This window comes from Lepidochelys kempii, chromosome 4 (assembly GCF_965140265.1).
Source record: "Lepidochelys kempii isolate rLepKem1 chromosome 4, rLepKem1.hap2, whole genome shotgun sequence".
Lineage (NCBI taxonomy): Eukaryota > Metazoa > Chordata > Testudines > Cheloniidae > Lepidochelys > Lepidochelys kempii.
This window is the reverse complement of record NC_133259.1, coordinates 111,041,652-111,172,080: the sequence shown is the minus strand read 5'-3', so window position 1 is coordinate 111,172,080 and position 130,429 is coordinate 111,041,652. Positions and strand designations below refer to the sequence as shown.

At 40.8% G+C, this 130,429-nt stretch overlaps 3 protein-coding genes across 8 annotated transcripts; all 3 read right to left on the bottom strand.

Moving 5' to 3' along the window:
• Nucleotides 1–30,851: 30,851 nt before the first annotated feature.
• FGFBP2 (fibroblast growth factor binding protein 2) lies at nucleotides 30,852–31,581 on the bottom strand. Its single transcript, XM_073342466.1, has one exon. It carries the CDS (start codon nucleotides 31,515–31,517, stop codon nucleotides 30,852–30,854), a length of 666 nt encoding a protein of 221 aa, XP_073198567.1. The 5' UTR covers nucleotides 31,518–31,581.
• Nucleotides 31,582–32,598: 1,017 nt separating this feature from the next.
• On the bottom strand, nucleotides 32,599–125,757 carry PROM1 (prominin 1). Of its 6 annotated transcripts, XM_073342457.1 has the most exons (28): nucleotides 125,668–125,757; nucleotides 115,825–116,249; nucleotides 90,987–91,045; nucleotides 83,902–84,107; nucleotides 78,288–78,408; nucleotides 75,550–75,613; nucleotides 70,085–70,174; nucleotides 68,172–68,389; nucleotides 67,694–67,768; nucleotides 66,222–66,285; nucleotides 62,025–62,184; nucleotides 56,702–56,854; nucleotides 55,259–55,382; nucleotides 54,685–54,788; nucleotides 54,141–54,225; nucleotides 52,038–52,184; nucleotides 51,661–51,732; nucleotides 44,692–44,784; nucleotides 43,658–43,675; nucleotides 43,190–43,243; nucleotides 40,471–40,551; nucleotides 40,302–40,370; nucleotides 39,667–39,759; nucleotides 37,983–38,098; nucleotides 37,247–37,270; nucleotides 36,808–36,876; nucleotides 34,253–34,292; nucleotides 32,599–34,007 (listed from the first exon to the last, which is right to left on the bottom strand). In XM_073342457.1, the coding sequence occupies exons 2-27, from the start codon at nucleotides 116,039–116,041 to the stop codon at nucleotides 34,274–34,276; spliced, it is 2,595 nt and encodes an 864-aa protein (XP_073198558.1). In that variant the 5' UTR covers nucleotides 116,042–116,249; nucleotides 125,668–125,757; the 3' UTR covers nucleotides 32,599–34,007; nucleotides 34,253–34,273. The 6 variants fall into 6 exon arrangements, with proteins under 6 accessions (XP_073198558.1, XP_073198559.1, XP_073198561.1 ...); XM_073342458.1 differs by lacking the exon at nucleotides 43,658–43,675; XM_073342460.1 differs by lacking the exons at nucleotides 36,808–36,876; nucleotides 37,247–37,270.
• On the bottom strand, nucleotides 56,916–61,440 carry LOC140910729 (uncharacterized). The gene is made up of 2 exons (XM_073342463.1): nucleotides 60,926–61,440; nucleotides 56,916–60,006 (listed from the first exon to the last, which is right to left on the bottom strand). The coding sequence occupies exons 1-2, from the start codon at nucleotides 61,413–61,415 to the stop codon at nucleotides 59,744–59,746; spliced, it is 753 nt and encodes a 250-aa protein (XP_073198564.1). The 5' UTR covers nucleotides 61,416–61,440; the 3' UTR covers nucleotides 56,916–59,743.
• Nucleotides 125,758–130,429: the final 4,672 nt, after the last annotated feature.

Sequence of the window (130,429 nt, the reverse complement as noted above, 5' to 3'; positions counted from 1 at the left end):
AGACATAGGATTTCAATTTGCTTAATTTTTTGCAGCACATCAAAAAGAAACTGCGGGAGGGGACATGTTACAGCATCCCAGCTGTTAGCCCGCAACTGCCTGCCAATACACCCACTGATGTTCAGTTACCTTTGGTAATCCTTCTGGCTCCATTCAGCCTTCAGAGCTGCAAAGTGCACCTCTGAGTTTGATGAAGCAATTGGGAAGCTAACCACACCACTTAACTGAAAATGAAGTAATCAGAAAGGTTTGTGGTTAATGCTGAATTCCCACCAAGAGCAGATGAAATGAGGTGAAGTTAGGCAGTGCAGTGACCACAGAACCAGTTGAGATTGTGAAAGTGACACAGGCTAGGAATCAGAAAAACATAGGAAATGACAGATTAGAAGCAAGGAAAAGGCTTGATTTAGGAATCTCACTTGACCTAGTTCTTACTAAAATAAGTTATATACTGGAACTAAATAAAAACATGGCAGACCTAGCACCTGTAAAATCAGTCATTCTCCATAGTCCTTACACAAAGTCCATTGCTAGAGTTGACCTTTGGGGCCTGTAACCCCCATGGCCACTTCCACACCTACCCTTAATTCAATGATATACACATATCATCATGGTCTAGTCTACTGGACTAAGCACAGGACTAAGAACAAGGCTATTCTGCATTCTAATTCTGGCTCTGACACTAATTTCCTCGGTGGCCTTCATCAAGTAACTTAACCCCTCTGCCATACTTCCTTCATCCATAAAATGAAGATAACACCACTTACCTCACAGAGGTGCTGTGATGATTAGTTAGTGGCTGTTTGTAAAGAGAGATTTAAATGCTAAAATTCAACACTTTGTACACAAAGCCCCCAAACCGTTTGCTGATTTTGACAATTTTCCCTTGCAAAATCATTGGCCACTGTGCATGAACCAGAGCACAAGTAGCTGGTCTGCAGCAGGAAAGTCATTAAAGTTAGGAGCTTCTTGGAGCAGGGATTGTACCATCTTCTTATGTGTGGACACAGAGCCGACCACAACAGCTACCTGATCCTGAGTGAGGCCCCTGGACACAACTGTAATATAAGTAACAATAATAACTATCGTTTAAGTGAACCCTAAAGAATCATCTCACGAACCCTCTTTGAGATCCTCAATCTGCACTGGTATATAGAGGGGTGTCATAAAAATAAAGGGAAGGGTAAACCCCTTTGAAATCCCTCCTGGCCAGGGGAAAGCTCCTCTCACCTGTAAAGGGTTAAGAAGCTAAAGGTAACCTCGCTGGCACCTGACCAAAAGGACCAATGAGGAGACAAGATACTTTCAAAAGCTGGGAGGAGGGAGAGAAACAAAGGGTCTGTGTGTCTGTCTATAGTCTGTCTTTGTCGGGGATAGACCAGGAATGGAGTCTTAGAACTTTTAGTAAGTAATCTAGCTAGGTACGTGTTAGATTATGATTTCTTTAAATGGCTGAGAAAAGAACTGTGCTGAACAGAATAACTATTTCTGTCTGTGTATCTTTTTTGTAACTTAAGGTTTTGCCTAGAGGGGTTCTCTATGTTTTTGAATCTAATTACCCTGTAAGGTATCTACCATCCTGATTTTACAGGGGGGATTTCTTTATTTCTATTTACTTCTATTTTTATTAAAAGTCTTCTTGTAAGAAAACTGAATGCTTTTTCATTGTTCTCAGATCCAGGGGTTTGGGTCTGTGGTCACCTATGCAAATCGGTGAGGCTTTTTATCCAACATTTCCCAGGAAAGGGGGGGTGCAAGTGTTGGGAGGATTGTTCATTGTTCTTAAGATCCAAGGGTCTGGGTCTGTAGTCACCTAGGCAAATTGGTGAGGCTTTTTACCAAACCTTGTCCAGGAAGTGGGGTGCAAGGTTTTGGGAAGTATTTTGGGGGGAAAGACGCGTCCAAACAGCTCTTCCCCAGTAACCAGTATTAGTTTGGTGATGGTAGCGGCCAATCCAAGGACAAAGGGTGGAATATTTTGTACCTTGGGGAAGTTTTGACCTAAGCTGGTAAAGATAAGCTTAGGAGGTTTTTCATGCAGGTCCCCACATCTGTACCCTAGAGTTTAGAGTTGGGGAGGAACCTTGACAAGGGGTGTGGTCACAGTGGGCAGGAGTCCATTTATTCAAAATGGTCTCAGAGGTTTCCTCAGAAATGCTCAGGCAAGCCCTGTTCCTGCTACACACTGTGCCATTTGTGGGTTCTCTCACTTGTTTCTAATTCTTGACTCTACCTGGTGACTACTAAGCTGGTGCTTCTACTCCAGGTAAATTACTGCTTCCTGGAACCCAAAAGAGGAGAGGCAAGAAGCACAGGATCTAGTCCAAAAGGTGAATATACCAAAAGGTAAAAGTAGCCATGACATAATTAAATTTAACATTGCTGTGCATGGGGGAGGGGGAACACCAAAGGAGCCCACTACAGTAGCATTTAACTTCAGAAGCGGAACTACACAACAATGAGGAAGTTAGTTAAACAGAAATTAAAAGGTACAGCCACAAAAGTGAAATGTCTGCTAGCTGCATGGAAACTTTTTAAAAACACCACAATACAGGCTCAAATTAAATGTATATCCCAATTTAAAAAAACATAGTAAGAGGACCAAAAATGTGCCACGACAGCTAAACAACAAAGTAAAAGAAGTGGTTAGAGGCAAAAGGCATCCTTTAAAAAGTGAAAGTTAAACCCTACTGAGGAAAATAGAAAGGAGCATAAACTCTGGCAAGTCAAGTGTAAAGTGTAATTAGGTCAAAAAAGAATTTGAAGAGCAACTAGCCAAAGACTCAGAAACTAACAGCAATTTTTTTTAAGTAGATCAGAAGCAGGAAGCCTGCCAATGCACCAGTGGCACCACTGGATGACCAAGGTGCTAAGGGAGCACTCAAGGAAGATAAGGCCATTGAGGAGAAGATAAATGAATTCTTGGCATCAGTCTTCACTACAGAGGATGTGAGGGAGAGTCTGACAGCAAAACCATTCTTTTTAGGTGACAAATCTGAGGAAAAGTTCCAGACTGAGGTGTCAGTAGAAGTGGTCTTGAAACAAATTGAGAAATTAAACATCAGTTAGTCCCCAGGCACAGTTCTGAAGGAACTCACATACATAATTGCAGAACTACTCATTGTAACCTATCACTTCCATACCAGATGACTGGAGGATAGCTAATATGACACCAATTTTTTTTAAAAAGGCTCCAGAGGCGATCCTAGCAATTACAGGCCAGTAAGCCTAACTTCAATACCAGGCCAATTGGTTAAAACTATAGTAAAGAACAGAATTATCAGATACATGGTTTGTTGGGGAAGAGTCATCATGGCTTTTGTAAAGAGACAGCGTGCCCCACCAATCTATTAACATTTTTTGAGCGGGTCAACAAGCATCTGTACAAGGGGGATCCAGTGGATACAGGGTACTTAGATTTTCAGAAAGCCTTTGACAAGGACCCTCACCAAAAGCTTTTAAGCAAATTAAGCTGTCGCTTCATGGGATAAGAGGGAAGGTCCTGTCATGGATCAGTTAATGGTTAAAAGATAGAAAACTAAGTCTAGGAATAAATGGTCAGTTTTCAGCATGGAGAGAGGTAAATAGTGGTGTCCCCCAGGGGTCTGTACTGGGACCAGTACTGTTGAACATATTCATAAAGGATCTGAAAAAAGAGGTAAACAGTGAGGTGGCAAAATTTGCAGATTATACTAAATTACTCAAGATAGTTAAGTCCAAAGCAGACTGCGAAGAGCTACAAAAGGATCTCTCAAAACTGGGAGACTGGGAACAAAATGGCAGATGAAATTCAATACTGATAAATGCAAAGCAATGCACATTGGAAAACACACAATCCCAGCTATACATACAAAATGACGGGATATAAAGTGAATGTTACCATTCAAGAAAGAGATATTGGCGTCATTGTGGATAGTTCTCTGAGAACATCTGCTCAATGTGCAGCAGAAGTCAAAAAAGCCAACAGAACGTTAACTATCAGGAAAGGGATATATAATAAGGCAGAAAATATCATAATGCCACTATATAAATACATGGTACGCCCACACCATGAATGCTGTGCATACTTCTGGTTGCCCCATCTCAAAAAAGATATATTGGAATTGGAAAAGGTACAGATAAGGTCAACAAAAATGATTAGGGGTACGGAACAGCTTCCATATGAGGAGAGATTAAAAGGATTGGTACTTGTCATCCTGGAAAAGAGACGACTAAGGGGCAATATGATAGAGATCTATAAAATCATGAATGGTGTGGAGAAAGTGAATAAGGAAGTGTTATTTTTTCTTCACATAACGAGTACCAGGTGTCACCCAATGAAATTAATAGGTAGCAGGTTTAAAACAAACAAAAGGAAGTACTTCCTCACATAACACACAGTCAACCTGTGTAACTTGTTGCCAGGGGGTGTTGTGAAAGCCAAAACTATAGCAGGGTTCAAAAAAGAATTAGATAAGTTCATGGACAATTGGTCCACCAGTGGCTATTAATAATCTGTCATGGAGGTCACGGATTCCGTGACTTTCCAGGACCTCCATGACTTCTTCCACAGGGTTGGAGCAGCTGTCAGGCACAGTGCTACCAGAGCAGTGGCGAGTGGGTCGGCACCGGAGCAAGGTTGACCACCCATTCCTTATTTAAAATGTACTGAAACATACCACTGTAAACACTAAATTGAAGCTGATGATAATTGCATTGTATACGTGAGGGCTGCAGAAATGTACACTTGAGAGAAAAATGCATGATATGCTAAGGGAAATGGTGTTTCCCTGAAATGTCCCATAAAATAAAGCATTGTCCCTTATTTTTCATGTGATTTTCCATTATTTCCATCCAACAAAAGTTATTACCCTAGTGGCTCCTCCCTTTACCCTTGTTCACCTGTTGTGGCCATGGCAGGGTGCAACCATGTAAGGACTACTTCAGTCATTAGGCTGAAGATGCAGAGCACTCTGCACTTCACCACTTGTCTACACACAAAAGTTGTACTGCTTTAACTATACTGGTAAAGTTATACCTGCACCACCTCATTAGTGGGCACAGGATAAAGGTGCTTAGACTAGTATAGCTTATTCCCCTTTCAGTATTTCCACACCCTACCCAAAATAGTTATACCGTACAAAATCTGGGGTAGACCAGGCTTTACGAGATGAAGGGATTCATTGCCCCAGCATCACCACCTGGAGATAGTCAAGGCACAGCCAATTACCCTAGTTAGTTACTCAGGGCTAGATTTTCAAAGGTATAGATACAGATAGGTGCCAAGTGGGATCTACTTGAAGTCAGTGGGACTTAGGTGCCTGTCCTGCTTCGGTGCTTTTGACAACCCCACTAGGTAACTATTGGCATTTTTTGGTGCCTAGATACCTTTGGCAATCTGGGCTTGAGTCCTTGGATTGTCCTCAGGTCTCTGGTTTCATTATCCTCATAATATTTTGGCCCAAATTGTGTTTTTGTTTAAGATGAATAGAGCCCGTTCTTTATTATTTGTTTTTTATCCTAGAGCACAGAGCCTGTTCTTGTTGTGTACTGCAACTCCCTTTTTGCTGGGACTAGCCTGAGCATCTGATCAGTCAGTTAGCTGTATTGCTCCAGTTTTCATTATGGCAGGATTATATTAAAGTAAAAACTCGTGGCTAAATTTCCATGCTGATCGTGGTTTGATAATCTAGTCCCAAGCAGTCTTCCTATTGCCTTTTTTGACTGAAACTTGTGACAGTCAAAGAAATGTTTTCATTAGAACTGAAATAATTTAGTGGGTAATTTTCTGTTTTTATTTATAAATAATTACATGCAGAGAGAGAATTTTTAATTTCGGATTTTACTCATCTATGATGAACTATGATAATGTAGATGATTAATCTAGTCCTTTTCATTGCTCACATACTACCTTCAAATACACTTGTTTTTACTAAAGTATTCATTATTATTTGAACAGTTTGTTAATTGCAACCTAGGGTTGTCAGTAAACTATAGACTTTGACTATTTCCTGATTACTTGTGGTGTCACCTACCTGACATGCCATTGTTCCTGCTCACAAGTGGATAAGTTTTTAAAAAGGAGAATAGAAAATAAGGAATAGCAAATAGTGAATAATGGATGTTTTTGTTTGAGAATGCATGAATTCCTTAACCACATACCAATATTAATATTTATATGAAGAGCAGCTATTCTCCATTCATTTATGTTGAACCTGCCCTCCCTGCCATTCATGCAAATATTCACAAATAGCAAATTCAAAAGGGACACAAATGTGAGTGAAGTGACCAGCCATTTGGAATTTAAATGAATGTCTGCGAATACTGTTTTGCAGCATTTGAGCGGCTCTAACGATGGCACAATATGGTCTGTGTGAGAGTTAGTTACCACATAAGGTATCTGTTCCAAGGATGTTTTTGGAAGCTTTTACTCTAACAGGACCCAAGGGGCAGCTTCAGGAATAGTCTCTCTACCACAAAGCTTTCCTTTTAGTTTAACAGTTTGCATTAGGTTTACTTGAAGGCATGGGCACCTGGGGCAATATATTTTACAGAAATGTACAGGATTTATGCACCCAAATCTTGTTAAAAGAGAACAGAAATGCACATATACAGGTATCTCCTACACATCACTTTAAAATATACAATAAATCCGAGTCTGTTTTTAAAATTTGTTGAGTGACCAGACGAAGGAATGACATTCAGAACTGTACAATGCATCCAAGTGTGCCTTTAAAATTTATTGGACTGCCTGAAGGAATGACATTAAGCAGCCGTCTAATGTTAATGTCAAGATTTTTTCCAAAGTAAATAGATCTAATTTATATTTGAGGTACACTGAAAACTGTCCTTAGAATACGGGCACTGTTATACTATGGGGAGGCACTATTAATGTCACAATTAAAACAGGCTAATCTGTTCATGTACTAGTAATTAAAGGAATGTAATTACTTAGTCAAGAAGGGTACAATACTCCACACCTATCTGCTGAAGACATTTACAGAAAGACTAAGGATGTTCATACTTTACTAATGCCGTTGGTGTGTTTAAATCCAAGAGCAATATCCTTTCTATTATGGAACTGTATGGATGTCTGGCATATCTGCCACCCTGCTCGGTAAACAAGTTTAAAACAAAGAACTCTTTTTTTCTTTTTATTAATTCAAAGAATTTAGTAACTGTGACAGACGCTGGCTTGACAACCCTAAAGACTGAAACCCTCTTAGCTGGCATAAGAACATAGTAAGGCTGCTAGCCTCTTCCCCTGAGTCCAGGTCTCTTTCAGGCCCTTTCCTCAGGGCACAGTTTTATTCTTTAAACGTAACACTTAGACAAAGCACCAAATCAAAGCAGTTCCTTGAGCACTGTGAGCTACAGGTCCCTGAGGTGTTTCCCAGTGCTGAAAGGACATACCCTTTCCTTCAATCTCCCTGCTTCAGGGCCTACTACAGGAACCCATCTCCCTTTTGCAGCTCTCACAGAAGTTAACTTTATAGGGATCATCTGACCCCTTCACATCTGGATCTGAATCGAACAAGCTTGGTTGGCCCCAGACCTTTAAAGGGGCAGACCACCCGGTTACACATGGAGGCAGCAGCAGCACATCCTTCTCTACATTTCCATGTTGCTAAGGAACACCGCCAAGACCGTTCAGAGTCCACGGCTGATTCTGCTGACTGCCCTATCTGCTGAAGCTGCTAACGCAGGAGTCAACTGTGGTGACGACTCTGTACAAGACAAGTGTCCATTAATAACTGCTCTTAGGTCAAGGATACATTTCGCAGGGAGACCACAGAAAAATCTTCAGATAGCAATCATTTGCAGTCACTTTTGACCTGGGACTGGATTCATATTGGTAACATAAGTCTCAAAAGACTCTATATCCCATTGCCAATTCCCTGAGCCACCAGTTCCCCTTAATTTCTCTCTAGTCACATCCACACCTTTCACTAAATGACCATAAACTAACCAACCGCCTCATATATTCCAGCAAAATGTCATACAACTGGAGAGGAAATAAAAAGCAGAAAATAAAACAAAGACTTAGGCTATGTCTACTCTAGAGAGCTTACAGCAGCACTACTGACTCAAAGAAAAATCAAGCCCGCAGAACTGTATTAGCAACGAAAGAGCTACAGAGGTATCAAATAGATATTGCTCCCTTATCCAAGACTAGGCTACATGATGGTGGCACACTACAGAAAAAGAATACACTTTCTACTGGTCAGGTTATAAGGCAGATCAAAACACCAGCCTACACGGGATAGGTCTTGCAATAGCGAACTCCATCACTCATAAAATTCCGCAGCAACCTGTGTTAATATCTTAGCACCTAATGACATTGCAGATACTACTGTCCCACAACAACTGACAATTATATGTGCCTATGCCCCAAGGCAACTTGCTCCCAAAGAAACATACCCAGCAATGAAAAAATCTTATTACTGCGTGACTTCAATGCTCGCACTGGAGAGGATTATACCACGTGGAACAGAGTCATGGGGAAATTCGGCCATGGGTCTTTAAATACAAATTGAGAACTACTCTTAACACTCTGCACAGAGTTTGCTCTTGGTGTTACAAACCTCAGTCAAAATGATGGCACCTTCTACACTATGTCATCACTCATTGTAAAGACATGAGGGATGTTTACATTACCAGAGCTATCATAGAATCATAGGACTGGAGGGACCTTAAGAGATCATCTACTCCAGTACCCTGCACTCATGGCAGGACTAAGTATTCTCTAGACTATGCAAGGTGCAGAATGCTTTACAGATCACCAGCTTATTCATACTAAACGGAATATCAGGATTCACAGTTCTAGATTGAAAATTGTCTGAAAACTGAACTGACATGTTGATGTTTTGAAACTTTGCATGGAAGAGGGGAGACAGTAGTAGGGAATGTAGACACCAACTTTCCTTGTCACAGCTCCTGAATGTTACATGTGGAAACTGATTTCCAGTTGTGGTTTTCCTTGAATATGAGTGACAGGCATTATTATTTATTATTATAATAAAGGACTTGTGCTGAATTCTGTCCTAGATTGGTATGTGCAACCACTATTGACTGCAAGAACAGTTGTGCATATGTGTGAGAAGACTGAATTTGACACATGAACACATTACACCTATCACTGGTGAGTTAACACAAGAGCCTAATTCTGTCTTGTATGCCACTCTATTTGAGATTGAAGGAAAAAAACAGGTTCAACACCTAAGTAACTCCTTAAACTTTCATAAATGTGTGCTTTCCATTTAAAGAGCAGCAGTCAAGAACGCTCTACATGTTTATCCAGATTATTTTTATTTATATTACTGTAGTGCCTAGAAGGTCTAGTCATGGAACAGGGCCCAATTGTGCTAGATGCTGCACAAACAGATAAAAAAATATGGCCCTTCCCCCAAAGAGCGCACAATCTAAGAGAAACAGGCATCTACACCAAAACTACTTAGACTGATATTATCTATGAATCATTTGGCTCAGAGATATGGTAGAGGGGACACCAGGAAGTTTGTAGCAGCCCTGCTTAAAATTCTTCCACCAAACTCCATGGAGAGTTGGGCTGATTATCCTGCTTCAGAAGATGGGCCATCTGTCTGAACAGTCAAACACATGTCCCTCTCCAGAGCAATCTAATATGTCTGCTAGTTTCTCAAATTGAGCCTATCATGGTGGTAGGAACACCCCACAAATGTATCAGAGTGAATGTTAGAAGATCTCTGCTGCCCAATACAGTGAAGTTTTATTATTTAATTAGTTTTTTTAATGAATCTGCAACTCTGGTGGGGTTACTGAGGGAAGGCAAAGGTTAAGAAGTAGGTTGGGGAGGAGGCAATTGGCTATTGTCGCCCTCGTGCTAGTCCTCCAGCTCACAAAGGGAAGAAGTTTTGGTTGATGTTAATTTTAAATAACTGAGGCACTTGCCCTGGTCCTCTTCTCTCCTCACACAATAGTTCCTGCTGAGTTACTTCAGTCTCAGGCTGCAACCACGAGAGGGGGGCAGCATTCAAAAAATGTTATTGAGGAGGTTTGGGGGGGCTCATTTCCAACATTCCCCACCACCACCGGGAGCAACTCTCCATGAAAAACCCTTCCACATCCCCTTTCATGCCAGCTTGACCATCCTAAGGCTTCTAGACTGCTGCAGAGCCAGTCTATGTGGGAGTGAACGTAGAGCCCTGCAAATCCGCAGATATCCACTTCATATCCGTGGATGCTGATGCGGATGTCCACCAATGTTCCCTCTAATTTTTGACAGGCCGTGTGTGCAAAAAATTTCTTCTGGGCAAATTTTTGAAGCAGAGTTCAAATTTGTGCGCCATGAGGCAAATGCGCCCAAGCGAGTAAAATGCTTATACATTTAAAAAGTTTTAATTTGCAGTTTGTGATAATAATAGTTTTACACCATGTTATTTTATAAATGTCATTTTTAAATACTTAGAAAAAGGAAATTTAACAATTCTTCATGAAGCAGAAGTTAGTTTTAAGCATTACGCTTTATGATCTTTTTTATAGACCATCACGAGCATATATCAAGCACATATTAATCATGATCATTATCAGCCCATAGGCTTCTGCCCGTTGGCGTCCACTTTCAGCTTTCATTCTATACACATATCCGAAAAGATTTTGACAAATGTATAATACAGACAATTTAATAAGTAAGCCATTATGTCAATTTATATGGGTTTTCAGACAGAGACTTCATAAGTAAAAACAAACAAACAAGAGTTTGTGTTTTAAATTTAAAATTTTCCTAAAAGATATCAATAATGATTATCAGCCAAGAATAAGATATGTAATTACAAATGCATTTTAATTTCCTTATTTGTCGAAATGTCAGAGACTGCTGAACTAACCTTACTGTTTTTCCCTGCAATCTTTTTCATTTGCCCATTCAATACAAACTCTGTCCAGATCTATCAGTCCTCCATCCAGCTGGTATCTCTTAATACATATCATCATGTTCAAATGATCTACTTGTAAACGATTCCGTAGTTTGTTTTTTAGAGTGTTCATTAAGCTAAAGCCACGCTCGCAGTCTACACTTGATGCTAGGAATGTTCCTCCAATATCCATCAACTTTGCAAGATCCTGAAACTGTTCATTCTGATGAGCAAATGTCACCATATCCGGGAAACTTAAAACCAATTGGCTTTTGATTCTTTCAGCTACTGCAAACTTGAAGTCATTGTACTTACTGACCATAACAATCTCTTCAGCAAGAGAGTCTTTGTATTTTGAACATAGGGATTTGATAGATGACACTTTAAGAAATCCAACTTCCATATATCATTCCACATTCTTCCTGTTGAAAATTCTCCTGAAGCTCTGGCATTTCGACAATATACACAAACCACTTCGTTGTCCTCATCGTATGTGAATTTTTCACAAAGTTTAACAAGCATTACATTATGTGACTTTGGTGTAACTGTCTCTATAGTCTCATCCAGCCATTCAGATTGAAATGAAGTCGCTGTTCTTTTACGCTTTAGACCTCTAGACAGTGACATTTTGGGATTGATTTTTTTACCAGATTGGTTTATTTAAAATTAATACTTTTATTATATGGCCACTGTTTCAATGCACTTAACAGCGTGGCTCGACAAAACGGCAAACGGGAGATCATTCAGATCAGGATAGCAGAGGTTTGTGTATAGCTCCGATCACGTCCATGCATCTGTGGCAAAAAACGCAGGAAAAGGGAGATGTGTGGGTCCCGACCGTCCTGACGTGATCAACATTACACGTTCGAAATGCCGGCGGGGAGGGGTACAATTCATTGCCCTCTTTTCCCTTTCCCCCCTGGCCAGCTGGTAGAATCTGTCTGTGTTGATAGATGGTGGGCGAACAATGTCAAAAGTCGCCCGTAAATGATATTTCGGCCTGGCTCCGATGTAGTATTTCATTTTTTGTGCGCGCGGTGTTTTGCCATGTGCGCAGGATTTAGCATCTGTGCGCACGCGCACAGCTTAGAGGGGACTGATGGACAGGATCCCCTGGGAGAATAACATGAGGGGGAAAGGAGTCCAGGAGAGCTGGCTGTATTTTAAAGAATCTTTGTTGAGGTTACAGGGACAAACCATCCCGATGTGTAGAAAGAATAGTAAATATGGCAGGTGACCAGCTTGGCTTAACAGTGAAATCTTTGCTGATCTTAAACACGAAAAAGAAGCTTACAAGAAGTGGAAGATTGGACAAATGACCAGGGAAGAGGATAAAAATATTGCTCGGGCATGGAGGAGTGAAATCAGGAAGGCCAAATCACACCTGGAGTTGCAGCTAGCAAGAGATGTTAAGAGTAACAAAAAGGGTTTCTTCAGGTATGTTAGCAAGAAGTCAAGGAAAGAGTGGGCCCCTTACTGAATGAGGGAGGCAACCTAGCGACAGAGGATGTGGAAAAAGCTAATGTACTCAATGCTTTTTTTGCCTCTGTCTTCATGAACAAGGTCAGCTCCCAGACTGCTGCACCAGGCAGCACAGCATGGGGAGGAGGTGACCAGCCCTCTGTGGAGAAAGAAGTGGTTCGGGACTATTTAGAAAAGCTGGACGAGCACAAGTCCATGGGGCCGGATGCATTGCATCCAAGAGTGCTAAAAGAGTTGGCGGCTGTGATTGCAGAGCCATTGGCCATTATCTTTGAAAACTCATGGTGATCTGAGGAGGTCCCGGATGACTGGAAAAAGGCTAATGTAGTGCCCATCTTTAGAAAAGGGAAGGAGGATGATCCTGGGAACTACAGGCCAGTCAGCCTCACCTCAGTCCCTGGAAAAATCATGGAGCAGGTCCTCAAGGAATCAATTGTGAAGCACTTAGAGGAGAGGAAAGTGATCAGGAACAGTCAGCATGGATTCAGCAAGGGAAAGTCATGCCTGACTAATCTAATTGCCTTCTTTGACAAGATAACTGGCTCTGTGGATAAGGGGAAAGCAGTGGATGTGTTGTTCCTTAGCAAAACTTTTGACACTGTCTCCCACAGTATTCTTGCCAGCAAGTTAAAGTAGTATGGGCTGGATGAATGGACTATAAGGTGGATGGAAAGCTGGCTAGATTGTTGGGCTCAACGGGTAGTGATCAATGGTTCCATGTCTAGTTGGCAGCCGGTATCAAGTGGAGTGCCCCAAGGGTTGGTCCTCGGGCTGGTTTTGTTCAATATCTTCATTAATGATCTGGAGGATGGTGTGGATTGCACCCTCAGCAAGTTTTCAGATGACACTAAACTAGGAGGAGAGGTAGATACGCTGGAGGATAGGGATAGGATACAGAGGGCCCTAGACAAATTAGAGGACTGGGCCAAAAGAAATCTGATGAGGTTCCACAAGGACAAGTGCAGAGTCCTGCACTTAAGATGGAAGAATCCCATGCACTGCTACAGAATAGGGACTGAATGGCTAGGCAGCAGTTCTGCAGAAAAGGACCTAGAGGTGACAGTGGACGAGAAGCTGGATATGAGTCAACAATGTGCCCTTGTTGCCAAGAAGGCCAATGGCCTTTTGGGATGTATAAGTAGGGGCATTGCCAGCAGATCGAGGGACGTGATCATTCCCTTCTATTCAACATTGGTGAGGCCTCATCTGGAGTACTGTGTCCAGTTTTGGGCCCCACACTACAAGAAGGATGTGGATAAATTGGAAAGAGTCCAGCGGAGGGCAACAAAAATGATTAAGGGACTGGAACACATGACTTATGAGGAGAGGCTGAGGGAATTGGGATTGTTTAGTCTGCAGAAGAGAAGAATGAGGGGGGATTTGATAGCTGCTTTCAACTACCTGAAAGGGGGTTCCAAAGAGGATGGATCTAGACTGTTCTCAGTGGTAGCAGATGACAGAATGAGAAGTAATGGTCTCAAGTTGCAGTGGGAGGTTTAGGTTGGATATTGGGAAAAACTTTTTCACTAGGAGGGTGGTGAAACACTGGAATGCGTTACCTAGGGAGGTGGTAGAATCTCCTTCCTTCGACGTTTTTAAGGTCAGGCTTGATAAAGCCCTGGCTGGGATAATTTAGTTGGGGATTGGTCCTGCTTTAAGCAGGGGGTTGGACTAGATGACCTCCTGAGGTCCCTTCCAACCCTCATATTCTATGATTCTATGAACAGTGATGTCTACGGATCATTTTTGTGGATAGTGGATTGGATGTGGATACAACCATGCAGAGCTCTACTCACTGGCAGTGCCTGGCCCATGGCATCTGGCTTGGGCAGCCCAGGGGGCGCAGTGCACTTGGGGCTGGTGGCCAGCAGCCAGTGGCTGGGGCTGGGTGGCAGGCTGGAGTCAGGGCTGTCCAGAACGTGCTCACTGCGCTGCTTCCTGTCCAGCAGCTCGGGCCCCTTGGGCAGCGCCAGCATCCCCACCATGGCCCAGACCTGCAGCACTGGCTGCATTCCCAGTCTGCTGACTCCTGGGCAAAGGGCCCTCCCCCAGGCACGGGGATTGGAGTGCATGGGGCCCCGGTTCCCCACCCTTCTGCCTAGCTGCGATGCAACATGCACTGCTGCTGCCATGTGCCGTCTCTCACGAGCCCCTGGGAGCAGCATGCTATCCGCCACTCTGTCCTTTCAGACCCCATCAAGCCCCTTTCCCTTGAGACCCCACGCCCACGCCACCTCTTCCCTGCAAGACCCTGCCCTCTTGCTCGCTCATCTCCCTCTCCCCCTTGTGACATGGCTTGCTGATGCGGGTGCGGACACACATAAAAGATGGCGAGCGGATCATGGGTCGGATCGCGGGTTGATTCTGGCGGATGTGGATTGGATGTGGATTCACATTTTTGTATCTGCGCAGGGCTCTAATTAAAGGACATAACGTGTCTTATTTCCAATAGAATCTGGCCCATTGATATCAATGAGTTGTGGATCCCTAGTACCTCTCAAGGCCAGGTCCCAAGTGCAGTAGCAACTTCATAGAACTTACTGTGGAAACAGCATTAATTTTAACTGTGCTTTTTTATAATTAGAGCAGGGGAATGGGAGCCCATAGGCTGTGTTGCTACCTAAGACCCCAATCCTGCAAACACTTGTGCAAATACTTAATTTAAACATTGATTTCATTGGGACCACCCCTGTGAGGAAAGTTAAGCACACATGTAAGTGTTTGCAAGATTGGAACCTACGGCAGCTCACCCTCCTTATACCTCAGGTTCCCCTCCATAATTTGTACAGATAACATTTCCTCACCTTTGCATTGTGAGGCTCAAGCTGATGTTTGGAAAGTAATTTGGGATGCTCTGTTGAAAGCACTATAAGTTCAAAGTATTATAAATATCAAAGTTTGTAGGTATATTATGGGCCGATGGTTTGCACTATTTTAAATTATGAAAAATAGGTTTTTGAAAGACCTGCAGTGAATAAATGAAAGGGAAATTAGAACATTTTTCTTTTAACTTTTCAAAAATGTTCATAGTGAGATATCCCAGAATAAAATAAAGAAAAAAGAAAAATTACAAAAAATATTGCTCAGTAAAGTTCATGTTTTCCTTGTTTTAAAGCAACTTGTTCTGACCCATTAATAAAACTTAAACAACTCTCCCCTTCTAGAGTTTATAACACAGATGCTTTGGGTTTTCAGTTTCAGCTGACTAGAGTTATGGAAGTCAAAGCTGCTATTTTGTTATAATGTTTCTTTCAAATTGATTAACATTTTTTTTCCAGAATCATTTTTAACTCTACAGCTCCTTCATGTGGAGACCATTAACAGTCAAGAAATGAACAGTCACTCACATAGTCCTAAATGTTAACTTTCCCTATTATTATTATTTAAGAATATAAGAACAGCCATACTGGGTCAGACCAATGGTCCATCTAGCTTGGTATCCTATCTTCTGACAGTGGCCAATGCCAGGTGCTTCAGAGGGAATGAACAGAACACGTAATCATCAAGTGATCCATTCCCTGTCACCCATTCCCAGCTTCTGCCCATCCTGTCTAATAGCCATTGATGGACCTATCCTCCATGAACGTATCTAGCTCTTTTTTGAACCCTGTTATAGTCTTAGCCATCACAAAATCCTCTGGCAAAGAGTTTCATAGGTTGACTGTGTGATGTGCGAAGAAATACTTCCTTTTATTTGTTTTAAACCTGTTGCCTATTAATTTCATTTAGTGACTCCTAGTTCTTGTGTTATGAGGAATAAATAACACTTCCTTCTTTACTTTCTCCACACCAGTCATGATTTTATAGAGCTCTATCATATCCCCCCTTAGTCTTCTCTTTTCCAAGCTGAAAAGTCCCAATCTTATTAATCTCTCCTCATATGGAAGCTGTTCCATACCCCTGATCATTTTTGTTTCCCTTTTCTGTACCTTTTCCAATTCCAATATATCTTGTTTGAGAACTGTGACATTGATATGAGGTCAGTGGGACTGTTTCATTTTGCTACAGGTGTAATATTTTTAATTTGCAAGCCCTTTTCCAACATGCACTACTCTGCATTTGTCAACATTGAATGTTCATGTTCTTCACGCTGCCCCACCGCCTAGAAGGGTTAGGTCCTCCCAGGCTTCTCCTGTCTTGAATTATCTAAATAATTTTGTGTCATCTGAAAACTTTGCCATCTCACTGCTCACTCACTTTTGCTGTTTGTTAATACATTTACTAAACAAAACCGCTTCTAGTGAAGAAATTTGCCCAAGCTGTCCATCACTGCAGTATCTGGGTGTGCAATACATGAGCTAGTGATCCAAGGAGTTCCTATAAAGGGAATGAATGATACTTTCCTTCTCTCCCTCATTCAGAAACATACATAACAGAAACAGCCATTTAGGAAGAGGGTACAAGGCTCCCACCTCCATGCAGAAAGTATCTGCATGGCTCCATAGGATCCTAGACCTGGGTGTGGGCTGGGGAGAGCAGGGGTTGCATGCCCAGTATCTTCCACAACAAACAAGAGATCATGGGGTGGGAGGTGGGAGAGGGCTAGTTGGAACCCTTCTCCTACATAGTTGTGCAGAGAGTATGAGGGGGATTGTATGCTTCATCTGGTAAAGGGATGACTCAGCATATCCCCTCTACACACTGCCCCCCCACCCCACCCCAGAGAAAAGAGAGCTCCAGAGGAACTGTGCCTCAGAGGCAATTCCTTCCCAGTGCTCTTCCTGAGGCAGCAGGACTACACACCATCTCCTCATCAGCGGTAAGCCTAAAGGCACGATCCCCTTTAAGAGAGAATAGATCCATGTTCTGGATTTACATTGCTCAAATGATTCAACAACAACTCCATTAGGGGAACCTGAGTCATCAAAGGTGTCCTAAATGTGGTAGGCCTCCAGCTCAGCTGGGTGTCTGGGGGGAGCGACTTCCAGCCACAGGCCATCCTCAGAGAAACCCTTAGCCTTGTCCCCTCACATACCATCCTGCGAACCAAGAGCCAAACCGTCCCTAGTGCCTTAGCTGTCAAGATGGGAGTGGAGAGAGAGTTGATGTCTGGGATAACTGAGTGCTAGAACATTAGGGCTACAAATACGTTGAATTTGATCTGCATGTTGATGGTGGCTAATGGGCATGCAGCACATATGAGAGGAACTAGAGAGACAACTAAACTGAACCCTCTCTGACTCCCCAGGTGGAGATTTCTGGAGACTAGCAACTACCAATCACAAGCCTCTGGGATCCCTCCAAAAGGAAGAGAATTGGTTTAAAGATACACAGTCCAGCCCCGACCAATTCCTGCAGATGAGTTAGAAATGCTCCATGGTCAGCATTCTAAATGATTGCCCAAATATCTAATGATATTAGCATGAATATCTGACCTCTCTCTATAGCCGTGAGCACAACCAATTCCAAGTCATTGGTCTGAAGCTAGATAGGAAAGGATACAGATGAAGATCAGTGCTGCTGGGTTTGTTGGCCTGCCAATAACGCCTCAAGAAATTTCCAAATATTATATTAAGGATACGCAAGACTGTGGAAGAAGTTATGGTTTCTTGAGCCTGGGCTGGGCCAGCCCATGTTCAAATGGTAAACTTGTCCTCCCTTAGCAAGGCATTAATGATCTTCAGATGCAATTGTCCCAGGCACTCCCCACTGGTTTTTGACCAACCAGTAGAGCAAGAATGCATTTCATATGCAGTGGAAATGACTTTTCCCTATCACTTCCACAGTGTCTACCTGTGTGCTAGACCTCAGCACAGCCAGGGACAGTGATGGAATTAACTCTTCCTGCTCTGATCCTACTTCCATTTGTCCTTAAGTTTTTCAGACATATTTATCCAAGTATGGTTTTTCTAAAGATAGTATTTTGCAACATCAAGGAGAGATGAGTTCCCAATTCTTGGCTGTTCTGGTGCTTTTTCATTTTGCTAAGAGCCTAGAGTTGGAGGAGCTGGCCTCTGGAGGACTCCCAACTGGAAGAGTGCAGCGCTTCCTGGCTCTACACCTCCCCTGCTGCTGTGGCCAGAACATCTTGCAGTCTAGCAATACCCTGATGATTGCTGTAATTTAGTCCAGGGACCAGACTAATGCCCAGACAGTCCCAGGATTGGAGTAGTAAAAAGGGTTCTAAAGATGAGCAAAATTACTCAGTGGCCTCTCAAAATATTTTTTAAACGCTCATTTATTATAAACTTGCTAGATACAGACAAGAATTACTGTGAAAGGCAAGAGCGATTTAATCCTTTGATCCCTGCTCCTGGCTTCACATGTACATTTTAGAAATAGGTGCATACTGTACAGTCACAGACAGTATTGTTTCTTGGCTTTCCCTATAACTCTTCTGTCAGCCCATCAGTACTTACTCTGTTTCTCTAACCATCCCAGAAATACTAACTCCTCAATGTTTGTACAACGGTTTGAAAATGTAAAACACAAAGTAGGTCTTAAGTTTTATTATTACTTATATCCAGTCCTTATCAGCTAGTTTTGATACTTCAACATATCTAAAGTAATGAAGGAGACTACAGGAAAAGGATCAAAGGGTAAACGGTTTAATTAAATATAAACACCACTAACCCGAGAAAACACTGTTACATTCAGATACATGAATTACAGTAATCTATATTCTAGCACACAGAAGAGTTTGTATTCATTGGGCATACTGTATATATCCAGCTCTGCTTTGCACCATGACAGATTTACTGTAGGAAGAAAGCATTAATGAGATGGAGAGAGAGAGAGAGAGAACTGCACCAGATGAACACATCCTTATACTTAAAAAAATAAAATTATAGGCAGCAGGACCTGGGGAAAAAAACAGTGCTTGCGGTGCAGAATTCCTTTCTCATTTCTAATGTGCACAATCTGTTGATTATACTATTGGCAGGGTTCTGAATTCATTTTATTTTTTAAGATTTCCACACTATGGAAGAACAGCACAGGCACAATCAGAAGTTAAGTACTGTAGCCCTTCATCTGTTCATCCTAAAACAGAAATGGAAGGAGGTTTTGTGGCTAAAGACTAAGAGTGAGGAGACAGGAATTGTCAGACTGGATCAGACTAAGTTCCACGTAGTCCAGGACAAGGGGGATCCAGTGGACATAGTGTACTTAGATTTCCAGAAAGCCTTTGACAAGGTCCCTCACCAAAGGCTCTTACGTAAATTAAGTTGCCATGGGATAAGAGGGAAGATCCTTTCATGGATTGAGAACTGGTTAAAACACAGGGAGCAAAGGATAGGAATAAATGGTAAATTTTCAGAATGGAGAGGGGTAAATAGTGGTGTTCCCCAAGGGTCAGTCCTAGGACCAATCCTATTCAACTTATTCATAAATGATCTGGAGAAAGGGGTAAACAGTGAGGTGGCAAAGTTTGCAGATGATACTAAACTGCTCAAGATACTTAAGACCAAAGCAGACTGTGAAGAACTTCAAAAAGATCTCACAAAACTAAGTGATTGGGCAACAAAATGGCAAATGAAATTTAATGTGGATAAATGTAAAGTAATGCACATTGGAAAAAATAATCCCAACTATACATACAATATGATGGGGGCTAATTTACCTATGACTAATCAGGAAAGAGATCTTGGAGTCATCGTGGAGAGTTCTCTGAAGACATCCACGCAGTGTGCAGCAGCAGTCAAAAAAGCAAACAGGATGTTAGGAATCATTAAAAAAGGGATAGAGAATAAAATGGAGAATATTTTATTGCTCTTATATAAATCCATGGTGCTCCCACATCTTGAATACTGCATACAGATGTGGTCTCATCTCAAAAAAGATATATTGGCATTAGAAAAGGTTCAGAGAAGGGCAACTAAAATGATTAGGGGTTTGGAATGGATCCCATATGAGGAGAGATTGACGAGGCCAGGACTTTTCAGCTTGGAAAAGAGGAGACTAATGGGGGATATGATAGAGGTCTATAAAATCATGAGTGGTGTAGAGAAAGTGAATAAGGAAAAGTTATTTACTTGTTCCCATAATATAAGAACTAGGGGCCATCAAATGAAATGAATGGGCAGCAGGTTTAAAACAAATAAAAGGAAGCTCTTCTTCACACAGAGCACAGTCAACCTGTGGAACTCCTTGCCCGAGGAGGTTGTGAAGGCTAGGACTATAACAGGGTTTAAGAGAGAACTGGATAAATTCATGGAGATTAAAGTCCATTAATGGCTATTAGCCAGATGGGTAAGGAATGGTGTTCCTAGCCTCTGTTTGTCAGAGGGTGGAGATGGATGACAGGAGAGAGATCACTTGATCATTACCTGTTAGGTTCACTCCCTCTGGGGCACCTGGCATTGGCCACTGTTGGTAGACAGGATACTGGTCTGGATAGACCTTTGGTCTGACCCAGTATGGCCATTCTTATGTTCTTACTTCTTCCCCATAACATTTACTATCCTGTCCCTGATGGTAGCCAGTATCAGATGGCTCAGAAGAAGATGCAAGAACCCCACAGTATGCAGATATGAAATAATCTGCCCCTCACATAGGTCTAATACTGGTCTCCATATCAGATCCTATTCCTAGCTCTGCCAGAGAGACCATGGGTAAAATCCTAGTACCACAGAAGTCATTGGTAAAAATCCCATGGATTTTAACAGGGCCAGGGTTACATCCCCATGTGGTTTTGGTTGTCACTTAGAGCCATGTTTCAAAACATGGTCTCCATTGGAGAGCCTGCAAACAGATGCTCATGCATTTTTTCCAGCACAACTCTCTGCACATAGAGGCGATGGATTCTGCTTGAGTGACTTTTGTTTGTCCAGATTTGTTTGGATATGCAAGTTCTGTCACCAGTGTGTATTAGTGAGAGAATCTTTCAGATGACAGTGGTCCAAAATGTTCATGCAAATATTTCATGTACTTAAATACAAGCCTAGCTGAGGTCCGTTTAAAAATGTGGCTCTTAAATTTCTTTGTACTTGATTCCTAATCTTTACAATGTGGATAATATTCACCTATCTCATAGGGGTATTAAAAAGCAAAATTAATTACTGTTTATAAAATGCTTTGAAATATGCAAATACTATAGGAGTATAAGGTATTATTATTAAAGGCAATTTCCACAACTGAGAAATACTACTATCATTGAGGTTTGTCCTATTAAAATTATTCTCTTACCCTCTTTTGGAACTACAACTAAAAGTAATGTGCTCACAACAAAGCTACTTTCACAAAACAAAATAATATTAAATTGTGTTTCTCCAGATATAAACAGCAACAATGTACTTTCTCTCTGAATAACTTTTGCATTATACTAAAATAAACAACAAAGGATGAACAAATACAAAATCAGTTACCTGATTTCCTTACTGGGGCCAACCTCTTCCCCTACCTGAAATATTTAGTGTGTGCCACTCTTCCTGCAAATACTGGAGGTAGAGCAATCTTGCCCATTGGTTTCTGTGCTGGACCACCCCCTTCTGCCCTCATGATAGATGTGTTCCTCCAAAGCTGTACAGAGACAGTGAATTCTTATTAGAAGTTTAAACATAAAGTTATAACAGTAATGCATAAGCCAGATGTATTTAACTATATACACACACCAGGTGATAGCTTTGCAGATTTATTTTGTAGTAGCTGTCCACCCTTCTGCTCAGGAGGCTGCCAGAGAATGCGGTGACTGGGTGGCAGCCATTTGTCAGCAGCTTCTTATGCGATGGTGATAACAGCAGCATAAGCAACTCCAGACAAACATATTTCATAGATTCAAGGCCAGAAGGGACCATTGTGACCTAGTCAGACCTCCTGTATAACACAGGCCTTAGAACTTCCCCAGAATAATTTCCAGAGCAGATCTTTTAGAAAAACATCCAATCTTGATTTTAAAATCATCAGTGATGGAGAATCCACGACCCTTAGTAAATTGTTCTAATGGCTAATTACTGTCACTGTCAAAAATGTATGCCTTATTTCCAACCTGAATTTATCTAGCTATAGCTTCCAGCCATTGGATCACATTATATGCTTCTCTGCGAGATTCAAGAGCCTATTATTAAATGTTTGGTCCCCATGTAGATACTTATAGGCCGACAAGAGGCTAGGAGGGCATCTAGGAGGATGCTGAGGCAGATTCTGGCAGCTGAGAAGATGAATCGGAGGACGCTGTGGTAGCTGTGCCAGGTCTGACAACCACAGCCATCTTAGTCCTTTTAGGGTGTCAAGAATGACTGTTTTCCTCCTTTTTGATCTTCTGAATCACTCTTCATAGTAACAGCAGAGGAAGGAAAGTTTGGAGAGGTTGATTTAGCCATCTGTGAGCCAGAACATCCATTCCCAGTGATGTCTGGTCTGCTTCCTGGATACTTAAGAAGTTGTGTTTTCACATGTTTAGTGGCTGTGAATAGATCTGCTTGGGAGTAGTCCAGCTCACTGACTACCAGCTGGAAACTTCCTGCTTCAGAGACACCCAGCGTGGTCTGTCAGTCTGCTGTGTGCTCCGTGTTGCTTTTATGTGGGTTGCCCTGGGGAGACTGAGTGATATTCTGACTAACAAAAGGTCTATATCACTTCAGCATTTACACATCAGCTTTCTGTGCCTCTGGAGGTAATTCACATTTTTGTGTTGTATCAAGATGTGCTTCTTCCATACGTGAGCCTGGAAGTCTTAGCATGACCAATCCTCTCTATAGGAAATGCGTGTTTTGAATCCTCGCTAACCTTGACCTCATTCCCTGTGTACTGTGGTATATCAAATGAGCTTCTCATCAATGGGCAGGAATTTGGGATCTGGACTGTGAAGAGAGGATTCTACTATTAGATATGGGCTTTCTATTTCCACCCAATGAGAGACTGTGTCACTCCAAAGGATATCCTCACTGGGCTTTGTATCTCATTAGAAATGGTTCCAGGCTCATAAGAACGATCCCTAATGCACCTGCACATGCTGTTTTCTCCATGGAACACTCTTCTATGCATAAAACTGGGAGACTCATTTGTGGTGGGTAAAATGGATGGATGAAACTGTGGCGATCAGCGCCTGGATATTGTTAAACCTTTTCCATCACAGGAAGACTCTGGCCTTCCTAGTGTCTCTTGACTCATAGGTGGAAAGTTATCTGAAAGGGGAAGAGGGATCTCTTCTTTAATCTTATCAGAAACCCATATGCCACCAGAAGCATGGAGAGTACCCACCATTATTACATGCATAGTACAAGAAGAATAGGGGAAAATCTCATAATTTACATGTTAATTTTTACTTGCAGCAGCAGTCACAAGTTGACATGCAGCCTTCCAAATCATAATGGACTAGCTTAGTTTGTGAGGTAGCCAGTCCTAAAAAGGCTTCTTTATTCTCTTTCTTGACTATAATCTTTGTAGGTCTAAAGGAATTGGAAATCTATTACAGCTTGACTACATACTGCAAGTAGTTTGTCAGACAAACTGTTTTAAAACATATTTCACCAAAAGGCTCTGGGCTTCATAATTCAAGCATCAGCCTCATTTCCTAGCTGCCTTATACATACAGTAGGGTAACTGTTCTGAAAAATCCATAATTGGCCTCTTGCCTAACACTTACCCAATAAACTTTGTATGTGCAAGCCGTGAAAAGTTTGACAATAGATTCTCGGCACAGCAAATTCTTGTCCACTAGATGACAATGGACCTTTTTGATGATACCTATCGTCTCCGCTGTGCTTTGTTCCTAGTACAGTTTGTAATTCAGCACACAACACATAAGTGCCACTTTGAAAATGTATTTGTGATGTCTGAAAAAGAACGGATGGGGCATGTTTGCTATATATTGGGGGTGGGGAGAGTAAATAACAAGAGATGTGGCCAAAAAGTTTCGCAGGATATATCCTATTTAACCCAAAGAAACATGGAAAAGCGGGGAAAAGCAACTGCATGACAGAGGCACGGCTACACTATAAAGTTTTGTCCATAGCTATGTTCATCAGGGGTGTGAAAAAAACCCACATTTGTTAGCCAACATAGCTATGCCAGCAACACCTCCAATGCAGATGCAGCTCTGCTAACAGAAGAGTGCTTCTGTTAGCATGGCTAATATTGTTCAGGGACGCAGTGTTACTATACTGGCAGAAAAACTCATGTCAGCATAAACACTGAATCTATACTTGGGAGCTATACTAGAATAGCTATATTGACACAGCCGGTGTAGCGCAGACTAGACCAGTGGGAAAGAAAACAGAAAGCAGCCGCAACTGGAGACCGAAAGGAACATTTTCCCCAACCCCCCTTTCTCACACTTAGTTTCAGGATATGTATTGTGGATGGAAAAATACCTTACTGGAAACGATAACATCAGTTGAAAAATTAGACATACAAAACCTAATCAGCAGAAAACGGCTGTGACTAAGAAGAACAAAATTAAATATTTCTCTCAAAAATCACCAGAGTGCACTATTGCATAGGCAAGCTAATTTAATGACTGCTTAATAGAAAAGCTTGAAGCAATAACATGTTATCTATACACTTGGGCTGCATTTTAGTCTGAGGGACCTAAGCACTGGCAGGGGCTAGCTTGAGAGTATGGATTGCCTCAGTTTTTGAATGCCCAATTTAAGACAGCCAAGACCTTATTTCCAGTGGTGCTCAGCACCTGAAAGCCTTGCTGACTTCACTAGGATGTGTAAATGCTCAGTGCCTCCTAACATCAGGCCCTGGTTGTGTCAAATTAGGCACCAAAATTGGAGGCATTCAAAATTAGGAGACTTTTAAAAACAGATATTAACACCCAAGATCGCATGAATGAGTCCATAGAACCACCCAGTATGGAACCACAGAGAAGTGAAATTGAGGAAAATCTTTCCCATACTCTATTCAGGTTAAAACAGCTGATCCAACAACAGTTCTTTGTGAATACACACAGACTGACAGAGGAATTCAATATTTAATAAGTGGAATCTTTAAACTCTCTCATATTTTCTCCGCTTCATTCTCAATTACGCGTGTAATACACGTATCCTTTCTGGGTATTTTGTTGGGCTTTTTAAAAATAGTTGGCATTTATTGAATGCTACACCTTTTCAAAACACTGCAAGTCTTAATGGCACTCACCCATGTAAGACTGTTACCAACCTCATTTTACAGATAAGGAGACACACAAAGGTCACATGGCTTGCCTGACAACTCTGAGTCCCTGGGAAAGCTATGTCTGGAACTCAGGTCTTCCTGGTTCCCAGCACTATCTTCAGTTGCCTGCCAAGAAAATAAAGAGACTGAATCTCCAATTGTGTAGATTTCCCTGTCTTGTGTGGGGACCAACAGGTTAACCTAAAGCAAACAAAGGAGGATTCATTCATTCACAGAGTGCTTGCAAACTGCACTGAACTTCTAGCAAATGGTTTTGAAATGCTCCTTTCATGAATGAATGGCACTTTTATACCAAAATAGTTTCATAACTGTGCATTTGCCGTTTTAAACACAAGCAATTAAATGGAAATTTAATTGATACAATTATAATGCTATTAGAGGAGAATGGAACATGACCAATTAACAGCCAATTTTATAATGTTTGAAAGCAAGATTGTAATAATTACCTGACTACTGTGTACACATACCATTGCCTAATGTAATCTAACTGATTGAAGGTGCCTACCCTCTGGTATCAAAATGCTCTCTGTTTTTCAGAATAAGGTGTTCAAATGTGTGTCATTGGTCCTATACTGTTTTACAGCACACAGATCATGTGGTAGGGGACTGTATTGTCCTCCCTCCTGTTCAATGTATACAGGGGGAGAGAAGGCTTAATAGCATTATGGTTTCTTTGGTGAGTTAATGATACCCAGCTTTCTTCCTAACCTCTCAGTGTAATGGAATGTTCTCACGGAGATTGGAATGTAGAATGAAGACACTAGCTGGCTAAGACTCCACCCAGAAGTGGTGGAGATACTGCTTAGAGAGAGAGAGGACAAGAAAGAAAACAGCCCCCACCCAAAAGAAAATTTCATCTGTCTCCCATTACAAGGTTCGTAGCCTGAGAGTCATCAACCCGCAGCTCCTTCTGGATAAGAGGGTAGTTACAATTCCCAAAAGTACTTATTAATTTGTATTTGGCAAGAACAAGTTGCATCCTCTTCTTGCTATGGCACATCTTGCTAGAGCTCTACATACCACCTTCACTTCAAAGCTAGACAACTGCATTGTGACCTATATGTGGCTATATCTTCAGATCAACTGGAAACTGTAGGCAGTGTGGAATTTGGAAGACTGCTTATTAAGCAGTGTTTCCACACAATGAGCACAATACACTTACAAGCTTCGCTGGCTGCATATTGATTTCTAGATGCAGTTTGCTTTGACCTATAAAGCTCTATATAGTTTGGGCTCCTAGCTCCTTGCAGGATACCCCCACACTCTCAAGATCAGATCCAAGTCATTGAAATTACTTGAAACTTCCATGGGCTTTGGATCATGTCCTCTGAGCATGATACCATGGCAGCTGCCATCAACAGAGGTACTCAAATTGAACATGCCCCCCTGCTTAATTGGGAGCATGCTAGCAGCAGGGTTGTCTCTGTGAAGGGCTCCTGGCTGCCAAGCGCACTTTCCCTCCTACTTCAACAGAAGCTAGGTTTGTTGACCCTTCAAGGCACTCTCCACTCATCTGTTTTTACTTAGACTTCTTCTGTGTGGAGTTGTTGAGGGTGGAGACAAAGGGATGGAGCTGTTGTGCCACAGGACAATTTTTAGTAGATGGGTCCTATCATCTTAATTTGTTTCATTTATTGTTAGAAGTTGGTGCTTTTACATAGCTGTATGAAGTTGAGAAAGCTCATACAAACAACAAAAATTCTATTAGAGAGCAGCTAATGTGGATTCTCCTGTAGCTCAGGTGGTAGCAGCTGGACCAGAACTCTATTCCACAGCTTATTTGAAGCTTCAAGTGGCCATCATGTCCAGCATAGGAATAACTGTGAAGTTTTAGGAAGCCAGAGGTTTCATACTGTGTCAAAAATAATGATAATTCCAACAAGAGTGTGCAGTCCTCTTTCATTTATAGCCTTTAGTTTTTATTGATTTGAAAGCTCAATTTTTATTTGGAGTCCTCTAACATTCAGTGATGTTTTGGCTGGCTGGGATCTGAAAGGCACACTATATGGAGTCCCCTCTGATTTCCACTTGCAGTTTCTTACTGGGATGACCACTTCCTGTTCCTCTTTCCCTCAACTCACACACTAGCATTATGGTGGCATCTAAGCTCCTCTCAGGATGTGCTTGCTCAGCTGACCCTCCCAGAGTAGTTGCCAATGCTCTTATGACCTGGACAGCAATCCATTTTCACTGCCCTGCACACTAACACTTCAGCTCTGCAGTTGGTCAGTGTCATATTTACGCAGGAAGAAAGCTTCTGGAGAATGTGCCTATAGCCATTAAGTCTGCAAGCTAAAGTAAAGTTTTGTGCTGTTCAAAGGGAAGGATGCCTGCCTTGCTAAAGAAAACACACTAACGTTTACTTTGCAGGTAGCAGGAACTTGGGGGGGGGGGGGGGGAGAGGGGGAGGCGAGGGGGGGCAGAATTCAAGTTGCAAAGCTATTTTATATATATATATATATATATATATATATATATACACACACACACACATATACATACACACACACACACATATACATACACACACTCATACACATTTTTAAAGACCACTTGTGGAAAGTGTTGGCATTCCCAGACTGCCATTCCTTTCAGAGTAACTTTTCCCTGATGTCCCGCTATTTAAAATTGACAACTTTCAATTCACTCAAGTTCTTCTGCTCCTTTTCCTGGGCCTCATTTCTCAAGCCTTCCACCCACCCTGTACCTCCACATTTGCATATTTTCACATACAGAATCACTCATGTCAAACACCTTGCTTGTTGGAAAATTCAAACATATTCCTGGAATAGTTCTGTTATGTCTAAATATGACTTGAGAAGAAATGGAAGCTATTCTAGGAAGTAAATATTGTTCTCGAGTATGAGCAGCCATGTGCAGTCTCCAAGAAAAGTTTTACAGTATGATAAACACACTGGAACCTGATTCTCTCTAAAAGATCATGTTTTGTTTCTTACCAGAATTTACTTACATATTTATAAGTCTATTCCCCTAAAAGATTGCTTTGTATGGTGCCCAAAGACCAGAGTAATAGGCATGATAAAACAGTTTGAGAATTGGATATAAAACTGCATTCACCTCTCCCCATGTTTGGAGGTACCTATCAGGATTCCCCCACAGGAAGCAGAAAGCTAGGATAGATAACTGAAATTACTGGTGATAGTTACAATGTTAACTTTAAAACAGAGATCAAATTTAAGCTTCCTTAAGCACCTGTTTTATCAGCATTTAGACCTGGCACATGCATTTACATTAAGCTATTTGGCAAATGTTTCCCTCCCTTCTGTGTACTTGCTACTGTACTAATCCTGTACTATTAAAGATTCTCTCTCAATTTTGTCACTTGTTTTTCTTTCTCCAAAACTCTCTCCTAGTTAGCATTTCAGTATAAGACACATCTGTGAGTAAAGTTGCACAAGATGCTAAATACTTGCAGAATCAGGGTATGAAACAAACCTTATCAGTTTTTCCAGTTACGTGTCTTAGGGCAAAGTGGGGTAACTTGTTACAACTATTTCAGAGGACTAATAATAATGTTTTGTAAACTCCAATAGCCTAAAACGAAGACAAGTTAATCCTTTCAGCATTTGGCTGGGTTTTTGACATTGATGTTCGTGTGGAAGTAATGTGTAATTTTGCAAGTGCACAGATCTGTAAGTTTGCAAGAAGCTGAATATTCTATTCTCCCTTTCCAAATCCTTCCTGCAAGTACCAGCATTTGGAGTCAAGAACAAGTGAAGATTATTCATTACATGTTTGTAATAGCGATGAATTTTAAAAAAAGCATCATTCTGTGGGCTGCCTCTGTTTTATACTCTATTTTGGACTGTATATTTATACTGTAATTTTTCCATTCAGTTTTTGCAGCTGAAGTTTCTCAGTATCACAGCATGGACAAGCACTTGCCACTTCATTCTGAGATCTGTGGTTTCCTTCTCCCCTGATATGCTACCCCAGTCCCTTAGACTCTGGCACTGGCATTATGTAAATCACTGTTTGGACACACAGGTCCTTATATTTAAGATTGCAGCAAAACACACAAGGATATTTTCAAAAACCATTCTTTTATTGGTTGCATAAACTGGAGCATTATTTACAGCTTTCATCTTTCTATAAATGCTCATTAAAATAAAGTTGCACAAATAGTAAAATGTAGCAAAGTTCAGCCTTTTAAAAAAGTTAACCTGACATCTCAGATTAAATGCAGTCATGTTCCTATATATTATAACTATATTTAGAAGAATCAAAGAATTTATATAGGAGAGTTTATCTTAATAATTTCAGTACAATCAGTCCAATTTCATGCATCTTTGGTGACTGTCTTGAAAATTTGCTAAAATGGTTTAATTTTAGAAGTGCAAAGGAAAAAAGTAATTACAAGATTTATAGCTCTGGTCCCATTTTGAAACTAAAACTTTAGTCTAAAAAAGGATATTAAACTCCAGTAGGGAACTCTCTTCAGCTGTAAGAAATTTATTCTGCAAAATAAAAAAGAAAATAAAAATTAGTCATTTAGCAATTTGCCTTCTTAAGCACCCTTGGAATCTTCCGCAGTCTAAGCGTGCCTAAAACTAACTTTCTGGCTCACACAGTACACATTTCCATTCCTGTGGAAAGTTTGTCAGGTTTTGTAGCCAGCTGTTGTTAGTCTCAGAGATAAAATGTAAGTGGGAACAACTCCGATTACTTCTGTGAAGGCTTTGTCTTTATGCCCAAACTATAGCAGCAAAGATTTAGCATGTGATCGCCTCTCATTTCCACAAGAAATATTCAAATAATTGTCTGTTTTGGTTTATGTATGTAAATTAAGTAACTTTTCAAAACTCCATAAAATAGTTTAAAAGTTAATTAAATATTAGCGCGTAGTTTTGCTTAACAACCCTAGTGTTCTCAGAATCTGCATGTCTTTCTAAATTGTGCTTTTAGATGAATGCAATACATTAAAAAAATGATGACATCTCATTAGTTTAAATCAAAGCAGCATGCATTTGGGGCGAAAAATAAATCCAGTTTATACAAGTGGAATTGATGAGCTGCTGGGTTAAGAATTGTATCACACACAGAAGTGTACTGGAAAGTAATTCTGAAAATAGTACTATTTATTATTAACTAAGATAGCAGGCACTACATTTTAATTCTTACTAAAGGCCCAATCTTGAGGGGTACTAAGGTCCCCTGACTCCTACCGACTACAAATGGGAGATTACACTGTTCAACATCTCATAGGATTAGGCACTAGGTCACTTAACCGTCAACAAGTTTAAATCTTCAAGGTGAACAAATTCTTCCTATCTGACAGTTTCTGAATTCATTACACAGTATACAATCCTTATCTACATTCTTTAGAGAGCCCTAAGCTTAATTTAAAAAAACAATGTGAAGAGATTCTGTTTTGGTTGTATATTATTGAAGAGGGAGCTTTACCTGAAGCAATTCTTAACCTTTAAAGATGCTGATGATGTAGGAGCAGAAAGCGTGCAGTGATTCCCAGCAATGCTCTCGTGCCAACTTCATTACTTCAGTATCATTTTCAGACCCTTGTCCATGCTGTGTTGGTTTTACAAGAGGTTGTGTAGATGGTTTAGGTCTCCCTGCTTTTTTGGCAGAGCTTTTCCCTGCCTGGGTTTCTTTAACTTGCTTTAAAGAAGCTGAGGGTTTCTGGATTGATTTCCCCTGATTGGCTGTATCTGCTTGCTGGCTAGGATTCTGGTTTGGCTTCATGCTGGAAGCTACTTGCTTCATGTGAGCATCTGTGGGAGCCTTTTGGCACATGTTGGGCTTCAGCACTAGGGTGGACTGGCAAGCGTTTGGGAGTTTTCTAAGTTCAAGGGCAATCTGGTTCCAATAAACCTTTGGGTTGTTATTGAAAGGACGACAAATTGATGGTTTGCCAGTATATTCACACCAGTAAGACTTGCCTTGGTTTTTGCATTCAATTCTGAGTTTCATTTCCCCATTACCACTCATGTTCATTGTGCAAGCATCTTTGACTTTAGTCTGAAAATGGATTTCTTCACCATTGCTCCTTTTCTTTTGTGTCTGTTTCTGTCCCAACCCTCCCATGCAACAGAACATCATTAGAAGAAGGATGACAGTCTTCATGGTGAAACACAGAATAAGATCCTGAAGCAACTCAGTCCAAAAAAGCAAAAGAAACAGGCAACTGTCTGCTCACAATTTAAAGGTTTTGTGCACAAAGAAGTCTCTCTCTCGAGGTGGCTTGTAATTTTTTTTTTTTAAATAAACCACCCTAGTGTAAGCATATGCCCATAATTTATAGCTTAGGGGAATGTCAAATAACCTGTGAACTCCCAAGAAGGTAACAAGACACGTCTTGCAGCTAAATAGAGCACGATAGTTGTATAACTGAAAAGCACATTCCTACCCAAAATGCACACGTCACCTTTGATTTTAACAGATATTTTCCACTCTCCAGCTATTTTATAGCTGTCTTTATGCCAGATATTGTATGACCACATGGAAGTAATCAGAAGAAGGTCAGCCAAATCAAACCTATGAGGATTTGTCCAGAAGATTAAAATAATTCAATTAATAAAAATGGATTTGTGGTACCCTTATGTTTTTTGTGGATGTGCACTGGCAAGCATGTCATTTTTATATATTGTGCCAATACTGGAAACATGGAATTCTGTGGCAAATCAACAGCACATTCCTTAACTAAGGAAAGAGTTTAGGACACACTGGGTATGTCTAAAGAGCAAAGAAAAACCCATGGCTGGCCCATGCCAGTTGACTTGGGCTGCTTCATTGCTGTGTCGACTCAGGCTGGAGGGCGAGTTTTGGGACCCTCCCACCTCTCAGGATCCCTGAGCCCAGAAGTTTACACAATAATGAAACAGCCCTGCAGCCCAAGTCAGCAGGCATGGGCCAGCAATGGGATTTTCTTTGCTGTGTAGACATTCCCAGTGTGGCCTGGGGGTTTATGAGCTTCCCCACACAGGTTTATCAAGGTAATCTAATCCCTCTCATTCTATTTCTGGGTTTCTCATCTTGCTTGGAGCCAATCTTGGCAATGAAGTCCAACAGTACATCAGTTTTTGTAAGGAGGACAAAATCCATTTCCCAATGTGATCTCAGTCCACATCTTAACCCAGTGTGTCTCCTACACCTCTCAAACACACTTAAAATGAAATAAAATAGTTATTTATGAATCAAATACAGATTACTTAACCAAGTTTTTGTTTATTTAAATGGACTGGGAAAATTTTCTCAAATGAAAAATAAACTCTTTAAATTCTACAATTCTGAACATATATACAACCACACACACACACACACGCGCTACATATTGTCACACAGAAATATTTCCATTTCTGACCAAAGAGTGAAAAAACTTACATTATTCCAGATAAAACTGGTATTGCTGTTCAGTTTTGTTTTATGTTTTCAAAGGTTTTTGGAACTACCCTTATTTTAAGCCAAATTAACCTTTTTGAAAACATAGTTAATACTGGTATATAATCAGTTTTCTCTTCAGTTCAAGATACCCAATTCTTCCATCTTTCCTACCCCCTGTGCTTTATTTTTGTAGTGTAGACCTTTACAGCCCATTAAGTGGATTTATGATGTCATATAATCCAGCAACACAACTGACATGTCTAAATTCAAGGCAATACCCTAAACTACAGTGATGTAAAACAACCTTCTAAAAGTGTTCAAATTCCTATGTAGAAAGTTTAATTTAAATAGGCAGTGATTATATTTTTGCTAACTAATTTTTAAAGAACCACTGACATTTATTAGGAACTTGGTCTGGAGATGAAGTATTCTAAAAATTACCAATTTTTTGACATCTCTCAGTCTAATTAGAGTATTACTCAAACTCCAGGGAGCTCCATACTCTGCCACATACACAAAAGTTGTAATTTTAAATGAGTCTCTCTGCAAATACCCTTTCAGGTCTAATACTTAAAAATCATCACGTATTAAATAACTCAAAGAGAGGGAGAAAAATCTTCAACTGAATTAATTTTTCAGAGACAGGAGATAATGCATATCCCGTACATTTAAAGTTCAGTCCAAAGTGGTCGTCCAAGAGCACCAGAAGTCAACACTGAACATGCTGATAAATTCATCTGTGAAGTACATTATACAATATCAAAAATTTTGCTAAAACACTTTTAAGCTTTAAGAAAATGTATATACAAAGGACTCTGTATACAAAATGTATTCTTTATGCAAATGTGTATATACTATATTTAACACATTCCCAACAAAATGGTAAGGTAAGAACTTGAGTAATCATGGCAGGGTAGTCAAGCAAAATCTGTGTAAGCCACATTAGTATACATATTGTGATGTGAAATAGAAACCTCAGTGTAAAAAAAGTAAAAAACAGAAACCACTTTAGTTCAAGTCTTAAACAGCAGTGAAGAAGAGGAAGGGCTCTGGTATTTTGTACAATAGTTAATGGCATAACATTAAACACTGTTTTCTTGATTCAAGACTGATTTACTGTACAAGCCACATAGAACAAGTGGCATGGGATTTGGATGGTGAAGTCAGATCCCAGTGTGGTTGGAAGAATTTCATGTTTTCCTGTAGAAGAATCTTGAGCCTCATTTCTATAGGCTGAAAATAGATCACAAGAAAAAAAAATCAATAAAAAATTGATTAAGGTAGCAACAAAATTCAGATAGAATACTATACATTCATGGTCTTCATGTGAAAGTCATGGATGTGTCAAGAGATAAACTTTACCCTACCTACAATCACGTGTGTACAAGCATGTGTTTTTACATTTTAAGAAGCAGATTTCAAAATGGGAGGATGTGCTAGGTAGATTTTGAAATACATTTTAAAAGTTCATTACTTACCCCTGATGTTTTCAGTATTGGCTACCACTGTTCCACAGAGCTAAAGAGAACACAAAAATATATTTTTCTGTTGCTAACAAAAGGACTGAATATACTGCGTTCATAACTACAGTGCGTGGTACTGTCAGATGTCAGTAGTGTGACCACCAATCATGCCTGGGTCTGAAATGTATAAGTGCTATATAAATAAGTCCTGAGTCTTCTTGTCAGTTATTGAAGTTTTTAATTAGAGAAAATGGGTTTAGTTTCATTATATAGCAATCTTTTTTTTTTTAAAGTTTTGTTTTGAGGTGGAAGGAAATACTCAGATAATCAAACACTATAGACCTGAGTTAGAAAAAAGATCTTAACCCAACCTCCCATTTTGCTCACACAAATAGTTGTACCTGAATTTGATTTTTATTTAGATCTCTACCTACCTGATCGGGGAAAAATAAAATAATCAGGTAGATTTCTAAATGCAACTGCAACCTGCAATTACGTGCATCCATAACACTGCAGGTGCAAAGGGGGAGGCTTCCTATTCCTATCACTTTAAGAGGATATGGTTTCATTGCTAACAATCTCACTCAAAAGATGCTACAAATACTTACAGCCAACTAAAAAGATCTGTAGGAACTGAGAAAAAGCAGTATAGCAGAAAATATGAAATTGGTTTGTGCAGTTAAGAACAGAAAATAAGAATCTACTAGAGTGGTATTCCCGGATTGTCGTAGCCCTGATGCAGTTTTTTCAAACTCTGTCTCAGGTATGAAATCATCAAAAGGAAACGGCAGTTTAGAGTAAATTCTAATGATTGCTATGGTGGGGTCAATCCAGAGAAAGTTCACTGACCGTAGGACAGTTGAAATCAGAATATAGTCCTTAATGTGTTTGTGTCCATGTGGAAAGCTAGTATGCTTTAATTTAACAGAGTCTATTTTTATGTTAATGATTTTTCGCTTATTTCCAAATAACTTGTTGTATTATTCAGTCATTGAACAAGGATTTCCTTTTAAATTTTTTTTGAAATACCACATAAATAATGTGCCATACAGTGCAAGAATGTTGAAAATCAATATTAAAAAAAATCCGAAGATCAGAAAGTGACTTCTAAAGTCTGGATGATTAGTGGTTCCCTCTTATGGAAAATATCAAAAGTCTTTAATGTGGAAGTTCTCTGATGTGCCAGTGGAGTTGACTTTGGAGTCAAATACCTTGTAGATTAATTTGAGGAGTTCCAAAAGCCCACAGTGTGATATAGGCTATGCCAAAATAATGAACATTATAACACCATGAATACTACTATTATGAAATACTTCCTCCTAAAGGATGCATAGGGAAGAGACTCGGTCAATAAAATAATCAATACAAAATAGACTTTTACTCAACTGATACGGCCCTGAGGGCTGTCAAAAATGTCAACCTCAGCCCCATCAACATAAAACACCCCATCCATGATCCAGAGAGCAATAAAAATTAATTCTCTACCAAACATTCAATCTAAATGTGTTCTATATAAAAAAGTTATGGGGCTCACTAGTCCTTATACTTGCCAATTATTTACATAGCTTCTCATTGTAACATACTTCTGAGTTCCTCCAAAGCCTACTGAAGTCTCACTACAGCCCTGTGAGGTGGATAGCACCATCCCAGTTTTATGGAATGGGAATCCAAGGCACTGAGGTTAAGTGACTTGCCAGTGTCTCAGAGCAAGCGAGCTGCAGACTCAGGAGAAGAACCCACAACTCCCGTCTCCCAGACTTGTGACTTAACTGTTTGGCCACACAGGTCTGGACTAATTTCATAGGTGCAGTAACATCCATCTTCTCCTCTAACCTTCCATACCCCCTGGCTCATTTGCAGCCTGCACATAGCAAACTTTGCCTTTCCTCAGCCGTTTAAAAAGCTGCACCAAAGGCACAGGTTGGAGGGACTACTGAGCCATTAAACATTACGTTAATTTGGGAGGTTACTGTAGCTACTCATTGCTTTTATAAAATAGAAGATTTTTTTAATGTTTCTTCTTTATCTTTCAAATCTCTAGTCCTGCTTGTTCTATGTAGCCTACTTCTATGCATTCTCATGAAAAAAATTCTAAAAAAAACAAACTAGAATTTAAAAGTGAACCATCTATTAATGCCCCAGGTTACAGTCAAAGGGGTATTCATTAAGTATCAATTTATAATTGGTCCTACAGACCTTTATATAAACATGGGAAAAAAAACAGGAAAAAGTGAACATGCACCCCCCACAGCCTTTTAATTGCTATACAGAGTACTTTAATAACTTTACTATTTTAGGGCCACCATGTTATAGAAGTAATATGGAATTATGTGTCTTTTAAGCTTATAAAATTCCACAGTTAAATGACCGGATACTATTACAATATCTATGGCTATATAGGCTTATTCAAAAAAGTTAAACATACAGCACTTGTTATAGTGAGCAACCATGCAAAAGGCAAATAGAAAATTAAACTATTCACTTTAAAACGTGCAGAAAATTGGATAGCTGATTAGCACAGTACGCTAAGCAAGGAAACGTGAAGGCATGCAGTTTCAGACTTGGTTTACCTTGTCATAACAGGATTGTGTATACCATATAAATGCTCTTTATGATAACCATTATTACCATTTTCCATACTGTAACAAAATAAATACACCAAAAAAAGACTATGTTAACTATAAGATGCAATATGTACAAATGGCTACAAAGACATGTAAATGGCTGATGGTATTGTTTGTAAAAATAAGTTGTTTCTGTTCAGTAGACAATATTCTTTAATTTTCAACCTTACTGATACTGTAGAATATCAAATAATTCTATAAAATCTTATTTTAGCATGCTCCAATTTCAATTTAATGGAGATATTTATGTTCAGTTGTACCCTACCATTACAAAATATAATTAAACCAAAAGATGTTCATTCTTTACTATAAAAACTACATTCTAAATATAAACCCTCACTCTTTAGTAAAAGAACTTTAACAAATACCAGTAAAAGTGTCTTACTTTTTCATGGGTATAGTTTCAACACTAAAAAAATATAAAAAAGGAGAAGCAATCAACTTAAATATACTAGTAAGTGAAATTTGTCTTAGCAGTACATGCCTTGCTACGGCTCTATTAATTTGTGAATGTACAATACAAATTGACCAATGTGAAATAAAATTATCTGAAAAAACAAAGTGCACAGATTTACTGAACAGCTAAAATAAAGAATAGGAAAAAATAGTAAAAATGAAAATAAGTAAAAACAGTTATCATAAAGTAAAATGCCAAGTCCCTGAGACAGAGGAACTGCAAGTGAAAAGGAAAGACTGGTTAGGGATAATCAGGATATTGAGCAAAAAAGGAAAGAATTAACACAAGGAAACTACAAAGCAGGTACAAGTTATCTTAACGTTATAATTGAGCAAAAGATTATCTATCTGAAATTGGGAATATTTTAAAATAAAGGTGTAAGAAGTTCTAAAGCTCTGAACCTGCAAAGAGCTTCTCACAGGCAGACCCTGTTACACCTATACAGAGCCCCACTGAATCAATGTACGATATGGAAGTCCACCTGTATGGAGCATATTAAAAGATCAGGGCCCATATCCGTACTCTTTCAGAGGATACTGTGGTGCTCATTTTCCAACAGTGAAGGTTTAAACAATGCACCATATATTTCATGTAAAATAATGTGTTATGCAGGAAAGTATTCGTGTCCACTTTCTTTTTATCCTATTTAAGATTATACACTTACTCATCATACACATCCTCTGTATCCATTCTACGATAGTATTTGGATAGTTTTACAGCACAAATTATGGCAGGAATTAAAAATATTGAACAGCCTCCTAAACCAAACCAGAAGGTATTCTAGAAGACAAAAATCAAGAAAATGACATTCAATAAAATACTGTATTAGTGTTTTAAACCACTGCTAGTTTCTTCCCACATTATTTCTTAGAACTGACCCCCTTAAGAGTTTTGAGTTGTAAATTGGCTTTTATTTAGTAGCTGAAGTTGCTGCCCTTATTACTACTAGATTGTCAATTATGTTGTTTCTGAAAGCATACAGCTGAAGTCACCGACATGGCACTGCAGACCCTGTAATGAGAGGCAGCCATGAATTATCAGTTGTTGGGCCAGCAGCAGAACATTACTACTCAACCAACCAACTCCAAGTTGGAAGATACTGTGTCCCTAGAGATGAACCCACTAGCCATGTTTTTTCCCTGCCTTGATATTTAACAGTAGTGGCCTTATTCATGTTCCCTGTGGCAAGCTGAATTTTCATCACCTTAGAGGTAGTTTCTGACTTGACAGCTGCAGTTCACAACTGTGAGAGTAATTTCATTAGTGCACAGATTAGCAGGCTCCAGCTGTTAAAATGGTATTTTAAACCTGATTCCTATGGGCTGGAGGCAGTTTTGACTTGTATGTGGGCCCAGCTGGGATCTTTCATCATGTAAGATTTTGACCCATCCACAGTTAACTGATTTAGTGAGTAGTATTTTTCCTACTCAGTTTCTGCAGGATGGAAGAAGGAGAAGTTCTGCAGTTCCTTTGTGGTACTAGATGATTATGACTTGGCTCTGGCAGGACAGCAGATTTCAGGATTTAGTGTTAGCACCTCAGACTCGATTTCAGAAAATTGGAGGTGGTTCTTGTATACAAGTTCTGATTATTGCTTGGTTCAGACTGATTGAGGAAAAGAAAGAATTGGTGGGAGAGGTTTTAGGTGGTTTACAGATGTGTGGTTTCTTTTAATACACACAGCCAACTTTTTATCCTCTGAGATGAGAAAATGCCAAATAGCAGCACCTCAAAGTACTACCAGCCATAATGAACCTCTCCTCTGTACATGAATGAACCAAGATTTGTTTTCTGCACGCCACCTGAAAAAAGTTCCTTTTCCTCATTCACATTTTCTAGATTCCAGCAAAGATGTTTGTGGAATTTTTTTCCTCAGTACTTTCATTGTTCTTATATTCTAAGAGCAGAGATGGGTCAAAACTGATCAGATCCACTCCGCTTTGAATTTCAGGGGAGTTCAGATTCAACTCTCCAAAACAGAACCTCCTCCAAAACTGTTCGGATTCAAATTCAGATCCCGAATGAGAATTGGTCTCTTTTCATATTCAAGATGGCAAAATCTCACAAGAACAATGGATTTCTGCTACGATGGGACAAAAATCTCATGGGAATGTATTGAAACTCCAGCCTTGGAGTGGTTTCAGACCTGAGCTCCATATGTTAAACTAAATCTAATCCAGATCAGAACACTTTCTCCTTTGCCAATCTCAGATTTAGACAAGCTCCCTCATCAGAACATCTTAGTCAAAGGATGAAATGCAGAGAGTTATGTTCACAGTTTGGTGGAAGTACAAGCAAGAATTCCCCATTTAAGGCCCTAGTTTAGAAAAATGGGAAATATTTCTTACCACAGAATCAATTACATAGCTGCATAAAAATATATCTACTGCAGTGTCTATCACGTTGGCAATAGGCTTGCATGCCGCTACCTCCATGGTAATCTACAACAGATTAAAAATACTGTTCAAATCATTCATTAAAAAACCCTGCAATACCTGGCACAAGCTTTATGTGCCATTTACCAAGGGCGTGTTCCCCCCCTCCTAAGCAATTTCCTGCAGTATATTTTATCCCCAGAGCACAAATCACACCTTGAAGAATTAACTTGCTCTGCTCAGTAGAATTATGCATTTATTTTTCCTATTTTTAAGAAGAGGGTGAGCAAAACCACAAAAAGTCAGGCTCAGTGTGTGAGAAGTACAAATGGTATCTCGGCCACTTGCACTCTAGAGAAACAACACTGTAATTAGAACGGCATTTAGTACCCTGGTATGCACTGAAACAACTTATTCCTTCCATTCTACTTTAAATATAATGAAACTCCATTTATAGTAAACACACTATAACAGTTTATACTTTTCCCCCTGTTCTGAACACAAATGGTAAAACACACTTTAAATAGAATAAGTCTTTCATCTTTAGATTCTTTACACACTTTGTCGTATTTTACAGTAGTTCCCTCAATGTAGTAAATGCACCTTACCGACTCCTTGACCCACTCAACATATTGCTCGAAGTAGCCTATTATCATATCCATGTACTTTTTGGTTTCCTAAAAAATAAAAACAAACAAACAAACAAATCAATCCCTCACCTAAAGCCTCTACTGCACCATAAATTCATTAAACTAATTTACACATAAGGAAGTTTACCTGGATGATAACCAGTGACGCATCGTTGCTTATGAGAAGCTGAGCAGCATCAACAGCACTAATCACATTTTTTACTTTTATCTGAAAAAAGAATGTACGTAAAAGATAGCTAAAACCTTTCCAAAGTTGCTACCACAACACTGCTGGTATTATATTTTTAGCCCTTTCTATAGGCAAACAAATATCATTGTCCTGATAACAGTAAAATCTGAGACAAATGGTGAGTGCAACAGTGGGTCCACAATGCAATATGTGAGTGAGTGCAATATGGTGAGTGCAACAGTGGGCCCACAATGTCCCGGCACCCCTCAGGCACAAGGATTCATTCTATACCAACATGGACCCCCCTCACCACTGTCAGAGGCTGGCACCTCTATAGTCAGGCAGCAGCCCTTCCTACACTCTCTTTCATACTTCTAGAACAGGTTACCCTTCTTTTCTTTTCTTCCTCTACGAGTAGGGATTCTCTCATCTCCTAGGCCATTCCATCACCACCTGGATCCCCACAATAGCAGCCCCACACTATATAGGTAAAGATAAGCAAAGTCTTGCCTCAGAAAATAAATTTCACATTCTCTATCATGGCAGAAGTACTCATGTGGAAGGCAAGCACATGGCCAAACTGTATCTCAGCTCTGGACTACAATGTAGACTGTAAATGTCCTTGAAACATTTTGGTCCCCCCTCCCTTTTTTTTTAAACCAGACAGCTTTTCATTATAAAAAAATCCCGATAGCTCCCCAATACACACAAAGGATGATGTACTCAGAGCCTTACTCTGTATGTGAATTTAAGAAAAGCTTCTGTTCCTTCCCTACAACAACCTCACATTCTCACCAACCCCTCTTATCTGCCAATCTAGGACCAGGACATACAAGTTCTGAATGGATTTCCTGCAGCTGGTTTGCTGCCATGCATGGGTGTAAAAGTGGCGAGAAGAACTGAAGCAGATAAGGAGCAATCACAGTGACATAACTGCACTAGTGCTAATGAGGCTGGACTGTTGCTACAGGAGCTAAGACAGGCTGGTGGTAACAGAGAAAGCTGCTGCCAGAAGGACTCTCCACCCTGTTGCTGATTCTCATGAGACTAGCAGAGCATAAAGGCAGCTGCTCTCTTGGCTGTGCAAGCACTAGCTGCTATGGAGAAGGAAAGCAGGTGGGCTGTCGTAGGGAAGCCAGGTCAAGCTCAAGCTTCCTGCAGTTTGGCTGAGATTGCAAGAGTGAGTAAGGGGACAAGGTGGATGCAGTGTGCCAGAGGAAGAGACATCCAACGTTAACAAGACAGTGGATCTCATTTCATTAAGCACATGAGTGGGCTAAAATTTTTTTTTCTTTTTACATACGGACAGGTAAAGCAATCCTACATCAATGACTAAGAGTAAACGCAAGCTGCTGAGTAACATGAAAACCACAGCATGTAAAATTGTACTGAAATTATTTTACTAAGTCAGAATTAAAACTTTCCAATGGCCTGTTTAAAAAATAGCCATACAGTGTCTTGATTTGTGGCTGCTTCCTGGGCACTGTAACTACCTAGATTAGCAATAAAAATCAATGAAACTTTGCACATCAAGTGCTTTCAAGGGGAAATGTGAGAGATGGGGAAACCACGGCACCTAGAGCTCTGTAGAATAGAGCCCAGAGCTTGAGATTCCTTGGCTCAGACCTGCAAAAGGACTTGGACATTGCAACATAGAGCGTCACAATGCCTAACTGTTTAGGTGCCTAGAAAAAACAGAATTCACAGGAACAACACTGTGATACACAAAGCCTGAGTTAGACCCCTTGGCTTCCTACAAAATGCATGGGGAGCCACAGGTGCATTAGACTGTGATCCACAAACCAGTGCACTAGGCAGGGTATTACTGAAGCTAGCCCAGGGGAGGTGCCCGCCAGACGGGTGAGTGTTATGCCCAGTGCCTATCTCTGCTGGCAATCCAGGAACCGGGGAGAAGATAGGTGTTTTGTCTGCCTAAGTTGCATGTGGAGCCCAAAACAAAACTCCTCCTTTACTGCTCCAATTAATATTTAATTATTCAGTTGTTTAATGAGAGACTGAGGAAGCGCCACCATCACAATAGCCTAGTGGCTAGGGCACTCACCTGAGAAGTGGCAGATCCCAGTTCAAATCCCTTCTCCCCTTCAGGAAGAAGGGGAAACTTGAACTGGGGGGGGTGTCTCCCATATCCCAGGTGAGTTCCCTAACTACTGGATTAAATGTTCTGAGGGAGGTCCTCCTCCTTTCCCTTCCCCCCCACTGTTTTGTGTGAACTCACCAGAAGGGTCTCAGAGGTCACCTACCAGACGGGGCCTCACACATGACATAGGCAGCGTAATGCCTGTTTTTCTGGGCTTGTGAACTGCGCTGAGGCTTAAGTGGGAGACAGGTGTCCGGACATTGACAGTGAGGCTGCACTGCACATGCCCAGAGGTAAAAATTTGGGAGCCATGTGAGTTTAGGTACCTACAGGATTGGGTGTCAGCCAAGCAGGAGTTTTATGGGTCATAGTGGTACCTAAAAATGGGACTTAGCTGCTTAAGTACCTTTTGTGGATTCCATCCCTGGTCCCTAGCTCTAAGTATGACACTCTCTTCCTGCCCCCGAAAAGTTAATAAAATTAAAATATTGCAAATGTTATGTCCTGTATGCTTGTGGAAGGGTAGATTTAAAGTAAAAAAAATATCACATGTTCTTTTTGCCAGAAAGACTGACTTACCATAAATTCAGATGATGTCCTCTGCAGTAATCTAATGCTCTGATTTAAAGTGCTCTGTTAAAAAAAAGAAAAAAAAGAAAAAAAAAAGATTTTATACAAGTAAGAATTCTCTTGCTTTAATACAATGTATGTCTATAAGAACAAATCACCTAGATAATCAGAACCAATAATATATTTCAAAACACATTAATATTAATGAATGCAATCTAGTTGCATTAGCTAAGAACTGATTGCCTACTAATGGAACTAGCAGCCAGCGTGTGTAATAGAGACTCTTGAAAGGAAACAATTTTTCTTAAAGCACAGAGCAGGTATACTTTGCGTGCTAGAAGACTTCAAATATAACTGAAGTTCGCAGCAATAAAGGCTGGATATTATTTATTTGGGAGGTGAAGGAGAATTAGTTAAAATTAAAGCTCATTGGGCACAGTATATCATTTTGCAGTTTTGGAAAGGAAAATCACTTACCCTAGCTTTTACATATTTCTTGACAGTCAGTTTTGGAAAAAGAAAAAAGATGAGAATAATTAAGAGTTAATTAGAAGAGAAACGGTGAAAGATCAGCAGAATGAAACAGAGGACCTAATACTTCTCTATAAGAGGAACATAGGGACAAATACATTTCTGTAAGGAACTATAAGTATGAACTGCTAAATTAAGGCCCAATCCTCTGAGGTACTGAAAACCCCTTGGAAGATGATGAGCTCCCCGATTCCCAGTGATTTCAGACAGTTTCTCACACTTTCCAGGAGATGTTCACCACCTAACAGAACTGGGTCCTCAGACACTAAAGTAGTATAAGCTGAAAAATTTAAGCAGAATATACAGAGAAAAACTGACATCTGGCGGAGTTGTGATTTCAGCTTGCTCTTCTTAAAAAAAAAAAAAAAAATGTGCCTGGCAAAACCTGTTAGAAGAAACATTTCCATATCCTTTGAGAGATCAAGGAAGATTTTTCTTTGGCTGTAAACATTACCCTGTAGGATTTCCACCATTACCAAACCCAGAAAGTAAAACAAAACCATTAAACAAATGTGAAAATTATAACTGTTTTCTTTGCCCAACATGAATGCAGTGCAAAAATGGAAAATAAATTATGCAAAGTTAGAACTTGTGGAAGTTTTTTTTCTCCCTGTCCTACTGTATTTCTATAAAATTGTACATGTAGAAGTGGAAAACAAAGGGGCAAAGAAAAGTTTGGTTTTCACAATATTATGCAATACTAACAAAGATCATGAAATTGGTTTGTTAAAAATGTATCTGACTACCCTTTTAATTACATAAAATGTATATAAAACCTGTATTTAGATATTTATATGCAGATGTGCACATTTTGGAAACATACCCCTCATAAAACTAAACCTAATATGGAATTTGCACAAAAGAAAAAAATGTCCTTAGCTGCACTGTAATTTGCAGATTTTCTAATGGGTAGTTTTGAAATATATATCTATATTTTTAATGTAACTATATGTTCATAGTACAACACTTAAATATTTTACCATCGCTTGCTCCAGTGGAACAACTTGCTGGTTATGAATCATTCGAATACTGTTTGCATGTCCTTTTAATGCATTTTCCAGTGCTCCTTTGGGCTGCAAATATAAACATAATAATCCAGTTTGCTGATCTGTAGCTTTTTGTTTTTGTTTTTTTAAAAAAGTGGTATTTTTCAAAAGCATCAAGAATCTTTGCGACACATTTCCTTGTTTTGCTTGAATCAATAACATATACATTCTGGTCATATTTTGCAAAGCAAACTGAAATAAGCAATAGGATATGGCAGTAGATATGCTACAACATCATCAAAATAGTAGAAATCTCAGTATTTGAAACAAAATATGCAATTCTAATATAGTCAGAGAAATGTTAAAATACCTGTACAAATTCAATAGAATGAATTTTCACATAGTGCACCGAGTTAACCATTTTCTTCTCAATATAAACCACAGCATAACCTCACTCTTTTTTGCTCTAATGTCTGAGAGGCTCATTAAGAATGACTCATCTTATTAAAAAACAAAAGAAACAAAAAAACGAACAGGAGCACTTGTGGCACCTTAGAGGCCAACAAATTTATTAGAGCATAAGCTTTCGTGGGCTACAGCCCACTTCATCGGATGCATAGAATGGAAAATATAGTAAGAAGAAATATATATACATACAGATAAGTTGGAAGTTGCCATACAAACTGTGAGAGGCTAATTAGTTAAGATGAGCTATTAGTTAAGATATGCCATCATGTGCCAGAGGGGCATTGCTGGCACATGATGGCATATATCACATTGGTAGATGTGCAGGTGAATGAGCTCCTGATGGCGTGGCTAATGTGATTAGGTCCTATGATGGGGTCACTTGAATAAATATGTGGACAGAGATGGCATCGGGCTTTGTTGCAAGGATAGGTTCCTGGGTTAGTGTTTTTGTTGTGTGGTGTGTGGTTGCTGGAGAGCATTTGTTTCAGGTTCGGGGGCTGTCTGTAAGTGATGACTAGTCTGTCTCCCAAGATCTTTGAGAGTGAGGGATCATTTTTCAGGATAGTTTGTAAATCTTTGATGATGCGGTGGAGAGGTTTTAGCTGGGGGCTGAAGGTGACAGCTAGTGCCATTCTGTTATTATCTTTGTTGGGACTGTCCTGTAGTAGGTGACTGCTGGGTACTCTTCTGGCTCTGTCAATCTGTTTTTTCACTTCAGCAGGTGGGTATTGTAGTTTTAAGAATGCTTGGTAGAGATCTTGTAGGTGTTTGTGTCTGTCTGAGGGGTTGGAGCAAATGCGGTTGTACCTTAGAGCTTGGCTGTAGACACCTGCACATCTACCAATGTGATATATGCCATCATGTGCCAGCAATGCCCCTCTGCCATGTACATTGGCCAAACCGGACAGTCTCTAAGCAAAAGAATAAATGGTCACAAATCTGACATCAGGAATCATAACATTCAAAAACTGGTAGGAGAACACTTCAACCTTTCTGGCCACTCAGTAAAATATTTAAGGGTGGCAATTTTGCAACAGAAAAAGCTTCAAAAACAGACTCCAGTGAGAAACTGCTGAGCTTGAATTAATATGCAAACTAGATACCATTAACTTGGATTTGAATAGAGACTGGGAGTGGCTGGGTCATTATGCATATTGAATCTATTTCCCTAAAGTTAAGTATCCTCACACCTTCTTGTCAACTGTGTAAACGGGCCATCTTGATCATCACTACAAAAGTTTTTTTTCTCCTGCTGATAATAGCTCATCTTAACTAATTAGCCTCTCACACAGTTTGTGTGGCAACTTCCAACTTATCTGTATGTATATATATTTTTTCTTATTATATGTTCCATTCTATGCATCCGATGAAGTGGGCTGTAGCCCACGAAAGCTTATGCTCCAATAAATGTGTTAGTCTCTAAGGTGCCACAAGAACTCCTGTTCTTTTTGCAGATACAGACTAACACGGCTGTTACTCTGAAACCTGTCATCTCATTAAGGGAATGCTCCAGTTATTAGGTCTCTCAAAGTGCAATGGCGCCCTCCACTGGGATTATAATTTTCCTTTATAGATTAAACTAAAACATCTACATGTAGGATTGGTACAGATTTAGGGACATCTAGTCTTTTGAACTATTTACAATTTTGAATATAGCCAATTGATCTGAGGTATTTCCATTCAGAAATATTATAATCTTTGAGTGATTCTGACTTGGGGAAGGAACATTTGCGCCTATGCTTTTTCCTGTTTAGTGAAAATCAGAGGCTTTGCAGTCAATTTCTAGACACTGGAAAAAAAAAAAAAAAAGGTATGTCTACACTGCGATGAAAGACCTGCAACACAGTTACAGCTGGCTCAGGTCAGCTTGCTGGGGCTGCAGTGCTATAAAATTGCAGTGTAGACATTTGGGCTCAGGCTGGAACGCAGACTCTGAGATGATCTGAGAGAGATGGCGTAGGATTGCGGTTCACTTAACACATGGGTGTAACAACTATTAAGGCAAAACACTCAGCAAGTAGCGATCAATTACTTACTTCACCCGCCTTTTGTGACACAAACTTATTTATAACTTCTTGTTATCTTTCCTTATACATCAAGTATTAGCTTCTCATTTTCATGAGAACTCTCCTACCCTGTCAGTACAGGTTTAGTTTTAGTTCAAACCAGTCTTTTCTAGCTTTTTAGTTACTTTATCTTTTCTTGTTCTCAAAAACATGATTACTCTGCAATTTCTTACACATACACAGTTCTTCTTACACTTATGCTGTTAAATGTTATCAGAACAGACTCTTAAAATCCACAGCAGGCTTCTGTCAGGCCTAAACATGCCCCTTTGCTCCCAAAGTTCCCCACTGTGAAGCTGTAGAATCCTTTCTAAGGCTTAATTGAAGCCTATATTTAATATACATCTCTTCTCATTCCCAACTGCCTAACCAAGATCATTAACCTTCCAAATCAATGCAATTAGCACAACTACTAGTATGGCCTGCACACTTACAAAGCCCATTGATATCATGCATACCCACAGATGTTCCCCAATAGTGTATACTAACTCCCACCATGGGGCATTTCCAAGTGCATCTACGTCACTTTGAATATTTACACTCTCCTATCTTAGAGTCAACAAATGTTCTGGATGTTTAAGGTCTGCACATTTAAATGTGGTATGACTCAGCTTAACTGTATCACGGAGTCTAGGGCAGCACGAATTAGAGGGGCATTAGCTGATACACTGTGGATCTCATTCTGGGGAACTGGAAAAGTTACCTTGCCCCTATTCAGGTAGCTTTTCTTGGAACTAAAGCAGAATATTGGCCACTCATGGTATCACATGGGTCTCGGAACCCAGGATACAGCCCAGGCCAGAACATCTCCATTGCAATTTGATAGCCCTACAGCCTGAGCCCAGAGGAGATTTGGTGCTAGGGGTTTTTTTTAATCACAGAGTAAACATATGAATACTACATCAACTAGTTCATCCAGTAAGTCACCCTTTCTGTTCCACCCAAATCTCAATCCTTTGACAAAAATGAGGACACGACAACAAGATCTCACTTTCCTCTCTCATGCTGGACGAATAAGCCTGAGAATATTTTTTTAACCTTAGCCTGTTTTTCTCCTTTCTCACTGCAGAGAGCAGAACAAGTGGTGTTTAAAAAAAAAAAAAAAAAAAGTTTCTCAGCGGGACAAGTGGGAAAAGAGACAGGGGCCTGATCTTTCCAGGCAGGCTGGTAGAACTGGAGTCCCTGCCAATGAGCAGCAGCCACTTCTTGTACAAGGAGGTGATTCACGTTCATCTAAAGCTTTGTCCACACCACCAAGAACCATGGCTGAAAATGGGTGTCAGCAATATGTGCAGCAGAACCAGTACCAAACATGAGCAATGAGTAAGCATAGATAAGAAACCTATGTTGTGCACCAGTTCAGCTGCATCCATTGCTGAGACCTATTGGCAGCAGATCTTTTTTAGAATATAAACATGGCCCCAGAATCTGTGCTACTTAGGGACTTAGGAAGGAAAAGCAACAGTCAATCAATTCCTGAAGGGGCTGGAGAACTCCAGGTACTCAGACAGTAGGAATAACAGAAGCCAGAGCCATCAACAGCCCTAGAGCTCAACTGTCCTGGGGGAGACACTCCAGGATCCTAGGTGGGACAGCTAACTGTGGACACACTATGGGGCAGGGACAGCTCAGTGGTTTGAGCACTGGCCTGCTAAACCCAGTTGTGAGTTCAATCCTTGAGGTGGCCATTTAGGGATCTGGGGCAAAAATTGGGGACTGGTCCTGCTTTGAGCAGATGATCTCCTGAGTGCCCTTCCAACCCTGATATTCTATGAGAGTGAATCCGCAGGCCTGTTAAAAGAAACAACCCAACCATTCAGGGGGAAGGGATATAGGGAGGCAAAAACAGAAGACTGTGCAGATGCCAAATAGCCATGCTGCTAGAGCAGATGGTGAAGGAGTGGGAGTTAGAACCTGCCACATACACCACATCCTCATCGTTCCTGTTGACCATGAAATGTTCAGCCTCACGTGGCACTAAGGGCCAATAAGCAGTCAGAAAACATTCTGAATCCTCAAGTGTGGCAGATTAATGTGCACACCTGCTGTTGGCACAAGAGTTTAGCAAATGTAGTTTAGTTGAGCTCCTGAACTATAGTTGCCCGGATAAGTTAAGTCCCCATTTATAAAATCTCCCACAAACAAAACTATGTTGCCATCCTCCAAACTTCACCCTTCCCCCAAACATCCAGAGTTGCCCAAAATAGTGCAGGATCATAAACATTACATCCTTAGACGCTAGTGTCAATTTCAAAGCAATCTAGCTTCCCTGCATAGATTCTAACATGTTATGCTGTCCCATCAATGATCTCATCCATTACACTAATCAGCATCACCAGGGAATGTAAAATACACACAGAGGAAAAACTTTCACAATGACAAGTAATGCATTTAACGACCGTATACTTTACATTACATTCTTTGACTTGATCTTTTCTCTGCTTTTTTTTTTTTAAACCATCCACTAAAAAAATAAAGATAGCGTCACAGAACATCTTATATTTTATGGATGGATGTAGAATCTACCATTAAAGAACCCCTATCATGAGCAATTCCAGGGAAAAGTGTGTGTTTGAGGCTCTGACTTAGGGACTTGGGAGTGTGTTCGACGTGTCCCACTTTAGCTCACAGAAAATTCCCTCTTTAGTCATTCTGTTTGAATGCAATTCTTTAGTTGTTAAATGGATAATGAATGCATTGTCATAGCCTTCATGAAGATAAATACAGTAGCCTTGTGCTTATGGACACTACAAACAGAAGAGATAATATGTATTTTAGTTGCTTCTATGCAACATCCTCTGGGGGCAGCCATTCATCTCCTAAATTTTGCATAAAAAGGGTTCAGTTAAGGCAACATCATTTTAAAGAGGAAGCGAATAAAGGAACAATGAGAGCTAGAGTCACTGAAAAGTCAACGGAAATCTCAGAGCACAAAGAATCACATTACTGTCATGTAATCAGAGTTGTAAATTAAACCTAGTGTGAAGCCATTTCCATGAACCCTTGAACTCTGTCCACTTTCTTGTTCTAACTTGCCATCACCAAAATACAAAACAAATCCTAACAGTTACCAGGGCTGGATGAAGGCAGTATAGACCTATCTTTAAGACATCTAAAGTCACGCGATGACAGAAGAATCTCTGCTTTCATTACAAAGGTCTCTTGCTCTCATGACTACAAAGAAAAGCTGAAAACAAACAGTGTAACCAAACCACTGATATATGCCAGAGTGTGCAAACAGCCTGAATCAACAGCTACGAAAGATTTGACCTGCATTATGCATCTTAATAGGGTGTTAACTCCAAAACCCCAGCGCTGAGGGTTCCCGTCCCCCTCAGTCAACACCATCTAAACAGATAACGTGTAGTAAGAAGAGAAGAGGGCAGCAGGCCTGGCCCATGTACCCAACAAGCTGGAGTAAGTATTTGGAGCGCTGTGTTGCTACTCCTGTCTCTCTCAGGGAAGAAGGAGCTCCTGTTACCACCCCGGGATGCGGAGGGGGGTCCCATGCCACTGCCTCTTTGAAAGGAGGAGAACCCCCTGTCACTGTACAGGGGCATACATATGGTAGGTCCATGGTCCGTAGGACACCTGATAGCCTTGCTTTGCCTTCACTGTTATGCTTGCTGGCTACTATATTTTCATATTTTTTTAAAAAAGAATCTATGTATGGAAATATAAAACCAAATGTGCAATATTAGCCTACAAAGCTGTGCCAGTTCTTCCCCGGATTAATTTGCTTGTATGCTGTATCCACACCTCCTACCCTTTGTCTGTTTGTAACTTTCAACTGTAAGCTCTTCAGGGCAGGTACCATCTCTTTTGTGTGTTTGTACAGTGCCTAGCACAATGAAGCCTCAGTCTCAGCTAGGGCCTTTAGGAGCTAACATTTATATAAATATTTACTAAAAACCAACATCCACTGCATAATAACTGGACAATGTATTCAAATGACCTTTCCCCACCATGATTTGGGTCAGTTTTCTCGTTAAGTTGTGATCATAAAATATAAGCAGTGCTTATCTGAAATACCGTAATGGAGTTTGCAGGACTTGCCAATTTCTTTTAAAAAAGCAGTAATAAATACTAAATACAATAAATGAAAACCAAGACAATAGATGCAGAAGTTATGTGTGTGGGGTATACAGAAAAGGGGTAACATGAAACATATTACATGAGAATTACATATATACCTCCACATACCACATTGCAGGGTGAGTGCATGTGTGTGTGAGAGGAGCAATGACTTTCTTCACATACGAAATCCAGACTGGTGGATATTTACTGTGACAAAATGCTGAGTAAACTACAAACTACAAAGTGTATGGAAATTACTGCAACATGCCCTAGAATGCCAGAAAAGAGAACAACGTATAGCAGTGAACAGCCATCAGGTCTATATTCTTTGCACTGTTCAAATAAAACTCACCAACTGATCCGCTCTTGCTTCCAAGTCATTAGCAAATGATAAAAGATCCACTTTGGTAACACTTTTATTGATCTAAACAAGATACAAGCAACATTTTAATTCTCATTACTACTGCATTTACATTTACTTTAAAATTACGGCACTGCTAATACATAAACGTAGCCCTTTCCCTAAATGTTAAGTTATTTATGGACCTAATCCTAAAAAGCATTCTTGTTCAAGTGTTTTTGTCCAACTTATTGTGTCCTTAAAAGACAACACACACACACATATGGAACCAGCCTTTAACCCGTTTTGCTTGTTAAGACAAATATATACTGTTATATTTTCTTCCAGATGTACATGACCTCCCAGATTTGAGGTTACCATTATCTTACCTCTGTCAAATATGCTGCAAAGTTTATTCCGTCTATTCCTGAAGAACTGAAATCCAAAAGGTTCCGCTTTCCGATTTCATCCAGCAAAACTATATTGCTAAGATTTACATTAATATGTTCAATTTTCAGTGATACATCTTCTGTATACTGGGATGGGCGGGGAAAAAAAGACAAGAAGCAGTTCTCACTGAGTCCATATTCTTCCTGTGATAAGGCACTCCCCACTTGAAATCATTTGCTCCTGTTGACTTATCACTGATGTCACTTAAAGCACATAGAAATTCAGTGATCAAATTCTGCTCCCAATTATACCAGTGGAAGTCCAATTAATATGGACATATAGTAGGTCTGATTCTTCCTTTCCCTGCAGCATCCCCATACTCTCACCTTGCAATATCCTAACCCGTCTCTGCATCCTTTCAGCTCCTTTACAGATTACTCTATTTCCATGACCTATTTCAATGCTTCCTTCAGGAGGGTACAATTTCCATACAGAACAGACACTGGGATAAAATGCAGGAAATGTGTTTCTTCAGACAAAGCAGTTTAAAATGGCCAGGCTATGCCACAGGCTGTATGGTAGATCTAGAGAATATAGGACTCTAGCATTTTATCATCAGCCTTGACAGAAATTCTATACCATAATTGGGTAAAGTGGTCACCGATTGATCAGAAAAGATCCTCTAACAATTTATCAAGATAACAGAAAGACCCCAGCCTACTATGTAATAGAAGACAAGTATTGCACCGATTTGTGCCGTCCAGCAAACAGGGCGTTGGACTGGGATGCAGGAGATCAGAGTTCTATTCCAAGTTTGCCACTGGATTCCTGAGAGACCTTGGGCAAGTCATTTAATGTCTTTGTGCCTTCATTTCTCCTCCGTCCTCTGTTTTGTCTATTCTTTGTATACTCTTTGGGGCAGGGACAGTCTCTTGCTATGCGTAGGCTCAATGCCTATTATAATGGGGCACTAATCTTAGTTGAGGCCTCTAGAAGCTACTGCAGTACAAATTAGTACAGCTGATTATTATATCCAATTAACCTTGGCCAATTCTAGAAACCAAGCTGGGAGAAATAATTTTTTCCTCTCTCAAATAATACAAGTTTTGACATGGGTTGTGGGGAGCATATAGGACAGCAATTCATTTCTTTGGCCAACTTTAATTCTGTTTCCTGCCAAACTGAACATGTCAGTATAGGGGCTTGAAATATGAAGAGTGAGACTATATGTTGTCTGCAACTAATAAGAAGTCTCAGCATCTCCTAGAGAATGCTAGACTTTGAGGTCTTCATGTATGTAAAATAAAAAATAGCGTCAGAGCTTAAGAACAGAAGGGACTACCAGATCTATCTAATCTGACCTCTGGTATATCACAAGCCATGAACACCTCCCGTGCTATATTCCACCTCCAACAATGTTATTACTTATAAATAAGGCTATGATTTAGTCGCTGAGTTCACGGAATCTGTGATTTCCAAAGACCTCTGTGACTTCAGCCGTGGCTATAAGCTTCCTGCGGCTGCCGGTGGCGGGGGGACCTCCTGCAGCTCCCTGCGGCCACCACCACTGGTCGCAGGGGGATTTCCGTGGCTCCCCGTGGTATGGCTGGCATGGGGACCCCACTGCTGTGGGTGGAGGGGGAGGGGCCCATGGAACTCCCAGCCAACCAGCGTCTGTCCAGCCACTTCCCATTTTATCATGGATAGTTTTAGTCAAAGTCAGGGACCAGTCGCTGGCTTCCGTGAATTTTTCTTTATTGACTGTGACCGGTCCGTGACTTTTACTATAAATATCTGTGACAAAAATCTTAGCCTTACTTATAAATAAGTAAGTAAGTAATCCCATGCATAGAGCTCTCCATGCCCATGAAGGCCCTGAATGGAAGAATTCTACAAAGTTATTTACTAAAAATAAGACACTTTCTCCCAGCTTAACCAGGTTTGACTGTTAGAGAATATAGGAATGGACAACCCTTCCCCTCCCCCCCAAAACCACCTGTTTCTACTGTGTTCAAGAACACCTGAAAAGGTTAGCTAACAACTGCAATCTCCCTCCACACACTCCAACATTAGGATCACAATCACAAACTTCCTTTACTTACCATGCTAATGTTCAGAAACTCATTGATATTGAAGAGATTTTCTAGGTGAAGTGTAGTATAAATTCCTTTGTTTTCTTTACAGTCACTATGAAAATAAATGATGTATATATCAATTTGAAAAACAACTTTGGTGCTATTTTTTTAAAATGATTAACAATGCCAGCACATTTTAGGTTAGTCAATTTTTATAGCGTTCTAGCCATATCTTTTGGATGTCAGGCTATGGGAAGGACAGTATTTAACAATTTGCTTAAAGATTCTATGATGCTGTAAAATACACAAAACAGCTTTTCACAAGGACAGCTGCTTTTGTTCAATTGTATTATACTAAGGCTACCTATAATAACTGGTTTATATGTGGGTCACTCATTTTTGCTAGTGATTCACTAGGAAATTAGGGGGTCACCTTATACAGTAGATAGGCAATTTTTGGTGCTGGAAATCTAGAATACGGAAATTGCTGGCAATGAAGACACAAGGAATCACAAAAAGCAATGCATGGTAACAGCAGTAAATCCCGGCCAAGATTTTATATTTTTGGTACCTGTAAACTTTTTCAAAGGTCAAATTAATATCTGGATTTTTAAGCACGATGGCAGAAAGGTAGCTTCGCCAATGCTGATTCAGTAAGTATGGAGTATCCAAAACCTAGAACAAAGTGCACTGAAATTATTTATCATAATTCTACATTTCTAAATTTCTGCCTGAATTTGTGTATGAGAGCCTTCAACACACACGTGTGTCTCACCCTCAGAGATTATCATCTGCTGATGGAAAAAGAAGCAGACACACCAGACCCAATGATCTGTCAAGAGCAGAAAGTGCAAATTGTAGTTTCACATGTTATCATGGGCTGCTGAGCTTCCGGGAGATTTACCTCCAGAGGTAGGCAGACAGTATTTGCATTGCCATTCTCAGTTGCAGATTCAACCAAGAAGAGGATGAGCCTCTCCACCAGAGTGGACACTAATAGTCCCATATTATCATGACTGATGTGTGTCATTGAAAATGCCAAATCGGCACAAAAATTTACAAACATCTTAAAGACTTGTCGGTTTGGAATGTTTTTTTGTTTGGTTGGTTGTTTTGTTTAATATTTTGAATATGAACAACTTCACCTTGAACAAAGTCCTGTCTTCATAGGGTTCACAGACCAGCTTTTCTACATTTCCACCTGTAACAAAGGTGATGACCACTATGATCATCAGCACCCAGGAGAAAAGGAAACTGAATCCTACTCCACTGAAAAAAGGAAAACAAAAAAAACTAGTGAGAATTTAAGAACATTTAAGTGCATGCAGTAGCTAAGCCAAAATTCAGTAACTGTAGCAATCACCAAGAAGAGGCAAAGACTGTTCCCAGTAGCCCTGCATCAAACTAAGGCAGAGGTCCCTGAATTATGTGACATGTGGAGGAATGTTCGGCGGGGGGGGGGGGGGGGGGCGGAGGATGTGCAGTGCAGCAGCTTGGGCTAGCCCTCCCGGGGGTGGGAAAATCTCCACCCCCACCACTGCTCTGCTCCGCCCACCCTGACTCTGCTCCCAGACCCACCTCCACCCCCGTTATCGCTATCCATGTCCCCCACCCAGGAGGCCTGGGGGGAGGAGTGCGCAACCCTCAAGTTTGGGGAACACTGAATTGTTTATATGGACATTTAGTTTGTGGCAAGCTGGGGTATAAATCTACATCACACTAGCCTGCCATGCACTACATGGCTGCGTGGACTCTGCTGCGTGCAGAGTGGACTTAATTTACCCCACTTTGAAATGGGAGTAGAATAAAGCACACTAGGGATCAGAGTCTGAGACACAAGCAGGCTCGCTCCTTTCTTAGGTTGGAAGTGGAGCATATTGCCTCTGTCAAGAGTGAGAGCATTGCCTTTTTTAATTTTTTTTTTTAAATGAAGCCTTTAGTCTTCAAAAGTGGTTGTGCAAGTTCCAGCCCTCCTCAGCAAGAAGGATGGATTAAACCCAATGCTAGGATCCCTAAGGATCATTATCGCCCACAGAAAAAAGCCCTCAGCAATCAGACAGAAATAGGCCATATTCCCCTATTCTTCTGATGCAGCCGATAGAATCTCTTTCTTTTGGAGCCCAAACCATGTTTAAAAATATGTTCCATACATATTATTTTTAGAGGAAAACTACAGATTCCCTTTATAGTCTAAATAATTAGACATATGTCCCAATTTTGCAATTCCCAAGTTGGTTTAAATGGATGTTTGTTAGCCAAAATGCTCTCACTATAATAGATTCACATGGCTTATCTTCTCACATGATCCTCTAGTAAATCCTCTAGTAAATGTATATCAATGCCAGCCTAACATCTTTTGACGCATCCCAAGGCTAGAACTTGCTTCCACTGACGCACTTAGTTTCCAAACATTTAATCTGTATTTTCCTCTTAAAAATCTATCACCCCCGCCCTCAGTTGGCCAGCGTATATATTTACCCAGGTAATAAAGCCACTGCACTTCAAAATATACTTTCCACAATACAGTACATAACTGAAAGAGATGTTTGTGTAATATTTAACTTATATTTTTAAAAATATAAACTCACGCCATAAGGAAATTGCCACCAGTGTTTGAGATACAGCCTCTGGTTGTTGGAGAAGCATGTTTATCATAACCGCAAGTTCCACATAATAGTCCAAGACAGTAAAAGACCAGGATCAGAATCACCATGCAGCAGAGAATTAGACAACCCAACCATCTAATGAATCAATATAGACAGTTACAGGATTAATATGTATGACACACCAGAGACAAAAAAAATCAATCATGCATATTAAAGAAGAAATATCAAAGAGATTATAGGGTAAAAATATTATGCAGGGTGACTAATAATTCAGAAGAGACCCATCTCAAATGGGTTATAAACGGAGCAGTGCAAAAATCAAATAAAAATCTGTGAGTGTGGATGTGTTATAGAATTTCCAATTGCTCTTGTAAAGTTTACTTGTCTGAAAATACACAAATATTACTTCATATCTGAATGTTGCAGAACAATTCTGTTTAGATTGGTGGGGTTAAAACCTATGGTAAAGGTGCACAATTTGGCACTTTGCAATGTATTGCTGCAATTACAAAAGCACACAGTTAAATGGCATATAATCAGGGAAATGCAAGATTAACCTTAATTCCTACCAAAGTATTCTTTCCTTCTTACTCATGACAACAAAGTAACTCTGCTCAATCTACCTACATATGTAGAATTTATCCAACACTACTCAACTCCAACACCTTCCATGCCTCTCTCCATCCTTCCTTTCATTTATTCTGATTTCTCTCCCTCCCATCTCTCCTTCTTTCTCACTCTTGCCCTACAAGACATTTGATGCACAAAACAAAATATGCCACCCCCAAATAAATACAAAAAAAAAATTCACAGCTAACCAAAAAGAAAACTGTGGAACTAACGTGATATTTGCAAACCATCATGCTGCTTGTATGTTACATCCCTTATCCCCACCCTTTGATTGTCTTAACAGACTAAGTTCTTTAGTGCAGAAACTGTCTTAGGGTATGTCTACACTACGAAATTAGGTCAATCCTATAGAAGTCGATTTTTAGAAATCAATTTTATACAGTCGATTGTGTATGTCCCCACTAAGTGCATTAAGTCGGCAGACTGTGTCCTCAATACTGTGGCTAGCATCGACTTACAGAGCGGTGCACTGTGGGTAGCTTCCCACAGTTCCTGCAGTCTCCGCTGCCCATTTGAATTCTGGGTTAAGTTCCCAATGCCTGATGGGCAAAAACAGTGTCGAGGGTGGTTTTGGGTACATGTCATCAGTTGCCCCTCCCTCTCTCCATGAAAGCAATGGCAGACAATCATTTCGCCCCTTTTTTCCTGGGTTACCCATGCAAACGCCATACCACGGCAACCATGGAGCCTGCTCAGCTCATTGCTGCCGTTGTGAGCATTGTAAACACCTCACGCATTATCCTGGAGTACGCGCAGAACTCAGCTAAGAGATGCCAGCACGAGGACGATTGTGATGAGGACATGGACACAGATGTTCCTGAAACCACTGTGGCAACTGGGACACCATGGGGGCAGTGGGGCTGTGGTAATTGGGACATCATCACGGCAGTGGGGCTGGTTGATACAGTGGTACACAGATTCTGGGCCCGGCAAACAAGCACTGACTGGTGGGACCACATAATGTTGCGGGTATGGGATGATTCACAGTGGCTGCCAAACTTTCGCATGCATAAGGCCACTTTCTTGAACTTTGTGAGTTGCTTTCCCCCGCCCTGAAGTGCAGGAATACCAAGATGAGAGCTTCCCTGACAGTCGAAAAGTGAGTGGCAATAGCCCTGTGGAAGCTTGCAATGCCCGACTGCTACCGGTCAGTCAGGAATCAATTTGGAGTGGGCAAGTCTACTGTGGGGACTGCCGTGATCCAAGTAGCCAATGCAATCACTGACATTCTGCTATCAAGGGTAGTGACTCTGGGAAACGTGCAGGTCATAGTGGATGGCTTTGCTGCAATGGGGTTCCCTAACTGTGGTGGGGCGATAGACGGAACACATACCCCTATCTTGGCACCGGACCACCTTGCCAATCAGTATATAAACCGCAAGGGGTACTTCTCAATGGTGATGCAAGCACTGGTAGATCACAAGGGACGTTTCACCGACATCAACGTGGGATGGCAGGGAAAGGTGCATGACACTCGCATCTTTAGGAACTCAGGGCTGTTCAAGCAGTTGCAAGAAGAGACTTACTTCCCAGACCAGAAAATTACCGTTGGGGATGTTGAAATGACAATAGTTATCCTTGGGGACCCAGCCCACCCCTTACTCCCATGGCTCATGAAACACAGGCAGCCTGGACAGTAGTAAGGAGCAGTTCAACTATAGGCTGAGCAAGTGCAGAAAGGTGGTAGAATGTGCCTTTGGATGTTTAAAAGTGCGCTGGTGCTGTTTGCTGACTAGGTTAGATCTCAGCGCAACCAACATTCCCATTGTTATTGCTGCTTGCTCCATAATATCTGTGAGAGTAAGGGGGAGACATTTATGGCGGGGTGGGAGGTTGAGGCAAATCGCCTGGCAGCCGATTTTGAGCAGCCAGACACCAGGGCGATTGGAAGAGCACAGCTAGGTGTGCTGCACATCAGAGAGACTTTGAAAACCAGTTTCATGACTGGCCAGGCTACGGTGTGACAGCTGTGTGTGTTTCTCCTTGCTGCAAACCCGTACCCTTTGTTGATTTTAATTCCCTGTAAGCCAGCCACCCTCCCCCCTTCAATCACAGCTGGCAAAGGAAATAAAGTATCTATTGTTTTGAAACCATGCACTCTTTCTTTATTAATAAAAATAAGTGAGATAACTGACAAGGTAGCCCGGGTGGGGTGGGGTGCGGGAGGAGGAAAGGACAAGGCTACATTGCTTATTGTAGCCACACTACAAATCAAAACTGTTTGAATGACAACTTTCTGTTGCTTGGGCCATCCTCTGGAGTGGAGTGGCTGGGTGCCTGGAGCCTCCCACCTCGCATTCTTGGATGTCTGGGAGAGGAGGATATGGAACCTGGGGAGGAGGGCAGGCAGTTATACAGTGGATGCAGCGGGGCTCTGTGCTCTTGTTGGCTTTCCTACAGCTCCAACAGATGCTTCATCATGTCCGTTTGCTCCCCCATTAGCCTCAGCATCACCTCCTGCCTCTGCTCTTCACTCTCACTTAATGCTTTCCTGGCCTCTGCCACTGAATGCCTCCATGCATTAAGCTGTGCCCTTTCAGTGCAGGAGGACTGCATGAGCTCAGAAAACATGTCATCACAAGTGCTTTTTTTTCGCCTTCTAATCTGCAATAACTTCAGGAACAGAGGTGATAGGGGGAGCACAGAAACACTTGAACCTGGGGGGAGAAAAAAAGGGAGAGTAAAATTTAAGATGATACATTTCTGAGAACAAAAGGGAGACTCTTTCACAGTGAATCAAGCAATTCACAGCAGACAGCACGTGTGCTTTAGGTACAGGTCGCATTTTGCCTTTTATATTGAGCGCCTGCCGGTACGGTGACACATCATACACGGCTGGGGCAACAGTTTCCAGGCAGTGATGGTAAGCCTTTTGGTATGCAGGGTTGGCTTCTTCTGCCTTCATAACATGTGGGAATGGTTTCAAACTGCAGTGCCATCCTTTCCCATAGCAAGCAATGCCAGTTGGGTTTCACAATTAAAAGGAGGGGCTGCGGTTTTCGGGTGGATGTGCAGCACACACCTCCCCCCACCTCACCGCAGGGCTATTCTCTGGGATGATCCCTTCACCCCTCCCACCACCGCGTGGCTATTCTCCAGGATGATCCCTTTTAGCCATGTGCAAACAACCCAGCATGAACGGGATCCTTTTACTGTTCCCTTATAAAAATTCCACTACTTCAACCAGGTGACTATGAATGATATCACTCTCCTGAGGCTAACACAGAAAGATAAAGACCAAATGTTGCTTGAATGCAACCAAAATCCAGGACCATTCACTGCCATGCTTTGTGCTGCAATGATTCCAGACTACTTGCTAGGCATGGTAAAGTGTCCTACCGTGGAGGACGAAATAAGGCAGTCCTCCCCAGAAACCTTCTGAAAAGGCTTTCAGAGTACCGCCAGGAGAGCTTCATGGAGATATCCCTGGAGGATTCCTGCTCCATCCCCAGACACATTAACAGACTTTTCCAGTAGCTGTACCGGCTGCGAATGCATCCCAATTCTTCAGGGCAAATCAAACATTAAACACTGTTGCTTTTAAACCCTGTACTGTAGTTACAAATGTGCACTCACCAGAGCTGCCTTCTCCAGCTTCAGGGTTGGGGATCCCGCCTTGGGAGGGTATTGGCTCCAGGGTGATTAAAAGGTCCTGGCTGCCAGGGAGAAAGGATTCGCTGCTTGCCTGCTGCGCATTCTCCTCCTCTTCCTCATCCACAAAATCCTCCTCCTTGTTGCGCGAGACTCCCCCCTTGCAGGTGTCCATGGACAGTGGTGGGGTAATGGCAGAGTCTCCCCCTAGGATGCCATGCAGCTGATCATAGAAGCGGCATATATGGGGCTCTGACCCGGAGCGACCATTTGCCTCCTTTGTCTTTTGGTAGGCTTGCCTGAGCTCCTTAACTTTCACTAGGCACTGCTGCATGTCCCTGTAATAGCCTCTCTCCACCATGCCCTGTGCGATTTTGGCATATATATTAGCATTTCTTCTTTTTGATCGGAGTTCGGCCTGCACAGATTCTTCTCCCCATACAGCATCAGATCTAGGGTCTCCCTTTCGGTCCATGCTGGAACTCGTTTGCGATTCTAGGGGGACTGCATGGTCACCTGTGCTGCTGAGCTCGTCACGCTGACCAAACAAGAAATTAAATGCAAAATTTCCCGGAGCTTTTACTGTGTACCTGGCTAGTGCATCGGAGTTCAAAGTGCTGTCCAGAACGGTCACACTGAAGCACTCTGGGATAGCTCCCGGAGACCAATACCGTCGAATTGCATCTGCACTACCCCAAATTCGACCCAGCAAGGTCAATTTTACCGCTACTCCCCTCGCCAGGGAGGAGTATAAAAGTCAATTTTAAGAGACCTTTAGGTCAATGGAACGGGGTTGGTTGTGTAGACGCATTCATTTTAAAATCGACCTAACGTGGCTAAATTTGACCTAAGCCCGTAGTGTAGACCAAGGCCAACTTTATGCTTGTAGAGTGCCCAGCAAAATCCTGACAAGGCCTCTACCACCAGACAAACAATAAATTACAACAACTTCACAATAGCATCGAGGCTGCACTGTCGCTCAGCGATCACAATTTTATTGTCCTGACAAAAACAAATAATTATGTCAAAATATTCCTAGACAGCGTTCCCCTCCTACCTTATTGCTTAAGTAATGTGTACCTACCTGTAGAAATCATACTGTTCCACTACTGGGAAATAATCTTGAACATATGCCTCACTCTGAGTAAGATATATTGTTAAATCAGCTAGAACCTTCTGAACAGGAAGCATTTTAGTGAAGCTAGTGATATTTGAACCAATCAAGTCCAACAAATTTTTGATATCTGAAAAACCAAGCATTGTGGGAGTACATCATTATAAGACCATAAAAGACAAATTATATTCTATATACACCAAGTTAAAATGCTCATTCATTTCAGCCATGTATCTGGAGAAAGGCAAGCCATGAAGACAAGCATGAAACAGGACAGGCAAGCCACAAGGAATATTAGCTTTCAACGTAAGATAATGGCATTTTAAGACACACATACTGTAGTTTTAACATTTAATTTAACAATGAAAGATGTTGATGTCATGTCAGAGTTTTCTTTCTGTTGATTCATTTTAAAAAGAATGTGTTTTTTAAATCCAGCTAGCTTAAATCTTCCATTTTTTTTGGTAATATATGAAATAACAATACTGAGCCAGGCAATTAGGTACTAAGTTTATGAATGATTATTAGGAGAAGTTTTAAGATTGTTTAAACTAGGGCTGTTGATTAATTGCAGTTAACTCACATGATTAACTCAAAAAATTAATCGGGATTAAAAAAATTAATCAATCAATCAATTGCAGTTCTAATTGCATTGTTAAACAATAAATACCAATTTAAATTTATTAAATATCTTTGGATTTTTTTCTGCATTTTCAAATATATTGATCTCAATGATACAGAATACAAAGTGTACACTCACTTTATATTATTATCACAAATATTTGGACTGTAAAAGCGATAAAACAGTATTTTTCAATTCACCTCATACAAGTAATGTTGTACAATCTCTATCACAAAAGTGCAACTTACAAATGTAGATTTTTTTGTTACAAAACACCATTCAAAAAAACAGAACAATGCAAAACTTTAGAGCCTACAAGTCCACTCAGTCCTACTTCTCATTCAGCCAATCACTATGACAAACAAGTTTGTTTACATTTATGGGAGATAATGCTGCCCACTTCTTATTTACAATGTCACCAGAAAGTGAGAACAAGCATTTGTGTGGGACTTCTGTAGCCGGCATTGCAAGGTATTTACATGCCAGATATGCTAAACATTTGTATGCCCCTTCATGCTTCGGCCACCATTCCAGGGGACATTCTTCCATGCTGATGACACATTAAAAAAAGAAAGCGTTAATTAAGTTTGCGACTGAACTCCTTGAGGGAGAACTGTAGGTCTCCGGCTCTATTTTACCTGCATTCTGCCATATTTCATGCTATGGTAGTCTCGGATGATGACCCAGCAAATGTTCATTTTAAGAACACTTTCGTTGCAGATTTGACAAAACGCAAAGAAGGTACCAATGTGAAATTTCTAAAGACAGCTACAGTACTCGACCCAAGGTTTAAGAATCTGAAGTGCCTTCCAAAATCTGAGAGGGACGAGGTAGGGAGCACACTTTCAAAAGTCTTAAAAGTGCAACACTCTGATGCAGAAACTACAGAACCCGAACCACCAAAAAATAAAATCAACCTCCTGCTGGTGGCATCTGACTCAGATGATGAAAATTAACATGTGTCGGCCCGCATTGCTTTGGACTGTTATCGAGCAGAACCCGCCATCAGCATGAACATAACATAAGAATGGCCATACTGGGTCAGACCAATGGTCCATCTATCCCAGTATCCTGTCTTCTGACACTGGCCAATGCCAGGTGCCCCAGAGGGAATGAACAGAACAGGTAGTTATCAAGTGATCCATCCTGTGGACGCATGTCCTCTGGAATGGTGGTTGAAGCATGAAGGGACATATGACACTCTAGTGCATCTGGCATGTAAATACCTTGCAACACTAGCTACAACAGTGCCATGCGAAAGCCTGTTCTCAATTTTAGGTGACATTGTGAACAAGAAGCAGGCAGCATTATCTCCTGCAAATGTAAACAAACTTGTTTGTCTGAGCAATTGGCTGAACAAGAAACAGGACTGAGTGGACTTGCAGGCTCTAAAGTTTTACATTGTTTTATTTTTGAAAGCAGTTTTTTTAAAATATATAATTCTACATTTGTAAGTTCAACTTTCCTGATATAGAGATTGCACTACAGTATTTGTATTAAGTGAATTGAAAAATACTATTTCTTTTGTTTTTTACCATGCAAATATTTGTAATAAAAATATAAAGTGAGCAGTGTACACTTTGTATTCTGTGTTGTCATTGAAATCAATATATTCGAAAATGCAGAAAAACATCCAAAAATATTTAATAAATTTCAATTTGTATTCTATTGTTTACCAATGCGATTAAAACTGTGATTAATTTTTTTAAATCCCTTGATAGCCCTAGTTTAAACACTATTCCTACAGTATACAACACACCCTGTTAAAGAATTGAAGATCCTATATTAACTTCTTAACACAGGAAGAGTAAGAAGTTATAATCTCAGTCTTTACAAAATGCATACTTTAAATAAAAAGCCTTTCCAATTAGTTAGCAGCATTCTTCAAAAAGCTGTGCTAATGAAGTAATATTTTGGTCATCTCAATTTATGAGGGAACATGCCAATCTGTTGGCACAATTTAACAATTATATTTAGCTGCACAGAGATCCTAAAATATTTCATACTCCTATTGCACTATAAATATATAAAGAAATGCATTTTTCTTCATTCTTTTATTCCTTCAAAATTCTGATGCACCCTATTCCATCAGGATACATTCTGTAGATGTCAACTTGTCATATGAATTTGGTAATGCTCAGCACTGTCCCCCCTCCCTCCAGGAGAATCAGGCCTTTTTTACGCTTCGAAACAAATAGATTCAGGTACCAGGTTTCCTAGACCCAAACCCTCCTCCTCTCTGTTCATGAAATTACTCTATTACAATTTTTTCCCCCTCTGTTTTTAACTTGATGTCTACCCTGCACTCAGTTATTAGTAAGAAACATCAAGCTGCTAAAATAATGAAAGCCTGCCTTGTTTTATGCAAATTGCCAGCTACTGGAAAGGAGTATTTTTGCATTTAGATCTCCTTAATAAAGAAAATGTAACACCATCAGCTTAGAAAACTTTGACTCATTTTAGACAAGGTCACACAGTATGCTATGTTTACATACATACTGTGTATTATTTTCCCAAACTTACAAGGAACAGCTGTTTATATTGGCAGAACAGGTCCACAATGCAAGAACAGAAATTAAAACACATTAGTATACACATTCATATATTAAATGTACTACATGCTACCCTTTAATGATAACTAAACTATTAGCCAATTTAACGATTTTAATGGTTTGATTTTTGGGTACTTAAAAGGTTAGATAAAGAACAAGTTAAAATACTATGTAAGGCATGTGTTTTACCCACTAGATTTTATACCACAACGTAGATCAGTTTCTTTTTTTATTAGGAGCTTAGCTTAAATAAATAATAAATATTGTATGCGTGCTTTTTCCAACCAAGGCACGGTCAACATTATAGCACAATAAAGATATAGTAACCCAAATGCCATTTAGACATCAAGATTTCACTTGCAAGGCAAAAACAACGAGAAGTCCGGTGGCAGCTGAAAGACTAACAGATTTATTTGGGCATAAGCTTTCGTGGGTAAAGCTTATGCCCACATACATCTGTTGGTCTTTAAGGTACCACCGGACTCCTCATTGTTTTTGTGGATACAGACTAATTTAGGGAGGAGGGATAGCTCAGAGGTTTGAGCATTGGCCTTCTAAACCCAGGGTTGTGAGCTCAATCCTTGAGGGGGCCATTTGGGGCAAAAATTGGGGATTGGTCCTGCTTTGAGCAGGGGGTTGGACTAGATGACCTCCTGAGGTCCCTTCCAACCCTGATATTCTATGATTCTATTACAGCTACGCCTTTGATACTTGCAAGGTAGCAGTAGTCTAAGAAACAATGCACACAAACACCATATGTTGTCTTCTTAGATTTAATTATGAGACAATAATACTGCCAAAGGTGGTCTTCTCATTCTACAAAAATGTGAACAAGTTTTATATTTCATCTTTGATAGCATTTTCTGAGACATCACCAATAAGGAGGATACAAAAATATAACCATGGTAAAGGAGTGATACTAAACTTTAATGTTATGCTCTAGAAAACAATTTATCAATCAAAATAAAAAGCAAATTCTATCATCAGTTTCACCTGATAAGATGTTCCTGGTTTGGTTCAGCACTAAATCTGGAGTATCATTAAAGGCTGCATAGCCCTAAAATAAACGGTGAGAGTTAAAAGAACATCTCAATGCCAAATTGCTCACATCTGTTTTTCTATTATAAAAGGGCTAACATTATACACATCACATCTTATCTGGTATGTCAAACAAATTTTATGTCACCCCTTGAAAGTACAAAAATACTACAGAAAGCTTAATGAGAGAATCTAATCCAGGTAGTTTACTCTCCCAATTAGTCCCTGAAGAAGTAAACACACACACACACACACACACACTTTTTAAACATACATCAGTCACATTCTCATGATTATGACCCAAAGGTGCTTTTTGTCCAACGCAGACCTAAAGCTTACAGAGCTAAGGACACAGGCATGTATTCTCTGTAAACAATGCTGAAATGCTGAACACCTGCACAGTCTTCTCCTCTAAGAGTGCCCCCAGCCCATCCCAAAACAAAAAAGTCACATTGAGAGTGGTGAGCAGAAACACCAGTCAGGAAAGATGACCAACACGGTCACCAGGGCCAGAATTTCAATCCTTTTCCTCAGGCCTTTGTTTTATGGAAACAAAGGATTATGAACAAAAAAACCTCAAGATGCTCAAAACAGTGGATGCCAATTGCAGGAGAACTTTCCATCATCTTAACCAGATGGGAAAGGAAAGGGCACACTTCACTCTACCTAGCCATCACTCACTACCTTTGTATCTCCCCCTCACTCTTATCACCCATGTGACAGGCAGGGGTCTGGATGAACCCCTCATGCCCTGGGGCTTGTGGACTGCTTTTCTATCTTGTAACAGGGCTTCTACTACAAGTACCTCAGCTTTAAAATAAGAAAAGGTAGTAGACCAGTGGTGGGCAACCTGCGTCCATCAGGGTAATCTGCTGGCAGGCCACGAGACAGTTTGTTTACATTAACCTCTGCAGGCACGGCCATCTGCAGCTCCCAGTGGCCATGGTTCGCCATTCCTGGCCAATGGGAGCCAAAGGAAGTGGCGGCCAGCACGTCCCTGCAGCCTGCGCCCTTCCCGTAGCTCCCGTTGGCTGGGAATGGCGAACCGCAGCCACTGGGAGCTGTAGGCAGCCATGCCTGCGGACGGTCAATGTAAACAAACTGTCTTGTGGCCCGCCAGTGGATTTCCCTGATGGGACGCAGGTTGCCCACCAGTGCAATAGACCCAGATTCTGTCTTTTTGCTTTTGAAGAATATCCTGCAGTAGACAATTAATGTTAATTATGGATGCACACTGCTCTGAAGATGTAAAGCCTTAAGTAAGTATTATTACATATTAAATCTTAAGATGTGAACCAACGCTGGGACAGTTAGCAGAGAAACCCACTAAGAAGAGGAAATGGAAAGAAAGACTTTTACTTGGGAAAGCGAAGAACAAATGTCATATGTAATCGTCCCATCCTATTATTTAACGTAAAGAAACATACCTTTTGAACCAAACTGGAAAGGTCTATTTTAAGGACATCATTGACTTTGGCAAGCTGTGTGCTCACACCTGGCAACTAGGATGGAAAAAAGCATTCTTGAGATAAACCAAAATACCATATACACTACTTGACCATATATTTCAAAGGAGATGTAAAAACAAATTGGAAGAATATGTACAGCACAATATTGCTAGTGCTCTCCTTAAACCTTCATTGGATGAAAGCAAAATTTATAATCAATTATAGTTAGCAGATCATAGTGTTGGCCAGAACAGCACTTTAACATAGCTGTTTGACACATATATCTCTCTATCTTACTTTCTAGTGCACTCAAGATGAAAGCAGTCATTGAAATTGCACAGATGAAGAGATACAGAACAGATCATTTTACTACACAAATTGAGCCTAAATCAGAGGAATATTCCTGAGGTAATACAATGAAACTACACTGTGAAATGTTGAAAAAATATTTTCTTACCCCACTGAAGTTAGCATTGATATTCAGTTGATTTAATGAATTTCTGATAATGTTGCAAGTTGAAGCAGCTTGAGCAGCAGAGCACGCAGAGTCACTGAGTGTATTGCTCAGGTGTATTTTAACATTGGTCAGGTTAGCATGCAGCCTTTCAGTACCTTCCTGCAAAACCTCCACAGAGACGCTCACATTTTCCAGTGCCTCCTTTGTTTCTCTGATTGCTATGATGATACAAAGATTTTAAAACAAGTTTCATTTAGAAGTCAGTCCAGTTACTCAGCAAGATGCATACATTTAATGACAAAAAACAACTATTGCAGCAGAAAATATACTGCAAATAGAAGCATGGCATATTTTGCTAGCACAGGCCAAACATAATCAGTCAGTCAATCTATTTTTACCAGGATTCCACCCACCCCCAAAATGTACCCCTTTTTACTCTTTGTTCGGTTCACTAGTTTTGGTGGATTGCAACACAGAAATACAATGAGACCACTGTTTCATTATCATATACCAGCGCAAGTGGGTCAAGTCATTAGCAACAAATCCAGGGCCTTGTTTTGCAAGCTCAGTACGATATTTTCTGTATTTCTATCACTACCATACACTTGGGGCACATCACTGAACTCTGAGTTTCAAGTGAAACAGAACATGTTGCACCAGCCAACACTAATGCTGGTTCAACATTTTCTGCCTTTAGATCTCACCCCAGTCATACAAAAACAATGAAGTGCTGAACAGAAGAGTAATAGACAAACAGATACAGCTAAAAATGCACAAGAAAGTGCACAAAAAATGAACCACACTTCACACAACACACAAGATTTTGTCAAGTCTTTTACCTTTGATAGCCCTTTCCACTTTGACTTCAAGCCAAATAGAAAAATAAAGCAAAGAAACGAGAATGATAATGGGTGATGAGAAAGGGGTCTGGTGATGTGTGCAAACAGTTTCATGTGCATGGGTAGAGAAAAATAAAAAAACCAGTGACTAACTTCAGTGATAATTTGCACTTTTGTATGTACAACTGCACCACTTACAAATTCCTGAATTAGCAATCTTGTATAAAACAAGAACTGTTGAAATCATCTTTATAATGGAGAAATCACAGAATCAAGTGTTACTAAGCCCCAAAGCATGTATGGTCAAGAAATTTTAGTTGCTGGTATCTTCACAATAAACTAGACAAATATTTTAACTTGATGGTGCTAGCCCAGGCATAAAAAGCAGCAACACACCTATGAGGACTGAAGGTATAAAACAGTATGACCTGCCTGAGAAGCAGACAAACTACTACTCATTAATTACAGTTCACAAAAAGTTTGAATGTTTCCTAATCAGCCTTTTCATATAAGAAGAAAAAGTCTGGCAATAGATATACAATTTCAAATTATGGGAAATTCACTACAAAGACCCAGCCGAATAAGCTCAAAACCTTTCGTACAATGCAATCAATCCACTGGCTAACTCTGCTGTCTAAACTTTCTACCACTGCAACTTCCATAAACCATTGGGACTACTGGAAGAGGTAAAGATGGGACGTTTACCTAGCCAAAACCTAGCATTCAAAGACGCTTATAAATACCCAGAAGGTCCAGTATCCGTCCGTCTGAAAGTTCACAGAGGTCAAATACCTTTTTAAGCAGAAAGATACAAGGATGCATATTCTGAGGAAAAGAAAAATAAGCTCCTGCCACTGGAATAATGCTCTTTCCTCTGTAATGGGACCATGCTTTCCCCTCTTGTCCCAAGGCATGCACAAAACTCTCAATTCATTTGATAAGTGTCACTGCCCAGAAAAATACTCCACCTATAGACTGATTACAAAATTACGTAAACTTGTGGAATAGGGAGAGGGTGTCTCTCTTAACAAGGCAATGGAACGTTAATAAATAAAAGCAGAGATGTGCATTTACCTCCTGCCATCATTAGAGCTGCATCGAGTGCAGGGCGCACTTCTTTCGCAAACCGCTCTTGAACTCTGCTGCCAAGCAATGGCCCAACATCTGTAGAAAGAGAAAATAAAAACACACTGCAAGCCAGTTCAATACAATCCTGTATCACTACTTATCAGAACAAGTATCTTGCACCAATTTTTATTAACTTCTAAAAAAGCTGCACTCAGGACTAAAATCAAAGTTCAGTGTAAGAAGACAACTTCACTGCTCACACCTTCTTTGGCAACACTTACCTCTAAGACTTATGGGATTAAACAATAAATCAAAAGGGAGTGACGTCTATTTATTCGTGCCTGACTTGGGAAAGTGAAGACAATAGCAATGCAACAAGACACCAGAAACGCGTACTCCAGTATTGCTTTTTGTTATCGAAGCTCTGCTCCTTCGCTTTAGTTTTTCATTTTTCAGAACACACTTTTTTAAGAGTCCATCATTTTGCAGTGAATTTTGGGCAACAATCCTTTACTATGAATTATTTTTCATAGTGCACAAGAAATAGGGAAATTGATTCTTTGGATCCCTTTCTCCCTCCTTTTCCCCAAAAGCCCCAGCTGTGTTCTTAAAAAACAGTCCCAAAGATTCTTTAAATTTTCCATTTTTGGACTTCTGCCCATCACTGTAGTATCTGACTATCTTCCACATAGAATACTTGGCAACAGTGAAGTCCCTAGTGAACTTCATGGAGTCTCTAGCTTCCCTCCATTTTCAAGTCACAGAAAGCTCTTAGGGTAGGTTTTTGGGGGGCAGGTTTGGGAGGCGGTGTCAGGGGGCTATGTCATGGGAGCATCCAAGGTGGTCAACATTGTTAATTCTGGTTATGGTGGAAAGGCTTTATTAAACAGGAAGGTTTTTCAGTGTTTCCTAAAAGCGGTCAAACTCTGGATTTGTCTAAATTCCTCCATAACTTCATTCCACAGCTTAACTTAATTTAAAATGCTTTGTCAGCAGCTCCCATACACTTTGTTCTGGCTTTTCACTATTGCTCTAGAGCAGGGGTTGGCAACCTTTCAGAAGTGGTGTGCTGAGTCTTCATTTATTCACTTTAATTTAAGGTTTCGCGTACCAGTAATACATTTTAATGTTTTTTAGAAGGTTTCTCTCTTTAAGTCTATATATTATATAACTAAACTATTGTTGTATGTAAAGTAAACAAGGTTTTCAAAATGTTTAAGAAGCTTCATTTAAAATTAAATTAAAATGCTGATCTTACGCTGCCGGCCCGCTCGGCCCGCTGCCAGCCTGGGGTTCCATTCACCTAGGCTGGCAGCAGGCTAAGCGGGGCCTGCGGCCGGGACCCCAGACTGGCAGTGGGCTGAGTGGCTCAGCCCGCTGCCGGTCTGGGGTTCTATCCGCTGGCTCCTGCCAGCCAGAGTCCCAGCTGCCGGCTCCTCTCAGCACGCTGCTGGTCTTGGATCCCGGTCCTGCCCACATAGAGGGGGAACCTACCTTCTCCGTGGTTCTAGCCCATTCTCTTCCTCTCTCTCTGCACTGAGCTGAGGGTGGGAGTGCACTGATCACAGGGCTGGGGGTGAAGGAACAGGTTGGGGGTTAGGGTGCAGGGTCTGGCCAGGAGCTAGAATGAGGGAGGAGGCTTAGGGTTGGGGCAGGAGCTTTGGGTGTGGAGTGCTTACCTGGGCAGCTCCCATTTGGTGCGACGGGTGCAGGTGGGAATGTGGGGGAGGGGCTGCAGGAGCTCCTGTTTGGTGCTCAAGGTTGGGGTGGGAATGTGGGGGGTGCAAGAGTCAGGGTGGGGGGCTACGGGCGTGTGAGGAGGGTGCAGGAGTCCGAGCAGGGGGTGTAGGGGGGGCTGGAGTCAGGGCAAGGCGCGCGTGTGTGGGGGTGTGTAAGGGTGAGGACAGAGGGCTGGGGGTGTGGGCTAGGGTCGTAGGGGTGCTCCCAGCCCCCTGCCCAGAGCGGCTCAAGGCAGGGGGCTGGAGGGGATATGCCCTGTTTCCACCTCCTTGCCCAAGGCCCCATCCCCATCTCTCCTCCACCTCTTCCCTGGAGCAGCAAGCGCGCTGCAGCTCCACTTCTTCCCCTCCCTCACAAGGGCCATAGGCTGATCAGTGGCAGAGAGGGAGAGGAGGAGGGGCAGGAAACCAGCATGCTGGGAGAAGAGGCGGGGGAGAGGAGCTCGCCTGCCCTGCAGCAGCAGCTGGCAGGACCACACTTCTTCACCCTGCCCCCATGGGGCGGAGAAGAGCAGGCCGGGGCGGGCAAGATTTTTAATGGGGTCCCGGCAGGCAGCAGCGTGCCATTAAAAATTGGCACGCGTGTCATAGGTTGCCGACCCCTGCCCTAGAGGAATACAACTCTTGGTGGCTTGTAGATGGAGATGTGGCCTCTTATGAGCTGGAACCTGTCCCACAGTCTGCTTTGAAAATAAAGACTCAGGCCTTAAACTGGCAGAAGCTTACAAGAAGTGGAAGATTGGACAAGTGACCAGGGAAGAGGATAAAAATATTGCTCAGGCATGCAGGAGTTAAATCAGGAAGGCCAAATCACACCTGGAGTTGCAGCTAGCACGAGATGTTAAGAGCAACAAGAAGGGTTTCTTCAGGTATGTTAGCAACAAGAAGAAAGTCAAGGAAAGCGTGGGCCCCTTACTGAATGAGGGAGGCAACCTAGTGACAGAAGATGTGGAAAAAGCTAATGTACTCAATGCTTTTTTAGCTCCCAGGCTGCTGCACTGAGCAGCACAGCATGGGGAGGAGGTGACCAGCCATCTGTGGAGAAAGAAGTGGTTTGCGACTACTTAGAAAAGCTGGATGACCACAAGTCCATGGGGCCGGATGCGCTGCATCCAAGAGTGCTAAAGGAGTTGGCAGATGTGATTGCAGAGCCATTGGCCATTATCTTTGAAAACTCACGGCGATCGGGGGAGGTACCAGACGACTGGAAAAAGGCTAATGTAGTGCCCATCTTTAAAAAAGGGAAGAAGGAGGATCTTGGGAACTACAGGCCAGTCAGCCTCACCACAGTCCCTGGAAAAATCATGGAGCAGGTCCTTAAGGTATCAATTCTGAAGCACTTAGAGGAGAGGAAAGTGATCAGGAACAGTCAGCATAGATTCACCAAGGGCAAGTCATGCCTGACTAATCTAATTGCCTTCTATGACGAGATAACTGGCTCTGTGGATGAGGGGAAAGCGGTGGATGTGGTGTTCCTTGACTTTACCAAAGTTTTTGATACGGTCTCCCACAGTATTCTTGAAAGTAAGATAAAGAAGTATGGGCTGGATGAATGGACGATACGGTGGATAGAAAGCTGGCTAGATTGTTGGGCTCAACAGGTAGTGATCAATGGCTCCATGTCTAGTTGGCAGCCAGTATCAAGTGGAGTGCCCCAAGGTCGGTTCTCAGGCCGGTTTTGTTCAATATCTTCATAAATGATCTGGAGAATGGTGTGGATTGCACCCTCAGCAAGTTTGCAGATGACACTAAACTGGGAGGAGAGGTAGATACGCTGCAGGGTAGGGATAGGATACAGAGGGACCTAGACAAATTAGAGGATTGGGCCAAAAGAAATCTGATGACGTTCAACAAGGACAAGTGCAGAATCCGGCACTTAGGATGGAAGAATCCCATGCACCGCTACAGACTAGGGACCAAACGGCTAGGCAGCAGTTCTGCAGAAAAGGACCTAGGGGTTACAGTGGACGAGAAGCTGGATATGAGTCAACAGTGTGCCCTTGTTGCCAAGAAGGCCAATGGCCTTTTGGGATGTATAAGTAGGGGCATTGCCAGCAGATCAAGGGACGTGATCGTTCCCCTCTATTCGACATTGGTGAGGCCTCATCTGGAGTACTGTGTCCAGTTTTGGGCCCCACACTACGAGAAGGATGTGGAAAAATTAGAGAGAGTCCAACGGAGGGCAACAAAAATGATTAGGGAACTGGAACACATGACTTATGAGGAGAGGTTGAGGGAACTGGGATTGTTTAGTTTGCGGAAGAGAAGAATGAGGGGGGATTTGATAGCTGCTTTCAACTACCTGAAAGGGGTTCCAAAGAGGATGGATCTAGACTGTTCTCAGTGGTAGCAGATGACAGAACAAGGAGTAATGGTCTCAAGTTGTAGTGGGGGAGGTTTAGGTTGGATATTAGGAAAAACTTTTTCACTAGGAGGGTGGTGAAACACTGGAATGCGTTACCTACAGAGGTGGTGGAATCTCCTTCCTAAGAAGTTTTTAAGGTCAGGCTTGACAAAGCCCTGGCTGGGATGATTTAGTTGGGGGCTGGTCCTGGTCCTGCTTTGAGCAGGGGGTTGGACTAGATGACCTCCTGAGGTCCCTTCCAACCCTGACATGATTCTATGGAGGTAGATACATACTCAGTTTAGTCTCTAACTTCAAGAGCATGGAAAGTCATAAATGAATGCTGAACATGCAGATGACTATTTTAAATTATCCTCCAAATGCCCATTCGTCTTGTGCATGGCCACCCTTTCTCTGAGACCAGTTGTGAATTCTGTGGCTCTGTCTAAACTAGGATTTTAAAGGTATGATATTAAATAATGTGATAACATGTTTTAAAAGCCTAGCATAGACAAGACATGCTGTTTTTAACATGTGCTATAGCATGTTAAAGTAAAGTATATACGGTCTTATGTAAACAGATTTTTAAAACTTGCTCGCTAAAGGGTGCTAACACCACACCTTTTAGTCTAGTCTAGAGAAGATCCATATGTAGCTGGGCTCCTTTTAACTTTAGACACTGAAGTAAAAGCCTTGGGGGAAAAAATTCCATATTATGGCTTTTTCTTAAAATGCATTTATTTATTCATTCATTAAAAGTTTCAGTCCCCAAGTGCTATAACTGTGCTGCAGAGGAAAACGCAGCAACTGCTTTAAGTTTCATGATCTGTGCTTTTCAAGTGCTAATTATAAAATAATTGCTCTCAATAATTCTCTCTTGCTCCAGCCAAATATCTGAAAGAGTTTTACCATCATCAATAAATGTACATCTCAACATGTCTATGTGGTGGGTATTATTAGAATGCCAAGAACACTGAAACACAGTACCTGATTCGACTAAGCTCAAACACAACCTGAATTGCAGCCAGGAGCCATGTCACTTGTCACCCAGTCCTGTGCTTTAAAAATTAAGAAATGCTTCCTCAAACCACCAAGTACTAGTGATTACTGGACTCAGAAAGGCAAAAATTATTAGTCTTTGACTTAAAGTGAAAGTCATTTAAAGAAGAATGGAGTTTATTTTTTAGAAAAAATGTATATCGTGCCATGTGACATTTTTCATGAAGAATTATATTTTTGTTTTATTGATCTGCTTGGGATTCTGATTATAACAACTGGACTTTCGTATTGCGTTATAAGTCATTCACAAGCGCATCAGTGAACTTACCGTGAATACACATCTAACATAACATAGACATAGCTAATAAAAAAAAGGTTTTATTGCTTACTATTAAGGTCGGAGAGTGCTTTGTTCTTGGTAGTGTTGTATTGGCTCACCAAGTAGTCAATTTGCTAAAAGTTTTAAAAAAATATTTTTAGTAAAGAAACAGTAACTACCCCACACATGCATATTTAGCTGCAAACCCCCAAAACTCTTGAACTCTATCATTAATACTTTCAACAATGTACAATGCAATTCTCTTTAACCGTGAGATGCTTAATTGAGAAGTCTCCTAGTGAGCAGATTTAAACCCCAGTGATGATTAATAGCAGCAATTGATGCTTCATGAGGATTCCTTCAAGTGATTTAGTATGACTAGGGTCTTGTCTCTCTCTGTTTCATGCTAGTTCTATCCCTCTGGTCATCTAACAATGTTTAGTCCCTCCTTCACTGAGATATATACAGAAAGTGTCTGAACTGCTTCACCATTTTTTATTCCTTTGCCCTTAACATGCTAAGCAGCTTGCAGGCGCTTCCATTGCTGGCCGTGGGAAGGGTGGTGGCTGTCCTTTTCCAATACTATGGTTCTGTCCAGTGACAGTTTGGGCTCTGCACTGTCCCAGACAGCAGCATTATTATGACGATGAGGTCTTTTGTTAATCAATTTTTGTTTGGTTTGTATTTCTATTTGGCTTGCATCTTCAAGTATTCAGTGTAGTAAATCCCATATGTCACAAAAGCAGCGGTGATTAAATGTCCAAAATCAACAAATGCAGCATATGAAACATTTTCTGCCTGCCTGAGATTATGTTTTTGCCTCTCTTATCAATATACCATAGTTTTCTAGGCTCTAGAGTCTGTAGAAGAAACTAAATTAAACAGTTCTTAGCAGAACTGCTATGAATTCCCAAACAACGTCACAAAACAAAGTGGGATTTAGAATGACTAGGAAAACAAGTATAGATACCCTAGGGGAAGGGGATATAAGTTGATGTCCTTAATAGACAGACTGTCAACTGCACTGAAGTGTGGTGTTGACAGTGCAAAATTTATATAGCCTGCAAATCTTCTATGACAACAGCTCTGAGCACCTGGCATCTTTATCAAATCCTCTATACATTATGCACTTAATGCTGATTGGCTGTGTTAAGTTAGACTTCTGAAGTACTGTCTGCAGTCTACAATCAAATGGATTCTATACCACAGTCAACAAAACGAAAGAGCCTTCCTATTAGTCTCAAGAATTTCTAAGATTTAATTAGAGGCACATGAGCACATGATGTAAAGATGCCTGTACAACAAAGCAACATATTAAGAAAAGTCACATATAATAGAATAAATGTTATCTATAGTCACTAGAGTTAATTCTACAGAGAAAGAACTAATAATCCTAGGTAAAAACTGGAAAACAATACATAAAACTGAGGCTTTGATAAGTTTCTGCAGTTTCCATGAGTATTCTAATACTTATTTTAACTTAGTGCAACAGACTTTTAGGAGTCATTAGCTTTTTAGATATTTCATATATACATCACGATAGCTGAAGGAAACACAATAGATTGTATATTCTGACATTTCCTACAGTAAGCACTCAACTGTGGCTGATGCAAAGGAGTGAGGGGGTTGGAAGAATTCTTGGTATAACTGGGTCACAACCACCAATGTCAAAAATGATTGTAGACTTATGAAAAGCACTCCATACTGCAAACCAAAGGTTTACTATGTGACCTCATCTTTCTTTCACCACATCTACCGCAAAGGACTCTGCCACGACATTGCATTTACATACATATGTGCTGGAGGCAAAAGAGAATAATATGCCCAGATGTGGAGAGAATTAAGGAAGTGGTGGATAGAGATTTCCCTTCAAACAACAGTGTACTCCAGCCCAGGCTGCAATGTTGGAGGAGACATCTTGAATTCCCAGACTCTCACGTTATCACTGCAAAGCCCTCAGTCAAAAGAAAAGCAGTTCATACTCTATGAGAGAGTGGGATTATTATGACCAATGCGGAGGATGGTCACTGTGCCCACAGGTGAGACAGTATTGCCTGAACTGGCTCTGTAAAAACTTTAGCTACCAATAAGAAGTAGGATATTTGTTTGCTTTCCACATGATTTTTAAACAGTATGTTTTTTCAATTTTTAACAAATTAAACATCTAACACAGAAGGGAAAAGCTATCATATAAAGTTCTCTAATAGGAATTCATCTTTCACTGGAGAACGTCATATAGAGAGGTATTTGGAGGACTCTTTGCAACATAAAAAGGAAGTGTGAAGTCTTAAGGACACTGTACTTCATATTTGGGATGCCTCAATATATGCATTTAAAGAAAGCATAAAAGGTGTTCAACAAAAAAACAGAAAAGGCTACCATCCACTCCAGAGGATATTGGCATAAGGAAAAGGAATGTAAGGAACTGTTGCCCATGCATACTTTTATAAGAATTGCCAAAAACAGGAGGTTATTTCCCTTAAAAAATTACCTCTTTGGCAACGCACAGTGCAGCAACAGAAAAAAGGCAAAGGAATATCACATTACTGCAGAGCCTCTTATTTGTTCGAAGAATGCTGGTCCACAAGAATAACTGGTGGATATTTATTAACATATGAGAAGTCCTTTATCTTTAATTGTATTGTGCATTATATATTATATGATTGGCAACCAGAGCAATGGATGGGCACCCATAAAGGAAATACAGTTTGTTGCATGCATCACTTATACCAAATAGAAAGAAACACTATTTTCTGGAATACTTATCTTACATATACAATCACATATATAAAGAAAACATCTCTTTACCCCTGGAGTGTCATTGAGGAAAATTCTCAGGTCTTTAAAATTACTGTGCACCAGGTTCTTTGCTCCTCGGACTTGACTTGTTAAGTGTTGGTTGGCAGCATAAGCACAAAGGACACCGATACTATAAATAGAAAGATAAGAGCTATTACTTTACTACTGCAAATACCCATTCTGCCAATTAAGAACAAAAAACATAGCAAAGCAATCAACATTTATCTGGATAACGGAGTCCCTGCAGATAAATTAGTATCTCCTTTTAATATAAATTTTATTTGAACCACTAGGTGGCACTAGGGAATTAGCTATAAGATTTGACATATCACATCACTAATTTTCTACATGTTTAATAAAGAAATCACGTTAACTCAAAAGCCTTCAAAAGGAACACACAATAGCAAGACATATTTGCAGCACTGCAGTTGTCAAAAATTTACAAAATTTATACAAGATACAAATACTATGCATACTTGGTTATTTTTTAAAACTATGATTTATGAAGGCTAACATTCCTTTTCACTAGTAATCATTAGTTTGACACACCTAGAAGAAAACAGTTGGTAAAATAACTTATTATTAAAAGGAATCATACATGAAACACGTTTTAAATTAGAATTACTTCCACTGCTAATTTTTTCACTATGGTCCCAATCTTCCAAATACTTTACATGTACTTAAAAGCACATAGTTTAATTAACTTCAATGGAGTTACTCATATGCTTAAAATTAAAAGGATGCCCACAGAGTTCGCAGAACTCGGGCCATAGGGAGAAATATATAAAACAAATTAACAACTTGAAAGATGGTAGGCAGATGGGAGTTTCAATCAGTGCATTTGGTGATTATTTTCCCAGTTTGGCCATTATGGTTACAAAATGCTATCTTCAACAGAATATATCTGTATTTACAGTAAAATATGGTAACTAAAAGCCCATGACAAGCTTGAGAGAGTTATCTTAGACTATAAAATATTTCATTCTTTGTTCACTTTCTTTCCACATGGAACTATGTTTATCAGTTGCCAAAGTGAGACACTTCTTAAAAAATCCCTGTAGTTACTGAAACCCTGTTCCACTCCTTTTACATATAGATCTCTGCTCTCGTAGGCTAAGAGCCGCACTCTGAAGCTCAGGTGGGAATGCAACAGTGGAATCAAGAGAGATGGTCTCTATGGTAGGCAGAGAAGAAATCCACTTTGCAGGTTAAAAATTAAAACCTTAAATTTCAGACGGACTGGTGGTAGATCAGACCATGGGTGTAACATGCCCCTCTTTTGGGAATGTTGCTTAGGAAGGCAGGTATTTGCCTTCACTACCTGCAATTTCTGGATAGCATTAAGGTGTAACTTCATGCAGTTTGCATTGCAGTAAACCAGTTTGAGGCTAGCAATATCAAAGGGAGCTGACAGATGCAAAGAGCACCATCTAATGGTATCATCATGCTAGGAGATCACTAACACAAATGGCTCTGTACTACATCAAAATCTACAACTGGGGTCAAAGAGACCTGAGCACTTCATACTATTAATGGTTTATTTTACCGTAGTGCCTACAAGCCAGCCATGTTGAGTGCCCTATTGTGTTAGCTGCATGGTAAATAACTGTTCTGACTCCAGAATTCACAATCTATGGAAGACATGATTTAACAAGTGGAGGAGACCAGCATATCTGGTGGGGTGGAAGGGTAACGAACAATAAGACATGCACAATTCTTAGCAAATCAGGAGCACAACTTGCCACCCGATTAGCCATTATCATGTTGCAATTTTGTGTATTTGTTACATTTGAGTTCAGTTTTGAGGAGACACAGTATTGGACAGCAGTTTTTTATATTTTAACTAAGAGGTTTTTCCCATATATAAGGGGTGGCAAGGGACAAAGTATGAAAGTTGCTTGTCAGAGACATGAAGAATCAGATAATCAAGGCAGGCGTTGTTGGCAGAGTGAAGAGAGGAGCGAACCTTGCAATAAAGGTAACAGAGCAGGGATATAGTGGGAAGGGCTTTGAAAGTAGTAATGGACAAGAATCTTAGCCGCATGGGCAGAGAGAAGAGGTCATTTTGGAGATGTTGTTTATTACTGTACCACAAGATGTAAATAAATACTCTAGATGCTGCTAGAGTTGTTCTATTAGAATTGTTTTCTATTAGAATTGCATCACTAACCTTCACCTTGGAGAAAGAAGGATTTGGGATAGGATGACAACTGGCGAGTTCAACATCAAGAGATAATTTCTTAATCAAAGGTTTAACAATTGCTTCCTTAAAAGATGCTAGTGTCCAGCCTTCTCAAAGAGAGCCGTTGATGGTAACTGAGGGCTGTTTACATTGAAAATGAAGGTGTAATTGTAGCGTGAGCAGGCATAACCATACTAGCTTTGACCTAGCTAACGCTGGCGACAATCGTAATGAAGATATGGCCGCATGGGTTAGCAAAGGTCATGGGTCAATTCCATTTGTAGCCCACCACTCCCTGAAAATCCTTGCTAGTCACATCAATCAACACTCAAGCAGAGACGTGCGTCTCCACCAAACAATTTAAAAGACAAAACAAACTGATCTGATATATATATATTAAGCATCTTTAAAAGGTGACCATTCAAAATAAGCCAGCTGCATTTCTGGCAAACATATACATTGTTCTCCTTGTAGATGTGAAAGAAACAATGATTCTGAATATTATTTTCCCAGTGAAAGAAAACTGATTAGCTACTTTCTTTTGACCAACTGAAAAAGAAAAATGTCTCATGACTGACATTCAAATGTAAAGTACAATATTAGCGTGTAACTCACATAACTGAGTTTACAATGACATCTTTGTTCTTTGGAAGGGATTGTTTTTATATCCTTAGAGTATTCTTTTTACAAAGCAAAGAGGTCAGCAATTGCAACCCAACAAAAAAAGGTACTCTGTAAATTCGAATGTGATCTTTTACTCTTTAGCTTTCTGAGAGGAGGGTGCGGGAGAGACGCGAATCTTGAAACAAACTGTGCACTCAAACATTCACCTGTTCTAAGCAGATACACAACACAAAAGGGAAAAACTCTACTTATTACCTAATGAGCTTGAAAAATCACCAAATAAGAGAGAAAAGGAAAAGAGATGACACAAGACTTGCCTTTCCCATAACAGACGGCAGTGGTGTATATCTGTTTAACTAGTCTCCCTGAAAGTCAGATATTTCAGTTTCAGTTTGTGAGATTTCATAAATGGATGTAAACACCATCAATCCAGTTGGTGAAAAAAGCAAAAAAACTTTCCCGAGCATTTTACTTGCAAAAGGTTCAAGTCACAGAAAATTAATATTAAACAGATTTAAAGGAAAAGTACTAAGGGAAAAGTTCTCACCATTCATACAGAAATAAAATGTTGGGTCAGAGTTTTCTTTTTGAACCCATTTGTCAATTCTTCGGATTCATGTGGACTCCCAGGTGCTGAACTATCTGTATTACCAATTACATGAAGGCAGAAGTCCTTCCTTGATACTTGAATAAGGCACTTGTCCACATAACAGATATAACCTACATACTTTAGGATCTACATTTCTGAATATCCAAAATTTATTTACAGGACTCGCAACATGGAAGGATCAAAAACTCATCATGTGGTTTTCCCACCAAAAAAGGAAAGACATTTTCTGTAAACAGGATTAATTTTATTATAATAAGCATTTAAAAAAAAAAAACCCACACACACGCACCCAGCTAACCTTTCTGATACATTGCACAGTGATTAAGGAAGTGACATTTATTCTGCAGTGCATGCATGTGAGAGATTGTCCCAGCTTGCTGATGACTTTGGGATAAATAAAATATAAAATCTTTGTCCCAAAGAGAACAGTAAACACTTGAGTAGGAGCACACCCCTTTTGGAGTGATACATAAGTTGTATCCATCTCAGTTCAACCAATATAAAATATGCTCAAATTCAAATGGTATATCTGTGCTCATTAACAATAGCTCCTGCTCTATAACCATAATATTCATGCATCCAAACTCCCAGCTGCCAGAAATGGAGCCAGACACACAACGAGGGTGAAGTAAAATATTTTATTGGACCAAGTTCTGTTGGGGAGAGAAGCTTTAGAGCCACACAGAGCTCTTCTTCAGGTCTGGAAAAGGTACTTCCAGCATGACAACAAAATCCAAGGTGGAACAGATTGCTTAGCATAAATTAGTTAGCATAAACTGCAAGGGACCATCATGGTAGAGTGGCCTGTTTACACCTCTGCAGTCATAGGACAAAGAGAGGAGGTTACTGGGTTATAGGTTGTTGTAATAAGCCATAAAATCCCATCCCATACAGTATCTCTTTCAGTCAACGAGTTTTAGTTTCTTGCGGAGTAATGAATTTAACCTCCCAGGCTCGTCTTTTGAAAGTGTTGTGCATGTTTCCTTTGAGAATGAGAACTAATAGGTCAGACAGAGTTATTGCTTTGTGAAAAGTGGTCACCCAAAGGTGACAGGGTGTTTCTGTCTCATCATTTTCCTGTGACAGTTCATTCGAGACCACAGTGATGGTCTGGGTTCACCCACATAGTTGTTAGTGGGGCACCTAGTGCACTGGATGAAATATACTACATGTTGTGATTGGCATGTATAGGATCCATGGATCTTGAAAGGTGTTTTGTTTGAACACTCCACTCCAACAGAAATGTAGCCAGACGTACTCCTGGCTTTAGAACATTTTCTCCCCCATTTTCAATCAAATACAAAATATTTCATTTGTCTGAGAAAATACAGGTCTACAAGAAGAGACTAGTCTGAAACTTACTAAGCTGAATAAAGGCATATTTATGGACATAAAAAGACTCCAGAGCCACTTGCATCTCGTTGATGAAAGTGTGGTATACTGTCAGAAAAACGGTCTGTATAACTTATTTTTTTGTTTAACTTTGCACTTTTTTACTTTCCATGAATCTTGCCACTCAACTCTGATTAGTTTACTAAAACAAGGTTTTAATACTCTTACCATTGTTGCGTATCAGTGGAAGGGCAGAGATATTTTCACTCATGGGGAACATGGCCAGTCAATTTCTGATTTTAGAATCGTTATTAGCAGTGATGTATGAATGAATCCGGAATAGTCATATGCCAGCATGCTGACGTAGAGAAAATTCTGATTTTGACTTAAGAAAATTTGAGGGACAACACACACAATCACTTCTGACCACCACTGGACTATTATCAAAATGTGTTAAAATGTGTTGCATCCTAACAACTCTTCTCAATGGGATGGCCTCTGAGCACAAGACAGGTAACCTTTTGTTCATGAATCACCAACTTTAAGTGGCCATTTGGATAATTTGATTGAAAAACAAAAACAAAGAGTCATCTCCCTGGAAAAAGTCTCACATGCCAAATTCAACACAATGATGTTTCACACCTTAAACCCCTCAAAAGGTAGGTTCACTCATTAATGTGACATTAACCATATTAGAGCTACTGTAACGCCGTTGTAAAATATCTTTTCTGAGCAAAAGTGAACATATTATTTTCAGCCTAATAAAAATCATTTCAGCTTCTACAGATGATAAACTAGACTAAATATTCCTTGTTGTACAGTACTGCATGATCAGTACTGTGCAAAATGAGCATTGTGCTCTTTATTATACTTGCCTGATAATTAAAGAAGCAACAAAAAGAAACGTTGCAAAGCAGCCTCTCCGACAGTCAGCATTTTTCTTGTGTCTTTGGTGCATTTCCCCACCACAGTTGTCACAGCAACGACACATACAGAAGCAGAGTCCCACAAGAGGCAGTAACAGAACAAATAGCAATCCCAAAGCAGCAGACACTATAAAGCCGATTTCATAGTAGATTGCCTGCAATTCAGACAAAAATAACTGTAACAGCAGATCTTATATAGTTGTTGAAATTCAGATACAGCCCCTGCTTAAAAACGAAATTAAAGCTACAAGATCCACTAGTTACTGTAGGTTTCAGAGTAGCAGCCGTGTTAGTCTGTATTCACAAAAAGAAAAGAAGTACTTGTGGCACCTTAGAGACTAACCAATTTATTGGAGCATAAGCTTTCGTGAGCTACAGCATCCGATGAAATATGCGCAAATAAATTGGTTAGTCTCTAAGGTGCCACAAGTACTCCTTTTCTTTTTCTAGTTACTGTAGTCATTGGACTCAATGTTTTCTAAGTCATCAATACAAATCTAACAACATTTCTATCCCAAACAGATAAAAACATTGTAAATGTTGACAACTAACCTATCAAGAAGCGGTTTAAGCAGCATATTTAACAAGTAAACAAGCTTGTGATATTGATGCAACTTGCATTTTAATGGATTAAAAATGGGCACATTTGATTAGCAGGCCCACAATTTGATCCATCTCTCATAGCTGTTCCAAAAAAACTATTTGAGACTACCAGCAACCCTAAATATACCAACATACTGTACTATGGTGGGAAATGATTTGTTTTTGTTCTTAAAAAAACAGATTTCGGTTATGAGTAGAAGGCCTGATTATGAAAACTGAAGAGAAATATTAAATGAAGGACTGTACCCTCTTCAAAACAAAATGTAAAAATAGCTGAAAGAAAAAAAAAACATCAAGGGATGGATTTTAAACTCTGTAGGACAGAGGCTCTTGATCATCTACATTGCTATGCTCAGTTGGCAACAAACTAACAGCAACTAAAGGAAAGATTTTTCAAAGGCACAAAAGGCAGCTGGGAACCCAACTCCCTTTTAATCAGTGAGGTGGACGCTTAACTGTCCTTGGTGCCTTTGCAAACCTCCTGATAAGGGTATGTCTACAAAGCAAAGAAAAATCTGCAACTGGCCCATGCCAGCCAACTCGGGCTGTTCCATTGTTGTGCAGACTACCAGACTCAGGCTGGAGCCCAGCTCTGGGATCCTCCCAGGGAGGCTAGCCACAGGGTTTTCTATGTTGTGTAGATATACTCTAAACAGTGGTTCTCAACCTTTTTGGGCTCAGGATCCAGTTGTAAATGTTTATGGCCTGTGACGACCCAGTAAATAGTTTGGGGGTGAAGGCCCTGGGGTGGTTTGGTTGGGTGCTGCCTCCTGGGGTCTTGGGTCCCGCCTAGCACTCACCTCACAACAGCAGCTCCTGTGCTGTGGGGCTAGCTGGGCTTGGCTCTCCGTTTTGGGCATTGCAACCTCCAGGGTTGCAGCTCCACTCAGGTTTGGCCCCGCCCCCCTGACTGGACCAAGTTTGTGAGAGTGGAGTTGTGACATGGCTTATGGAGTTGTAGTGCCACTCACTCAAATTTGGGCTACCCGGACTGCCGTTATCATGACGGCTGGGCCAAACTGGAGTGGTGCTGGGACCCCAGAGTTTGCAGTGCCTGGAGCAGGGAGGCAAGCCCTGCCAGACCTGTGAGACAGGAGCCACAGGAACTGCCACACGACCTTTGAAACATTCTGGCAACCCAAAATTGGGTCCTGACCCATGGGCTGAGAAGCTCTGTCCTCAAAGGCTATTAAAGTCACTTGGAAAAGTCTGTGTTAACTTTAAGGGTACTATAATTATTACACTTACTACTTTGACTCATCCTGTATCTCTTGTATATAGTCTGTAAAGCAGTAGTATCTTGGCAGGAACAAGATGGAATAGATGTTGTATTGTCACCGAATACAAGTCATAAATTTCTCACTAGCCATCAATCATCATACTTCACTTCTAATCATACTAAATCTGCTTCCAATCCCACCAGTCCTTGGAGAATAAAAATTGCTTCACATGCAGTGTCAATAGTAATCCACCATCATTAACACAGTTGTAATCGCTGACCTTATTGCCAATCCTAGAATAAACTCTAGGAGACTAGTGATGGTTTAGAACTGCTCTGTGAATAAGAACAAGATAATTTTGGTTGGATTTAACAAGTCAAATACTTAGCCAAAGTTTGTTAAAAAGAAAATCAGAAAAGATTACAAAGTAACTAAAAATGAATAGAAATATGCTTTAGTAAGTTACCTGAACAATCTGGAACGTAACCAAATCAAAAGTGGCTTAAATGAAAAAACATCTCCATTTAGAATGACATGAAAAATAGTAATGCATGTTTTGACAGGAGTAGTGAATATAGTCCCTGCTAGTTTTGAGAAAAGAAAAGAAAGAAAAAAAAAAAAGGCCAAGACACAGAGCACATCTACCAGATACAATGGAAGGCATTATTACCTGAAGAGTCAGGACAACATTTTCTGGCTGTGGAAGTCAAAGCAGATGGAGAATGTGTATAATGCACAGGCAGCATGCACAAAACCAAATCATGTGAGTAATTAATAATTAACCATAACTGAAACAATTAAAAATACCCAAAATAAAAAAATAAAAGCCACTGAACTAAAAAAATTGCAGAGAAGCAGTAAATAATTAAGCCAAATATATTATGTAGTAGAGGATTTCTGATTGCCTTGGTAAGTTAAAAGGATTCAGGATTTCTTTATCCACCATAAATAGCACTCAACCTTAAAATGAAAACAGACCAGTTATTTTTGTATGGACCATCAGTTATATTTCCCCAAGACATTTCAGAGAAGAGGAGGGTCAGATATTGTATTAGTGCGCGGTTTCCCAAAGAATTCCAGCTGTCAGAGCTGTTCCACTATACTTTTGCTTTTTGAAGTTACGAATTGTTTTGGCATTAGGAGAAGCAATTCCAATAGCAGTTTTCGTGCCTTGGCACATTATACAGAAAGTTCATCTGCACTTTAAAAGTCTGTCGGAAACTTAAAACCTACAAGGGGGGATGGGACAGAAGGGAGAAATCTAATTCAACAGGGTCATAAGCGTTTCTGCTACCCCATTTGCCTTTTGAGAAAACAGGGGGGAAAAGTTCAGTCACGGGAGTTTAAGAAGCTACTCTCTTCCCTCTTGTTCTCAGAACTTATGCACAGATTAAAACAAAGAATTTCTTAAAGTTAGTTGTTTTTCTGCATCTTCGTGTGGCAATTCATACCCAATAGGGGTTTCCTCTTTTCCTGGTAAGTTAGAAAATAAGAGCAACCCAGCAGTTGTTTGTTGCTATACTGAAAGTGCAGAACTCACTGAGAAGAAAACATTTCCAAACCACCCAAAGACTTGAAAAATTCCTGACACTATACTTAAACGTTTTTGCATCAGAAATGCCAATTCATCAAAACAGAAACTTGAGAAAGACACCTACCCCAGAATAAGCAACAGATGAGTGTTTAGGACGCACACCGGCGATGTGGGAGACCCAAGTTCAAGTCCCTGCTAGGGCTGTCGATTAATTGTAATAGCCATTTTAATTGCACTGTTAAACAATAGAATACCAACTGAAATTTATTAAATATTTTTGGATTTTTTTTGCATTTTCAAATATATTTCAATTACAATGCAGAATAGAAAGTGTACAGTGCTCACTTTATATTATTTTGATTTCAATATTTGCACTGTAAAAGTGATAACAAGAAATAGTATTTTTCAGTTCACCTCATACAAGTACTGTTATGCAATCTCTCACAAAAATGCAGCTTACAAATGTAGATTTATTTTGTTACGTAACTGCACTCAAAAATAAATTGCAAAACTTTAGAGCCTACAAGTCCACTCAGTCCTATTTCTTGTTCAGCCAATCATTAAAGACAAGCACTTTTGTAGCGGACACTGCAAGGTATACCTGCCAGATATGCTAAACATTCATATGCCCCTTCATGCTTCGGCCACCATTCCAGAGGACATGATTCCATGCTGATGATGCTTGTTAAAAAAAAAAAAATACATTAATTAAATTTGCGACTGAACTCCAGGGGGCAGAATTTACCCAGCACATGTTCGTTTTAAGAACACTTTCATTGCAGATTTGACAAAACACAAAGAAGATACCAATGAGAGATTTCTAAAGGTAGTTACAGCACTCGATCCAAGGTTAAAGAATCTAAAGTGCCTTCCAAAACCGGAGAGGGATGAGGTGGGGAGCATGCTTTCAGAAGTCTTAAAGAGCAACACTCTGATGCAGAAACGACAGAACCCAAAGCACCAAAAAAGAAAATCAACCTTCTGCTGGTGGCATCTGATTCAGATGATGAAAATGAACATCCGGTCTGTACTGCTTTCGACTGTTATCAAGCAGAACCTGGCAGCATGGACTCATGTCCTCTGGAATGGTGGTTGAAGCATGAAGGGACATATGAATCTTTAGCACATCTGGCATGTAAATATCTTGCGAAGCCGGCTACAACAGTACCATGCGAATGCTTGTTCTCACTTTCAGGTGACATTGTAAACAAGAAGCAGGCAGCACTATCTCCTGCAAATGTAAACAAACTTATTTGCCTTAGTGATTGGCTGAACACGAAGTAGGACCGAGTGGACTTGTAGGTTCTAAAAAGTTTTGCATTGTTTTGTTTTTGAGTGCAGTTATTTTTTTGTACACAATTCTACATTTTTTAGTTCAACTTTCATCATAAAGAGATTGCACTACAGTACTTGTACTAGGTGAACTGAAAAATACTATTTCTTTTGTTTTTTTTACAGTAAAAATATTTGTAATAAAAAAATAAGTGAGTACTGTACACGTTGTACTCTTTTGTTGTAATTGAAATCAATATATTTGAAAATGTAGAAAACATCAATATTTAAATGGTATTCTACTATTGTTTAATAGAGCAATTAATCACACGATTAATTTTTAATTGCTTTGATAGTCCTAGTCCCTGCCCTGTCATTCTCCCACATCCCCAAATGCCCTGAACACCAAGATACATTGGCCATTCGGAGGAGGGTCTCTCTCTGGTTTTCATGAAAAAACTGCAACAGTCTCCGTTTCATCCCACTGTGGAACAAGAAAAATTTAAAAAATCTGAAAAAGTTTTGTGGGATGGGAAACCTGTTTCTGTTCCAGCTCCAATTAAGATGCCCATCTACCCAAACTATGAGATATGGATATTTATTATATGTGCCTCCAGAAACTCCATGCAACTCTTATTGGAAATGTCATCACATTTAGCTACAATGTATCTAAGGTGGTAATGGCACTGGATATATTTTTCATAAAAACAAATTTTATTCTTCATTGTAAATGGGTACCAAAATTTGATTTAGAAAATAAAAAGTAAGTTAATCTTTCTCACAAAAAAATAAAACAAACAACCCCTAAAATCATGGCAGCATGATCAATTGGGTATCTGTGGGGACATCACCTTCTGCCAGGATAAACCAAAAATTGACTGGAACAGCGGTTATTTATATTCTAACATACCTGAGATAGCCACAGAGGGTGCTAAGACAACTACTAAGACAATAGTATAGTTTAAAAATGAGTTTATTAGGAGGGTTTACTACACAGGATTACAACTGACAGTGGTTTCAAGTTTCCTGTGAATTCTATGAAGTAGCAGGGAATGACTGACAGATGTCACCGACGATCTAAACGCCTTGTTCAAAGGGTCAGTCAGTCCATGAAATTCAACCTCTAGGCTTACTTCTATGAATGCAAGGTGTTTTGTTTGGCCCTGCAGCCTCTAATGCATCATCACCAAACAACCCCCCCCAAAAGAACTTGTGAGATCGGGAGGAACTTGGTACAGCCTTAGGACAAGTTCCAAACATCTGGATACTAGGCAAAGGATATCAGGCTATTGGAGTAAGAGGCTCAGTATCAGAAAGGCTTTCCAGAAAGGCCTCAGGCCAGTGGGCATGAGTCTAGGGACCAGATTTGTTTTCCTGAGAGCACACAACACCATTCACAGCATGCTCCAGTACCCTATAACCTAGCAGATGGTACAAAGTATCATGTCACCAATCTGGGCCCAGTTAAGGTCCTTACTGCAGGAATTCAACCCACCACAGTGCTTGAGACATGGCCCATTGTGCTTGAGTATGGCTCAAGGAAATGAATTAGTACCACATCCAAATTGGGTTGTATTCCCTGCTGTTGCTGGATATCTTGAGAATGTACACTATTCTAGGGTAACCATGCCATAGGGAGAAGGTAGGGAAAACATGTTTTTGTAATCACTTTAATCTAAAAAAAAATATTTTATCAATGGAATGTGGAAACTCAGCTGTCTGAAGGTAGTAACTGGAACCAGCCTACGAACCGAGCAACTACAGTTTTCTATGTTTAAACATTTTTGGACAAAAGCAAATACTTTTGCTTAACACAAAGCCAGAGCTTAGTTTCTGTGTGACAGATACAATCACATTTTTATACCTGGAATACTAGTGAAAACTGCTGCTAAGATTGCCTGAGTAATTCTATTTTAAAGTATATTTTCAGTCAGTTTTTGGACCTCCCATGACATCAAAAAACCAACATATATAGGAAAAAAAGACAAATAATATATATTTTACAATAAATATTTACATGCAATCATTGTGTATGCTAAAAATAAGCATTATTATAGGGTTAAAATGATTCTGGTATCTGAAGGCCAGCAGGAATTCCTGGTTCATAACTAGAAAACAAAAAAGGGCAGATTTTTACTAAACATTTTGGCTTCAAATATTAGTTTTGCACAAAAGATTCCATACATTTCATGAACACTTACTTGCAAAAATTTTCTTAGTATTTTTCAAAAAAGAATTTTACATGGTATTTTATTTGAAACCATGAAAATAGTTAGTCAGATGTCAATCAATCATATATCCAATTGTTAGTTTCAATTATTCTTCTCTATTTAAGGAAGAGAGTCTCAATGTTTCAACTAAATTATGAATACACACACTTCCATTACTATGTGTAGACAAATTACCTTTTGATAATCATCCTGCACATTTCCAAACGTCTGCTGTGCTAGCTTTTTGATGAGATCTGAAAATAAGCAAGAACATTCCAGAGTTTTAGATAACGTAAGTTAGAAAATATTAGTAAATTATATTGCTGGTTAGGTGGGATGAAACTGAGAACAGAAATCAAAGATGACAGACAAATATACCCAAGTTTCTATAACTACAGTAGAATGATACATTTTTAAACAAATTTTTAAATTTTATGAGAATGTTGAAAGATAACGAGGTTAAGAAGGTCATACTGAGAAGCAGTAAGGTTATTTTTGTTGAGGTGATCTTATGTGCCATAGAGACCAGTGAAATCATAAATCAGATACTAGGTTACCTACTACCTAGGCATATTGATTTGGGCGATTTTAATGCACCTTGTTTGTGCCAGGTCAAGCATATCTTCATTGGAAACCACCTACTAAGCAATTAAGATTTTTATCATAACAATCTTCTAAATTAAATTATACACACACACACACACCCCCCCACGGAACTGTATAACTGGTGCTCAAATATTCTGGTGTGGATATTCAATACAGCTTTTTTGGGGGGTGGAGGTAAGGGTGTGGCCTGGGCAGGGAATCACTGTACCTGCAAAAAGAAAAAGGAGTGGCACCTTAGAGACTAACAAATTTATTTGAGCATAAGCTTTTGTGAGCTACAGCTCACTTCATCGGATGCATTCAGTGGAAAATACAGTGGGGAGATTTATATACATAGAAAACATGAAACATGGGTGTTACCATACACACTGTAATGAGAGGTTTCAGAGTAGCAGCCATGTTAGTCTGTATTCGCAAAAAGAAAAGGAGTACAAGTGGCACCTTTGAGACTATACATTTGTTAGTCTCTAAGGTACCACTAGTACTCCTTTTCTTTTTACTGTAACGAGAGTGATCACTTAAGGTGAGCTATTACCAGCAGGAGAGCAGGGGGTGGGGGGGGTAAGGAAGGAAAACGGGACTTTTGTAGTGATAATCAAGGTGGGCCATTTCCAGCAGTTGACAAGAATGTCTGAGGAACAGTTGGGGGTGGGGGGTGGAAATAAACAAGGGGAAATAGTTTTACTTTGTGCAATGACCCATCCACTCCCAGTCTCTATTCAAGCCTAAGTTAATTGTATCCAGTTTGCAAATTAATTCCAATTCAGCAGTCTCTCGTTGAAGTCTGTTTTTGAAGGTTTTTTGTTGAAGAATTGCAACTTTTAGGTCTGTAATCGAGTGACCAAAGAGATTGAAGTGTTCTCCAACTGGTTTTTGAATGTTATAATTCTTGACATCTATTTGTGTCCATTGATTCTTTTACGTAGAGACTGTCCAGTTTGACCAATGTACATGGCAGAGAGGCATTGCTGGCACATATGACGGCATATTTCACATTGGTAGATGTGCAGGTGAATGAGCCTCTGATAGTGTGGCTGATGTGATTAGGCCCTATGATGGTGTCCCCTGAATAGATATGTGGACACAGTTGGCAACAGGCTTTGTTGCAAGGATAGGTTCCTGGGTTAGTGGTTCTGTTGTGTGGTGGGTGGTTGCTGGTGAGTATTTGCTTCAGGTTGGGGGGCTGTCTGTAAGCAAGGAATGGCCTGTCTCCCAAGATCTGTGAAAGTGATGGGTCATCCTTCAGGATAGGTTGTAGATCCTTGATCATGCGCTGGAGAGGTTTAGTTGGGGGCTGAAGGTGATGGTTAGTGGCTTTCTGATTTTTTTTTGTTGGGTCTGTCCTGTAGTAGGTGACTTCTGGGTACTCTTCTGGCTGTGTTAATCTGTTTCTTCACTTCAGCAGGTGGGTATTGTAGTTGTAAGAATGCTTGATAGAGATCTTGTAGGTGTTTGTCTCTGTCTGAGGGGTTGGAGCAAATGCAGTTGTATCATAGAGCTTGGCTGTAGACAATGGATTGTGCGGTGTGGTCTGGATGAAAGCTGGAGGCATGTAGGTAGGAATAGCAGTCAGTAGGTTTCTGGTATAGGGTGGTGGTTATGTGACCATCGCTTATTAGCACCATAGTGTCCAGGAAGTGGATCTCTTGTGTGGACTGGTCCATGCTGAGGTTGATGGTGGGATTGAAATTGTTGAAATCATGGTGGAATTCCTCAAGGGCTTCTTTTCCATGGGTCCAGATGATGAAGACGTCATCAATGTAGTGCAAGTAGAGTAGGAGCATTAGGGGACGAGAGCTGAGGGAGCGTTGTTCTAAGTCAGCCATAAAAATGTTTGCATACTGTGGGGCCGTGGGGTACTCATAGCAGTGCTGCTGATTTGAAGGTATACATTGTCCCCAAATGTGAAATGGCCCACCTTGATTATCACTACAAAAGGTCCCCCCGCCCCCCCCAGCCCGCTCTCCTGCTGGTAATAGCTCACCTTACCTGATCACTCTCGTTACAGTGTGTATGCTAACACCTATTTTTTCACGTTTTCCATGTATATAAATCTCCCCAAGGCATTTTCCACTGAATGCATCCAATGAAGTGAGCTGTAGCTCACAAAAGCTTATGCTCAAATAAACTGGTTAGTCTCTAAGGTGCCACAAGTCCTCCTTTTCTTTTTGCGAATACAGACTAACACGGCTGCTACTCTGTACCTGCAAACTTGCTGGAGGGAGATCTGAGGGCCTTCACTGCCTATCACTGGCAGACAGATAAAAGAAAGCTTTCATCTTATTATCTGTGTTGCATCTATTCTGAAGCTCAAGGAGGATTAAGAGTTCTGAGGACTGAAGTCCCCAGAACTCTTAATCCAGCATTTTTCAAAAACAAAAAATAGAAGATGATGAAATAGTTTGTACTGCAAAGCATCATTTGGGGAAGACTGAAAAATGCTGGAAAAATGGAGCCGAATGCCTCAGGAACAAAGGTACATATAAAAGCTGCCTGGAAGGCAGAGAATCCTATTCAAGGAAAATATTTTGAAACATGGCTATTAAACACTTTAAATGTTAGCAGACCTCTGATGGAAAGGACACACAGAATTGCAGGAGCGATAAGCAACACACCAAAAGCTACAGTTGTGAGATTACAAACATATTGCGATCAACAAGGAGTCCCTACTGCATCAAAATCAGTAACAGAGGCCAAGGACTCTGGGAAGAGAATTTATATTTCCCATGATTTTTCAGCTGCAATACAGAAACACAAAAGCAGAATGTAACCAACCCATTGATGCAACAACTCCACACCAGACAAATTCAATGAACTGACTTAGCCAAACACATTGCAGATTTTCTACAAATACACTACACACCTTTCCCACATCAACAGAAACACTGAATTTCATCAAAAAAACTTCAATATCTAAAATAAACTAGGGACCCACCTGGTGCACAGAAGTGTAATGTAAATTCCTTATTTCTCTGACAGACGTATTTTATAACAATCAACAATGGTTTAAAATTTTCCTTTATCCTTTTAATGTAGTAATTGATAACAGATAAATGAGAGCCAGTAACACTTCTGGAATGGAGGAGGTACTTTAAGCCAAAGTTTTATGGGAAAGAGTGGATTTATTTATAATCAGACTTGCACATGCCCCATTGTTTTATTAAAAACATGGGCCAGATCCTCAGCTGGCGTAAATTGATATAGCTCTACTGAACTAAATGAAGCTGTGCCGATTTACACTGAGTAGCTGGTCCTTTATTTGTCATTTATTTACAGAGCCCAGCCACGGACCAGCCACTTATACAAGGTACAATCAAGATCTCATGCAAGATTGGAAAAGCTCTCTGAATACAATACAAAAGCTTCTTGAGAATGGCCAATAATGGGAAATCAGCTTTTCACAAGGACTAACGGCTTTTATATTCTGAACATGGGGAAGTATGGGCCTAGAAAGGATATTGGACTCTGCAAGAATAGGCACAAAACAACAAGTTTCCCATACTTGCAACAAAAAAAGTTTCAAGCAAGCCATGGCTGTGCTACCTGCAGATAAGAAATTAAAAAAAAAAAAATGTTGAAATTACAAGGCCGCTGGTATTGCATCCTACTGAACAGTGAAAAGAACCCTCCCCCTCTTAAGGCTAATGCTGTTACGTCAGCAGCTAATAAAATACTAGTGGACCCTAACTTAAGGGAATTTCATAGTAGAGCTGGTCAAAAATTTACTAGTGGAACAGTCTTCCATTGAAAAATGCTGAATCAACTCCAAAAATTTTGATAAAAAAAATAATTGAAGTCCTTTTTTTGATATTTATATTACACAACAGTACCTAATATAAAAGTGAAAACAATCAAAACAGAAGCACTTTGATAAGGTCATTTTGATATTTCTGAAACAAAATGTTTCAGAATTTTAGTTCTGTGGGAAATTTTAAATTTTTGTTCCAATTGGGGATGATAGGAGATTTCAAAACACTGGAATTTCCTGTGGAATGGAAATAAAGTTTCACAACCAGTGTAACTTTGTAGGCACCTTTGCCTTTTGGAATAAAGAATTAAACAGAAGTCAGCCAAATGCCATATGTTTAAAGAAACAAAGAAGAAAACAAAGAAGAGTCAACTAACTTATTTCTTATTTTAATGAATTTGAAAAGGCTCTGAATTGTGGTTCTGAATCACAGAAGTTTTACTTAGCTAGACACGATTACCTCACTATTAGAGCTGTCATTCAAGACTGATGGAACTAATTAGAAAATACTATGAAAAATTGATGGAGAAAATAGTTTTTCAAACTGTGTGAATTACTGCATACACTCCAAAGCAGGCCCAACAGAAACAAACTAACTATCTTTAACTTCCTGATCATCAAGATTGATATGTATTGTTTAGCAATTAGTCCCTTCAAGTAATTAGGCAAACTGTGCATTAAATACTGTATGAAGTTCAGATTTCACTCCATGTGTTGAGCTATTCACCAAATAACGTGAACACTACTCGAACAATACTATTTTTCTCTATTTTTAGAAAGCCCATCGCCTCTGCATTCACTCTTGGTAAGGTTTCCAGATATGCCACAGACTACTAATCCTCTCTGACCAGGTGTCAGTCATTTATGCGAACAGCTATCTTCTCTATGATTTAATATTTTAGAAGTTCTTTGGTATCAACTGTAGTAACACCCATCATAATGAACTCATTTGATATTAAATGTGAAAGTCATTAAACATTATATTAAATGTGCATTCAGGAGCAATAGTATCACTGTTGTAAGTTTTTGACAACACAAGTCTTATTCCTACCAGGTGACAAATCTTTCTACATTTTACACCACTCTGTAGAAGTCTATAAAATGGAAGGATTCCGCAACTTGAACATATTTATCGAGTCCAATTCTTATTTCCAAAATAAAACTAACAGGAAGGCATTGTGAAAAAGCATGATGACCTCTATTTACAAATTAACTGGATTCATTTTTAAGTCCATGACTGAGCAGATGTATGCATTGTTTCATATGACCAGTAATCCAAGGCTTTAACATAGAACACATTTTATCACTGAGGTTAAAGAGCTTTACTTTATAAGGCTCACTTACAATACTAATTACGTTAATACTTTACTCAGTCTCTTTCCAGCTTTCCACGCACAAGCAAGATGCCATCTGCCCTAATAGACTGAACTATTGACTTATTACACCACCATCTTACTGATATTAGCACCTTCTTGCAGAGCTTCATAGAAAGACTCCTTTCCATGTGGTGTGAGTGTTGTGCAGATGTTTCCAGGTACACCTGTTCAATGTTGTAATACTCAGACCATAAAGGTTGCTTCTTGGCACTATTCAACAGACAGGGATGGCAAAAGAGAATAGAGACTTAACAATAAGCTGTCTAGATATTAACAACCAACACAACAAACTGGAACACAATTCCCACTGCCAGGAAAGTTTTACAGGACTAGGTGACAGAAAAAAGCAAGCAAACAAACAAAAGTTGGGACAATACAATTGGTAGGGGGTCTATTTAAGTGGCAGAGAAATCACTTTTTTGCAGCTTGGTCAAGGCAGAAATAATTTCATTGATATGAAATTTGCTATTTATGCTGTGATCAACCCACGAAAAATGTGTGATTTCTCCACAGTGCTTCTCAAACTTGGGGCACATGGCCCAAAAAGGGGGTCACAAGCCTCTTAGGGGGTCATGATATTGCCATGCTTATTTCTCTGCTGCTGCTGGTCGCACTGCCTGACCCTGGGTGGCAGGAGAGCAGTGGCTGCCGCCCAGATCAAAAGGCAGTGCTGCCACCAGAACAGAAGTAAGGGTGTGGCCAGCAGCTGCCACTCTCCACTCTGCCTTCAAGGGCTGGGCGGCCAGAAACCAGATTTCACGGGGTGTGGGGGGACCATATTTCACAATCCATGATGCAATTTTCACAGCAGCAAATTTGGTAGATCCCTAACCACTGGGGATATTATTCTTGTTCTGAGCGCCTACAAAAAGAGCATTTAAAAAAAAATTAATTACTTTGGGCCAAATTCAGTCCCCGTGTCACTCTAGTAAAGTCAATGAAGTTACACCAGAAATACATTTGCCCCATTATGCTTAATACAGAATATTAGTCCCTGATTCTGCAAAGTAATTAAGCATGTGCCTAATTTTAAGTGAGTAGCACCTATTACTTCAATGGGGCTATTTCAATGCGCAAGTACCTTGCTGACTCTGGGACTCTAAGACAATGATGGAAAACTACATCATGATAAAGTTGCTCACCACTTTAATACTGTTAAAATGCTCTCACTCTTAACCCATGGTATTTCATAGCATAACTCAAGTCAACAGGATTACTCATATGCTTAAAGTTAAGCATGTGCTTAAGTGCTTTTCTGGATTGGCGTCCATGTGAGTACATCTAGTGACAAAATAAGCAATTTCACAATGTTTAGAAAATTTACCTATTAGCATGAAATGAATGTATTACTTCTACTTCAAACTCATTGTTTCTTTTAAACATGACTTGTAAAGGTCTACCCCAGGTTTTAATACAAACTTTCAAGATTAATTAATGCACACAAGTTTCATGCTGATCACTGGAGATATCAAAAAAAATAGCTTGTGATCTCACAGAAAAGATAAGTGGAAGTTCAGTTTGTCATCAATTAAAGTCTTTGTTTTGACTTCATGGGACTGATCCAAAGCCAACTGAAGTCAGTTGGAATCCTTCTACTGACTTCAATAGGAGTTGGATCTGATCCCGAGTGAAGAGGTCCACTCAGTCTGGAATCTAGGCTACTGCTCCTTGTTGCCACATCACTGCCAGGTAGCTTTTGCTCCCTAGCCAACTACTTGGCTTTCAGCACCCAGCATAGCTCCTTATTCCAGCAGCCCCCCAATCAGCTCTAGTTTCCTACTACCTCAGTCAGACAAGAATCCCTAGTGGCAGGGGCAATGGCAGAAGGACCCCGCACACAGGCTGTTGCAGAGTGGGACAGGTCCCCCTGTGTAGGTCATTTCTGCCCTGCTTACGCTAAGGAATCTTTACCCTCCTCAAGCAAGGAGAAAGTCCATAAGATTCAGCCCTCTCCCAGGGCAGACACCAGGGAAGCACCTGAGCTAAGGCAGGGATCCAGATGGGGACCAAGTGTTCCCTCTTTCCTCCCTGCTTATGTTCCTTGTAGCCTTCAGGCCTGTGCATGAAGTGTCTACACTGCAGTAGGGAGTGAGTGGCCAAGCTATTCCTCCCCACACTCCAAGCTCTAGTGGATAGGGACTCTGGAGCAGGTAAGAGAGCTTACTCTTCTTCTCACACAGTCTCCTTCAGGCAGTTTACGCCCATTTTCCTGAAGGATGATGGAATTAGGGGTCTTTCCTCATAGTAGCCCTGTCCCTTTATATTTTGGCACGGTCTCTCTCCATGCAGTTGCTAGCATCATCTTCAAGGTTAACTAGTTTCCTTAGCAATCAGGTCATTCAGCTACCATTCTTTTGCCCCCCTCTGTCAAAGAAACTCCTTACTTAAGTGTAATCCGCGCATTACATTCTTCCTGAATAAAACCTGGAAGTTTTGTAAATCAGGCTTACTATCGGTACTGTTCAAAGGTACAAAAAAAGAGGGAAAGGACTTGCATGAAAGAATTACTTAATAGTAGAGATACATGCCTTGTATTTCAAAGCACATACCCTTTGTGAGCTGGCCACATCTTGGACAGAAAAGGTAGAAATCTGGCAATCATTCCTCACTGTCATAGGACATTACAGAACTGATGTTTGCAGACATAACTTTTGGGTGCATGTTCTGAAGTCCAAGACTACACCTCCTAGTTCTCTCTCATGAAGAATGTCCAGAGTTATCAGAGGGTCTGCGACAACCTGTGCTGTGTCTAATTTGTTGGGCTTCTTGCAGGAAACAAAGATATTCGTCCTGCCTAGTAAACTGCCATTTTCTGGAGGAGCCCACCAGCATGGAAGTCCCACTTGAGTACTTTGTATACAGTTGGTTTATCTAGTAATGTATTTCAGAGTTCTCCGTTTTGAATTAGAGACTGAGCATAAGGAAGCTTTGAGTGGAGCAAAATGAGTCAGGACTGCTGGAAGGGTGGCTATAATGGGCATTAAAAAAAATTAGCAGTTAGCCAGTTGACATTAGTCTTTAAAATAATTCAGATAATTGTAAATAACTTCCCATATTCACATATTTTAAATGCTATTAAATAATAAACTCATGCAAGTTGTAGGAAAACATGCTTCTTATGCCACATTAGTATGTTTCATAGAAACCCCACAAAAACAACGTTGTGCTGCCCTAGGGGATCCTGGAAACCCTCCCAACATCACCAAACCGATTCAATGCCCAGTGGACTTAATATTTGTATTAAGGATGGGAACTCACATTGCCAGATTTTAAACCCACTCAAACATCATTAGCTCACCACAGAATGAAGCAGCTAAAAGTTCAAGCATTTCTCCCTCTCTACTCACTCACTGAACAGCTATTTCCGGACTCTCAATCTGCTTCTGCCCCTCCTCACCACATCCAGCGTCCAGTCTCACGCCCTACTTTTGCTACCACTACATCAGAGATCTCCCCAAATCCCAAAATGCTGATCTGTCTTTTACAGTAGATGCAACACGGAAAATGAACCACAGTGTAAGTGTCAGTTAAGTGCTTACAAAAAGTAGCAAGCTTTCAGAGTGTATATTGTTATCTTTGTAGCTGAACAGTTAAGGCACTGAACTATCTGTCGAATTTCAAAAGAGTTGTATAAGAATATCAGGAGCACAGCTGGGATGGTGGGAAAATGGGGTTGAGATGCAGTGTGGAATAGGAGATGGGGAGAACAGCAAGCGTGAGTGTGACAGGGAACTGTGTGACTGCTATTAGGAGGGAGAACTTTATCAGAGAGAGGTTTCAGAGTAGCAGCCGTGTTAGTCTGTATTTGTAAAAAGAAAAGGAGTACTTGTGGCACCTTAGAGATAGGCTTCTGGTTACAAAATGCAAAGCATTTCATAGAAATGTTGAGGTGTGATGCAACAAGAGTAGCTGGGTGAATGGGAAGCAGTAATGGGGAGACAGAAATTTAATAAATCCCTCTTCTCACTAGCAAATCCCATTGAACTCCTGAAGAAACAAAATATAATTTATTAGCCAACAGACACACTCCTTTCAAGGAACATTTAACTTGTACATGCACAAGAGCTCCTTATTTTCCAAAAACATAGATGGAAGCATGGTAATTTTATAAACTGAATGGCCTCAAAGTCTTATTATTAACCAGGAAGCAGAACTAAGCAATTTAAACCTCCATTCTCCCCCAAAAGTTCCTCAGTCTTTACAGCTGCCAAGCACTGGGCACACTCACATTATCTATCTATACAGTAATCCACACAGACAAAAATTTTTAAAAAGCATAGTCAGAAAGCAAATCATTCAAAAAACAAAAGCCATTATGTTGATTGTCAAGAAAATGGGACACACAGAATAAAAGTTTTTCCTTTGAAAAGAACCTTTTCAGGGACGTGGTGATTGTTCTTCACTACCCAGAAAATCCTTACATGTTGCAAATTTGCAACAAAAACCAAAAAATAATTGCCGTCAGAAAAATCTTTGTTCAAAAATCTGCATACATAATCCAAACAATGTCAAGAGGGATGCACTTGAAAGAGTATTCTATACAGAAATTACATTCAATCAATTTTAGTAAAATATTTTTAAACTTAAACTAAACCATATTGTTTACAGCACTATAATTATCCATCACCATATATTTTTTGTCTGTAGTGGCTATATATGGCCTCTTCTAGGCCACCATCTGGTAAAGATTTACAACAGATTAGGGGCTAGGGTTCAGCTCAGGGTGCTGTACAGGATTGCCTGTTTTAACCCCCTGCAGACGCTGAACAACTTGCCGGTACTTTGTGGTTCGCATGTCCAAGGTGTACTGGAGTGACACTTTAAAACATTTAAAGAGATTATTTTAACACATATGTATAACAAAGGTGGTTTTACCTTAAGTGTCAGATTTCCAGCTCCCTCCCTCTCCTCTCAAAAAATGTTCCAGTATATTGTAAGTAAACTGAGAATAGGAGAGAATTCTGCTTTCATACTCTAACGCATGCCTATGGCAACATGAATGCAGACAACTGGAAGTAACACAGGAGAGCCCTACTAGTATTGGTTTTTAATTACTTCAACAACTGACTTTTTGGCAACCACATTATGGTCTCAGAATTCCTCCTCTGTATTTGCCATTTCTCTGCAAGGGACACTATACTCCATATGCACCTGAACCACTAAATATGCGATGGTTGCAGAAGTACCATAGGTCACAGATTAAAAACGATAAACATTTGAGCTCAGTCAAATAAAATCTGAATTATGCCGTGCCTTCTTCCCCCTCACCTCCATCCTGCTCAAAACACAACAATAGGGGCAAAGTTTCCTTGTTTCCTTTTCCTTATGAAAACAGAGCACTGTACATGGTTCAATTGAAAAGTCAGAAGTTGTTTTAGTACAAGTTGTTTAACCAGGTACATAACAAAGTCTGCAGCAAACTCTCAAAATCAGGTGGTTTACAAGAGGCTCGGCAGATACTTTTGACAGAAAAAAAAACCCAACTCCGGTATAAAGAAAGTTTCCAGGATTTCTGTTATGGGATTGGCAAGGAAAGATTAATACATGTAGAATCCAATTAATCAGAGTTCGATTAAGTCTCCTGGAGTTCTACGTTGGAGAATGTTGGCTTTCTTGCTAGCCCACCAGCTTTGATGAGGCCACGCACATGTTGCTCCTTTAAGTCATTTGTTCTGTAAAGGAAAGCTAATAGTAATTTTTGACCCTCTGGGTTTTACCCCTTTAAAGCCTGCCACTACGCTCATTCTAAAATGGAGAAAGACGCTGTGGAATCCAAAACTCTATTTACCTGAAGAGTTGATTTTTGCCAACCCATCTTTGTTGTTGAAAAAACATGACTGCCTACTTCTATTCAGCAGACTTCTTGAATGGTGAAGAGAAATCAATGCTAATACATAGTAGTCTGACTAGTGTCTATTCCAAACACACAAGAACAACAACAATGTATTTTAGCCGATAAGAACTGGAAGCAATTTACAAAAGGCTACATCTTAAAAATATACTTGAAAATAATTTTTGGCTCTTATATTCTTTCAAAATCTGGGATCTTTTAAATATTGGAGTTCTCAAGAGCAGATGAAATGCAGACTATTTCTGCTATTTTTCTCTATTAAGAATAGTTAACTGTTACTTTCCAAATCTATAGTTTTAGCTAAAAGGCAGAGACGAGCATAGTGATTATTCTTGCCTATCAAAGAGAGAGCACAAATTTTAGAAAGTTATTTCCACACTTATCAAAATCCTTATTTCATTAAATGTGTTATGAATATTGCAACATTTTCTGACTTGGATCTGAATAGCCAAAAGGACTATGACACACATGACAGTCTTTAAAAATTGGAAAGCAAATTCTACTGAGGAAAATAGAAAGGAGCATAAACTGACAAGTCAAGTATAATTAGGCAGGCCAAAAAAGATTCTGAAGAGCAACTCTAACAAAAGACACAAAAACAAAGAGCAAAATTTTGTTTAAGTACATTAGAAGCAGAAAGCCAGCTAAACAATCAGGGGGTGGGTGTATGAAGGCCCCTTGGATGATCGAAGTGCTAAAAGAGCACTCGAGGAAGAAAAGGCCATTCTGGAGAAGCTAAATGCATAGATTCATAGATATTAAGGTCAGAAGGGACCATTAGGATCATCGACCTCCTGCACAAGGCAGGCCACAGAATCTCACCCACCCATTAATTTCTTGCATTGGTCTTCACTGCAGAGGTTGTGAGGGAGATTCCCACACTGGAGCCATTATTTTTAGCTGACAAATCTGAGGAACTATCCCAGATTGAGATATCAATAGAGGAAGTTTTGGAACAAACTGATACATTTAACAGTAATAAATCACCAGGACCAGATGGCGCCTAAGAGTTCTGAAGGAACCCAAATATGAAATTGCAGAACTACTCACTGTGGTATGTAACCAGTTGCTTAAAATCAGCCTCTGTCCCAAATGACTGGAGAATAGCTAATACACAAAATTTTATTATCTCTTTGTTTAAGGCTCCAGAGGTGACCCTGGTAAGCCTAACTCCAGTACGAAGCCAACTGGTTGAAACGATAGTAAAGAACAGAATCAGACATATAAACATGATTTGTAGGAGTAAAGAGTCAAGGTGGCTTTTGTAAAGGGAAATCATGCCTTACCAATCTACTAGAATTCTTTAAAAGGTCAACAAACATTAACCAGGGTGATTCAGTGGATACAGTGTACTTGGGTTTGCAGAAACCCTTTGAACGAGGTCCCACACCAAAGGCTAGTAAGCAAAATAAGCAGTCATGGGAGAAGAGGGAAGGTCCTCTCATGGATCAATAACTTGGGCCTAGGCTACACCTGGGGGGAGTTGATGGGGAGAGGGTTTCAAACTAAGATACGCAACTTCAGCTACGCTATTCGCATAGCTGAAGTCAAAGTATCTTAGTTCAACTTACCAAGCCGTCCTCACGGCGGCGAGTCGACCGTGGTGGCTCCCCCATCAACTCCACTTACTCCGTCTGCCGAGGTGGAGTACAGGTGTTGATTTGAGGATCAATTTATTGCGTCTAGATGAGACACGATAAATCGATCCCCGATCGATCAATCACTACCTGCCATTATCCTGGCAAGGTTCATCTTATAAAGTTATACCTCATAGACATTTCAGTTACCAACATATATATTTCTTGCTAAAAACCTAAATATCCTCTGAAGAGCTCTATATTTTGGGGAACAAAAATCAGTATTTTAACAAAATAAGTTCACAAAGGGATACAAAAGCTATTACAGATTCAGAACAAACAACAACATTGTCTGAGACAGAAGCACAAGCCAACTTACATACTGAATGTATACTCCATGCAGATACCAGGCTGTTGGTAGAATGGCACAATATATCACTGTGTGCAGGTTAGGCATGCCCAGCTACCATGGGTATAAATAGCTGTGTAGATGGTGAGGCATCACTTAGGCGATTAGAGGAGAGTGCCCTACATGCTGAACCTGCAGGGTATACACCTTACGCAGCGTTCTACACACTGAAGCCATCCCTGCCACATCTACACTGCTATTTTTACTCCTGCTGCCTCCCCACTACCAGAGCCCTTCCTCATCACAGAAAAAGGCTCTGTGCACCCCTGCCCACCCCCCAAAAATGATAAAAAAAATAACAAAGAAACTTCACAATCTACAACCCCCAGCTGTCTTTTGTGCAGGTTAGGTATGTCCTGACCAAACCAATTGGATCAGCTCTTGCAGACAAGACAAATGGAGGATCACCTAGTTTGAGAATCTCAGAGTTTAGGGGGTGAAGGATGGTGCTCTCAGGATTTAGGGAGTTACCACATCATTGCCAGCCCTTGACATGCAAGTTATTTTCATCTGAGATATCCACTGAATACAAAATTGGTGCACATTACAATACTTTACCAGATAGATCTGTGTTCTGACCAAGTTACACTACCACAACCTGTGAGGTGTAACTTGCATAACTACTGAAATTGATCCAGAGACTTATATGCAGGATGCTTACACTTCCAGAGCACATGACTGGGCTAACAGGATAAGAGAATGCCTGCTAGACGCAGACTTTAGGATTGTTAGCAGTCAGAAAGAAAGTCCCAGATGCCACTTTGGGAAACATCAAAAATGACTTACTCTTATGTAAAGAAAACGGAATACCTGAACCCATAACCTTTTGGACATTTCATACATCTCTCTCTATTGTTTGTCCTATGCCAACAACATTCAATGTTATTTACAATTAGAACTGGATATGGAGACTTAAATTGGGTATAATTTATACACAGTTGTATAAACTGCCCAGCTATACATGCTTTGTAGTGATTAGCTAGTAGCAGGACTTTACTACTCCTTTTTAAAGCTACATCATAATTCCAACCACCGCACTGGAGGAGAGAATGAAGGCACGGGATCATATGGCACACTTAACGGGACTGTGGAGTGTATGCACACTTTTGTGACACTTTGGACTGAGACTATATAAATGGAGCAGTCATCTCACCAAATCTATAACAATTGGTTATTCTATAACAATACTCAGGGGAACTAAGTTTTCTGTGCAAAGGATCCAAAGACATTTAAAATCTAAGAGCAAAACTTAGCTTTCAGATCTATACAGCTGGTTTCAACTTCAATATTATACTTTCCCGACATGCACACATCTCCTTGGATATCACTGGAATGTCTGCACAAATAAGGACAGCTTAAAGTAAAGATCCAAATTTTTGCCTACTCTTTGGCTGAAACTATACTTAGAAGAAATATTTATTGGGTATGCACAAACTAATCAATTACTATACATGATAAGGATGCCTACTACTTTCCCACGCCTTGTAACCTATCGCTTAGATCAGCCTCTGTACCAGATGACTGGAGGATAGCTAATGTAACGTCAATTTTTAAAAAGGCTCCAGAGGTGATCCTGGCAATTACAGGCCAGTAAGCCTAACTTCAGTACCAGGCAATTTGGTTTTTCCAATGTGCATTACTTTGCACTTATCCACACTGAATTTCGTTTGCCATTTTGTTGCCCCAACAAAGAAAATAATTAGATAATTTCATGAAGGATAGGTCCATCAATGGCTATTAGCCAAGATGGCTAGGGATGCAACCTCATGCTCTGGGTGTTCCTAAGCCTCTGACTGCCAGATGGTAGGACTGGACAACAGGGGATGGATCTCTCAACGATTGTCCTGTTCAATTCCCTCTGAAGCAACTGGCATTGGCCACTATTGAAAGACAGGATACTGGGTTAGATGAACCATTGGGATGACTCAGTAAGTCCATTCTTATGTTATTACACAAAATTACCTTCTGCTACTGATTAGATCTGGTTGTCCATTTCTCGTTAATTTTGCTCCTTGTTAGCAACTGGTTAACTTAACAAGGGAAGCAAAGAAATTAGCTCTACAAAAGTCACAATTTTAATCTATTATAGAGTTACAATAGTTTTGTGTTAAGACTTGCAAAGAGATTCTGCTTCAGTGCCTTACACATAACACATCAAATGCAGTTTTCAGAATCAAACAATTCATAACATCTTTCCCTTTTCACTCATCATCTGAGTAGGTTTTACCTGTGCTTTGTTAGTTTACTTACAATTGACAGTGTAAGTGCTATGCAGCAATAGTAAATTCTACTAATGTAGTTCCTTTCCTGAAAATTTTTTTACAAACATTATCTAATCATTGTAACATTTGTGAGAGATATGGAAGTTTTATAGATCGGGAAAATGAAGCAGAGAGGTTACAATGCTGAGCACTGCCACTTGCAACTCCCAATGACTTGAAAATTGGGGCATAACTATCTTGCCCAACATCACATGGGGACTGAATGACAGAGCTAGCATTGGACTCAAGTTCCTAAACCCCAGTCTTGTGCTCAAACTACTAGACAACAGCTCTCAGACCGATTGTACTCTTGAGTTCTGAGATTCAGTCAATACTGTACTTGGGAAACAACATTTTATCCTCCCTCCCCATTCTTATGTTCTAACTTGTGAAAGATGAAACAATTATTTATTAGTGAAACTAAATTAATCTATGATGGTAGCATGGTACTAGTGAAACAGCTTGTTTATACCACTTAGTGTGCTATGAGCCTTCAGGTGTGAATTTGTTGTATACAGGGCATGGTCAATATCAGGCCTCTCAAACTCTGTTTACCTTAGGGCCTTAGCACCAGACGGTGCAGTCACCCCATAATACACTGCCTGTACCACACTGATTAAATACAGTGGGCCATGCCTATAATTTTGTCTTATTTTACTGAAAAACAAATGGGTGTTTCTCTTTAGCCTACTTCTCTTAATGACTTCTCACTCTTTAGCTAGAAGAGGAAAACTTCTAAAATGAATATTTGCTGTGCACACCCTGTCGTCAAATGAATCCCAGATTATTTTATTGGAACTAACAACTGGTTTCCATAGGAACAAAGATGGAAGCCACTTTAATATGTTCATAGCAACCAAAGGATATTGACCAGGGGTCTCAAAGTCCCGGCCTGCGCGACATCTGCGGCTCAAGAACATCCTCACTGCGGCCTGTGGAGGACAGACGCAGGCAGACACACTGCCAGCAATCTCAACTACAGGCGTTGCCCCCCACAGCTCCCATTGGCTGTGGGAGAGGGACAGAGATACCATCACTAGTTGACGGGCAGAGTCAGCCATAGAGGCAGCATCACTTTTTCCCACAAGTCATAGAATCACAGAATATCAGGGTTGGAAGGGACCTCAGAAGGTCATCTAGTCCAACCCCCTGCTCAAAGCAGGACCAATCCCCAACTAAATCATCCCAGCCGGGGCTTTGTCAAGCCTGACCTTAAAAATACCTAAGGAAGGAGATTCCATCACCTCCGTAGGTAACGCATTCCAGTGTTTCACCATCCTCCTAGTGAAAAAGTTTTTCCTAACATCCAACCTAAATCTCCCCCACTGCAACTTGAGACCATTACTCCTTGTTCTGTCATCTGCTACCATTGAGAACAGTCTAGATCCATCCTCTTTGGAACCCCCTCTCAAGTAGTTGAAAGCAGCTATCAAATCCCCCCTCATTCTTCTCTTCCACAGACTAAACAATCCCAGTTCCCTCAGCCTCTCCTCATAAGTCATGTGTTCCAGTCCCCTAATCATTTTTGTTGCCCTCCGCTGGACTCTTCCCAATTTTCCCACATCCTTCTTGTAGTGTGGGGCCCAAAACTGGACACACTACTCCAGATGAGGCCTCACCAGTGTCGAACAGAGGGGAACGATCACGTCCCTCAATCTGCTGGCAATGCCCCTACATATACATCCCAAAATGCTATTGGCCTTCTTGGCAACAAGGGCACATTGTTGACTCATATCCAGCTTCTCGTCCACTGTGTAACACCTAGGTCCTTTTCTGCAGAACTGCCGCCTAGCCATTCGGTCCCTAGTCTGTAGCGGTGCATGGGGTTCTTCCGTCTTAAGTGCAGGACTCTGCACTTGTCCTTGTTGAACCTCATCAGATTTCTTTTGGCCCAATCCTCTAATTTGTCTAGGGCCTTCTGTATCCTATCCCTACCCTCCAGCGTATCTACCTCTCCTCCCAGTTTAGTGTCATCTGAAAACTTGCTGAGGGTGCAATCCACACCATCCTCCAGATCATTTATGAAGATATTGAACAAAACCGGCCTGAGAACCAACCTTGGGGCACTCTACTTGATACCGGCTGCCAACTAGACATGGAGCCATTGATCACTACCCGTTGAGCCCGACAATCTAGCCAATTTTCTATCCACTTTATAGTCCATTCATCCAGCCCATACTACTTTAACTTCCTGGCAAGAATACTGTGGGAGACCATGTCAAAAGTTTTGCTAAAGTCAAGGAACACCACATCCACCACTTTCCCCTCATCCACAGAGCCAGTTATCTCGTCATAGAAGGCAATTAGATTACTCAGGCATGACTTGGCCTTGCTGAATCCATGCTAACTGTTCCTGAGCACTTTCCTCTCCTCTAAGTGCTTCAGAATTGATTCCTTGAGGACCTGCTCCATGATTTTTCCAGGGACTGAGGTGAGGCTGACTGGCCTGTAGTTCCCAGGATCCTCCTCCTTCCCTTTTTTAAAGATGGGCACTACATTGGCCTTTTTCCAGTCGTCCAGGACTTCTGCGGATCGCCATGAGTTTTCAAAGATAATGGCCAATGGCTCTGCAATCATATCCGCCAACTCCTTTAGCACTCTTGGATGCAGCGCATCTGGCCCCATGGACTTGTGCTCGTCCAGCTTTTCTAAATAGTCCTGAACCACTTCTTTCTCCACAGAGGGCTGGTCACCTCCTCCCCATGCTGTGCTGCCCAGTGCAGTAGTCTGGGAGCTGACCTTGTTTGTGAAGACAGAGGCAAAAAAAGCATTGAGTACATTAGCTTTTTCCACATCCTCTGTCACTAGGTTGCCTCCCTCATTCAGTAAGGGGCCCACACTTTCCTTGACTTTCTTCTTCTTGCTAACATACCTGAAGAAACCCTTCTTGTTACTCTTAACATCTCTTGCTAGCTGCAACTCCAGGTGTGATTTGGCCTTCCTGATTTCACTCCTGCATCCCCAAGCGATATTTTTATAATCTTCCACTTCTTGTAAGCTTCTTTTTTGTGTTCAAGATCAGCAAGGATTTCACTGTTAAGCCAAGCTGGTCGCCTGCCATATTTACTATTCTTTCTACACATCGGGATGGTTTGTCCCTGTAACCTCAACAAAGATTCTTCAAAATACAGCCAGCTCTCCTGGACTCCTTTCCCCCTCATGTTATTCTCCCAGGGGATCCTGCCCATCAGCTCCCTGAGGGAGTCAAAGTCTGCTTTTCTGAAGTCCAGGGTCCATATTCTGCTGCTCTCCTTTCTTCCCTGTGTCAGGATCCTGAACTCGACCATCTCATGGTCACTGCCTCCCAGGTTCCCATTCACTTTAGCTTCCCCTACTAATTCTTCCTGGTTTGTGAGCAGCAGGTCAAGAAGAGCTCTGCCCCTAGTGGGTTCCTCCAGCACTTGTACCAGGAAATTGTCCCCTACACTTTCCAAAACCTTCCTAGATTGTCTGTGCACCGCTGTATTGCTCTCCCAGCAGATATCAGGGTGATTGAAGTCTCCCATGAGAACCAGGGCCTGCGATCTAGTAACTTCCGTGAGTTGCCATAAGAAAGCCTCGTCCACCTCATCCCCCTGGTCCAGTGGTCTATAGCAGACTCCCACCACGACATCACCCTTGTTGCTCACACTTCTAAACTTAATCCAGAGACACTCAGGTTCTGCAGTTTCATACTTGAGCTCTGAGCAGTCATACTGCTCCCTTACATACAGTGCAACTCCCCCACCTTTTCTGCCCTGCCTGTCCTTCCTGAACAGCTTATATCCATCCATGACAGTACTCCAGTCATTGAGTTAACCCACCAAGTCTCTGTTATTCCAAACACATCATAATTCCTTGACGGTGCCAGGACTTCCAGTTCTCCCTGCTTGTTTCCCAGGCTTCTTGCATTTGTGTATAGGCACTTGAGATAACTCACTGATTGTCCCGCTTTCTCAGTATGAGGCAGGAGCCCTGCCCTCTCGTGTGCTTCTGCTTCCTCCCGGTATCCCACTTCCCCACTTACCTGAGGGCTTTGGTCTCCTTCCCCCGGTGAACCTAGTTTAAAGCCCTCCTCATTAGGTTAGCCAGCCTGCTTGCAAAGATACTCTTCCCTCTCTTCATTAGGTGGAGCCCGTCTCTGCCTAGCATGCCTCCTTCTTGGAACGCCATCCCATGGTCAAAGAATCCAAAGCCTTCTCTCCGACACCACCTGCGTAGCCATTCATTGACTTCCACGATTCGACGGTCTCTACCCAGGCCTTTTCCTTCCACGGGGAGGATGGACGAGAAGACCACTTGTACCTCAAACTCCTTTATCCTTCTTCCCAGAGCCACCTACTCTGCAGTGATCTGCTCAAGGTCATTCTTGGCAGTATTATTGGTGCCCATGTGGAGAAGCAGGAAGGGGTAGCGATCCGAGGGCTTGATGAGTCTCAGCAGTCTCTCCGTCAAAATACCAAACAACTATCTGATGCACACCTTGCTGCAATCCTGAAGGTTTCAACTTGTCAGTCACTGAGGCCAAACATGAACAAACTGACAGAACTGAAGTGTTGACAGGTGGCTGGCCAACACTAAAACCTCTCTGGGAGGCGAAGAATTGTATAAAGTTGTATGACAGTTTTATTACTTCTAAGAAATTTGAAATAAAAAATATAAATGTTTTAATTTCTGAACACCATCTTCAGTGGCATTATTGGCCTGCTGAGAGGATTTGAGGACTGGCGCTGGCCCTAAGGTAAACGGAGTTTGAGAGGCCTGATATTGACCATGCCCTGTATACAACAAATTCACACCTGAAGGCTCATAGCACACTAAGTGGTATAAACAAGCTGTTTCACTAGTACCATGCTACCATCATAGATTAATTTAGTTTCACTCATAAATGATTGTTTCACCTTTCACAAGTTAGAACATAAGAATGGCGATATTGGGTCAGACCAAAGGTCCATCTAGCCAGTATCCTGTCTTCCAACAGTGGCCAATGCCAGGTGCTTCAGAAGGAATGAAAAGAACACGTAATCATCAAGTGATCTATCCCCTGTCATCCACTTCCAGTTTCTGGCAAATGGAGGCTAGGGACATCATCCCTGGTCATCCTGGCTAATAGCCATTGATGGACCTATTTTCCATGAACTTATTTAGTTCTTTTTTGAACCCTGTTATTATCTTGGTCTTCACAACATCCTCTGGTGAGAAGAAAAAACCCAAAGGCTGTTTTCTTATATCTTGTCTTAGTTGAGTGACAACAAATTGTAATTCTCCTGGAACTGCCAACTTTTATTATAATGACAAGTTTCAGAGTAGCAGCCATGTTAGTCTGTATTCGCAAAAAGAAAAGGAGTACTTGTGGCACCTTAAAGACTAACAAATTTATTTGAGCATAAGCTTTCATGAGCTACAGCTACGAAAGCTTATGCTCACATAAATTTGTTAGTCTCTAAGGTGCCACAAGTACTCCTTTTCTATTTATTATAATGTTAGTTATATTACTAACAAAAGATGAGATAACAACAACCACCATTTAGATAGAGATTTTCAGCACTTTACAAAGGAGGGTAGCATCATTATCCCAATTTTACATGGGAACTGAGACTCAGGGAGTTGAAGGGACTTGACCAAAGTAACCCAGTAGGCCAGTCAGGAATGGAACCTAGGTCTCCTAAGTCCCAGTCCCGTGCTCTATCCATTAGACCAAACATCTCCCCACAGAATAGGTATGTATCATATGCTCAAGGACAAATTCTGCTCTCATTTAAACTTGTGCAATTTCCAGTGAAGTCAACAGGATTTAGTGAGTGGAACTGAAAACAGACTTTAGCTCTCAATACTTATACTCACTACAGTCCTTCCAATCAAACCCCAAAATGCACAATTTTTAAAAAACTAGAGGACTAATTTCTTTCCTCACAGTGGGAACTTATTGCCCTTTTAACTCAGCAATTTAAACAATTAGTGTACTGAAGAGATGCGGCAATTCCCCGTCCTAATTCTATTAGTGTATATAAGACTTAAGACATGCATGTGATCACACAACTAATTTTCGTATTACATAAACTTACGATTTTTAAAAGTTAGATTTAGGGCCATGAAACTCTTCTAGTGACCATTTATTTTCAATTATGCATTAATTTCAAAGAAACCAAGGTAACATTTACATTTTCAATAGAAGCTGAGTAAAACATTTAGAACTAGCAACTGCAACTGAAATATGATTGCGTCCACATTTTTAGGCTACCATTTGGACCACTATTTTTATTACTTACACACACATCATTGTTATCTTTACTCAGACACAAACAACTTTCTCCTGTTTTCTTCACTTACAATGCAGATCATAATTACACAGAACTTCTTAAATACCTAAAATTATTGGAGTATTATTATGCACCCACACAAGGCAATCTAGTACAACAGCACTTTGCCACATAAATATTATCCATGTTTTTACAGTAACCCATTTTGTGATTTCAATTATCTTTCTCAAAATAGCCAAGCTATGAATTATCTAGTTCCTATTTTTATTCTGATCCTAATCACCATAACATTCATTAAACATGTCAGGATTTTTATTTTATTTTTTTAAAAGATGTATACTTGATTTTTTTCTGCAAACCAATGACAGTTATCCACCTTTCCGCCCTACATCTAACTTGCTATTATCTGGAATGAAAGATCTGTAACTTCTAAGACTTAGAGTGCTTCTTTTAAAAGACACTTTCTCCAACATAGCATCCATAGGAAGCCAATTTATTTCATAGACTGGAAGAAGAGCTACGTGTAAACTCAAAAGCTTGTCTCTCTCACCAACAGATGTTGGTCCAATAAAAGATTATTACCTCACTACCTTGTCATTCTAAAAACCTGGGATTAACACAGCTACACCACTGAATATTGTGCCACTGCCATTTGCCCTGAGGCAAAAAGTTCGCAATAACTTCCTTATTAATTGCTTACTGTTGCTTGAAAGCATGTCACATCTGCATTGGCCAGCCTTGAAACATTCAACTGTCCTTGAACATTACTACAAGCAGATAAATGGTTTAAGCACAGTAAGAATACATATACACAATTTAAACAGTAAGAGTCACTACGACTTAATATAGTACCTTTAAAGAAACCCCCCTCTAGCACTAACAAGGAAAATTAGCAGGCCATGTACTACAGGTGAACAAAGAGAAAGGTCAAAAAAGGTGGAAGTGGGACTCTTAGCAATCTCCGCATTTCTCAACTGCTATTTGAATGGCCATGTTTTTCGGACCTCTTAATGATCAGGACCATTTATTAATTACATTTCTCCTCTGATTCATGACTATAAAGCAACACCACATTGATTACATAATGGTTTAGGGGAAAACTAGGCTAATACCCACAGCTTACATTAAAGATTTAAACTCTTCTGAAGCCTCTGCCTAATTAATAGCAACAAAGTTTACAGTTAAACACTCTGAAAGAGGTTGAGTCAAGGTATATGTGCACCTAAAAATTATCTGTGTGTTTCAACTCTTGATTGGAGTAAGCTCTATTCTAGTGTCTTTTTTTTTTATATATAAAGAGTTAAAAAGTAACCTTCATAATTAATACTTTAGATATGAAATAGAACAGCATATGGTAAAACAGATTATGGGATTAAACTAATTACACGATAACGCAGAAATCCACATCATCCTTCAGATCTAAATTTTGGGATAGGGTGTGTGGTGGAGAACAAAAAAGACTTCACATAATACAAACTTTAGAAACTGTGTTTTAAAAAAAATATCTGGGGGTGGGGGAGAGGAAGAAAAGCACATGTTAAATAAGAACAAAGAACTTATGTTTAGGCATCTACTTGCTCTCCATGGGCCTAACTTTGTACACCTACCACTGGGTATAGAATTTACTACTGTAATCCTATGGGACTAATAAAAATTTAAATAAACCCTATGCCTGCTAGTATTTACAAGTTTAGTCCCCATACAATTAAAATTTGCATCTATTTTTATAGGACCCATTCCTGGAGCCCTTATTCACAAGAGTAATTTCATTAAAACCAATTGGATAATTAATATAATAAATGGATACTTATAAGGCTTACAGGACCCAGTACAGTATTTATGTGAACTTGTAATAACTCAGAGGGGTAGTCAGAGTGAAGAATTAGCCTGTTCTTTAAGTTTTGGTTTGAATATTACATTAGAGACCCATTCAAGTTTGTTTTGACCTCTTTCTTCCATAGGCATTGACATGGTTGTGGACTTTATATTTTTATACTGAAAAAAACAGAAAATGATGGAAGACACTATACACAGTAGTAACCAATTATGAAAGTTATATCTCCTTGTAATTATACTGAGAAGTGTAGTAGTTGGACTGATGTACAAACTACTGTCTTTCTAAATCCCAATTATTTCACCTGAAAAGGTTTCTAAGATACAATGGAGGTAGTATTTAAAACTAGTAAATATTTTTTGTGCTTACCTATAGCTAAAAACAGACAAAGCAATTTGGTGAAAATCTGTGAGCAAACAAAATAAAAATACTGCTCAGATTTCATATACTAAAATTTCAACCTGCTGTGAATTTTAATGCCAAATTTATACAAACAGTATTGACATTCTGTTTTAACACCTGAATTAGACAGTGTAAATATGGTGAAAAAAACAAACCAATAATAAAACCAGATCCACAGCTCCAGGAGCTTACTAAAGAGCCTTTCATGGACAATCTAGAAATCTTGAACATGTATACTTCTCTTTTAAGATTTCTTTTCCAGCTTTGGGAAACAGAGTGGTGTGGTGGGGTTGGGGAAGAAAGGACAGAGAAATAGTCCAATAGAAGAGTAAAACCTTAATTTTTTAAGATTACAAAGCTAAACAAATAAGCCACAAGTTAGATGTAGCTATACAAAGTAATTGTCTTTATGACTTCAGTACAGATACAGAAATGCATGAAATTTACTTTGCTACTGACATTCCCTTTGCAGAATAATCTCTAGAATAAACCTTGTAATTACATAGTAAAAAGTCACAGTCTCACAAACACTGCAAAGGAGAATAAAATTTTATCCCAGATTAAAACCTGAGGCGAGGCATTTTATACTTTACTCTGAATCCACTGCTTCTGAAAGAGTGGAGCTGGGAACAAATTTCAGTAAAAAAAAAAAAAAAAAATCACTGTTTACTATGAAAATGAATGTCTTAAAAGTAGATCATTAAAATAAGCTATAATTTTACACACTTACCTTGTGGAAAAGAATTTGGTTGCACTAAATAAAGGAAAGCATGGACTAGTCTAAACAAAATTCCTATTGGTCCAGGTTCATGATATGTATTTGTATCATATGTCTTCACAGGCACAAATCCAAAATCCAAAGTTCCAGGAGGTGGTTTGTGTAAAGGCTGCACCTCTGAAAGAGTACTTCCACAAAGCAACAACAGCAGCAGAAGTTCCACAGCCATGGCTAAAAGTATTCATAAAATAGGAGGTAGAGATTTTGCTCTCCCAAAGTCTAGAAATCTTCAGCACATTAGAAATGTACTCACTGGGAGTGAGATGTGTCAGCAGGAAAAAGCTGATGTCTTTAGTCCTTTGCTTAGTCTTTGATAATGTACACTGACTTCGGAATGGTGTAGAAGCTCTTCACAGAACTGAGGCAGTGCACCATCTCTGGCAAAGACAGAAAACAACTGTTTAAATGAGCGCCCTCACTGCACGAGGGTATGAAAATGTGAGATGCCTCCAATCTCATGTGGAAATATAACACAAAAATGATTATACTGGCAAGCTAAATAGGGCAGAATAGACCAATTTATTCCCATGTGTGAAAAAACGGATCCATTATACACACAGTACTTGAGGAAACCACTGATTATTCACAGTTTTGACTGAGCCTTTAAAATAAAACAAATTTAAAAAAAAAATCACAGTATTAGGACTGCAGCATAAAGAGCAAATGAAATTAAAGGAACAAATTTTTACTTTACTTATAATTGTAATAAAGTCAGATTAATTGTATTTAATCACAAAATAATCACAGTGCATTTTATGAATGCTTTAACATGCAACTCTAAATGCATGTAGACAGCCACACAAGGACTGATATACATAAGCAGATGATTAATACAAAAGGACATAACTTCTCTGCCCTGAGAATTCATAACTTCCCAATGTTGCAAAACTTTTTTCCCCCCACATAGGTTAGCAGCGGCAAATTTATCTTTACTCTTGTGGCATTATTTTATTAACAGAGGAGCCATCGATTACCACCTATCAAAGAAGGATTTAAACTTTCAATTCATTTTATAGTGTCAGTAACATATGGTCATGGGAAAACATTTTTTTTCTGGCACACAACATTGTAGGAACATCAGACAGGGTATGTGGACTTTAAATATAAAATATGGATTAAAATATCAACCTCGGGCATTTTCTAATAATAAAATATATTTAATTCCCTCAAACATGAAATACCCCCCAAACCTTCCCCCCACGTATTTAGTATTACATATTTCCCTTTCAACATAGAAAATAATGTAATCTAAGTTATTCTTCACTTTCAAATTTGTAACTAAAATGAAGCTAGATTCAAGAAACACCTTCTCTGTCAATTACGGAAAAATCTGCTTGCCACAGATAGATAGAAAGCTTTTCCTGTAAGGCACGAATGGGTCTCATCCACAAATTCCTGTTAACTTTAAGGCTTTCCACAGGGCTCTGTCCTTGGCCTCCTACTCTCCTCCCTCAAAAAGTAATCTCAACCACAAACACAAACTTAACTACCATCTGTATGCTTAGGGTTAGTCTGTTAGTCTATAAGGTGCCACAGGAGACTCTGCCGCTTTTACAGATCCAGACTAACACGGCTACCCTTCTGATACTTGCCATCTGTATGCTGACACTCACAAATCTACCTGTCTTCTGTCCAAACAAAAACTTAGGCTGTCTCTGATTGCTCTTCATGGATGTCTATCTGTCGGATCGAGCTCAACATGGCTAAAACAAAGCTCTTAATCCCCCACCCCACCAATCCTCCCTGCTGCCCCCTTTCTCAAATCACTGTGGAAAACACTACCAATCCTACCTGTCACTCAGGCCTGTAAGCTGGGTGTCATCTTCAACTCGGACCTCTCTCTGGGTTTTCATCATTTCACATCGCAGTTAATCCAACCTCCTTCTTTCTGACCTTGACAAATGGAACCATCACTCATTGATATCCATTCAAAGTGCTGCTCCAAAGCTCGTTTTCCTAGCCCATTGCTTTGCTCACGTCACCTCTCTTTTTGCATTCCAGCACTGGCTCCCTCTTTCTATCATTTCAAACATCAGTTGTCTTATTATTGTAACCTATGGCCACCCTACCTATCATCTCTCATTCAGCATTGAAAAGTCAACTCCCACATCCATTCAGGCCTTGTCAGCCTCCATCATCCACTTGTTAAAATTTTCAAACAAGCACCTTTGTGCTTTCTTCCACGTTGCCCCTCATGCTTGAGAGTAACTCTCCACAAACATTTACAAAAATAACTCAATATCCTCCTTCAGAACTCTCCTTTGCTGTGATGCCTACAAAAAACAGGAGGATAGTTAGGTTGCTGAGACCACTGCCTATCTTGCTGGCCAATACGGTCTCAGTTTCCTTTTAATCCCAGTCTGTCTGCTTCACCTATTGTCTCTTGTCTTATACCTACATGTAAACTTTTTGGGGTAGGAACAGTCTTTTTGTTTTGTGTTTGTACAGCGCCTAACACAAAGGAGCTCTGGTCTAGGACTGGGGCTCTGATGCCAGTTGTAGCTTCCCAAAACAGAGTGAAATTAACAAGACTCTGGTCACTTTTCTATCTTTTATTAAGAAACCTGAGAGTAGTAGTGAAAATACAAGAGTCACGTCAGTTTCACTGCTGAGGAAGTCTATAAGTAAAAAGCCAATACTGTTCATTTCAAATGAAACATATGAATTTGCCTATGTGTCACTGAGGCCTAGTTAGACAACTCCGCCAACTCAGTCCTGGGCCAGTTGGCTGTACTGCCTATTTAGTGCAACATAAGCAGAAAAACAAGAACAAAAAAGATGAGGAGCGGCATTTCTGTTCTCCTCCGACTTCAGATGCCAAAATGCTCTTTCTTAAAGGCTAAATCCTTCAAGAGCATCCATCTGGTATGCAAATCCAGCCACAGGACAGATCCAGGACTCCTGCTGGCATACAGGCCTCAACTGACTGCAAACCCCTTAGAGAGGCCAACCAAGCTACCGTCTAGCACTCTAGTGGAGTCTCCTAGATTCCTTGCCCTTCAGGACATCAGTACACATATAAAGGACACCTGTAACACCTTAGTGATCTATTGTCATGTATGGCAACCACTAATTTCTTCTGAATTGTGTCTGGACCCATATGCTGGACTCAGCTTTGGCCTATGAGTGGAAATGAGAAATATAATCACCTTACTGTTTTCCTGGTCCAACTGTACTTTCTCCCAGCAGAGTTCATTACTTTCCCAATAGCGTGACCAGAGGTCCCGATTTTATGGAACAGTCCCAATATTTGGGGCTTTGTTTAATATAGGTGCCTACAACCCCCCCAGCCCCATCGTGATTTTTCACAATTGCTGTCTGGTCACCCTATTTCCCAAGCAAGAGGTGAACCACCCAGACTGGCTTATCCTTGAAAGGTCATGAATCTGGTGAGCTTCTAGAATGCCCTGGAAGAAAAGAGCCATCCACCTACAGGACCAACGGTGAAATAACACAAACAATACACATGTTTTACTATCAAACAACCCCTGTCCCCAGATCTCCATGGTGCACCAAAGTTTGATGAAACATGAAAAACATGAAGGCAGAAAACGACAATGTTGGTGGTGATGCAGGAGTACGCCAGAGCTATGGGGAAATCTGAGAACCTTTTCCCATCTTTCATAGCCCCTGTTGAATTACACACAGCAAGTGTTCTGAGGAGAAATCCAGTTTATCAACTGGACTACACCAAGCTACACCACAGATCCATTACTTATTGCTGCAAAGAGCGATAAACATGCTTTGTTCAAAATATCAGTCAACAGCTAGAGGAGCTCTCAGACAGAAGAATTCAAAATCAGAGCCAGGAACAAAGATTATTCCTCTCCTTCGTGACGTTCAGCTTCTGTATCCTCTCAGTAACTGTCCTATCTTTGCTAGAGAAAGCCAGGAAAGAGCAACTCTAATAATACTCTAAATATTTGAATAACCTATGCTTATTCAAAAAAGGTGGTCTTTTCAACTACCCTGAAGCATGATGCTCAATGCAGTAGTCTAAAAGCCACACATATAAATTCAAATATTTGAATGTTTTCAAAGCAATAACTGATTGTTGCAAAGCATCTATGCTATGAACCAAACAGATATATAAGCCCAAAGGATCTCTTATATTCCCCCTCCCCCCATTTGTTTACTTCATTCTTTAGTCTTCAAGATTTTCTTCATCATGGATTGCTATCTTATCCCTTTATATATTGTGCTATGATTAAATGTAACAAGCAACATACATTGTAAATTGCTTAGAATGCCTCTAATTATGGAATGGTAGGAACATCATAGTTAAAGTTGGGTTCTATTTCACATTTAAAGTTAACAGGAGTTCAGCGTCTTTGTTTTGTATGAAAAAAATAGTATTTCTGCCCAAAATTTTGAACACAACTTCTGAGAGAAATTTGAATTTTCTGGTAATTTTCAAGTAAATCTATTATTTAGCTTTGAGTTCTAATCAATTAGGATCTGATTCAATGGTTAATGAAGTCAGTGGAAAGGTTCCAATTGACTTCAATGGGTGATAAATTGAGCCCTTAATTGCCAAACCTGAATAGGTTTGGTTTCACAGAATTATGCAGACAGGAGTAAAGCATTATGAAGGTGCCTCCTTGATGGAGAAAAAGAACTATTACCAGTGTGACTCTGTAGAAAATATTAAGTCATACAGTAACAACGTTAAAAGATTTGTAGGCTTAACAGAAGAATTCTGTTGAGAATGCAAGGTCCAATGAGTCCAATCCCATATTTCAGGACCCTAATGGGCACCCTGCTATGAGGGCAAGAACATATATGTTCTTCATTTCTACAGAGGCCAATGAAATCCGCAGATGCTATCATTATAAATATAAATAAATTTAGCAACCACACATTAGAAATAAAATAGCTTTCGTTCCCCTGGCCTCTTGGGAATCAAAAAGGAATGCCTCTAGAATCCTTACTGGGGTCTCTATCCTACCTCTGACAGGTGGTATTTCTTGCCATGCTATTTCAAAAAACAGAGTGTAAATTCTCCTCAAGACCAGTGCTCTGTAAAGCAACAGCACATTATGGGTGCTGTATCAATAATAGCAATCAGGAGCTTGCAGAAATGTTACCAATCCTATGGCACAAAAAGCCAATGTGCATCTGAATAGGAATTCCACTCACTGAATGACAGCTCCCCTACTCAAATCACAAGGGATCTGGGCTATGAATGGGATCCTTCTGTTTTCCTTACCTTGCTCTGCAAAAGAAAACTTTTTGGAAGTTTGTTGCTCGCTAATGATGCTACAGTAGATCGACAGCGTTGGAAAAAGAGACCTATCCACAGAATACGTAATCAGTAAAAAGACTACCAATCCCCAAGGCAAAGCTGCAAGAGCGACAAAAAAATGCTACAAACATAGATAAGAGTTTATTTCTAGGACACTCTTCACCATAGCATGAGCCCTTTGTATCATTAGAAACAAAACGCACATTACTCTATACTCTTGCACCTTGTGAGCTACATTCATGGCCATACACAGATTTTTCATATTCAGTGGGGGGGGGTGGGGAGGAAACAGAGCAGTATAATATTTTAAAAGATTTTTATTAATTAATTCACAAGCTACAGGACATTTATTTTAATGTCCTTGTTTTTCATGAAAACCTTAAGTTCAGCTACATAAAAAAGAATGTAACTGAATGGAATAATTTAGTTTATTTCTCGTTGTAATTGGAAAGGGTATTAACTTTCATCTTTAAAAATACAAGTTTTTGGCTCCCCCCAAAACCCCTCCTCATACCTTTCTATATACAGAAGTCACTACACCAGAGATGGGCAAACTACAGCCGGCGGGCCACATCCGGGCCTTCAGACATTTTAATCCGGCCCTCGAGCTTCCACTGGGAAGCAGGGTCTGGGGCTTGTCCCACTCTGGCACTCCAGCCAGGGAGTGGGGTTGGGGGCTTGCCCCGCTCTGCGCGTGCCCCAAGTGCTGCCCCCGCAGCTCCCATTGGCTAGGAACCATGGCCAATAGGAACTGCAGGGGCGGCACCTGCGGACAAAGCAGCGCACAGAGCCTCCTGGCTACGCCTCGCGTAGGAGCCGGAGGCGGGACATACCACTGCTTCCGGGAACTGCTTGAGGTAAGCGCTGCCCGGAGCTTGTACCCCTGATCCACTCCCATGCCCCAACCCCCTGCCCCAGCTCTGATCCCCTCCCGCCCTCCGAACTCCTCGGTCCCAACCCAGACCACCCTCCTGCACCCCCAGCGCCATCCCAGAGCCTGCACCTCCAACGAGAGCCCTCTTCCCCCCCCCGCATCCCAACCCTTTACCCCAGCTTAGAGCCCCCTCCCACAACCTGAACTCCTCATTTCTGGCTCCATCCCAGAATCCGCTCCACCAGCCAGAGCCCTCACCCCCTGCCGCACCCCAACCACCGACTTTGTGAGCATTCACGGCCCGCCATAGAATTTCCATACCCAGATGTGGCCCTCGGGCCAAAAAGTTTGCCCACCCCTGCACTACACCCAACTCTAGGGCATCTGCGGTCTATCACTCTATAGAGCATGCCACAAACTTTATATAAAGTATGCTATAATACTAACTCCATACAAATAGCACATTTCATCCAAGATTCTCAAGTCACCTTACTACATTAGTTAAGCTTAGACATGCCTGACACAGAGACAGATAGGTAGGTAAGTAGGTAGGCATCCCCTTGTTAAAAATGGAGAGATTGAGACACAGAGTGGTTAAGGAACTGTTCTAAGATCAGACTGAGCCTCAGCTGCAGAGCCAGAAACAGCACACAGGTTCTCCAACTTCTCATTTTCTATTTTAACAACTACACTGCACTTCTTCCCTTTAACGCTGCAATCTATGCAAACATAATATTGCAATCCAGTGATGTGACTGCAATTCACTCTGAACTGAGATTCAATCAACCAGGAGCCAGACTGTTAGAGCAGGATGTGGGAGCCCTCTGGCAATGAACAAAGAATGGAGGGCAGAAGAAGGGGCATTTGCCCATGCTGGGCACAGATCAAGGACAGATCAACATTTTTTTTTACATTAACCATTTGAAAAGTTGGTCTATAATTCCATCTCAAGATTCCATTGACACCAACCACCACAAGAGCAATGCAAATTATGAGGTCACAGCCACATGACTGACAGTTACCTGTACTGTATTATAACTTTTGATTCCATACACAAAAAAAAATATAAATCTTCACATTCAGAATACATAAAATGATAAGTCACACTAGCCACTGGCAAGTCACAAAAGGTGTGGTGTTCGGTTACAAAACCTCTTCTAGGCCTGTGATTTAATGACTGCAACTTGTTGCCATAGGAGGAGTAGGGAGTATGTGAACCTTCTAAACATCAGGGACTGCAGAACACAGTAGCAAAACAATAAACAAAACTAAATACTGGATAGTCTCAACTTGTATCTAACATGCATATTGTGAGTTCCAAGTGGGATAAAACCGGAGAAGGGCTTGAGTCACAGCAGCCAGATATGCAGAACACAGGAATGTATTTTCTGGATGTGTCTCAAAAAATCAAAGATTTAAAAAGGAAAATTTAAAAATTCGTTGTGTTTTATTGAAACACAGCAAAATCCCTCGTAATAAGGTGATAATTTTAACAATTGCCTTAAAATTAATTCCGGGGAGGCAGTCTCCATCCCCAAGAAAGAAAGAGTTGGGCAGGTGGTCTAATTTTAGCCAGTTGACCAGATGTTTAGATTATAGATTCATTAAGTGGAACAGAAAAAAAAATCAGTTTGTTTGCTCTGATAATATTTATAAAGCATACCCTATGAGGGCACTGTAGAGCAATAATAAAAGATTATAAAAACAACAAACATTATGAAGCCATTCCATAAAAAGGAAATCTGCCGTGCTGACAGTTCAGAACTGGTGGGGTGTGCTGGTAAGGTTCTAATGCAGAAGAAAATGGATTACAGCATATAATTGCGTACATAATATCTCATAAATGGGACAAGACCTCCCCCCTTCTTCCAAATTATATTTAAATAGTTGGGATTTTCCTCCCCCCTCCACCAGTTTAATTCTAAAAATTACATAGTATGATTTGTGTTTAAACTCTGCCCTGGTTGGAGTTACAGAACTGATTTTACAGCTTCTTTCTTAATTTCTTCCCTGGGTATGATGCATGGAAGGAGATAGAGTCAACTCCTCTCTCTCTCCCTCCACCTTCCCTTCCCCACCCCACAAAACAAACACACTTCATGATTGAGTTCACCCTGCTGGGACCAGAATGTAATCATTCATGACCTTTCAATATGATTTGTCCTGAACTACACTGACTAATGGTCAGTATCTCATAATCTAACTCAACTCTTCACACTCATGTGTGAGCACAATAAAATGTTATAACATATACAAAGCCATGAGATGAGCATGGCTGGGTCTCTGCTGCAAGTCTGGACACAAGATTGGACTGCAGATACGACAGCATAGTATTGCTTATTACAACAGTACCTCTTGAACCTGGTAGATAAAGTGGTTTCTAAAACAGCACCCTACTCATCTCCGTAGTGTGGTTAGTCACTATCGAGGTACTCTCAGCACACAATACCGGGGTACTCTCAGCAGAGACTTTGACACCGCCCCATACACATATTTGGGCTACTGGTTAGCGTGGTATACGAGTTAATCTCTCTGGAGGTCCTCATTTTTCTCCCACAGTACTGCCTTGTGCTTGTCTCACATCCAAACCTGGTCTCGAGTCCACTTCCTTTCGAAAAGTCAATGACCCCAACATAAACTACACACCCTTCTCAGCAAAATTCATACAGACACAGCATTAGGGGGTCAAGGAATCATCTTCATTCACAGCAGAGAATATACAGTCCCATCACAATGTTTTCGATAACGGGAAGGATGTCCCACCCTTCCGTCACACACGCCTCCCCCCTTCATAGTGTTTTCTATAGAGGGACCCCTCGCTTCCCTCAATGCTTCCTATGGGGGTTCCTTCTGCTTGCCCTCACCCCACATCCACTGTTTGGATGTGGGGTGAGGGCAAGCAGGGTCTCCCTTCCTTCTCCCATGGCTATTACAAGGGATCCCTCCACGGCCTTCACTCCGGGTGTGTTCGGCAGCACTGAAGGACCCGCCCCTGAAAACTCTCGTGGGGGCCCCTGAAAACTCTCGTGGGGGCCCCTGTGGGGCCCAGGGCAAATTGTCCCACTTGCCCCCCCCAGCGGCCCTGGATCCCTCTCCCTCACACCCCCAGACTACACAAGCAGTGTAGGCACAAGCAGACTGAGCAATGGATTAGCGGCCCAAGAAGCTCAAAGGGGTCCTGATTTAGTATTACCCCCAAAATACTGGTCAAGTTATTGAACGTGGGCTTTTTAACGATTAATATGCATTAAGTTTGCCTTTTGGGGGGGGGGGGGTTTGTACAAATAATCAGTATTTTAGCGGTGGGTGACGGATCAGGCCCCACCCCAAATATCCCTGCTTGGGGCCCCCCCATGGGCTAGCTCTGCCTCAAAGCTTTCTATGGAGGTACCGCTCCACTCTCTCCAGTGGTTACGTTTCTCCCGCACACACCGATGGTTTCTATACCCTCTCACACCCCAGCCCACGGGCCAGGCTTTCCGAGACCCCGACCCCCGCCCGGCGCTTCCTGCGGACCCGCCACCCGGGCAAGAGCAGCAACTCGCAGGGCAGGATCCGTGCACTCTGCCCAGCAGCCCGGGTGCAACCCCCTCCCCCGGGCTCCCGCACCACGGAGCGGCGCCGCGGCGGGCTGCAAGTGGCCGGCGCGCGCGGGGAGAGCCAGCCGGGCACTCACCCCGCGGACAGCCCGCTCCCGCAGGCTCCGGCTGGTCCAGCGGCTCCCGGCTCAACGCGCCGAGTCTCCCCGCCCGGCCGCCTCCCCGCCAGGCAGGCGCCGCCCTCTGCCGCACGCACCAATCAGCAGCTCCCCGCGACCCCACACCCCGCTCATGACTGATTCGGCGCGGGGCTGCGGGAGCAGCGCGGGAGGCTGAAGTCGGGCGAGGGGCCGCGCGCTAGGTTCCCCAGCAGCATGCAGCGCTCGACCACCTGCTGCTTTCTGTGCAAGCCGGGGGGGGGGCCAAGAGACTCAGCCCAGAGCTGCGGGCTCCAGACTTTAGGCCTCCTGAAACTTCAGAGCTGGCTCCAAGTTGTGCAGGTGGTTCCTGCAGGGGCTAAAGGGACTCCAGCAGCCAGGGGTTCCGGATCCAGATCGTCTTCACAGGTCGCCCTTTATTTCTACAGTGGTGGGGCGAACCAGCGACCAGGGTCCAAAAGACACCTCTTTGCTGTGAAGAGTTCAAACTCAAAACGGATCCCATGGGACAGTATCCCTATACCTAGTGGGCTGAGCCAAAATATGAGCTCCTCAAAAAACTGGGGAGAAACTAGAGTTTAATTTTGTCAGTTGGCGCCAGCCTCCCATTTTTACCCCCTAGATTGGTGATTTGTGAATGCTCTTCTGCCCCTTATTCTGAGGTTTAAGAAAGCAGCACTTAATATTCTTTTGCAATCCCACACTTATGTGTGTCCTGTAAATTACATTATTAAAAGCTGTTTCTATCTTTGGCTTTTGGAACAATATCTTATTTTATCTTTTCTGAGGTTGCCCTGATTTCCTAACAAGATTCTACTTTCTACTCCCAGGATTCGTGTCCCTGTTTCTAAGTGGTTCCTTTGACTTCTAAAAGAGACCAGTGAATTTTTAGTAGGACAGGGAGCCAAATTAATGTCCCCAAACTCTCTATTTCTATATGTCAATCTGCAGGACCTTCCATTCTCCTGGGACTGTATTTGTGTGCTCCTTGTCACGTTGTGTATTTTTTTTATTTATTTTTGAGATTTTCACTTGGTTTTAAGAACATAAGAACAGCCATACTAGGTCAGATCAATGGTCTGCCTGGCCCAGTATCCTGTCTTCCAACAAGAAAAGGAGTACTTGTGGCACCTTAGAAACTAACCAATTTATTTGAGCACAAGCTTTCGTGAGCTACAGCTCACTTCATCGGATGCATGCCGTGGAAACTGTAACAGACTTTATATATACACAGAGAATATGAAAAAATACCTCCTCCCACCTCACTGTCCAGCTGGTAATAGCTTATCTAAAGTGATCATCAGGTGGGCCATTTCCAGCACAAATCCAGGTTTTCTCACCCTCCACCCCCCCACACAAATTCACTCTCCTGCTGGTGATAGCCCATCCAAAGAGACAACTCTTTACACAATGTGCATGATAATCAAGTTGGGCCATTTCCTGCACAAATCCAGGTTCTCTCACCCCCCTCCCAAAAACCACACACACAAACTCACTGTCCTGCTGGTAATAGCTCATCCAAAGTGACCATTCTCCCTACAATGTGCATAATTAAGGTGGGCCATTTCCAGCACAAATCCAGGTTTTCTCACATCCCCCCCACCCCCATACACACACAATCTCACTCTCTTGCTGGTAATAGCTCATCCAAACTGACCACTCTCCAAGTTTAAATCCAAGTTAAACCAGAACATCTGGGGGGGGGGGTAGGAAAAAACAAGAGGAAATAGGCTACCTTGCATAATGACTTAGCCACTCCCAGTCTCTATTTAAGCCTAAATAGAGAGCTGAGGAAGCGTTGTTCTAAATCAGCCATAAAAATGTTGGCATACTGTGGGGCCATGCGGGTACCCATAGCAGTGCCGCTGATCTGAAGGTATACATTGTCCCCAAATGTGAAATAGTTATGGGTAAGGACAAAGTCACAAAGTTCAGCCACCAGGTTAGCCGTGACATTATCGGGGATAGTGTTCCTGACGGCTTGTAGTCCATAACTATTTCACATTTGGAGACAATGTATACCTTCAGATCAGCGGCACTGCTATGGGTACCCACATGGCCCCACAGTATGCCAACATTTTTATGGCTGATTTAGAACAACGCTTCCTCAGCTCTCGTCCCCTGAAGCCCCTACTCTACTTGCGCTATATTGATGACATCTTCATCATCTGGACCCATGGAAAAGAAGCCCTTGAGGAATTCCACCATGATTTCAACAATTTCTATCCCACCACCAACCTCAGCCTGGTCCAGTCCACACAAGAAATCCACTTCCTGGACACTACAGTGCTAATAAACAATGGTCACATAAACACCACCCTATACCGGAAACCTACTGACCGCTATTCCTACCTGCATGCCTCCAGCTTTCACCCTGACCACACCACACGATCCATCGTCTACAGCCAAGCTCTGCGATACAACCGCATTTGCTCCAACCCCTCAGACAGAGACGAACACCTACACGATCTCTGTCAAGCTTTCTTACAACTACAATACCCACCTGCAGAAGTAAAGAAACAGATTGATAGAGCCAGAAGAGTTCCCAGAAGTTACCTACTACAGGACAGGCCTAACAAAGAAAATAACAGAACGCCACTAGCCGTCACCTTCAGCCCCCAACTAAACCCCCTCCAACGCATTATTAAGGATCTACAACCTATCCTAAAGGATGACCCAACAGTCTCACAAATCTTGGGAGACAGGCCAGTCCTTGCCTACAGACAGCCCCGCAACCTGAAGCAAATACTCACCAACAACCACATACCATACAACAGAACCACTAACCCAGGAACTTATCCTTGCAACAAAGCCCGTTGCCAATTGTGCCTACATATCTATTCAGGGGACACCATCACAGGGCCTAATAACATCAGCCACACTATCAGAGGCTCGTATACCTGCACATCCACCAATGTGATATATGCCATCATGTGCCAGCAATGCCCCTCTGCCATGTACATTGGTCAAACTGGACAGTCTCTACGTAAAAGAATAAATGGACACAAATCAGATGTCAAGAATTATAACATTCATAAACCAGTCGGAGAACACTTCAATCTCTCTGGTCACGCAATCACAGACATGAAGGTCGCTATCTTAAAACAAAAAAACTTCAAATCCAGACTCCAGCGAGAAACTGCTGAATTGGAATTCATTTGCAAATTGGATACTATTAATTTAGGCTTAAATAGAGACTGGGAGTGGCTAAGTCATTATGCAAGGTAGCCTATTTCCTCTTGTTTTTTCCTACCCCCCCCCCCCAGATGTTCTGGTTTAACTTGGATTTAACTTGGAGAGTGGTCAGTTTGGATGAGCTATTACCAGCAGGAGAGTGAGTTTGTGTGTGTATGGGGGTGGGGGGGATGTGAGAAAACCTGGATTTGTGCTGGAAATGGCCCACCTTAATTATGCACATTGTAGGGAGAATGGTCACTTTGGATGAGCTATTACCAGCAGGATAGTGAGTTTGTGTGTGTGGTTTTTGGGAGGGGGGTGAGAGAACCTGGATTTGTGCAGGAAATGGCCCAACTTGATTATCATGCACATTGTGTAAAGAGTTGTCTCTTTGGATGGGCTATCACCAGCAGGAGAGTGAATTTGTGTGGGGGGGTGGAGGGTGAGAAAACCTGGATTTGTGCTGGAAATGGCCCACCTGATGATCACTTTAGATAAGCTATTACCAGCTGGACAGTGAGGTGGGAGGAGGTATTTTTTCATATTCTCTGTGTATATATAAAGTCTGCTACAGTTTCCACGGCATGCATCCGATGAAGTGAGCTGTAGCTCACGAAAGCTCATGCTCAAATAAATTGGTTAGTCTCTAAGGTGCCACAAGTACTCCTTTTCTTTTTGAAAATACAGACTAACACGGCTGTTACTCTGAAACCTGTCTTCCAACAGTGACCGTTGCCAGATGCTTCAGAGAGAATGGACAGGGCATTTATCAAGTGATCCATCCACTATTGTCCATTCCCAGCTTTTGGCAGTCAGCGGTTCCGGGACACCAAGAACATGGGGTTACATCTCTGATCATCTTGGCTAATAGCCTATCATCCATGAATTTATCTGATTCTTTTTTTGAGGGGTAAATAACGCTTCTCCAACTGGGTTTTCCCCAACTGGGATATCAAAACATAACTGGTAGGAATAAGTCTTGTGCACTTTTCACAGAGTCAGTTTCACTTTTCAGTGCTACTATTCATGGCACAGTAAGAATTTACATTGGTGAAATGAGATCAGAATGCTGCCCTAGATATCCCTAAAAACACTGATCTATAGAAGGGCCCCCCCCCCATTTTTTCACTCTGTTTACAGATAGAAATAACTGACAGAGGTAGAAAGAAACCAAGGACACTGCTATCTACAGCTGTAAAATATCCTTAGGGAAAATAAAGGTGTAGCAGCCAAATTGGAAGCATTCAAGAATGAACTAGGGAATGAGGAGTTCAGATTCAATAGTACATCACCTAAAATAGTCACAAATGATTGGGCAACATTTGTTTCCAAATAGCAAATGCAGGTCATGAGCACCCAAAACTTTTCTTCAAACTATCTACTGAATTTGATTCCTTTGCCCTATATAAAAATAAAATGGAAAGGCAAAATTTCAGTGCCAATTTGATTACTGTACCTACAGGCTATAGAGGTAAGTCATACAGTTACAGAGATAAATAATTGCAGTGATGCATAGGAGAGCAGTCAGAAATATGGAAGAGATTATGTATATAACGGGGTGACA

Excerpts from the sequence above, each read along its gene's own strand:
- FGFBP2 (XM_073342466.1), bottom strand. The coding sequence starts at position 31,517 with ATGAAGACTGTCATCCTTCTTCTAATGATGTTCTGTTGCATGGGAGGG.
- PROM1 (XM_073342457.1), bottom strand. The coding sequence starts at position 116,041 with ATGGCTGTGGAACTTCTGCTGCTGTTGTTGCTTTGTGGAAGTACTCTT. Across the intron at positions 78,409-83,901 it reads GTTGCTTCTTTAATTATCAG|TATCGGTGTCCTTTGTGCTT; the intron begins GCAAGTATAATA and ends TTCTATTTATAG. Across the intron at positions 44,785-51,660 it reads AAGCAAGAGCGGATCAGTTG|CCCAAAGGAGCACTGGAAAA; the intron begins GTGAGTTTTATT and ends TTATATTTGCAG.
- LOC140910729 (XM_073342463.1), bottom strand. The coding sequence starts at position 61,415 with ATGGACCGAAAGGGAGACCCTAGATCTGATGCTGTATGGGGAGAAGAA. Across the intron at positions 60,007-60,925 it reads AGCTGGAGAAGGCAGCTCTG|GTTCAAGTGTTTCTGTGCTC; the intron begins GTGAGTGCACAT and ends TTCTCCCCCCAG.